We start from the raw sequence: 144,179 nt of genomic DNA on the forward strand, positions 1-144,179 counted from the left end.
ATTTTTTCGGGGGGGGCATACTTGGTTTATTTAGCAGTGTGGTTAAACACAGCTCATTCTTTTTAATGGAAATAAATAATTTGTGTGGACATTCATTCCAAAATTAATTTAAACATTTTCTTTTTGATGGGCATTCAAGATGTTTCCATTTCTTTTCTATCACACACAAGCCTACAGTGAACATCTTAGACTATGCAATTTTGTGCGTGCGGTAACCAGGATGCTTTCATAGACCTGAGATCTATGCCTTCGAAGAGGGCTTTGTGCTCAGAAGAGGTCCCTTTTTAGTTTAATGCTCTGCTGTCGCTAAATTGAAAAATTTTTTAAAGAATATTTATTTATTTTGAGAGAGAGAGAGAGAGAGAGAAGGTGCATGTGGGCCAGTAGAGGAGGGGCAGAGAGAGAGAGGGAGAGAGAGAATCCTAAACAGGCTCTGCACGGTCAGTGTGCAGCCCGAGGCGGGGTTCAATCCCATGAACTGCGAGATCATGACCTGAGCCAAAATCAAGAGTCCCATGCCTAATCGACTAAGCCATCCAGGCACCCCGCTATGTTGAAGTTCTTAATCATATTTAAACAAGGTTCCTGAGTTTTCCTTTTGCACGGGGCCCTGAATTTAAGTAGCCAGTGACGTGGTAGTCTTTCTGCAAGACTGAAATAGAATTTCCAGGTCAAGGGGTGCGTTCTTCTACGATATTTTGTAGGTCCTGTCCAACGGCCTTCTTCCATGCAATGCCCACCAACACAAGGTGTTTCACGGTCCTCTATTCATATTAAATTTTTTGCCAACCCAACGCACGCAAAACATCTGATAGTTACTACCTCATTCTTCACTACTATTCCATTGTCACTTAGTTTGTTCTCCCTGAAGAGTAGTGCAGGTGACATCTTAATACACTCGGGTGAATTGCCTTGGACCCTCCGTGTCTTTTAAAAGTTTTGATTGAGGTAGAGTTGACATCCAATGCTACCTTAGTCGACGATGTATAACACAGTGATTTGACAAGTCTCTACGTGAATGCTGTGCCCACAAGTGTGGCACCATCCAACGCTATTCCCATACCACTGGCTATATTCCCTGCGCTGTATTTTCATTCTCCTGACTTACTCATTTCCTAACTGGAAGCCTGTACCTCCCACTCCCCATGCACCCATTTTGCTTATCCCCCCACCTCCCTTCCCCTCTGTCAGCCACCAGTTTGTTGTCTGTATTTATGTGATCCTCAGTGTCTTCTTTTTAATTCTGTTTTTTCATTATTTGAAGAGAGGGAGAGCAAGCAAGCAGGGGAGGTTCAGAGAGAGGGAGAGAGAGAGAACCCCAAGCAGACTCCAAGCCGGTAGCACAGAGCCCCACTTGGGGGCTGGAACCCAGGAATTGTGAGATCACGAACTGCGGGGAAGACAGGATTCGGATGCCTAACCGACAGGCGCCCCCTGACGCTCAGGGTCGTAATTATTTTTCTATGCATGTTGTATCTCTCACCTTTGTGACTGATGCTCGGTGACAGGAAGACGCTTGGTCCTACTAGGTGCCGAGTGCTCATGCGCGGGTCTTGCAGGTCAGGGAAGAGAAGGATCTGGAACAAGCTGGGTGGCCGGAGACGCGGGAACACAGTGGCTGGATCTTGGGAGGGTCAGGCATCTGCTTCATTCCAAGCCCAAACTTAACAGGAAGGCGCGTATTCACCCCGAAGGCAGGGCCGGAGGCAAGCCTGGCTGACCAGCTGGGCTCTCCTCCCATAAGGGACACCTGGGAGCCTTGCAGGCCGGAGGAGCGGGGGACCCCGCCAGGCGTGTTGCCACCTTCAGGCTGCCAATCTCAGGACGGTTTACAGCTGTGGGAGCCGCGACCCAGCGGGCTGTGCAGACGTTTGGGGCGTGCCCCGGGCGCCAGAGGCCGGGCCTCTCCCCGCCCCCACCCGCCCCCGAAGGTTCAAGGACGGCCGGGTGGGGGTGTACTGCGCAGGCACGCGCTGCTCAGGTCGCGGAGCCGCGAGCGTGACCGGGGGAGGCGCCTGGAGAGGCCGCGTCACGGAAACCGGTCGGTGGGGTACCGGCTTCTACCTGATTCCAAGTCCAAATCGGGTAAGTGCTCACGTGCTACCCGAAAGCTGGAGCCTCGAGGGGGCTGTGGTCGGGGAGGGGGGGCGCCCGGCGGCCCAGTGCGATAAGCGGTTAAGCATCGGACTTCAGCTCTGGGTCCTGATCTCACGGTCCGTGGGTTCAAGCCCCGCGTCGGGCTCTGCGCTGACCGCTTGGAGCCTGGAACCCGCTTCGGTTCTGTCTCTCTCTCAAAAATAACAAACCTTAAAAAAAAAAAAAAAAAGGAAAGAAAGAAAGAGCTTTGGTTGCATGGGGTGGTGGGATGCCTCCACCCAGAAGGGTAGAGATGTGTTGGGGGACCCACCGCAGCTCCACAAACCCCCACGACCCCAGCGGCCCCGGGAGAGTCGACAGGGTGCATACTGCGCATGTGCGAGCCTGGGCTGCCCGGGGCGCCCAGAAACCGCCAAGCTTGCGGGTGTAGGGAGAGGCCTGGCCCCGGGTCTCTGAGGGGGCTGGGGGCCGTGGGCAGGGGGGTTCCAGGCGTCTACCCAATTCCCAGCCGTCTCTTGCTCTCATGCGCACATTGAACCTAGAGCGGACCTCGCAGCAGCTACACTTGCAGGTGAACTTCCTTGCCAGGGTGGGGCCTGGCTGACGGGCGCGGGGACCAGGAGACCCCTGGGAGCCTTGATGGCCGGGGAAGCTAGTCCAAATGGGGGCCGACTGGCCGACTTTAAAGCAGCCCCCTCAGAGGGACTTACGGGGCGGGCTCCCTCTGCCCTAGAATTCCTGCAGGGGTTTGTTGTAGTCGTTGTAACCTGGACGGGGTGACTTCATCTTTCTTAGCCTCGGCTTACGTATCTGTCCAATGGGAATAATTGCAGTCCGGCACTCAGGGGGCTGTTGTGAGGAGTAAACGAAATCTATATGGTGCTGACTTTTCCCAGCCACAGAATTTAGCGAGTTTTCTCTCCTCCCAGTTCCTAAAATGGCTTCCCCCCCCCCCCCCACTTTTTTTCCTGCTGTTGTAAAATACGGTGGAAAGCAAATATACATCCATCTTAGAAGTGGCCCAATTTCGCTTTTACCCGGGAAGGCATGTTTCAATGGTAGAAAGCATATGCCCTCTAGATAAAGGTGATAACCCAGAATTTCTAAGAAAAGCGGAAGGGGGTGGGGGTGCAGGGACCTGCATTTTGAAAACCGCCGGCAGAGATTCCAATATAGGTGGTTCACACACCACCCTTGAGGAGTGCTGTCTCGGGAGCCAAGTTTGACCTAATAGTTTCTGGTGATGTTTAAAGGACGATAACAAAACAGGTAACTGCTTTAGAGCTGCTTGAGTTTGCCTTTCCAGGTAAATTGGCAAATCTTCTTCCCTCTTCTTACCACCTGCCTTTCCGCCAGTCTCTATATGATGTGTGTACTTTACATATTCCGGACCTTACAGATTAGTACCGTTTGCTCATGCTGCTTTCTTTCCTGGAATGTCATATCCTCTGTTTCTCCTTCAGGCAAGCTCCTGCCCATGCATCAAGGCCCTACCCAAAACCTCCATCCCCTCTGGGGGGCGTTTACTGCCATAATCAGGCAGGATCCAGTGTTTTTCTCTTGGTGTTTTTATAGCCCGCAGCACTTGTCCTGTGAGTTAAAATCTTTGTTTATATGTATATAAAGCACAGGATTATGCATACATATATCTCAGGATTAAGCTGTGGCCTGCTTGAGGGCACGGACCACAGCCTGTTCATCTTTTTATTTTTAGCATCTGAGGTAGAAAATTGCCACCGATGCGTAGTCTTTACCTGTGCTGACGGACTGTGGTCATCCGTCTATTTTCCACTTCCACGTTAGGACTCATGCTCGAATTTTCTCCCTGTGCTGTAGTTACTTCTTTTCTACTCAGGGCTCTGATGCTAACAAGCTTGTTTCCAACATAGAGGACTTGCACCTGCTGTTCCCTCTGCCAGGAAAGTTGTGCTCGTGGGGCTTCTTGTGGCTGATTTCCTTCTCATTCAATTCAGTCTCTGCTCAAATAGCCCGTCCACGGACAGGGCTTTCCTGGCCACCCATTCTGAAGCGGTCACTGCCCTACAGATCACCCTCTAACCTTGGCCTGATTAATTTTCCTTATGGTACTCCTCATCTGAAATTCTCCTCTGTGTGTGTGTGTGTGTGTGTGTGTGTGCGTGTGTGCGCGTGCGCGCGCGTGCGCATACATATACATATCCTTTCTCCATAGAAAGGACAGCGGCTTGTTCGTTTTTGTAGCCTTAGCATAAAACAAGGACCCAGTGCAGATAGGGACTTGTTGCATTTTGTTGAATCCGTGACGTTTGCTCTTTTGTAGACAGGAATCCAAGAACGATCCAGTCTCTGTAACAGTTACAGTAGATGCTTGGTGCCCAGGCAAACTTCCCTTAACCACAACCCACTCCCCCAGTTTCCACTGGCTGGTGAAGGCTCACAGCTGTCTCCCCTGAAGACCGGGAGTGCCCGGAACGGGAGATTATACATTTCTTCTCCTGGGGCCGACAGTAGCCAATAGCTAACTGGTGTGGATGTGCAAAAGGCCAGCACCCCCACCCCCGACTTTAGGCGCGGGTGTTGCCGCAGTTTATTTATGTCTTACAGCCCCCTGTGGAACAGGTCACAGCTGGGATTTCCAGAGACCCCATCTGGATTCCTCGTTTCTTCCCTGCCCCTCCATTGTCCTCCTCCCTTCTCTTTCTCACAGATTTCTCTTGAGAGCCCTTGCCCAGTGAATCATTTGTATCTGAATCCCTGTCTCCGGTTCTGCTTCTAGAGAGCCTAACCCAAGACAGTGGTGTTCCTTGGCGGCATGTAAGACCAGAGTCGGTGTCTTTGTTCGTCTTTGTTCGTAAGGGGGTTGCAAAGTAAAAACACAGCCGCAGAGCTGTCAGGAAATCTACCACGGATGTTTTTCACGTCCTGGTGGCCAAATTCCCTGTCTCATGTGAGGTAAAGCAGTTCCGATTCACACAGTTCTAACTTTGGCCTCCAGTATCAGCGGCCTGACTCGTGGGCTATTTCCTGATTTTCTAAGTGCTAAAGGCCTTGAGGTTATTGTTTTCTTCCGTAAACACTACGTGCCTGGCACTGAGTTAGATGGAGGAGTTTCAGTGTGAATAAGATCGGCAGTCAGGAGGCGGAGTCCCGACGATCAAACCATCAGTGGTCGTTTGCTCGATCTCTGCTTGGGACAGTGTGGCTCTGAGTCAAGGCTCTGGGGCCAGAAAGCCTGGTTCTAAATCGAGGTTCAGGCTCTTCCCGGCAGTGCGGCTCTCCACGTGTGTTTCAACTTCACGAACCTCGTTTTTTCTCCCTCCGGAAAACACACCTGCTTTATCGGGCTGATCTGAAGACTCAACCACTCAGCCTGGCAGGTGATAAGAGCTGAGTAGGCGCTGGCAGTGAGTGCTGGCACAAGAGTCTTTGTCCCTGAAGAACCGTGCTTCGTCTGGTAGTGTGGCCACCGTTGCGGATTCCCCACAAATCGAGAAATCGCCATTGGACCAGGGGACGGAACATCTGGGAGCTTTTGGAGGTAAAGCCTGGAATATCAGTGGATTAACATAACCGTATCTATAAATGTATTGAAAAGCAGGCACGTGGGGCGCCTGGGTGGCTCAGGTCGTGATCTCGCGTGATCTCGCGTGATCTCGCGTGATCTCGCGTGATCTCGCGTGATCTCGCGTGATCTCGCGTGATCTCGCGTGATCTCGCGTGATCTCGCGTGATCTCGCGTGATCTCGCGTGATCTCGCGTGATCTCGCGTGATCTCGGGCCCCGCGTCGGGTTCTGGGCTGACGGCTCGGAGCCTGGAGCCTACTTCCGATTCTGTGTCTCCCTCTCTCTCTCTGCCCCTCCCCCGCTCATGCTCTGTCTCTCTCTGTCTCAAAAATAAATTAAAAAAAAAAGTTAAAAAAAAAAAAAAGCAGACACGCTAATTATAGCACTTGTGGTTTAGATGGCATTAAAAGACCATTTGTAACAGGAAAATAATCAAGAGTAAAAAAGGACTCTTCTGCAGATTTGAAAACAATGCTTCATTTTATTTTAGCAGCGGCCTCCAGAAAATAGTTGCAGGGGGAGGGTCATTTGTAAGCCTCTGGTCTAAAGTCTATCTCAGCCGTGAGCCTTGTTTCTGAAGGGGAAACTAAGGATGGGAATGACATCATTGTTCAGATAATCTTACTTTCCATACTAGCGAAAGCCATGCTGCTGTGCATCCGTGCCTTGCTCATCAATTGCTATGTTAATTGGGTGAGAAAGCTAGTACTGAAAGACAAGAAAAATGTTTTGTTGAAGCCTGGATAAATAAATCAGAGTTCATTTTTGTTTCCAGTGAGAACAAACCATTTGCCACGCTTTTCGTCTTGACTTACAGCTTTTCACTTGTGTGTTATCTAAACGTGTGCCCGGGAGATGCTCCAGTCTATCCAGATCCACAAATGGGGGAAAGCACTTTTCCAGAAGGCAGTTTGACCCCTAACCCTGGGCAGGCAAGATGGAGACCCTTCGGGTCTTGGCGTTTGTGCTGCATAAGACCCATGTGCTTCATCGGATGCCTTTGTTTTTTTTTCCCTGCTGCAACACTCCAAAGAAATGTATGGTTTTCCTTAAGAGGAGGGGATTGCATCGGAGAGAATTCTGCTCTCAGAAAACAAAGCGCTCTGTTAAGACTCAACATCTCGTTCCTACTTGTCCTCATTTCCGGAGTCAAGAACTCGGTCCTAGTTTGGAAGGCATAAGTTATTATTATCAGAGGCCTGCCCTCCATGCACCCTGCCTCCCTGGGGGCATCCTGTACTACTTAGCTTTGGACACAGTGGCTACTTTGTGGTCGCTAGGGTTATGTCTGCATCTTCAACATCTACGAAGTGGCTGACGGCAGGCTCCCTCCCTTCCCTGGAGAAGGGCAGCATTCTGCCAGTCTCTGCTGTTACCTGATCTGTTTCTCTTTGAGGACTCCTGTCTGAGGGACCGGCTGCTCCTCTCGTCCTCCTGGGCTTTGCACACAAATTAAAAGCTGAGTAGCTATGGAACGAAGACTATGGCAATAGCTAGAGCTGGTGAGTTATTGAGCTCAGGAGGCCAACTGTAGTTCTTTGAGTTGGAATAAATACCTAAAACTTTTAATAGGTTCTGCTGCCTTTGGCCCTGCCTATTACAACATACTTGAAATTAAACACAGATTTGCATTTCATTTGGGGAAAGTTAGAGCCCTGAGGACCCCACTGGATGATTTCCTTTTCTCCCCCCTCCCTCTCTGGGACGAAGCCTTTCCTGAGGTTAGGCTTGCATTCCCGTGAATTAATTGCGAATCTGTGTTTTCACTGTGTCACTGTGTGCAAAGATCTCTTCCGTATCTGTCTCTCATGCTTGCCCACTGAGGTTGTAACCTGAGGACAAGGGTCGGACCTGCCTTTTTGCTCATCTCCCTCAATCTCTAAACCCTCGCAGGTGGTTTTGGATGAAACCATCATTCTTTATTGCTGCATTAATTTATAAAAGAAGGAAGGTCAGTTTCTTAAAATTGAAATACAGGGGATGGATATCAGTTTTTTATTTTTAATTGAAATATAGGTGACAAACAACGTATTAGTTTAAGGTGTGCAACATAGTGATTGAAGAATTCTGTACATTATGCAGCGTTCACCGTGGGCGTCACCACCACCTGTCACGTACAACGTTGTTACAATATTATTGACTATATTCCCTATGCTGTACTTTTCATCCCTATGATTTATTTCTTTTCTAACTGGAAGTTTGTACTTCTTAATCCCCTCCGCCTATTTCACTCGTCCCTCTACCCTCCTCCCTCTGGCAACCACCCATTTGTTCTCTGTATTTATAAGTCTGTTTCTTTTGTTCATTTGTTTTTTCGATTCCACGTACGGAGGAAATCCCACGGCCTTTCTCCGACTTAGCTCAGTTAGCCTAATACTCTCTAGATCCATCCACGTCGCAAGTGGCAAGATTTTGTTCTCTCTTTATGGTTAAGTAATATTTGTGTGTGTGTGTGTGTGTGTGTGAGAGAGAGAGAGAATACCACATCTTCTTACTCCATTATCTATTGATGGATAGATCAATCAATAAACCAAGGTTGCTTCCATATCTTGGTTATTGTGAATAATGCTGCAGTAAACATAGGCATGCATGTGTCTTTTCAAATGGGTGTTTTCATTTTCTTTCGGTAAATACCCAGTAGTGAAATTACTGGGTCACGTGGTATTTCTACATTTATTTATTTATTTTTTGAGGAGCGTCCATAGTGCCTTCCACTCTGGCTGCACCAATTTATAATCCCACCGGCAGTACACAAGGGCTCCCTTTCTTCCGCATCCTTGCCAATCCTTCCCATCCTTGCCTCGCTATTTCTTGTCTTTTTTATCATAGTCCTTCTGACCGGTGTGAGGTAACATCTCATTGTGGTTTTGATTTGCATTTCCCTGATGATTAGTGATGTTGAACGTCCTTTCATGTGTCTGTTAATCATCTGTATTTCTTCTTTGGAAAAATGTTCGGGTCCTCTGCCCATCTTTAGATTGAATTGTTTGTTTTGTTTGGTGTTGAGTTGTATGAGTTATTTATATATTTTGTATGTGAACCCCTTGTCAGATGTATCATTTCCAAATATGTTCTCCCATTTGGTGGGTTCCTCTTCATTTTATTGATGGTTTTCTTCACTGTGTAAAACCTTTCTAATTTCATGGAGTTCCAGTAGTTTATTTTTGTTTTTGTTTCCCTTGCCTCAGGAGACAGATTCAGAAAAATATTGCCAAGACTGATGTCAAAGAGATAATAGGTCCGTGTTTTCTTTTATGAGTTTTCAGGTCCGACATTTAGGTCTTTAATCCAGTTAGTTTAAGAAAGGGTGTAAGAAAGTGGTCCAGTTTCACTGTTTTGCAGGTAGCTGTCCAGATATCCCTAAACCATTTGTTGGAGAGACTTTTACCTGTTACGTATCCTTGCCTCCTTTGTCATAGGTTGATTAGCCATATAGGTATGGTTTATTTATGGGGTCTCTGTTCTCTTCCATTGCTTTATATGTCTGTTTTCGTGCCGGTGCTGTGCTGTTTTAATTACTATAGTTGTTTAGTACAGTTTGAAATCTGGGATTATGATACCTTCATCTATGTTCTTTTTCAAGATTGCTTGAGAAAAAGGGTCTTTGTGGTTCCGTACAAATTTGGGGGGTCATGTGTTCTAGTTCTGTTGAAAATATTACCGGTATTTTGATAGGGATTTACTGAATCTGTGTATTGATCTGTGTTGCATGGACATTTTAATGATATTAATCCTTTGAGTTCATGAGCATGATATAACTTCCCATTTATTTGCATTGTCTTCAGTTTTTTCCATCAGCCTTACAGTTGACAGAGTACAGGTCTTTTACCACCTTGGTTAAGTTTATTTCTAAGTATTTCATTCTTTTCAATATTATTATAAGTGGATTTTTTTTCTTTTTTGCTAGCTCATTATTTGTGCATAGAAATACGACAGATTTCTGCGTATTGATTTTTGTATCCTGCGACTTTACTGATGTCCCTAATTGGTTCTAACAGTTCTTTGGTGGAGTCTTTAGGCGTTTCTCTATTATCTGCAAATAGTTACAGTTTTACTTCTTTCCTTCCATTTTGGATGCCTTTTATTTCTAGTATAACTGCGGTGTCTAGGATTTTCAGTACTATGTTGAATAGAAGTGGTGAGAGTAGACATCCTTGTCTTGTTTCTGATCTTAGAGGAAAAACTTTCATTTTTTTACCATTGGGTATGATAGCTGTGGGTTTGTCTTATACGGCTTTTATTGTGTGGAGGTATGTTCCCTCAGTATCCATTTTGTTAAGAGTTTTTATCATGAATGGATATTGAATTTTGTCAGATGCTTTTTCTGAATGTATTGAGATTATCATAGGAAATTAGTTTTTTGTTTTGTTAATGTGGTGTTTGTGGTTGATTGGTTTGTGGATACTGAATGATCCTGGCATCCCTGGAATAAATTCCACCCACCATGGTGATTAATGTGTTTTAAAAGTCAGCTTGCTAATATCTTGTTGAGAGGTTTTGCATCTATGTTCATCAGGGATATTGGTCTGTAATTTTCTTTTTTTATAGTGTCTTTTTTTGGTTTTGGTATCAGGAGAATGCTGGCCTCATGGAATTAATTTGGAAGCATTCCTTCCTTGTCTAGTTTGTGGAATAGTTTGAGAAGAATAGGTTTTAATTCTTTAAATGTTTGGTGGAATTCACCTGTGAAGTCCTATGGTCCTAGAATTTTGTTTGTTAGGCGTTTTTGATTTCTGACTCAGTTTTGCTAGTAGTAATCCATCTGTTCATGTTTTCCATTTCCTTCTGATTCTGTGTTGGAAGATTATTTGTTTCTAGGAATTTATCCATTTCTTCCTGGTTGTCCAATTTGTTGGCATATAATTTTTGTAGTAGTCTCTTAACTACCCTGTGTTTCTGTGGTGTCAGTCTAACTTTTCTTTCATTTATTTTGAGTTCTCTTTTTTTCTTGGCTAATCTGGTTAAAGGTTTATAAATTGTGTCTTTTCAGTTAGCCAGCTTAGTTTCATTGATACTTTCTACTGTGTTTTAAGTTGCCATTTCATTTGTTTCTGCTCTATATTATTTCCTTCCTACTGCTGGTTTTAGGGTTTTTTAATTTTTCTTTTTCTAGTTCTTTTAGGTATACATTTAGATTGTTTGATATTTTTCTTGTTTCTTGAGGCAGCCCTGTATTGCTATCATCTTCCCTCTCAGAACTGTTTCTTCTGTGTCCTAAGAAATTTTGAACCATTGTGTTTCCATTTTCATTTGTTGTCAGGCATTTTATTTCTTCTTTGATTTCTTCATGGACCCATTGGTTGCCTACTCGTATGTGGCTTTCTTGTTTCTTCTTACGAGATGATTTCTAGGTTCATAGTGTTGTGGTTGGAAAAGTTTCTTGATACGATTTATAATCTTCTTACGTTTATTGAGCCTATTTTTGTGGCCTAATGTGATCCATCCTGGAAAATGTCCTATGTGCTCTTGAAAAGAATGTGTATCCTTCTGTTTTTGGATGCCATGTTCTGTGTATATCTCTTAAGTCCATCTGGTCTAATGTATCATTCAAAGCTGCTGTTGCCTTGTTGATTTTCTGTTAAAGTCCCTTACTACTATTGTATTATTGGCAATTTCTCCTTGCATATTTGTTTCATATATTTACATGTTCTATGTTGGGTGCATAGATACTTACAATTGCTATAGCTTCTTCTTGGATTGAGCCCCTTTTCATTATGTAACGTCTCTTGTCTCTTTTTTTTTTTGTCTCTTGTTATAGGATTTGTTTTAAAGTCTATTTTGTCTGATGTAAGTGTTGATACTCCAACTTTTTGTCTGTATCCAATTGCACGGGATACCTTTTTCCATTATTTTTTTAACCCATTCAGTCGCCCTATGTCTTTTGATTAGAGTATTTATACTATTTACACTTAAAGTAGTTATTGACAGGTATGGGGTTATTGCCATTTTGTTAACTGTTTTCTGGTCATTTTTGTAGTTCCCTGTTCCCTTTTCCTTCTCTTGTTCTCTTCCTTTGTGGTTGGATGACTTTCTTTAGTATTGTGCTCAGATTTCTTTGGCTTTATTGTTTTGTGTACATATCACAGGTTTTCATGTCTTTTTCCCATTTCTTCACTGGATTACTTGGGTTTTTTTGGTGTTGAGTTTGGTAAGTTCTTTATAGCTTTTGGGTACTAACCCTTTATCCGATATGCCATTTGCAAATATCTTCTCTCATTCTGTCAGTTGCCTTTTAGTTTTGCTGATCATTTCCTTTGCTGTGTAGAAGCTTGTTTATCTTGATGAAGTCCCAGTAGCTCATTTTTGTTTGAATGTCGCCTCCTTTTTATGTCTTTAGTTATGGAGTCGGCCTTGTCAGCCTCAGGTTGTATTCAGAGTTAGGTGCATAACGTCTAGTTGATCTCTTCTGTGTCTGTGGGATGAGGTGAGCCCAGGATCCTCCTACTCTGCCATCTTCTCTCTCCAGATGATCAGTTTTTGAGTAATGGCTACATGCATAGCTACGAAAAACACAAAACGAAGTCAAAATAAAAATAGCTTTATATATCGTTATTGAAGACTCACTACATTTGTGGCCCATGTTCTAAATTATTTACACCTAATGCATCCATTTACCCATGTAACTCTCTTTTGAAGAAGGTTCTATCATTATCCCCATTTTGCAGATGAGGAAACTGAGGTCTAGAGCCAGGATGTAAAAGAGTTGGGGTGAAAACTCTGGCCATTTGGTTCCAGAGCTCATGCTCTTAAATGTTACATAGTTTAGAATTTTAGTCTACATGCCTTTGCCTGATTTTCAAGAATTTTATTTTTGAGACAAGATTTATAAAAGAAGTTAAAGGATCATTCTGAGGTATCCAGTGAATCTCAATCAGGAAAGTGTAAGTAGATTGTTGGTACTGAAAAAGAAGCCATGGAAGCTGGTAGCTTCACAGAGTAGGGGCAGGGGGATTTTGTGAGTAGGCAAAGCAGAAGAAAAGGGAAAAAATGATGATGATAATGGAAAAGAAACCATTCTGTCTACTTCCACAGAATGTGTTATTTCTGGGGAGGACTGGAGGGATGGGCACAAAAGGATGAATGAAAGGATGAATGGCAAGGCCAGGAACCAAAGAGTCAAATGGGAAAAGATCACCTCATCCTAAGGGGGCATGGCTGAATCTCCATTGGGCACCTGCTGTTGCCTGATCAAGTGAGACCTTTGCTTGCTGGGGCCTGGCTTCCGGGTACCCAGAGGCATTTTTCTGAGCAGGATGGTGGCAAGAAAGTTGGCTTCAGAGAGGCTGTGGGTTCCAGTTAACATGCTATGACTCTGCCATGTGAGGAATTGGGAGGGGATCACCGGACCACCAACACAATACAAAACTGAGGCTCTAAAAAACAGGTACTGGGATAACCAGAAAATGGGCAGGCTGAGGATTCTGAGCTTGCCCCAGCTAGGGCACAGGCAGGGCACTAAGGCTGTGGCTTGGCTCTAGGACTGAGGAGTAGGAGACCCTGAACCAAGGCTTGACGAGAAAAAACATATTCTGAAACCCTTATTTGGTCAAGCGGGTAATGAGACCTCTCATCTAGGCTAATGTTTAGATAGTCAAAGGGATCTGAAAATAGAGAATTTGAAGCCAACATGAGTTCATAACCACGAGACAAATGAAATCATGATGTTACAAGTAAAGGTGGGAGAATAGGTGAGAACTGGGACACAGACGTACATTTGGAGACTTGAGTAGGATGTGGGACCTATGGCTAGAAATCATTTTACAGGGAATCTGAGGCACTTCCGTGAGTGGTAAGGAAGATGTTAGGGCTGATTTGGGTATCATTGGCCAGAGTTTGGCAATGATACTATTTAAAAGGTCCAGATATATTGTGGGCTTTTTTGTAAATTTGTAAAATTTTTTAATAAAATTTTTATTTGTGGAATTTATTATCAGTTTTCACGTGGAAATATTGTTATTTGTAAAATGTATATCTATACACGTCTTAAGATCGGCTCTCAGAAGGAAGATATTGATAAAGGTATTCATCTGCAAGTGATTAGTGGTTTCCAGAAGAAACCAGTAAGGGAGAAAGGGGTAGGGTGGAAGAAAGAACTAAGCAAGGTCTTGGTGAAAGACCAGCTCTGGACGGACTCTTAGGGAGCCCAAATTGCAACCCAGATCTGGCTTAACCTGAGATAAAGGAGCCTGACTTTTGTACCCCTGTGCCAGTTCGTCATTGGCCTGTGGCCGCCCAAGGCAGAAGGAAATGGGTAGAAGAACATACAACCCCGGAGAAAGCAATCCTGCCCGAGAAAAGGCACCTGGGAGCCACTCGCAGCCCACACTCACATGGCTGGCAGCGTGTGCCTAGGAAGGTGCCTGGATAGGGTGCCACTCACACCCACTGTAGTACATGGGCAAGTGCATGTGTAGGTGCGGGAAGGGCACTGCCTCTATTTTCTGAAAAGCTCTTGGTGGAGATTGTACCGAGGAAAGGGCTGGAAAATAATGATCTGACTCCATGTGTTGGAGCGTGGCTGACCTTGGAGAAGCGACCTGCCCCTTGTTGCATGCTTTCCAGGGCCTGGTCCTGGCGGGCCTTGCAATACCCCTACTGTTCAGAGCATGCAGACGCCTCCCTTAGATTTGCTCACACCTCTATTATCTCCTACTGTAAGCCCCTTTCCCCCCACCCATTGGCCTCTAGCCACTGCCAGCAGTATTTGCTCCTCCTCTCTCAGCTTGTTTGCTCCCTTGGATGAGCTATTAGATTCACCTTCAGCACTTCTGATTAGCGTTCAGTTGTTTTTCCTCACAGGCGACTTTAACACCCTTGCTGGAATCCCGTTTGCTGGAGTGTAGGGAATAGGCAAGTTGCTTCGATACCTGGCGAATCCAATACGGCTCTAGACACAGAGGGAACCGTTAACCGAAGTCTGTAGATGTATTTGTGATAGCCTTCTAGTCCTCAAAGACTGGATACGGATTTTCTGCATGTGCTCCGTAAGTTGAGAAAGCTATGATGCAGCATTCATTTGGGAATGAAGTAGAGAAGAGAGGCTAAGGCGTGTCCCTGTTTCGGACTAGCTCCACCCCGCTTCCCCATACAAAGTGGGTCAAAGATTGCTTGATGTGATAGACTATTCAATCAGACCAACAGAAAACCTTCCTATTTAGCCAAATCGTACTGCTATGTTAATTCTGAAATAGCACCCGAAACCTTAATCAAAAGGAACGATTCCTTAAAATAACTTGAAAACACTCTACTTAAACTTCTGCTTTCCACAAATTAAAAGGCAGGGATTGGATTTACCCCTCTTGCCTGAAACAACTGGAAGCTCAAACAGAATATACGAAGTTGTGTTTGTTGCTGAGTGGACGTCAGGCAGAGCAGGGCAGTGATTCCCGAGAGTCCAGGAGAATGGTGAAAAATTAGGGGAGCTCTTTGGCTGGCTTGGGCTTACCAGCTGGACAGTTTCTAGGCCACCAGGAGAGGAAACCCACATGGAGCCTAGGACTCCTTCTGATGGATGAGATGCAAAGATGCCCTCATCTGTCATCTTCATTTGAAGTCCAGTGGGGCCAAAGCATTTAGTTTGCAGAACAGAAAGACAAACGCAAGGAAACAGTCACAGAGATCTACACAGGAACCCCTTTTAGTCTTCAACTGAGTTCTAATCAGTGCATGGATATGAGGCAGCTGCCCAAAGTCAGGGAAAGAACCATTTGAAAAAAAGAAGAGATTCTCATGAGCTTACGCAGGTCCAGGCTAGAAGAATTCATAGTCCTACCCGGGAACCTCGTAATTCATGGGGTAGAGTACTCAGAAGGCTGTTGTCTCAGTATTGCTGAAAAAATCAGCCCCAGATCAGAGGCCATTCTGATGCTGGCTAAGAAAGCTTACAAATAAGTCTCGAAGGATCAAACTCTTTTCAGATAACTGCGTCCTTGAACAAAGATCAAGAATATCTACAGGATTTCACAAATGTCTAGTCCTCAACTATGTAAAATTTACATTGTCTGACATCAACAAAGAATTACCAAGCAAGACAAGAGCAGGAAAAAAGATGATTTATCATGAGGAGAAATTTAATCTATAGAAATAGATGCAGAAATGATACTGTTGATTGAAATAGTAGCTAAGTATATGAAAGCAATTATTATATTTAATCTGTTCAGGAAGGTAGAGAATGTATTGAGATTAGGTAGACACAAAGCAAATAGAAAAGAGAACTGTGTCAAATTTCTAGTGATAAGAAATGCAATGCCTGTGAGGAAAAATGTACTAAATGGGGAAAACAGCTGGTTAGACATTACAGAAGACAATGTTAATGAATGGAAGACAGCAAGACAAGCTCGCCAAAATGAAACAGCAAAAAGGCTGGAAAATGAACAGAGCCTAACGAGTGAGCCGTGGGACCACTTCAGCCTTACATGCATTAAATTAGAGTCCTGAAGGATGAGGGTAGGAGGAATGGAAAAACATTACTCAAAAATATACAATAGGCTATTAGTCATAAAAAAGGAAGTCTTGCCATTTGCAACATCATGGATTGATCTAGAGGATATCATGCTAAGTGAAAAAGTCCATCAGAGAAAGATAAATACCATATGATTTTACTCCTATGTGGGATTTAAGAAACAAAAAATGAATGGAGGAAAACAAAAAGGCAAACAGACTGTATAGAGAACAAACTTGTGGTTGCCAGAGGGAAGGTGGGTGGAGGGATGGATGAAATGGAAGAAGGGGAATAAGAGTAAAGAATCGAATCATAATACTGTACACCTGAAACTGATGTAATACTGTATGTTGATAATACTTGAATTAGAAAGGAGAAATAAATGCCATTTTTTCCCAAAATTTGATAGAAACCATAAGCCCACAGAACCTCAAATAACCCAATTATCAACATGAAGAGTCACACTAAGGTATCTCTTAATTTAACTTCTTAAAAAGCAGTATTAAAGTGAAAAGCTTAAAAACAGAAGGAAAATGACATGTTAATACAGAGAAATACAGAGAAGATTGAAGGTAGACTCCTCATTAAAAACAAAGCAAGAAAATGGTGAAGCATGTTTTTAAGAAGAGAGAGAAAACATGTGAAAGGAAGCTGTTAATCTAAAATTCTATACCAAGTAAAAATATCTTTCAGCAGTAAAGGTGAACCAGACTTTTTCAGACATAGAAATATAAATTTATTCTCTACAGACCTGCACTACACAAAATGTTAAGGGAAGTCCTTGAGACAGAAGGAAAGGGATACAGATAGAAATCCGAATCCACATAAAGGAATGAAGATAACCAGAATGGAAATAATGCATCATAAGTAGAAAGATAAAAAAAGATCTTTCTCATTTTTGAATTACTAGTAAAGATAATTGTTAAAAGTAAAAATAACAGCAATGTAATGTGGGGGATAATACCATAAGTAGTAGTAAAATGTATCACAGAAATATGGTATAGGCCGGGAGGGGAGAAATAGAAGTAAATTTTCTTCAGTTTCACACCATATGTGAAGTGGTATAATATTATTTGAAGATAGAAGGTGATAGGTTAAAGGCATATAGTATAAACCGATAGCAATATGGTAAAAAAGAGATATAGAAAATAAGCCAATAAAAGAAATAAAATCAAGTAATACAAACAATGAATACAAAAAAAGAGAAAGAAGAACAAAAAAACAGACGGGGAAACAACGAAGTGGTTGATTGAAATTCAAAGAAATATCAATAATAACACTAATATAAATGCTCTATACACAACAATTAAACGTTAGAAATGATCAGATTGGATAAAATAGTAAGCCCCTACTGTAGGGTGCTAATAAGAAATTCACTTTAAATGTAATAAGAAAAAAATATGTTAAAATTGAAACATTGGGAAAACACAATGCTGATAGTAATCAAAAGAAGCCGGAGTGGCTATATTTAAATGATAAAAAATATATTTTTCAACAAAATATATTAGCACGGATAAAAAGAATCATTTCATAATGATCTCAAGAGAATATACTAATCCCAAACTTTTATGTACCTAATAAAAATTACAAAACGCATTAAGCAAAAACTGATATAAGTGAAAGGAGAAATATACAAATTGATAATTATTTTCAGAGATTTGTAACTCATTTTCTCAGAAATTATTAGTGAACGTAGACTGAAATCAGTAAGGATATGGAAGACTTGAACAACATGGTCAGCCGACGGGACCTAATTCGCACTTGTAAGTACTCCATCCAACAAGAAAAGGACACAGAGTTTTGAAGTACACATGGGATATTTACTAAGACAGCCACATTTTGTGTCGTGAAGCAGATCTCGATGAATTTAAAAGTATTTGAAGCATACAGAGGGTCAAGTTAGAGACCAACAGCAGAAAGTTCCCTAGGAAATCCCTAAAATTTAGAAGCTAAAAAAGATATTTCTAAGTTATCTATGGGACAAACAAGCAAACAAAAACTCAAGGAGGAGACAAAAAACCATACATAAAAATATGTGATATGCAGTTAGAGCAGCATTTGGAGAGAGATTTATAGCATTAAATATTAGGAAAGAGGTTTCAACTCAGCCACCTCAGGATTCAGCTTAAGAAAGAAAGAAAATAAGAGAAATTGGACCCAGAGCAAGCAAAAAGAAAGACAAAAGGAAAATAAGAATGGAAAACAATGAAATATAAAACAGAAAAATAGTAGAGAAATATCAGTGAAACAAAAATCTAGAGTTTTGAGATCATTAAAATTGATGTACTTGTACTCAGACTGATCAAGGGAAAAAAGATACATAAATTAGCAATGTCAGGAATGAAAAAGGTGACATCGCAATAGATTGTATAGATATTGAAAGAATAATGGGCAAATATTATGAACGACTTTATGGCATGAAATGGCAGATTCCTTGGAAGACAGACAGCCAAAACTCTCTCAAAAGGAATAGATAACTCCAGTGCCTCTGTTCTGTTAGAGAAATTGAGTTCCAGACACACATGGCTTCAGTGGTGAATTCTACCAAACATTGAAAGAAGGAAGTAATAATAATTCCAAAAACTTCTTTTATAAAATTTAAGGGGAGAGACTACTTTGCAACTCATCCCATGAATCCGGCATTTTCCTGATAACAAAGCCAAGCAAACACATTATGTGGAGAGGAAGCTAAATACTTTAAACCTCATTAACACAAAGTACAAATTCTCAAAAACATTTCAGTCAATTAAACAATATATAAAAAGGAAATGGCATCCTAAGTGAGGTTTCTCCCAGGAATGCAAGGTTAATTGAACATTTGCAAACCAATCAATACAATTCACTATATCAAGAGACTGAAGAAAACAAATGTGATCATCTCAACAGAGAACAAGTATTTGGCAAAATCCATAATCCATTCTGGATGAAAACCCTCATCAAGCCAGGAGGAGAAGAAAATGTCCTTAACTTGAAAAAAGGGCATCTGCAAAATGCCTGTAGCTACCGTCCTATTAAATGGTGGGAGACTTAATGCTTCCCTTGCAGAATAAAGAACAAAGCAGGAATGTCTCCTTTTACCACTTTATTCAACGCTATACTGGAGATCCTACCTTGTGCAGTGTGCAATAAGAATGAAATGAAATGCATCCAGATTGGAAAGGGAGAAGTAACATTATTTGAAGACGTGATTGTATAGAATGAGTGTACCCTTACTTACAAGTTTTCAGGAGATGAGATGAATATTCAAAATTACCTAGATTTCTTTATCCTAGAAACAAGTGATTTAAGAGTGAAACTTAGGGGCGCCTGGGTGGCGCAGTCGGTTAAGCGTCCGACTTCAGCCAGGTCACGATCTCGCGGTCCGTGAGTTCGAGCCCCGCGTCGGGCTCTGGGCTGATGGCTCGGAGCCTGGAGCCTGTTTCCGATTCTGTGTCTCCCTCTCTCTCTGCCCCTCCCCCGTTCATGCTCTGTCTCTCTCTGTCCCAAAAATAAATAAAAAACGTTGAAAAAAAAATTAAAAAAAAAAAAAAGAGTGAAACTTAAAGATGCCCTTTACTATAGCATCAAAAACTTGAAATTATTGGGGAAAGTCTTGCAACAACTACCCTGTTTCTGAGTTAAGTACCCTGGACAGTGACCTGTTTTCAGCAATCTTCCCTCATTCGCAGTCCAGAGGGCTCAACATTTCTTTCCTGACCACTCCATCAATACTGTGCTTGTCCACATCACCAAAGCCTTCCGTGCTGACAAGGATATTTCCTCATTTAAAAAACATTGCCATTCTTTGTTAATCTCTTTATTACCTTTTGTTCATCTCTTTTGGTTCTTTTAATACCGTCAGACAAAAATTTTCATGAATTTCCTGGATTCCATTTCAGGTTCTCCATTGTTATGTTGTTTCCTGTTTCCTTTAACAAGCATTTGCAGATTTGGCCGTTGAATTATATGTGTTGCATTAAAAGCTGAACTCATCAGGTGCCTGGGTGGCTCAGTCAGTTAAGTGACTGACTCTTGATTTCCGCTCAGGTCATGATCTTGCAGTTGGTGAGTTTGAGCCCCGCACTGGGTTCTGTGCTGACCGTGCGGAGCCTACGTAGGATTTTTTTTCTCTCTCCCTCTCTCTCTGCCCTCCCATGCACTCTCTTTCTATCTCTCAAAATAAATACGTAAATAAACTTAAGAAAATGGACGCATATTGTAGGGAGGATGCAACAAGAAGAATTTATATTCTAAGGAAACATGGGAGTTCTCTATGAAAATGTGGTAGGGCAATGTGGAGCCAGGGTGGCATTGCACCCAGTGGGAAGAACATGAACAAAATATGAATACATAAGGCAGCTATGTGAGTAAACTATTTGGCCTTTGGTTGAGGCCAAATATTGAGGTATTTGGCATCTAATTCATAGACTTTCTGTCTAATGCTCTACCTGCCATGCTGCTAGATGTCAAATGTTTGAATGACTCAAACTCTATCCTGAGTTCATATTTAATGAGCTCCTATAGCCACATTCTGAACCTCACAATCACGAAATCTGTTCCTTTGCTTCTGAATCATAAATGTAGATGTTCCAGTTTCTGATCACAATTTCCAGTCATTTTAGGCTGCTCACTGAGTTTCCATCTTGCCCTCTACTCTTTGACCTCACCTTACCCCCTGGCTGCTCTAACTTCTCTCTTTTACGTCTCCTGTTTTTATTTGCTTACCTGTCCGTCCTGAAACCCTCAAGCCATGGCCTCGACCTCTCTTTTGCCTTTGACAGTGTTCTCAGTTTTCTCATCCCTCTGGCCTTTTGGTGCATCTCTGCATATGTGCTCTGGCTTCCAGTGTCCCAGAACTGATCTGACTTCTGCAGAAGTAAACACCAAGAAGGATACACCAAGTAAACTCACACACATACACAGGCATGTGTCTATAAACTAGCAGGCCATCTTATTCTGTGTGTGGATGTGTGTGCGCGTGTGTGTGTGTGCATGTGTGTGTGATCCGTGTGCAGTGTTGGGGCTACTCATGTTCTCAATCCAACGTCTCTTTTCTCCTGGTGTGGAGACATCTGCAGTTTTGCGATTGGAGGATTGTGTGGTTAGTATGGTGTGCGAGCAAGAGTTTTGGTCTCTGGGACTGGAATATTTTGTGCCAGGCAGGCATTTTGTGGTCATTTCTCCAGGGCACCCACTTGCCTTAGAGGACTGGATGGACGCGGACAATATTTGTCTCCCTAACTTTCCTGTTTTCCCCACTGTTTCCTGGCCTAGCCAGTTGCTGCTTCTTGGGCCATTCATGTTTAGATGTATTTCTACCTTCACTCGGGATGATGCCACATCTCGCAGGCCTTGGAATCGTTTTCTCTCTTTAAGGCAACTTTCCCTATTTCTGTTTTGAACCATTACATGCCGATTTTTTTCTTTTGGTGCTTCTTTTCTAAATTCTCAGCATCCTTCATATGGCTGCTCTCAGGTACCGACTGTCGCATAACAAATATAAGCCCTTACACACACACATGCACACACAGAGAATATTCACCAATAGTTACGCAAACAAATATGTTCGGTGCAAAAAAGATGAGGGGTATCACCGGCTACATATTTTATGGCAGCACAGACACGGATGTCACCAACTTAAATGACACCGTGAGTCACAAGAAGCTAGTGGTACTAAAGGAAATAGGGGATATTTCACACTGTTTGACAAGCTATGATTGCAGCTCATGCTCAAATGCAGGATAATGACAGTAATGTGCCCCAACTAGAGGGAATGGATGCTCCCCTTTTCCCTCATGGTCTGTCCCCATATGCAGCTGTCACTGTCCCTCATGCAGCAAATTGGAAGCAAAAGTCTGTTGCAAACGAACATCGAAAGAACGTAGATAAAACTGGGGACAGGAAACTCTATCCCTTAGGACATTTAATGTAAAAAAAAAAATCAGACACTCCCTGGACTCCTGGCTCATAAAACGTTTGGAGGACCGGTTCAAACCCACATCTGCTGAGAACCAAGTCGGCGAAAAGTGCTGTAGTGAATATTAAAGAGGAGGCTCGGATAAGTACGATTTGGTCTTTGATAGAAAAAATGCTCACAAAGAAGTAGTTGATAAATAGATAATTTTAGGAAAAAATCCATATCAGAAGTATACCGTGCACATACAATTTATCCTAGAGAAGCAGATCCACGTTTTGAGATTGGACTCTACTCATTTTTCTCAGGATTTGGTCCCCAGATCTCCTTCTGTATAACTAACAAGAGAAACTTAAGTCATCTCCCTGTGGGCTTCATAGATGTGATCTCACTTTAAGTCTTTTGGTGAATTTATACTACATGAGCTAATCCTCAATTACATAAGCTCGAGAAAAGAGCCTTTAGGTGGCAAGAGAAGTGATGAGCTCTGTCCTTCCCAAAGAAGCAATGAGACCATTTCTAATGTGCGTCCTATAACCACTTACAAAGGAATATAGATTGTTTTCCTTCAACCGCATAGCCCTGATTTAAGAGCCATTTGAAAGTTCAAGGCGTGAATCATTCTTGTGAGAATAATAACACAGGACTACCAAAGAGAATATAAGGTTCAAGTGCCCTTAAGCTTAGGACATTTGAATCCCTGTCAGAAATGGTCATATGAATTAAAGCACTGGTCTGTTCCTTATTGTATGAAATAAATCTCTATCTTCCTGTCACGTACCTGCCTACCTACTTAACCTACCAACCATGTGTGAGAGGATGTTTCTGCATTGCTATAGAGGATGGAGTTTACTACAAATCATCTCTTCTCTCTGGAAAATTTAATCTTGACTTTTTTTTTCAATTCCTATTGAAGTCATCCGAAGAATATTGCTGAGAAGCATGATCTAAGAGGGAGTTCAATCTTACGCTCTTTTCTTTGGTCCCTCATTCACTCATTCACATGGGACCATTCGGGCTCAGGGGGCAATGATCCAAAGACATAGTCTTTGCTCCTTAGTAGGTCCTAGAGTAGCAAGTTGGATGGATAAATGATACAGGTGCCATTATGCAGGTATTAGGCTGGGATGAGACTGTGGGAGTTTATCCAACGTCATGTGACATAAGTGGATGTCATGTGCAAGGTCCTGTGACATAAATATCATGGATCGTTTAAGAAACAGCTAGTGTTTTAGAACTTTTGAAATATTAGAGGCCTAATGTTTCAGAGGAAAGGTAGGGATCAGATGATGGTTGTGTTTTGTGATCTGATAAAACTGAACAGAATCCGTGCTGAGGGTAACAGGAGCCTTGGTCTGATCAGATCTGCAGTTGGAATGATCCATCTGTCGGGAGGACGTTGAACTGATAGGAGAGTAAGGAGGGGGAGACAGAGACTGGTCAAGAAGCCATTACAATATCCAGGTGGGAAAGATGGAGGCCTGAATGCAGGCAGTGACTGTGGGGATGGGAAGGAAAGAACCTGAAGGACGTTGAAGAGCTGAAATCAACAGAATGAAATGACAGATGGAAATGGGAGGAAGGGGCATTTGTGGTGCTTTGACTGACAGCTGACCAGCATTCTGGTTTAGTGGCAGAAATGGTCTGGTTTCAGTTTTGATCCAAGGCATGAGTCCTTATTACATTTAATTGGTGCTCAAAAATTTATGAAAAATGGGAGAGTATTTGTGATGTACATGTCACCTGGGTACTCATGTAGTCCTTAAAAATAAATCTTTTTCAGGACTGTTGATGCTGTTATTATCCAGTGTTTCTGATGCGGAAGGTGAAGCTTAAGGTCATAAATAACCTTCTTAAGGTCACATAGAGCGCGTAATGCTACACGTGTCACAAGCCAGTCCTTCCCTTCCTGCATGAAGAAGCTTCAAATAACAACAGCAATATTAATAATAGAGAAAACATTGAGCAAAAGGCATGAGAAGTTTGTAAAAGAAATATAAATGGCAAATTAACATGAAAATAGCTTGAACTTCACAATTCAAGTAGTACAGATTCAAAATATTTTAGTGATGTAGTTCTCACAAAGTGCAAATTCAAAGAAAAGGATGTATAGCTCCTTTTTTGGTTTATCAGGTAGGCAGGAAATTTTTAGAAAATATATGCAACATTGGGGCGCCTGGGTGGCTCCGTCGGTTAAGCGGCCGACTTCAGCTCAGGTCATGATCTCACAGTGCGTGAGTTCGAGCCCCGCGTCCGGCTCTGTGCTGACAGCTCAGAGCCTGGAGCCTGTTTCAGGTTCTGTGTCTCCCTCTCTCTGACCCTCCCCCGTTCGTGCTCTGTCTCTCTCTGTCTCAAAAATAAATAAACATTAAAAAAAAAAGAAAATATATGCAACATTAAGCAAGTCTGGAAATGTTATATATATGGGGAGATAATACTCTTTTAGCATCAATTTTTTGAAGTATGATAAGTACAGTATCTGAATCCTAGGTACATGGCTCTGTGTATTTTCGTAAAGGGAATCCATTGTTTTAGCTGCCGCTCGCATATGCAAGAGCATGTTGACAGCATTCCAGAAGCTACCCAACCCCCACCATCATCCTACCCAAGGTCACCTCTGTATTTCCTTTGACATTATAAATTCATTTTACTGCTTATGGACTTTGCATAAATGGAGTCACATTGTCTTGAATGCCTATTTGCATTCAAGATTCTGTTGATGAGTTTTCTCCATGTGCATGTGGCACTATTTTGTTTCACTGCCATTGCTATATAGTATGTGTTTGTGGGACTATGTCATTGTTTTATCATTCTGTTGATAACATTGGGATCATTTAACATGTTTGAGCCTATTTTCAATAACATCCTAGCATATGTTTTGGTGAATAAGGGTGATTTTCTATAAAAATAGAAATTGAATTCAGGATCTCGGGATAGCCGTATCTTTAGTAAATAGTGACAGTTTTCCAATGTGATTGTGCCATTTGCAGTCCGACCCGTACTGCAGTAATTAAGATACTGTGATGTCAGTACAAAGACAGACATGCTCTGTATGCTGTAGTATTGTCAACCCTTGGAATTTTTGATATAAATCAAATGGGTATCGAGTGGTATAAAATTGTAGTTTTAACTTTTTTTTCATGTTTATTTTTGAGAGAGAAAGAGAGAGAGCATGAGTGGGGAGGGGCAGAGACAGAGGGAGACACAGAATCTGAAAGCAGGTTCCAGGCTCCGAGCTGTCAGCACAGAGCCCGATGTGGGGCTTGAACTCATGAACTCCGAGATCATGACCTGAGCCAAAGTTGGACACTTAACCAACTGAGCCACCCAGGTGCCCCTAAAATTGTAGTTTTGATTTGCATTTTCTTGTGACTAATTGATCACCATTTCATACGCTTCTTGGTAATTTGGATATCCTCCTGTAAGTGTCTGTTCACGTCTTTTACCTTTTCTGGATTGTGGACCTTTTATCTTCCCGATGGCAGTGTATCTGTGAGTCCTTTTATGAATATGTCTAGTCTAAATATCTTCTTCCATTCTTTGGGTTGCCTTTCCAATCTCTTCATGGAATAGTTTACTGAACAAACCTTCTCAATTTTAATGTGACCTAATTTTCAATTTTTTCCCTTTTTGGTAAGTGCTGCTTGTTTCACGTTCAAGAAGACTTCATCTATCCCAAAGTCATGTATCTATTCTCAAAATTTTCTTCTGAAACCATTATTATTTTACTGTTCGTATACAGATCTCTCTGGCATTGATTTTTATGTCAATCAATGGTGTCAAAATTCATGTTTTTCATACAGATATGTAATTGACTCAGCACCATTTTTGGGGGTTTCTTTTGGGAAAAGACTACGTTTCCTTCACTGTTCTGCAGTAACTTCTTTTACTTACATCAAATGTTCATATATTTGCCGCTAGAATATTCTGTTCCACCAATCTTTTTGTCTGTCTTTGTACTGATATCACAGTATCTTAATTACTGCATCTTTGGAGCAAGTCCTGATGTACGACTGTGTAAATCCTCTAACTTACTCTTAGGTCTTCATCTTTAAGATTGTCATAGATACTTTGGGTAGTGTGCATTTTTATATAATTATATTAGAATCAGCTTGTCAACTAAAATTCACCTGCTGAGATTTTGACCGGGACTTCTTAGAGACTCTAGATCAACTTGAGGATGATTGACATCTTTGTAACATGAGTCTTCGTATCCATGAATTTATATAGTCCTCTGTTTATTTAGATGGTCTTTAATCCCTCTAAGAAATGCTTGGTGGTGTTCAGTGTAATGATATTGTACATCTGTTATATTGGCGTCTAGGTATCTGATGTGTTTTTAATTATATTGGATTATATCATTTGTTGAATTTCATTTCCTCATTTCTTGTTTATGTATAAAATTGATTCGGTATGTGGCTCTTGTATCCAATGATTTTGCTAAATTCACCTGCCAATTCAACTAGTTGTAGATTTCTTTGGATTCTCGGAGTCTTTTGCTTTATAGTCGCTTTATCTGTTTCCCTGGGGACGTTCGGAAGTTGTAAAAAATGATTTTGCCATCCCTGCAGCTAATAGCTCCTACCCTTTTAATGGTATTCCTTTGCCTAATCATCTCTATGTTGAATCCTTGCATTTCCTCTTTGAGATCTCATTGCATTGAGGCCATGCTTTTTTTTTTTTTAAATTTAAATAACTTCATGATCTGTTTACCATCAAATTTCATAGTGCGCTGTTCTTGATATAAATACTTCACTTGCCTTGAGCTCAGAGAAAGGCTTCCTGGCTTTTCGTATGGTGAGCCCATAGGCCACAGGTATTTTTGAGTAGTGACACGGTGTTTATATTTCGAAAGCACTTGTAGAACTGTTTGACAGCCACTGTTTCTGCTTCCTCACTTCTCTCCTTCCTTCCTTCACACATCAGTACATGGCACATGTCTCATATACCTATGTCATCTTTCTGCCTTGTCAATATGTAGTAGCAGAGAGGATCCCCCACCCCCACCCCCCGCCTCGGGAGTTTTGGGGAAGCTTTGCTTCCTTTGCCAAATCTAGTCTGCGCTTCCTCCTCTGGGCTTATACTTTCCCAGATCCAATGTTTATGGCATTATAAAGTCGTTCCTCATGGAAGAGTTCAGAGGAAGGGCTGAATTTTAGCTTATCAAAGACCTAATTTTATTTTCTGCCCTCTATTTTCCTGTTTCCTTGGTTTCAGGGAGGACAGGAAGACAGAGGCATCTCTACTGTTTCTAAATATAAGTTGATTATTTAATTTTGTATAAAATATTATACAGAAATTCCATCCTTTATGTGCAGTACAAAAGTCATTAAGACTGGAAATGATTTGGAAGATGGGAAGGGATAAAAATAGCACTTTGTAGGTTGGAGGCTTAAAATGACAAAATCTCCTTGAATTATCTGGAACTCTATTAAATATGTTTTTCACTGTTGCTTTATACTGTTCTGTGAGACACAAATGGAATGTTTCTGAGAGATTCGGAAAGACATTTTAAAGTTCATACTGCCCTGTTTTACTGACTGATCTCTTTTTATTTGTTCCCTGTGTGCAATTTCTGGTCACGTAAACATATCCATTTGATGCTGAAATTTGAGACAATCCCTTTTCCTTTAAATGCTTGTTGATCTATTATACAGGAAGATGGGTTTTATCTTTCCATGAACAGATGGTGAGCAATTCGATCTGGTTGAAACTATTATTCAACTCTTGCTTCAGCAAGAGCTACATGCCATTTGGAAAACTTACCATTCTTTTGATTTCTTGAGTCATTAAATCCGTGGTGCCGATAGACTCCCAGGTTACTGGCATGGTTACCAGAGATTTTGGCTGCAAAGACTTAGCTTGTGTCTATAGTTTTTACTCACAGCAAATGAACGCATTTTGTCCATTCAAAAGAGCGATGCATACCAGTATTTATCCCGAATTTTTGAGTGAGGTTGACTTTTTTTTGTCCCAGCTATCCCTTTTGATTCTAGAAGTATATCGAAAGGAAAAGGCATGGCTACATGAAGGAATGAGTATAGCCTTTACTCTACACGGCCTCAGCATTGGGCTAAATATGGTATAGATTTTTATCACATTTTATCCTTACAACTTTCAAAATAAGATTCTTGGGTCCTTGTTTAAAGGTGAGAAAACTAAGGCGTACAGATACTAAATGCTTATTCAAGGTCAGACAGGCTATGAGTGGAAATTCTGGAATTTGAACTCAGGTTCGCCTGATATCCAAGTCCATGGCTGGCCTCCATGGAGAGCTCTCTCAAGTCACAGTCAGCTGCTGACTAGGTAATTCCTAACAGTCTGATTCCAGAAGCCGCTGTCTTAGCTGTTCTCTCCACTGCCTTTTTGGGGAGAGGAGTCATTTGTCCTCGTCAAGTATTGGCACGGTGCCCGGTGCGTGGTAGAGACTCGATGTATGTTTGTCTCAGAGTGAAAAATGGAAGACGCTGGCATTATTGATTTCTGTTTACCCAGTATGCTTTGCTCCTCAAACCAGAAAATAAGTAGGCAAATAGATATTCTAAGGTTGTTTACTCCTTTTATTTCCTTGTGTTTTTCTATTTTGCTTTCTGTATAGTAAAAATCTAAAAGTCTATGTAAACAACAAAGGCAAAATGTTCAAAACGATGAAAAAAATCACCCACATAAAAGACTGCAAGGTGAAATAATGAGACTTCACTAAAAAAAAATTTCTTTTTATAGACTGATATGCCAAATTTAGTAGCGAAATGTAAACACTTCACACGTTTTGGAAGTGCCTGGGTTTAGAAAGGTGAGATGAAATAATCTGCAAATCCATTAAAGTCTAATTACAATGCTTCCTAATCTGAAATAGCTTCATGGGATCTCAGCTTTGAAAGAGAGTCACCTGTTACTCTTCATTGCCAAGTTTATTAATTCGCGTAATACAAACTATACTCTTTTGGGAAGTGTTATAACCATGTCCTAGTGAACAGTATCTTCCTACATCTTAGACTGTGCTTGGCCCATAGTAGTTCCTCAATAAATGCTTGATGATTGAATATTAAGATAAAATTTTAAAGAAGAATGCTACATTCAACTTGGATTGCATGGGATCAGAATTATAGGGAACAGTCAGTAACACGTAGCTAATATTTATTACAAATACCAGTATCAGGTTAAAAGTGCTTTACAAGCACTTTTTAATTTATTCTTCATGACGTTTCTATGAAGTTGTACTGATTTTACATTCATCTTACAGAGGTGGAAATTATGACTTAGAGAAGGTAATTGTTCATGATCATACACTGTTGGTATGTAGATGAGCCCAAGATTCAACGTCCATGGTAACCACTCAGTGTAAATCAAGCTTCTGTTTTTTATCTTGGAGATCTTTCTTCCCAGAAATTGACAATCATTACTGAGACCGAAAAGGTTAATGTGCCAGCAAATAAGGGCCAGAGGTTAGGATGGAGTTTGCAACGTAGCCAAAAGGGAAATATTAAAATAAAGCCCGCCAGGACTTTATTATAGGGGGAGGGACACTGGGGTTTAAATATCAGTGTCTCTGTACAGCTCATCCTGAGGGGTTTTCATTGAGTATCGCGTCAATCTGACCCTACCAATGAAGTTCGTCGAATCGGTTACCAATATTCACTCCCATGGATGTGTTCGTCCTGCAGACAAAATACCCCTGGTGTTTGTTTCAGGGGAAGGCTGCTTAGAAAATGTGTGCATTTTCTTTCTCCCTGTGTTTAATTACCAAATCAAAATGTTTGTCGTGCTTTAGATAGTCATTTATTTACTTACGTGATATTTATCCGGTATTTTATGTATTCTAGATGCTGGATATACATTGCTGAGTGACATGGCCGTGGTTCCTATCATTACAACCTAGTGAGGAAAACAGATAATAAACTAGCAAACAAATAATATAATTATGGATGCAGTGACTGTTGAGAAAGAAAGGATCCGAGTTCAGTGGTTTAAAGGAGGGCTTTAAAAGGAGGATTTTGGGGCGCCTGGGGGGCTCAGTCGGTTGAGCGTCTGACTTCAGCTCAGGTCATGATCTCACGGTCCATGAGTTCGGGCCCCGCGTCGGGCTCTGTGCTGACAACTCAGAGCCTGGAGCCTGCTTCGGATTCTGTGTCTCCCCCTCTCTCTGCCCCTCCCCTGCTCATGCTCTGTCTCTCTCTGTCTCAAAACTAAATAAAACATTAAAAAAAAAATTAGAAACTTAAGCACATAACGTGATTTCATTTTACGTTACGTTAGGGCCTCAACCCTTAGCAAGGTGTCACTAAGAATATACTCTCTTGTTTCTGGTCCAGGCCTCTCTGTTCTTTTGTTGCATCCTGGTCCCCCTTGTTGGGTCCTCCTGCCCCAAACAGTCCGCGTCCGGGGGTTCATGCTGGCCCAACGCTTGCTTCCGATAGTCTCATTGAATATTTCTTTGAAAGTAGGTGCATGCGGTTGCATAAAACCAAATCTTTGAACTACACAGCCTACCTGTAGCCATACTTAGGTAGTATTTGTTGATGGCTCTGAGCCATTTTGCACTCTTTCAACAGTTGTATCAGGTAGGTCCTCACAGCCCGCAGTTATAATGGGGACAGTATCTTGCCCAAGGGGCCAAGATGAAGACATCGAGCATAGGTTATTCTGATTCCGTAGCTGATGTCTCTATGGCAGGGATGCTGCCTCCACTGTACATATATGGCCTCGTAAAGCAATTGCATTACCACCACGTGGAGGGATGTCTAGGATAAACAGAGGTGTTTCTTTGTATCAATAATAAACAGAAGCTCTCACAAATTATTGCCAACATATCATATCCTATAAATCTTCGGATATGAGATAACCAGTGCCTTGTCTGCACTCTAATTTACAGACTTTTTTCTTTTGCAAGGATGGGTAGCATTTGATGGTCCAAATATATCTGTGAAGAAAACATCAGACGTACAGTTCCCATGCATTTGTGCTCATCAGCTATTTTGGTTTGGGAAAGCACTTCAGAATCTTACGGCACTGTGGGTGATATCCGTCCTGGAAAAAAAGTAGTTTGGGCCTTCCGAAGTTATTTATTTTGCAAGTTATGTCCGTACGAAGAGGAAGTCCGTTCCGGCTGTTCAACCGTGCTGCTCCCCCGGTTTCTCATCATTTCCCTAGAGGCGAGGCTGAGAGGCCGGAGCCCCCCGGAGGGTTTGCCCAAGAGAGGGGCGTGGCCAAGGAGGAGCATTGAAGGAAGAACCCAGAGAGCAGTGCATGGGGTCAGGTGTGATGAAGGCTGAGGCAAGCCCACTGAGAGAGCGGGAAGGTCCAAAGACAGGAACGTGTGAGGGGCAGGTCAGGGTAGGCAGTTCGGGGCTGATGTCACGAGCAAGGAAACATTGGCACGGACTTGGACAGGGCGCACGCGGCAAAACCCAGTGCCGGGCCTGCTGGCTTGGATTTGTGTAGGCCCGGGAGTCCCTCCTCTCTGTACGATACTTCCCACTTCCCCTTCTGGAATATGTTCCCCAGAGATTGTGAGCTGAAAAAGAGATTCCACATTCTCCCCGCAGGTTCCCGTAGATCGTGGGCGCGGTCTGCCGGAAGTCGATCATTGCCATTTTTGCAAAGGACCGAACAGAGGGACAAACCAAAAAGGAAACAGTTCCTTCCCATTAACATCGACTGCCTGTTTCGTGGGGACACCTATCCCACTCACACATCTCCCGGGGAACAGCCATAGTAGGTAGCGCTCAGCCCTTGGGGATTGCTGGAAAGACTAAAGAAGCACGTCTAGCGTTTGGCAGAAATTGGGACTCTGGCTGCAGCCCAACTGGTTCGGTTGCCAGGAGCGTCCTATCTGTGGATGCACTCCCGAGGGACCTGTCCTAATCCCTTGTTCACTTGCCCCCTCCCTCAGCAGGTTCTGGGAGTAGGCCCTATTCACACGGCCTTGGGGGGCTGTGGACGTGCCCAGTAGCACTTGATGGATAAGTGAATGAATGACTTTGTAGGTTCAGCCAGAGAAGAATCACTGAGGACACCTGTAAGAGAAGTACAGAACAGGAAGTGAAGGTGACGAGGGAGGGCCTTCCTGCCTTTCGTGCGACGTGTGGATGAATTTGGCTTTCTCTAAAAGATGGCTGACGTTACGTGATTTCGATCCCAAAATGAACTGGCAAATCCTTCACCTTAGGAAGAGCTTTGCTGATGTTAGCTGTGCTTTTGTTCCGTACACATGTTTGTTCTGTGTTTCCCTAAAGCCCCAATCAAGTTGTTTTTCTGAACAGGTCGATACTGCTTGCTCTGATCCCCTGATTCCTTTTAAAGAGGGCCTATTTGCTGGTTTTGTGATCACGGACCGTCACTTAGAGAACTGTCTTTTTATTTTCTTTTAGGGACAAATGGACTTTTACTGTCTGAACTGTGGCATTGTTTTTATAACGAGAAGGTAGATCTTTTTCTTCTGTGAGGCTAGAAATACGTTTTGGTTACAATAAAAGCAATACTTGATGGGGTCTAGAATGTTGCTGTATTTCTGGTTTAATACTAGGGTAGAAAAATGGCAGCGGCGGGGGTGGGGGGCATTTCGTCTGGTCTGATTGCTTTCGTCTGGTTCGGGGAGGCATTTGCGGATAGGAGTGTACCCGAGGGCACAGTATCGACACCTCCCATGACTGTGCCACTTTGCCACTTACCTTATGTGTTTTGGATTTTGCGCTCATCTTCCCGATCTTGTCCTCTCAGGCCCGTTCGGAGTTCCTGAAGCCACGTGGGGGAGCTGCCCCAATCTTTCATGTGAGGTCCCCAAGTTACTTTTGCTGTGATTCTTCCATCAGCAGCTTTTTGAGGCCCCGTCTTCTTAGGATCTCAGATCCTGATTCTCTCTGGTGGAGGCCCTTCAATCCACTCTGCTTATTTGTCTCTTTCTTCCATGCCATTCCAGTCGGCTCTGGTCACTGTTTGAAACCTCTTCACAGCTAGAACAGCTCCCTTTTCTCCTGATTCACTCTTCCAGAGTTGTTAACCTGGGCACATCTTTTCTGTATTGTTTCCATCTATCATGGCCTTTAATGTCTTAATTTTCCCCTTCAGATCTGTCTAGATTATAAAATTTTAAACTTTCTTTCATTTACCCTTTTAAAACCTGTCTCTTTTTTTTTTCCTTCTAGGTTAATCGATCTTTCTTTCGTCATAAGACTAATTTTTGAAGGATTTGTTACTGCTTAATTTTTTGATGTTAGGGTTTCAAGCATGGCCTTTTACAATCATTCAGGATCTTTTTTGCCTGCAAGAATTTCCTTAAAATGTTTCTTGCTCTTATCCCCAGAAGGTGCCACGTTGTCTTTATCATCACCCTCATTTATTTTTATTTGTTCTTTAAAATAAAACTGACCTTTCAATGGGTGAAATCTCAGCGTGGGTGGCTGAAGTCCAAAGGCATTCTTAGAACTAAGTAAAATGCAAGTTCAGAGTCACCTCGAATACACACGGTGGGCAGTTTCTTTGAACCCATGGGCAAGTCCCTTAAACTCCAGCCCTCGCCGTCTGTCGTCCTAAGTACAGGGTGCCTGGCAGCTTGAGAGCAGCTAATATTGTCAGGCTCATAAGTGTCTAAAATAATACCGCCTCCAACTCCTCTGTGACTCTGGTTCGAGTAGCAGCAGCTGCGTCCCGAGACCCTTCCCAGGCAGCCCTCTGGGAACTTGCTTATCACCTGAGTGGGTTGTGTTATACCCGAGTTCTGCTTTAACCGTTCTTCGCAGTACAAAGCAGTCATAAGCCGCAGTGACTGACCAAGGCCAGCACTTACTGAAAGCAACTTCCATCTTCTAACTAGACTGTATGAGATAAACACCAGCCAGGTACAGTGTGAGCCCCTGCAAGCCATCAGGCTCGGAAACCCACAAGGCCGACTCTTAAGACCCACAAGGTCTTAATGTCGACTGTTCCTTCTCGAATGACACTCACAGAATCTTTCTTAAGATTCATGGTTCAATATTTAGATTTTGAGGCTTGAGGGAAGCCACATAAATAACACCCAGTAGTAAACAGAAAGGAGTCAAGTATGCAGAGATGAAAATAACGTCACTTTTTTTGTGATTGGCCAATGCAGAATGTGGCTTCTGTGTGCAAGCGTTTGAGCTTCCAAATATAAACCTAAGAATTAGAGGTTGTGCCCGGTTATAGCCATTAGCGGGCAACCCAAGAATTTCCCCCTATGAAAGTTTGCCCTTGCCTCTGTGAAACTCTCCATGGGGACATGAGCCAGAACTTTTACCTGTCTCTGTGTAGCCTGGCTCCCGTGAGAGAAGCAGAAATGGACTAAGCTCAAAGAGATTGCAATCCATTGAACAATACAGGAACATTGCTTTACTTGGCATTTATCTGTACCTGATGAGGTTGAGTATCCCTTTCCACACAGCCGAGAACAAGTGAGAGAGTGCTTTGACCTGGGAGAATGCCCCTGGTTTTTTACCTGCCTATTCTTCTACTGGGGGCCACGAACATAATTCACAGAAGCAGCACGCTCCAAGTTCCTTGAACGTGTCGACAGCTTTAATTGATGGCAATTTTAGCATGGTAGCATCTGCATAATTGTGTATTATTCACAATCCTTTTGGAATCGGAGGGCTAACGAATAGTGGCAAGATCTTACCTTTATAAACAGCTGCATGATTTACAAATAACTGTTACACATATTGCCTCATCCTTTGCAATGATCCCTAAGGTAGAAAATATTGCCCCCTGTTTGTTTGTTTTTTTTTTAATGTTTATTTTTGAGAGGGAGTGACAGAGCATGAGCAAGGGAGGGTCAAGGAGGGAGAGGGAGACCCAGAATCTGAAGCAGGCTCCAGGCTCTGAACTGTCAGCACAGAGCCCGACGTGGGGCTTGAACTCACGAACCGTGAGATCGTGACCCGAGCCGAAGTAGGACGCTTAACCGACTGAGCCACCCAGGCGCCCCGCCCCCCTTTTTTTTTAAGTTGTTATTTTTTGTTTGGAGAGAGAAGTGGGGGAGGATAAGAGAGAGTGGGAGACAGAGAATCTCAAGCAGGCTCCATGCTGTCAGCACAGAACCCAACGAGGGGCTCGAACTCACGTACCATGACATTGTGACCTGAGCTGAAGTCAGACACTTCACTGATTGAGCCACCCAGGCGCCCCTGCCCCCTGTTTTATAGAGAGGAGAAACATTTCGGAACAAACTGCCCTTCTGCCTAATGCCATAGCAGCTAGTGAAGTAGAGGTGCGAGGAATGGAATCAAGGTTTTGGGCTGTAAGATCATTTCTATTTCCACTACGCCAGCCTCTTTTCTAAGAAACAAGCAGATGTAAAAGGCACGTGTTTGTTAGCAGGACGCGGTCACCACAAGGAGAAGGAAATTCAGAGGAGGGCCGCGGGTCCCGGCTCCTTCTGAAAGCGCGCTGACCTTAACTTATATATGGAAACCATTGCCTAGCCTAGGTTGCTGGAAGGTCAGGTCATGGTGATTTATGGGGATGGTGGTCAGGACTCTTGTCCTCTTCTTAAATTCAGGTGATATTGGCACGGTTATTCAAGGCTGGTGAATATCCCACCCCATTGTTTACTGGACCGCAGAGCTACTCAGTAAACAAGTGACCTTTAATGAGGTCCAGCATGCTGGATTACTTCCACTTGACATAATAAGAATACTATTACCTCAGCCCTTCAGAGACTGATTTAGTGATGCTTGGCCAAGGGTGAAGAATTCCTCCGAGTGTAGCCAAAATAATGGTTTGTTAGGACAGGAGACATCAAATTTTAAAGGCAGAGATCGATCTATTTACAGAGCTGCTGTCCGAGTGATTCAGGATGCCCAAAAGAGCCACATTAAGACTGCTCATAAATCAATAACCATCCTAATGAAAAGCAGAGAGAACAAAGATAACACCAAGTTTGTAAATTACTGAGGCGGAGGCGGGCGATCGGAGACGCTAAAAAGCAAAGCGTTGTTACATATTTGCTCCTTTTCCAGAAGAATTGGAGAACATGCACCAAAAGTTGTGGGCACACATTTTGAAACGAAAAAGAAGAAAAAGTAAAGGCTGAGGTTTAAACTCTTTCCCACGGCGTTTTGGTCCAGAGCCACCTTATGTATTGTAATGCTTCCAGACGCGTATAACTTCTTACCATGCTCTAAATTTAATATTTAGTAAGGCTTCTAGATGGTTTCACACTCCTGTGGCTTTCCTCAGAATATCCTGTCTTCCAGGAGTGAAAGCCTTTCTCTTTCTTCACAGTCCGGGTCAAGTATCACCTCCTCATGAAGACTTCTCTGATTCCCTTCTTTCAGATAGAGTCAATGTTTCAGACTTTGTCCTCCGGCATTCTAGAGGCATCTCTCCTGGGGCACTCATCGCCAGACTGGGTCACGGAGCATCCTTCCCTAGCTTCCTGTGAACTTCATGGACCACCCAGAGGGACTCGTATATAGATAGTTACGGTAAGTAACAATGGACTTTGATCCAGTAAACATTTATTGTTTCGATCCAATAAACATCTATTATAAAATAGACTATATATTAATAAATATGTTATCTCTGAAATCATCTTTAAATGTGTCAGATCCCTATAAACTTTCCTGTGATAAAAACAATTCTGCTTGACCCTCTCTCATTTAGAAAGAAGTATAAGTTTTGAAGAATTTCCCCCATCTGCAAATTTCAGTTCGAACTGCCACAAAATACTGGCTCAGAAGTTATGGCAGTTTTTAAGAGCATGAATTGGAATTTTAAACCAATTATTTTTTTTTATTTGTACGCATTTCTACTGGAATATGAACTAAGGTAGATTTAAAAAAAACGTACTTGGGGGCACGTTAGCATTCCACTGGATAAAACAATGTGACGAAACTGAGGCTATTTTAACAAGAGTCAGGGGCACCTGGCTGCTTGGGCCGTGGAGCATGCGACCCTTGATCTCAAGGTCATGAGTGTGAGCTCTATGACGCATATAGAGAGTACTAAAAAAAGATATTTTAAGAAGACTCAACTTTAACAATTTTACATTAAATATCTACACACTATCAAAAATATAACAGACCATGCCCAAATTCCATTTCTTGGGGCAGATTTTTAGGTAGTAAGGAATATGCCTTAATGACCTTAGTATTAGAAATTTCAGGGGCACCTGGGTGGCTCAGTCGGTTAAGTGTCTGACTTCGGCTCAGGTCATGATCTTGCGGTTTGTGGGTTCAAGCCCTGTGTTGGGCTCTGTGCTGACAGCTCAGAGCCTGGAACCTGCTTTGGATTCTGTGTCTCCCTCTCCTTCTGCCCCTCTCCTGCTTGTGCACGTGTGCTCTCTCTCTCTCAAAAATAAATAAACATTAAAAAAATTAAAAAAAAATTAAAAAGCATTTTGTTCTGACTCCATCTCAGATAGAAAACCGGGAAGACGATCACTTCAACGATCTTTTCCCCTAAAAATTCTCACATGTTTTCGGTGAGAAGGTAATATCCCTTCCAGTTCACCGAGTGGAAAATAAACAGGCTGTCATGATTGTGTTGAAAACCTGTTCCAGTAATTTGCATCTTTTTTTCACCTTAACATGAGCAGAGGAGTTCTGTCTCCTGTACTTAAACCAGTTTTGCAAGTAGTTTGAACATTCTTGGCTGATGCCAAAGCGTGAATGCTATTCAGGAAAGGAAAACAAAATGTTTTCTCGGTCAGCTCTCAAAATCTGATTTTTTTTTTTTTTTTTTTGCAGAGGTCAATTGTGTGTGCCAAGTTAGTGGTCTGTGGACCAGGGGGATTTTATGATTTTAGATTCTCGTTACTACTCCAGTGGTCGTAAGACCTTTTACGCTAATAATAACCGTACAGCTAAGCAATTCACTGATGCTTTTCCCTACCCCGTGATGCCCCTGTGGCCGGGAATACCCTCAGAGATTTCAACACCCCTTTCTTGCACCCCATCCAAGATATCCCCATAGTTCACCCCCTGTCCCAGTCTTCAAGAGACATTTCTTTAGCTGCATTTTTCCTGATGAGCCTCTGTGATGTGATTCCCTCCCAGTCGTCTATACTGTTATTTCCATCGTCCTATTTAAAACAAATGCTGCCATAGTATCCCTGTCTGTTGCAACCACTGGGCTGTGAACATCGTGAAGGCCAAGACCCAGTTACCCCCGGCCACTGAAGTATCCCCTGCACCCAACACGGTATCAGACACATTCTGGCCAAGCTCTGCTGCATAGAAATTCAATATGAACCACGCCTGCCATTTAAAGTTTTCCAGAAGCCACATTAAAAAAGTAAAGGCAAACAGGTGAACCTAATTTTGAGAATTTATTTTATTTATAATAATGTATTTAACATGTAACCAGGATAAAAAGATTATTAGATGTGGGGCCCTCTGTTTTTGTTTTTCCTGAGTCTTCAGAATCTTTCCTTATTTTACACTTGCCAGCATATCTCTTTCTGGGGTAGCCACTTTTCAAATGATCAGTGGCCTCATGTGGCTAGTGGTTACGTGTTGGGCAGTCCAGTTCTAGACTATCAATAAATACCTGTTGAAAGCATGGAAGCTACAATCTGTTGAAGGTAGGGGTGTGGTTGGTGTCTCATCTACCCATCCAGCTCCTCTCAGATCTTTTTCATATTCTCCGGGTACGTGGTCCCAGCTTTTGTGTGCTTTGCAGCCGTCCAGCCTGTGGATGATTGCCCTGGGTCGTGGGAGTCCTTTTACTACACAGAGAACTGGAGGCGTCTAGGAGTTTATATCCCCTGAACCCCCCCACCCCCCAGACCACAGGCACCCCATATAGCCTGCCAGTGAGTGGAATGGAAGGGCAAAACCCAAGCTCTTTTGCCTCCACGGAAGGCACTCTGAGGTGTGGTTCACACTCCAGAGCTCACTGTTGATCAGGCTGAGTCTCAGAGTTTGTCTGCAGTCACCTCCTGGCTTGACTTATTCCTCTTCCCTACCTGACTCCCCTACTGTCTTGCTGAGTTCTCCGGGAGGCACTTTCTTAATAAAGCACTTGCTCCCAAATCCTTGGCTCAGAGTCTGCTTCTGGGAAAACTCAAAGTCCTCAAAGTATACGACATTCCTAAATGCACAGTTGTTGGTGTTGCAGTGGCTTAGGCACATTTGGATTCCACGTGTATCTGGGGTAACGATAATGGCCGCTGTGTCTCTCCTTGTCTCAGATACAGCACCCTCTTGAAAAAAATTCAAACCATATGAAAAAGGTGAAAAATCTAAGTGTTCTATCCCCTCCTCCTCTTCTGTAGTAACTGCTGCAAATTTTTTTTGGTGTATCCTTGGATAAATTTCTTCTGCAAATCCAACAGATAGGCATAAATATGACATATTCACAAAACATATTTTTCCTTTTATAGATAGGGTCAGAAATATTCTTCCGCACATCGCTGAGTCCCTCCATATTTTCATAAACGACTTTTCACATTTTTTATGACTGCCTGTTCAACTTTATGAATGTGTTCAATTTACCCCTTTTCTTCTTTGTCTATTTTAACTCTTAATTTGCTTCTAGTCCCTGTTACAGAGTCAGTATTTTTAGGTCTCTGGTGTGATCGTCTATTTATACACTCCATTCTTGCCAGCTAATTTCTACCAGGAATATTCAAGTGAAAAGGGATTTCAGCTTCTGAGTCCAAACGTGCCTCTCTTCCTACGGGGCAAAGGTTCTAGATCTGGGCTTCCGTTAGGCTCTGATCTCAAATGCGTGCTGTTATTGTGCACCTGCGTGTATTTCTGGAAAGAGGGATCAGAGATTGCATTAGAATCTCAAAGACATCTGTGGCATTCAGGTGTTGGAATTAGATGTGCAAATCCACACCGTGTGATATACTGCGTATAAATCTCTTGCAGGCCTGTCTTATCCACCCCCCCTCGTCAGATTAACATTTAATGAAGTTAACAGCTTTTCAGTTAGTCCGTATAGCTCAGAGGCTGGCATCTAGCCTCACCATGTTCCCATCCCCCTGCTGCCTCGTTCGGTAGCACAGAGAATGCAGTCATTAATAGTTTCTGGGAAATTGACCATGTTTTCTCTCTCGTATTTATGCATTCTCGGTGGAACACGTTCAGTTTTCTTCTGCTTCTGCTTGTGCCTCTTACCCTGCTTTGCTTTAATCCAGTGAAGTGAAGGACAGAAGATCCTTTTCTGTAGGGATGGCACATAAATCATTTTGGACCAATTGTACAAACTCAAAGGTGTTGAACAGGAGCCAGAGTGGACGTGAGCATCCCCTAATCCCATGTCCTTATTAGAGCATGGTTTCAGCCGCCTGGAGTTCTAGGCATCATCACCCCCACTCAGAGCCAAGGATACTAGGCATGTGTCTGGTTTTTCCTGTCTCTTTGGTCATTGATATTCCCTTGTTCAGAATTCCAGATTAATTTGGAAGTTTTTTTTTTTTTTTCTTAAACAGCGGGTAGCCAGACCATTTGCTATAGTCTGAATATTTGTGTTCCTTAAAAACCCATATGTTGAAATCCTAATCCCTGGTGTGATGGTATTTCTACACTACCCAGATAAGGGTCTTCTGTCATAGCAGCCCAAACTGGCAAAGACACCATTTGGCTTTAGTCCGTGAACGCTTGTGTCTCCTTCAGTGTTGAACTGCTTGGGGACGTGAGAGTTCCCTACCTTCTGCACCGTCTGGGAGACTCTGGGGCGCATCTTGTGATGGGTGAGATGCTAACGGCAGGGTCCGCCGACGATGCTAGATGATCACGTCAGTGAAGAGTGCGCTCTGTCAAGTTCAGTCACCGAAGCGCCACCGCAAGGTGTTCAAAGTGGCGGGGGAGGCCTCGCCGAGCAAGAACGCAGACAGAGAGCAGAAGGAAGGACCATGCCACGCGTTGGAACACTCCCCAGCCTATTCTCCTAGTTCACACATTTTCCCATTTCAACATAGATATTGTGGAAGACACAAGGTGATAGCACACGTTAACATTGAGCTGGAGCTTGTTTGGCCAAATGCATCACACCTTATTCTCTCTCCACGTGAATTCTGTAAGCTTAATGAAAGTCGTAGCCGTACGGCCTTGCGCAAACTCTCTCCCTTCCTCCAGATCTGAGCTACTTAATCTTTAAAATAGAAGTCGGGCTGGCTCGTTGTTTCTTAAATATTGAGACATGAATCCAGGATGTTTTGTCATATGTAAGGTGCGCTTTGCACGTAATACGTATTTGGAGGTTAATTGTAAAACCGGTAATGGTAATAACACTAAAACACTAATAATAGTGATAAGCCTATAAAAGAGCCTTTGTACTACCTATCAACTCGTTTCATATAAAACTCCCATTTTACAGATAAGGAAACTGAAATACACACAATTAGTAAGTGAAGTAATGCATTAAATTGAGACAAGTGATGAGACCCCTGGATGGCTTAGTCGGTTAAGCGTCTGACTTTGGCTCAGGTCATGATCTAGGGGTTGGTGAGTTCGAGCCCCGCCACGGGCCCTGGGCTGACAGCCAGAGCCTGGAGCCTGCTTTGGATTCTGTGTCTCCCTCTCTCTCTACCTCTCCCTCACTTGCCCTCTGTCTCTCAAAAATAAATAAACATTAAAAAAACTTTTAAAAATAGGGACAAGTGATGGTTGAAGCACTTGGGGTACATGCCCTTAATGGCATTGTATTGGGGGGAGCAGATTATATTATATTATATTATATTATACCACAAAGGAGACCCTTTGGTCTTTCTGATTACAGCAAGGCGAATATCTGGTAGTCTCGAGCATCCAGCTAACAATGGCTCGTCTCTTTTTCTTTAAAGAAAGAGAAATTGGTCCTCAGGTTCAAAACCTTTTGTAGGTGGCTGGACTCAGACTTTAATAACATTGTTTTACTTTTTCTTGTGATTGGTTTTCCCATTGTATATAGGGGATGGGATGCTGGTTTTTCGTTTAGGTTAATAATACAGTTATTTTCTTTTTAAATCAATTGATTCAAGAATTAATCAATTTAAAGACAATTATGGCATACATAATAGTGACATGGCTAAGGCAAAAATAATGGAGGAGGCCTACAAGGCCCTGAAGTTTGGACATTTCCTCTCACCTGAATCTTTCGGGGTTCTAGAATGTTCTGTGATGGGAGTGTAACAACAGAAGACCATGAAGTTGCTAGAGAGCCTGATCCTCGCTGTTGGAAATAAATTGTTTGCCAGAAGAAAAGAAATAATTGTCGTCACTAGGATATGTTGCTCAGAGAAAATCAAGGTGGTTCTGCCGCATCTTGGATGATGATCTCGCCTACTGCGTGCAAAGCTGAACCATGATGGCACCGTGATCTTGGACTTCCAGCCTCCAGAAGTGTGAGGAAACACGTTTCAGTTATTGAAGCCACCCAATGTGTGGCATTCTATTATGGCAGACTGAGCCGGTGAGCACCGTGGAGGACTGAGAAAGTAATTCAGAGCTTCTCCAGCAGCTTGTGGGAGCGTCTCAAGATGGAGGTACTGAGGATCCAAGAAGAGGGTCGTGTCGGATCTGGAGGGCGGTGACCAAGGGGGAAGAACAGGAAAGTTAATGAGCCCAGGTTGTCAGGGAACAGAGTAAGATGTAGATAGAAAAGCTTTGCATCAGGAAAGTGAATGGAGTCAGGAACATAGAAGGAATAATATGAATCAAAGCGTAAAAACGAGTGACATATTAGAAGGAAGAACTCAGGCTAAGAAACGTTTGCTGAAATATGTTAGAACAGTGCCTGACTCTTACCACTGTAGTATGAGGAAGAGGAATTCAAGAAAAACCCATCAATAAGAAGTGATCATCAGAAATTTCTGATGATAGCACAGTGATTCTCCAGTGGCCTTACCCTCCAGGGCATTAGGTTCTGCCCCATTGTTATCTTAATTTGGAACACTTAGTAAAGAAGAGTGCTGTTGACTGCTGGCTAAGAGAAGTTCCTTTCCTTTTCTTGGGACAGCTATCTTCTCAAACTCCAGAATAATGTAAAGCATCATCATCCCAATGGAAGCCTTTCAAAGAGTTCAAGGTTGAGGCTCAGATTGAAGCTCCTGGGGTTGCCTGCCAGAGAAAAGGCCCAGCAACAACGCTTTTTCCCTTCTGTCTCTACTTTTGCTCACCGTTGTGTCGGTGGAGCTCATCCATTTGTATGGACATATTTTTAATGCTACTTTCTGCCTGCCTCGCCTGCCTTCCTTTTCCCATGATCCCAGGGCCATCCTTAGCAATGCATAAGCGTGTTAATGGGCATGCGTTCTTGCCCTCCCTGATTGTCCCCTTCCAGGTATAATTATCCCATTATGCCCACAGGCATCCTGAGATGGACAGCCATGAGTTGTCCATGAGAGCCATCTCTCTGTGAAAAAGTAAGCAGTTTTTTTTTCATGCAGTGAAATATACACTGAGAAAGTGATTTAACTCATGATAAGTTATCATATTACAGTGATGCTCAAGGAAACCCCTAACCTTTTAGGCACCATATCCCTTTTCTAACGTGGATGTGTCTAATCACATGAAGAGAAAGGAGAGAACGCATGAAGGGAGAACATCCTTTTCTTCCTATGTCCTTTAGACTCAGTTATTTAATCTCTTTCATTTTGCCCCTTCCTTCCTTCCTTGGTCTGCGATATTTTGATGACAAGGGTAGCACCTTATTAGGTTTTAGTTAATGTAAAAAGTTTTAGGCCTAGCTGTAGGAATGGCTCACTGTTTCGACACTAGAATTCAGGAGATTAGGCGGTGGCAGCCCTGAAGGAGCTCAGGTGAACATCGGAAACTGTATGTCTCGTAATCGGTTGCTCCCAACAGCTCAAGCGGTGGGTTGTGGGGCCACAGGAGAGGAAAAGATTAATCCGGTTTCCATCTGTGGAAGGTTTAGAGAAAGGCGACGCCTGCACAAGTAGTCATTACATCCACAAGGAAGTTCTGCTTAGCTGAATGTCACATAGCTTTGAGATGCCCTTCCTCTTTGCCTCGTCACTGCTTCTCTGGGTGGCCTTGGTCAAGTATTGCTTTTTGAATCTCCTTTTTCTCACGTCTGATGGGAACCATTGCTCCCCCAAGCCCTCCATTTCATAACTTCACTGTCACAGGGCACAAGTGTTTGTGAAAATGAAAGTGTTACAATTCTTTGGGAATCCAGCCCCTTGGCAGGACAATGAAATCTTTTCCTTTCTTTTCCTGAATGTCTTGGGAACGTTAAAGGGAAGTAATAAGAAAATTCAAGTATCTTATTATGAATATAGAGCAGTAGATTGACGGGTGGTAAATCAGTGTCCCAAGAACAAATTTCAAATAGCAGAGTCAATAACACACCTCCAATACTAATAACATTTGGTGAAAAGCTCAGCATCCCTAATGAGGAAGAGCCCGCTGCTTGCATGGAGATTAGCGTGACCGTGTAAGGCCCATTACTTCTCCTATTAAAAGAGAAGAGCCCAAGCTGTGGATTAGGAACCTCTCTTGTGTCTTCTGGCTTACCAGATCCCTGCAGCAGCTTGGAAATAACCTTGATTTGCAACTTAACCTGTCTAGTTGGGAAGGTCAATGCCAGGGGACACTGGACTTATCCTATTCCATGTCAAGAAGGTAATAGGTGACAATCCAAGTATGGAGGAGGTGGGGTGCTTTTGGTTAGATTCCCTAGAAGCAGAACCCAAGAAAGGATGCATATACAAGTGATTCATGAAGGAAGTGCTTCTAGAGGAAACCAGTAAGGTAGTCGGGGCGAGGAGTGAAGGAAAGCAAGTAAAGTCTTACTTACAGAGGGTGGTTCTTACCCTGATCCCATGGAGTAATTCTGGAGTGTAAGCTAGACCACAAAGAAGTCATACCACAAGGAAACCATACCCCAAGGAATGGCAGATCAGGAAGGCTGCCCGGGATAGGGGGAATAGAAATTCCTAGGCACTCTGGCTCTTCTCGGTGTAGGCATGTGGGGCTACAAAATCTTGAGGACAGGCCTTCATGAGATGGGTATCAGCTGTTGGAAGCAAAAGGACGCTAAAGGGAGTATGGGTGCAAAAATGGTAAAAGGGACCCAAACAGATCTAGATGGAGCAAACTTACTGTGTACTAAAAGACTGGCACCCAAAGCGTGTGGCAAAGCATCTTGACTAATAACCCAAATCAGGGCATGGGGATTACAGAAGAAGGCAACATGACGTCCAGGTTGGCAACTGAAAAATGGACATGTGGAGCAGGGAGATAGGCACTACCCGTCGGCTTCCAGACAGGACTCGGTCCTTAGTGGGACTGCTGAGCATAAGTCCACGTGTCTCACTTAGGGTCCCATGAGTGTCTGCCATGGTCAAGGCCGGGATACAATGTCCACTGTAGATACAACGTACATCCCGGGCGGAGGGGAGGCTGGCTGAGTCACCCGAAGATAGGATCGGGCTTCTGAAGTTTGTTCCCAGGTTAGGCTTGTCCCTGAGCCTGGCCAGAGGCCGGGAAAGGAGGGGACACTACAATACGTGCTATTCAAACTAGTAGTAGCCTCCCTAGATTTGGAAACAGGCAAGATGCTCAGAAGTTGTGGTAGAACTAGGTGTTTCCTTGTTGCTGTGTGCAGCAAATGTCTTCACGGTTCAGGTTTTTGTATTCATGTTCCAAACTCATTTTCACTGTCTTCCTTTTATTTGATTTTTTATTTCTATCTTGTACCTACTTTTTTTAATGTTTATTTTTGAGAGAGAGAGGGAGGGAGAGAGAGAGAGGGAGAGACAGAGGATCCGAAGCAGTCTCTGCACTGAGCACAGAGCCCGACGCGGGGCTCAAACTCGCGAACCGTGAGATCGTGACTTGAGCTGAAGGTGAACACTTAAACTCCTGAGCCGCCCAGGCGCCCCAATTTTGTATCTACTTCCAGTATGCTATTTTGCCAAACATCCTTCTAAGTGACTTTGCCAGCGCAGAGACATTCCTGTACTGAAGCAAGCTTAGGCAAGGGAGCGACACAGGTCCCTGAGCTACATAATAAGCTCTCCGAGCCGTTTTTCATCTGTATAATGGGGACAAAACCACCTACTTCACAAAGTGACTGTTAGAGAGCAGATGTTCGGGGAAGAGTAATCTCAGACGGCTAAAAAATAAAAGAGGCAATAAGCGTGTATTTTTCCTTGAAGTGTCATTTCCTCAAATGAGAAGAGAAGGAAGTGATGCGCCAGGTAGGGTTTTTAAGCTTTCCTGGGTTGCAGTTCAGTAGAAAACACCATTGTGCCGAGGGTGGCTGAGTCTGCTCTGCATCTCACAGGTGACAAACTGCAGAGCTCTGGCAGAGTAAGTGAGGGTTGCACATGTGGACAAATAATATGATTCATGATGACTGAGTCACAGGTCGGATGGCGAGGTAGTAAACAGCCAGATCCCCTCGTAACTAGAATAATTTGTTCCCGTAGTTCTTATTTATCTCAGACTCTGTCTTGCTGCCCCAGGGTGCTTGTTTCTTACTCTGTAATATACAGATAGGGTTGTCATTTAATGTGAATTTTAATTTCCTATCGATGAATTATTATGATTTCATTTAATCTGAAAATGATGAAATAAAACGTTATTTCTGTGACCGAAAATGCAACGAAATGTACCGATGTGTTGTAGCAGAATATGTGACTCTCGTCTTCGCGGGGTTCTGGCTTTCCTAATTCAGTCCACAATGCACCGTCCTGACAGCTGCTGGGGAAACACACCTCCCTAGCCCTCAGATGGCCCTGGGTGTACATTCAGGGAAATTGTTCAGTCAGGTCGTTTTCCACTGAGGAATGGAATCAGTGATAACAGGGAGTGCTCGATAAATTCCACCTCCTCTGAGACCATAGAGGGAAAATACTTCTGTTCCAATGAGGAGCGAAGCAGAACATAGAGTGGCTGTGACTATATGTATTGATTTATTGTGAGCATTTAGTACCTATCAGGTAATATTGCAAGAGAGTAAAGGGAGGTGGGCGGTCAGAGCCCTCTGCTCTCAGAAAGCTTCTGTTCTGAAGTAGGTAGGGCAGGGTTAAAAGAAAAAGGTCTTAAGAAGGGGACACTTGGAGCATCACATTTAAGGGTGCAAGTGATTATTTGCAGCCAGAGGGGATCAGTGGAAGTCTCTGTGGGGGTGGCATTTAGGTACGGCATGTAGAATTCGTCTGTGCAACTATGAGAAGAGAGGAAGAGAATATTTAATAGAAGTGGACGCACTTCTGTTAGTAGAGGCATCGATTTATGCAAATGAATTGCATGTATAAGAGAGTAATTCTATGTGAAGGGGGGCTAGTGGATCAAAAAACGGTTGAGTTTCCATTGTATGAGTCTTAAATTCCGCGGTAAGGAGTTTCATCTTTTTCTCTAGGTGGTTGGCAATCACTGAGGCTTCGAGAGGGAATACAAAATCTGTTCGTCGTGTGCCACGAAGATGAATCTCGTGGCATCGGGTGGGATAATGTGGAAAGTTGGAAGAAAAGGTTAGCAGCTGGCCTGATCACTGAGGACTGGTCTTCACTCAAATACATGTTCCAGACTGACTAGACTGGAAAACCCCTCCGTATAATTGGAGAAACAGAACCTAGAGCTGGCAGGACGCGATCCTGAGGGTGTCAGCATCGAATCCTGGCACAGGTGTCCTGCATTCTGGGAACACCAGGTCACTGCACAGAATGTCACCTTTTGCCAACAGCTGGATTAGGAGTTGACAAAGATGGATTGTTTCACTTGGAAGAATCACTTTGGAATTTTCAGATCAGTCTTACCTTCCCTCATGGGAAGAAAAGATTAAAAACTTAGAACTATGATGTTCCTCGCCTGTGTCAAATAAATACTTACTTGGCTAAGTTATAAGTAGGGAACATCAGGGATGTCGAAGAGCACTTTTCCCCTTCATCTGTTTCACTCGTCCTCCCGACCAACCCTCCCTCCCCCCACCCCTGGCAACCACAAGTTTAGATTGTTCTCTGTCTTTAAGAGTCTGTTGGGTTTTTTTGGTCTCCCTTTTCCTGTGTTGTTTCTTAAATTTCACATAGAAGTGAAATCATATGGTATTTGTCTTCCTCTGACTTATTTCACTTAGCGTGATACCTTCTAGGCCCATCCATGTTGTTGCAAATGGCAAGATTCCATTCTTTTTATGGCTAAGAGTCAACACACACACACTGTGTGTGTGAATATATATATGTATATCTATGTGTGTGTATATTAACACACACACACACACCACATCTTTATCCAGTCACCTGTCGATGGACATTTGGTTGCTATCATATCTTGACTATTACAAATAATTCTGCAAAAACAGAGAGAGTGTATATCTTTTTGAATTAGTGTTTTTCTTTGGGTAAATACCCAAGAGTGAAATTACTGGATCATATGATCTTTCTGCTTTCAACTGTTTGAGGAACCTCCATACCGTTTTCCACGGTGGCCATACCACCAATAGTGTGCACAAGTGTTCTTTTTTCTTTAAATCCTCACCAATACCTTTTGTTACTTGTGCTTTTTTATTTTAGCCATTATGGCAGGTGTAAGATGGTATCTCATTGTAGTTTAAAAGTTTAAAAGTTTTTTTTAACGTTTATTTATTTTTGAGAGAGAGCGAGACACGGAGTGTGAGCAGGGGAGGGGCAGAGAGAGGGGGAGACGCAGAATCTGAAGCGGGCTCCAGGCTCTGAGCTGTCAGCACACAGTCCAACATGGGGCTTGAACTCACAAACAGTGAGATCGTGACCTGAGCCAAAGTCAGACACTTAATTGAGCCACCCAGCCATCCCTCATTGTAGTTTTCATATGTATTTCCCTGATGATGATTGATGTCGAACATCTTTCCATGTGTCTCTTGGTCATCTGTATGTCTTCTTTGGAAAAATGTCTATTCAGATCCTCTGCTCTTTAAAAAGATTTTTTTTTTTTAAGAGCGAACATGAGTGGAGGAGAGGGCGAGAGGGAGAGAATCCCAAGCAGGCTCCGCACTCAGCGTGGGCTCTGATGTGGAGCTTGATCCCACAATCTTGGGATCATGACCTGAGCCAAAATCAAGAGTAAGAAGCTCAACCAACGTAGCTAACCAGGTGCCCCCTGCTCATTTTTTAATCAGATTTACAACCGTCTTCTCCTATTCAGTAGCTTGCCTCATCTTTTTGTCGATAGTTTCCTTCACTGTGCAAAGGATTTTATTTCGGTGTAGTCCCAGTAGTTTAATTTTGCTTTTGTTTCTCTTGCCTGAGGAGACACGTCTAGAAAAATATTTCTAAGGCCGATGCCAAAGAGATTACTGCCTATCATTTCTTTCAGCAGTTTTATGGTTTCAGCTCTCACATTTAGGTCTATTTTTGAGTTTATTTTTGTGTATGGTGTAAGGAAGTGTTTCCGTTTCATTCTTTTGGATGTAGCCTACCACTTTTTCTAGCACTATTTGTTAAAGAGACTGTGTTTTTTTCTCCATTGTATATTCTTGCTCCTTGGTAAAAGATTAACTGGCTATATAAGTGTGGGTTAATTTCTGGGCTCTCTCTCCTGTTCTGTGATCTGTCTGGTACCATGTTGCTGATTACTTCAGCTTGGTAGTGTATCTTGAAATCTGGGGTTGTGATACCATCATCTTTGTTTTTCTTTCTCAAGATTGCGTTGGCTGTGCGGGGTCTTTTGTAGTTCCATTCAGATTTTAGGGTTATTTGTTCTAGTCCTGTGAAAAATGGTATTTTGATAGGGATTGCTTTAAATCTGTAGATTGCTTTGGGTAATATGGGCATTTTAACAAAACAAATTCTTCCAATCCATGAGCATGCAATGTCTTTCCATTTCTTTGTGTCATCTTGAATTTCTTTTATAAATGTTTTATAGTTTTTGGTGTACAGGTTTTTCACTTCGTTGGTTAAGTTTATTCCTAGGTTTTTCTTTCTTTCTTTTTTTTTTTTTTTGGTGCAGCTATAAAAGGGATTGTTACTCTTAATTTCTCTTTCTGCTACTTTATTATTGGTGTTCAGAAATGCAACAGATTTCTGTATTATAATTTTGAATCCTACGACTTTATTGAATTCATTATCAGTTTAAGTAGTTTTTTTTTTTTAATTTTTATTTATTTTTGACAGAGAGACAGAGGATGAGCGGGGGAGGGGCAGAGAGACAGGGAGACACAGAATCCGAAGCAGCTCCAGGCTCCGAGCTGTCAGCACAGAGCCTGACGCGGGGCTCAAACTCACGAACTGTGAGATCATGACCTGAGCTGAAGTTGGATGCTCAGCCAACTGAGCCACCCAGGCACCCCCAGTTTAAGTAGTTTTTGATGGGAGTCTTTAGGATTTGCTGTTTCTACAGTATCATGTCTTCAAATAGTGACAGTGTTACTGCTTCTTTACCAGTTTGTATGTCTTTTATTTCTTTTTCTTGTCTAATCGCTGTGGCTGGGACTTCTAGTACTATGCGGGGATCAAAGTGGTGAGAGGGCGCATCCTTGTCTTGTTCCTGATTTTAGAGGAAAGCTCTCAGTTTTTCACTATTATGATGTTAGCTGAGGGCTTGTCATATATGGCCTTTATTATGTTGAGGTATATTCCCTTTAAACCTACTTTGTTGAGGTTTTGTCATGAATGGGTGTTGTACTTTGTCAGATGCTTTTTTTGCACCTATTGAGATGATCATATGGTTTTTATCCTTTCTCTTGTTAATGTGTTACATCATGTTGATTGATTTGCAAATATGGAACCACCCTTATATCCCTGCAATACATCACACTTGTCATGGTGAATGATTTTTTTAAATATATTGTTGGATTCAGTTTGCTAATATTTTGTTGAGGATGTTTGCATGCATGTATGTTCATCAGAGATATTGGCTGTAGTTCGTTCTTTCTTTCTTTCTTTCTTTCTTTCTTTCTTTCTTTCTTTCTCTCTTTGTAGTGTCTTTCTCTGGTTTTGGCATCAGGGTAAAGCTGGCTTCATAGAATGACATTGGAAATTTTTTTTCCTTTTCTATGTTTTGGAATAGTTTGAGAAGAATAGGTATTAGCTCTTCTTTAAATGTTTGGTAGAATTCACCTGTGAAGACTTTTGGTCCTGGAATTTTGTTTGTTGGGAGTTTTGTTTTGTTTTGTTTTGTTTTGTTTTACTGATTCAATTTCATTGCTAGTAATCAGTTTGTTTCAATTTTTTATTTCTTCCTGATTGAGTTTTGGGAAATTATATATTTCTAGGAATTTATTCATTTCTTCTAGGTTGTCCAATTTGTTGGCATATAATTTTTCATAACGTCTTCATATAATCCTTTGTATTTCTGTGATATCAGTAAAGAGAATTTTAGCTTCATTGTTTTGTTGAGGTTCTTTTGACCTGGGAGACATTCTTGACTTGGCCATCTAAGAATGTGTCAAGATGGTGATATCAAAATGAAGTCATTACATTTAAAAATTTTAATTTCCAAGTATCATTTGCATTGGCCGAGTTGTGGCTGTACTACGTCTAGGGCCCTGGGTGATTTTCAGAGCCTCAGCCTTTGTCAGACGTGATGTTGATACCCACCCTGGCTTTCCCACCAATTTGTTGCGAGGATCAAAAAGGCAGTTAGGAGAATTTGCTCCGTACCCTATAAAGAGCCATATAGTGAGTACTGTTAACTCACTGTTAACACAATTTTTTCTCTATTGTCAACTATTTACTGAGTAGCGCCATTACAGCAGTAAATGAGAATCTCTGAAGAAGAGAGATGGTGAATGGGACACATTAAATGGAGGAGCTGCTCAAGAGGCAGCCTGTCCCTTCTCCTGAGCTTCCTGGGCATTCATGTATTGGTTGGTCAAGAATGGGGAAAGGATGTTGTTCATGTCTCTATCACAGTGCCTCATTCAATGATGATACACGAGAACAATAAATATTGATGAGTGAGTGAGGTAATGAGTGAAATAGTTGCCTGACTTTCTAGGTATGGATCTTTCTGAGAATTAGAAAACAGCTTCCCTTACTCTGGTCCAATTCAGCCCTGAGTTTGGGTGTCTTGATTAGTAGGCAAGTACAGGATGGATATTAATCCCATTTGTCCCCTTGGTTAGAGAACCATGTGCGAGATGCAACTTGTGGAATAGGATGTAAAATTATGATAATCAGAAGAGGGAGGACGTCCTTCCGTTGTTTTCACTGAGTGTAGACACGTGGGGCATATGTGCTACTACCCTGTGTCATTGGCTAAGAGTGTCTACTCTCTGCAACTTTGGCTTAGGGCCCTGAACTTACTGGAGGCTCCGTATCTTTTTGTTGTCAATACTCCGCAACTACTCAATGTAGGTGCCTTTGGGCCTGCATTTTTATGTGATCTTGCCAAAATAGATACTGTCAAGGTTCTTTTGAGCTATGCCCTCTTTATCTCTTTTTGCTTCTTGTCAACATTAAAGGCAATTCATGCCGAGATTCAGTATTAATTTGGACGGCTAGACTTAGGCATGCTCTGCTAGTTTTGATAAAGACGCTCTAGGAAGTTATTCAGGTGAAGCCGCCATTTGCAGATCGGGATTGTTGTCTGGCTTGATCATGGTGAGGCTGGTAGGCAGAACTTTGGGTCCCAATACAAATACCTGTTAGCACATCTGGAAATCACCTTAAAGAGGAAATCTCTCTGTTTCCAGCTAATGACTGAGCTGGAGCACAGAGAGGGTGCAGTATTCCATGCTGAACAAGAGGATTTAATTCACAAATAGACAAGAGACAGAGCAGTGGACAGGCCAGAGAACATCTATTTTTGGCCAGAAGAAAGGCCGGTAGGTGGAGATTTGTTTCTCCTTCTCTATGTGACACCTGCCGAACAGATTGCCGTGGAAGCTGTTCTTTGTAGGCCCCAGCAGAATAATACGTAACCTCAACACAGTGGCTGAGAACCTAGAGGATGACTTTCATTCATGTTTATCTCTCCATGAAACAATAATGATGTAGTAATTTCCATTTAGGGGTTTCCAGTTATGATGCGGGCTTTCAAAACTATTTGTCTTTAACAGAGCATGAACCTGAAAGAGTAGATTCTATGATCTCCACTGAAAGAATGAGTCAACTGAGTCTCAAAAACTTCTCTGGATTCAAACCTGGGTCTGTAAGGCCCCCAAATATTATGTTCCCTTCACCACGCCATGCTGCCTCTTACTATGCTAGAGGCCATTCTGGATTCCATAAAGGCACTTTCCTGTCTGTACTGGATCATTGTTTTAATCACCTTTTCAGTAACTTAGCAGTTCTCAGACAAAGGTACAGGTGTAACTCCCACCTTCTTTAAGTGTAAGTTATACACAATGACCTTCTTCTAAAGAGTACAGTGTGGAAAGTGGGTAAAAAGAGCAAATTTATAGTGGAGAAGCCTGACAAACACTACCACAGCCAGCTCATCAAGGTGAACATCAACAGAGATTGCTCTGTGCCCTTGGTAACATGGGATGAGAAAGACACTTCACCTCCGTGGTCTTCCTGCAAGACCTCGTAGCCCCAGTCCAGTCACGAGGAAAACATCAGATTCCAGATGAAGACCATGCTACAAAATAGCTGTCTCATGTTCCTCAAAACTGTCCAGCTCATCAAAACCAAGAAAAGTCAGAAACTGAAATAACCAAGGGAAGTCTGAGACGTGACAACGCAGTGTGATCGGATATGCTTTCTGGATAGGATCCCAGAACAGAAAAAGGACATTAGGTGGAACATAAATAAATATGAATGCAGTTTGGACTTGAATTAATAATACTATATCAATATTGGTTCAGTGATTGTGAAAAAATGTTCCCTGTGAATGTAAGATGCTAACGATAGAAGAAACTGCTTATTAGTTTGATGGACACTCACCATATTATCTTCACACGTTTTCTGTAAATAATTTTAAAATAAAAAGGGTATAGTTTTATTTAAACATTTTTTAATGTTTATTTATTTTTGAGAGACAGAGAGAGTCAGAGCGCAAGTGGGATAGGGGCAGAGAGAGAGCGAGACACAGAATCTGAAGCAGGCTCCAGGCTCTGAGCTGTCAGCACAGAGCCCGATGCGGGGCTCGAACTCACGGACCGCGAGATCGTGACCTGAGCCTAAGTTGGAGGGTTAACCGACTGAGCCACCCAGGTGCCCCATAAAAATTTATTTTAACTATAAAAGCTCATAATTTTAAATCTACCATAATATAAGCAAAAGGAATTGGCAACTCAGGAATGGTGCCTTGTAGCTGACTATCTATATGGAGGAAAAGAGGATAAAACTTGAAATCTACCTAACACTGTACCAAAAAAAAAAAAGAAAAGAAAAGAAAAAAAAATCTAGATGAATTAAAGACCTACATGTGGGAAAGAAAAGCAATGAAAAAGTTTTGAAAATAAAAAAATCTTTTTGGAATGATCTCATGGAACTGTGGTCCCCAGACCAGCAGTATCAGTTAGCATGCTTGGGGAATCTATTAGAAATGCAAATTCTTGGGCTCCATCCAGAGTAACTCTGAGGTAGCATCTACCTGTCTTTGTTGTAAAATGAGGACCACTGCAATAGAACTAACTTCATAAACAAGATAGGAAAGTCAAGCTAAAAAGTGAAAGTTTGATAAAAATGGCTATCGTAATATTTAAAATGTGAAATATTTATTACACCATTGTCTTAGAAAAAAATAGCTGACCACAGATTAACATACGAAATATTCAGCACAGATAAATCTAGGGCAGTACTTTTCAACGAGGGGTGATTTTGTCCCCTGGGGAATTTACAGTGTCTGGAGACATTTAGGTCATCAAAACTTCAGGAAGGCGGTCATTTAGTTGACCAAGGACAGTGGGGTTGCTGCTAAACATTCTATAATGCACAAATAGTCCCACCCAACAACGAATTACCTGGCTCAACATGCATATAGTGCCGAGTTTGAGAAACTGTGGTGTAGAGAATTTCTTCAAACCATTAAGAAAATGATAATCAGCAAAGTAGTTTGGGCAATTCACAGAGGGGAAAAAACCCAGATGACCAATATGCATATGAAAAGTGGCTCCAACTGACTAGTAGGTGGGTAAATGCAAACCATCACACCCCTTAGTTTGGCAAAAAACAAAACACTGAGTCTTGTAACTTCCTGTGTATTAGTTGCTTATTGTTGCTATAACAGATTACCAAAAACTCAAACTCAGTGGCTTAAAACAACAAATGTATTACCTTACGGTTCAGGAGGTCAGAAGCTCAAAGGCAGTCTCACTGGGTGGAAGGGAAGGTATCGGCAGGACTGGTTGCTTCTGGAAGCTCTAGCGGAGAATCTACTTCCTTGCCTTTTCCAGCTTCTAGAGGACACCTCCTTGCATCGTGGCCCCTTCCTCTGGGTCAGCAGCATCTTCAAGTCTCTGACTCTCTGACCTCTGCCTCCGTCCTCACGTCTCCTTCTCTGTCCCTCCCAACTATTTATGAAGGGCTCTTGTGATGACGTTGCGCCCCCATGGAGAGCTCAGGGTTATCTCCTGGTCTCAAATCTCCATTTGCAAAGCACCTTTGGCAATGATCAGGCAACCTGTTCCCAGGTTCCAGGGACCTGAACGTGGACATCTTCGGAGGGCCGTTATTCAGCCTACTTACTATGCCGTGAGGAGACCGTGGGGAAATGGGACACTTTTACTTTGGAACTGTCAAACTGTTCTGGAGGGCAACCGGGCTTATTTAGTAATGTTGACGAACATCTTTCAACTCGACAACAGCATTTCTTAGTGGCTGTGTCTGAAGAACTCGTACACACAAGCCCAAGAAGAAATGCGCCCCAGAAGACAAGTACAAGGACTTTAATTGCAGCAGGGGCAGTACAAAACTGGGAAATAACCCCAGTTACCTCTTAGTTGTCAGGTCAACTCAAATCGAGATATCAACGAACTAGGTGTTTTTGTATCAACATGTATGAATCTATAAACTTAAAGTCGAGGGGGAAAAGGAAAGGATACATGTATTAGAATACCACTTATGTAAACTGTCATTCCTGTGGATTTATACATACACAGGAGAGATACGAAACATGCCTAAGCATGACTTACTTATACTAACTTGACAATGGAATGTCAGCCCATTCCATTCCATTCCACAATGGAAGCCCGAGGAGTGAAGGCTGAAGAAGAGATAGGAATGTGGCTTTATGTATTTGTTTAACTGTTCATTTTTAGAATTAAACACACACACACACACACACACACACACACACACACACACACAGAAACCCAAAGCCAATATGACAAAATGGTAACATTTTAAAAATTTCAGTAGTGAGTATATAGATGTGTGATAGTATTTCAAAATGAATGTTTCTAACTCTCAGAACACCCTGGGCCCAGAGGAATTCATTTTCCTCTGGTGATATCTTCTGGAGAGTTCTGGTTATTATGGCACAGCCCGCAATTTTTTTTTCTTTTACTTTTTTGTCCTGAAAAGCCATTTACTATGATTTTGATTCGTGAGAATCCTTCCCTTAGAGCTCCATCACCCTGAAAGGAGAAGCTAATCTAATTTCTGCTATAAGGTGGCTAACTTCTATAGTTCGTTTATTTGCTTTGCCTTCTTTGCCATCAACCCCTCAAACATCCATCAGGAGACCTCTGCTCCAGCTCCCACTCCCTGTGATTTTATGTAAGCCACTGAACTGTTCTGAGATTCACCTAGGACACGATGGCACTAGACCAAGAGCATCTTGAAGGGCCTTCAAGTTTTAAAATTCTGGTCCTCTGTAGTTACTTTGACTTTTTATCTACGAGCATTCTCGCTAACTATGTTGTTGTCATTCTCTAGTATTATCTACTAGACCTGAAGGAATTGCTTTGGAGAACACAGACCTCTTAATTTGTTCTTAGAGGAACAGTCAAAAAAAATTAAGATCTTTGAAGACCTGTAACAGCCCAAATAGTACTCAACCACCACCGGAGTTGTATTGATAGGGTGCTTCCAAGATCTAATTTTTTTTTTAATTTTTTTTTAACGTTTATTTATTTTTGAGACAGAGAGAGACAGAGCATGAACAGGGGAGGGGCAGAGAGAGAGGGAGACACAGAATTGGAAGCAGGCTCCAGGCTCTGAGCCATCAGCCCAGAGTCCGACGCGGTGCTCAAACTCATGGACCGTGAGATCGTGACCTGAGCTGAAGTCGGACACTTAACCGACTGAGCCACCCAGGCGCCCCATCAAGATCTAATTTTAAGAAACGAGGTGAAAGGGCCCCACTCTCTTTTCTAATAGTTCAGCATTTTAATGTTAAAAGGTACGTTTATCACTTGCTGTCTTGGTCTGTTAATTTGAATATTGGAATGGTTGGTATCATAGCAACGTGACACATTTGACGACTTCTCATCTTTTCCCGTGCGATCCTGTAAATTTGTGGTCGTCCTCTGTTGTACACGAACTCATTTCTCTTCTGCCTGGGGCATCAAATATTGGGGGTTCTATAGCACATCGTAGTTTATCAACATTCCCGTCTTTCTTAGGAACATGCATACATCGTATGCAAAGAGTGTGGCTGGTTTAATAGATGGGAACATCCCACCAAAGACAGACGACAAGATAAGTCTCAACCATATTCTCAAAGAATTTACATTGCTTATTTCAATTTACCCTCGAAACAACTTAATTCAGTTCTAAATTATTATGCTCATTTTGCTGCTGAGAAAACTGGGGCTATCATGAGAAGCTGGTTCTATTACCAGGGTTTTGTAATCAGAAGAGCCAAGATTTAAATTCCAAATTCACATATTTCTCTACTCAGTTGAAATGCCTCTCTTGTCAGTGAATACGAAAAGTAATGGCAAGGTAAATCTTGATGAGTTAAAGGAATTACAAATTGGAGCAAACCTGAAATTTGTTATTGAAGCAAATTTCCTGTTTGGAGCTTTTTTAGGGATGTTGGGAGAAAAACACCATGCTAAGTAACTAACTAAAATGTGTTTATTGGAAGTCGGCAGCTTTACTTAATTTATTAAAAATGGACAGACAGTATGATTCTGTGTGTTTGGCGCTGTGTAAGAATTCTTAAGATACATTTAAAATGTTATTTTACATGCTGTTTGGTTATTTGCGTGGAGACTGTTTACTTACAGCTGAGGAAGTCAGTTGTAGGTTAAATAAGAAACAAAGTGAAAAAACCAGGGTTGATAAGACAGAAAGGAGAGAGAGGGGGCGAAAAGGCAGTCAGTGTACAATGAATTTTATTTGTACTTTTTTTTTTTTTGGCTGTGGTGAAACTGATTAATGGGCAGGCGCGGAGAGGGCACACTGGGTATTCTGCCTTTGAGCCGATTCGTGGATCAAAAAAGCAATCGGGGTTGTTTTATGGCCTCATTTTATGGCCTCCCACTTTGAAATTTCAGCTGAGACAGATACTACAAGCAGGCAGCCTCCCCCAAGTGGCCTCACCCAGAGCCTGGGGGGCACCCACGCCTTGGTGAGGACACCCCCCTGCGTGGTTCCCCCTCTTGTGTAATTCTCAGTACTGCCCTGTACTCTGCACACTCAGGTGAGGGGAGGGGTGGGGGGGGGGGTTCCTGGATGACTTTCCACTTAGGTCAATTTGAAGTGATCTTAAAAGACCAAAAGAAAAGGGAAGAATGGTGCAGTAGACTGGGTCACCATTTGAGGGATGCGAGGAACCTGACTGGCCAGGAGATTGCTTCTGGGACAGGTGAGGGGACACACAGATAGTTTGGTGCTTTGGAGTCCTGGGGACTGCAGACGCCCCAGGGATCCAACTGGGGATAGCCCTGCAGACCTCACCCCGGGGCAGAGTGTGGCCATCCATGATTTCTTTTCTTTTTTTTTTTTAATTTAAATTCAAGTTAGTTGACCTACAGTGTAGGATTGGCTTCAGGAGGAGAACCCAGGGATTCATCTCTTACGTAGGACGCCCGGTGCTCATCCCAGCCAGTGCCTTCCTTAACGCCCATCTCCCATTTAACTCATCGGCCACCCACCTCCCCTCCAGCAGCCCTCCGTGTGTTCTCCATATTTAACAGGCCATCAGTGATTTTTTAAGCCGGGTTTGGCACGCAGTTCAGGAAGTCTCTGCCTGCAGGGAGGGCAGGGAGCCTGCAGCCTGCAACTGAGCTGCTGCCGGAACTCAGGAGCAGGACGTTTTTTTTGTCCGCCTCAGGGACCGTCTGGTGGCATCTCCTGTCACCTTCAACTTTAAACAAGTATCATAAGTCATTTTAAAAGTCGTAGCCTCCATCGGTAGCAAGCAAAGTCTTGCGAGGACAGAGTATTCTCAACCGCCTAATATCTTGTAAAAATGAATCCAGATACTTCCACGGTGCTAGAATTTTGAGTTCAGTCTTTGAAGATTCAGTTCGGTGTTTTGGAGACAGTTATTCCTGAACGCCTCAGAATTACCTTAGAACACTTTGCCACTTTGCACGTCCAGGGGCTGCCTTCTGTCTACAAGTGACAGGTGCCTTCCTGTCTTTTCAGGGCAGATTCTCTCTCCAGTGTATCACTTACAACATCTTTGCATCGGTCTTCCTGTCTGAAGTCCTGGCCCACCTTCAAATATCTGAACTCCCCAATATTGCCTACACAGTTTTTAAAGGTAAGAGTCCGGGGTGGTTCTCCTTCCGCATCCTTTGTTGTAAAAACCGCTTACGTTTGGTCTCCCCATCCTTACCTCCCAACCTCTGACCAGACAGCACGTGACATTTTGTCTCTAGGCATTTCCAAATGCTCTTCCCTCAGCCCTGAACTATCTTTCCTTAAAACTATTTTCTCCCTGCTCTTTATTAACAGGCAGGCTAAGGCTTCTCTGTTAATTGAGTTGTAGGCCCACTTACAACGGGACGCAGGAAACTCTTCCATTAGGTAGCCTATCTCATTAGCATTGAGCAGAACCCCAAAGAAGGAGGTTGTGACCTTGAATGATGACACAGTAGGTCACAGTAGAGCCTTCGATATGTTTGGGCTGGGGAAAAACCTCCTGGCAGGGCAAATATCTGACTTTCGCAACGTGTCCTGAAGGAAGCCAAGGAAAAACAAAATTTGCAATGCCCATTCATGTGAAACATTTGAAGCGTCCTTGCCCAAACACTGTGTCACTGTGCACATCCTGATAAGAAATGATGAGATCCCATATCAGCCAAGCTGGCTGGTGCGACAGGCAGGTGATCCCCTTAGTTTCCCATGATTAAGTCCCAGAGTTCATTTTGGGGGATTCAAAATGAGGCGGTGGCATTGACACTGAGAAGAGAATAAATACAGGAAAATGAGAACTTGAGATGTCATGGCGTTCTCAGTGCAATCTCATTCCCAGCAACCTGTGCCCCTCATCATGATTCTTGTACCACTAGGTAGTACCTGCTAAGTTGGCCTCTGTTTCTTTATTAATTAATGAGATTAATGACATTTATCCCATCAGGATACTGTGAGGAATAATTTAGGTAATACTAATACAACAGTGGCACAGTCCTGGACCTAATAAATTATCACAAAATTTTATTTCTTTCTCTTACTACCATTATCTTTACAGGACTTTGTATTGTCCCAGTATCTAAGGCAGGTGGATAGTACCTGATCGTTAGAAGCAAAAAGATTCTTTTTTCTCATTCTTTTCTTACTGTCCTTTGACATATACATCAAAAGGCAAGTGCTGCCTCATCTATGAAGCTTCTTCTGATCCTATTAGCACAACTTACCATTTTCTCTTTCGTGGGCTCGTGTAAACCCATATATAATTAAGTCAGTCTCCACCTAGTACGATGTAAGGCACTTTAAGGCAGGGCTTATGTCTTATTTTGTTGCTTTATTTCCATCTTAACATATTATATCTTGGCATATCGTGTTTAGTATATGTGTCCAGAATAAGTGAAGAATGAATGAGTGAGTTTGCAAGTTAACAGCTAACAATGCATTTAGAGAAAGGACATATGCACTCCTAGACAGAAGAGCATTTATCTGCTACGCTCAGGGTGACAGGTGCCCACAGCAGGGTCCAAGGATTCTCTCTCTGTGCCCACAGTGCTGTAACCCCCACAGCCAGGACCACAGACCGTGTCTCATCATTCACAGGCTTTGCCCATCCTAAGCTCCTACAGGTCATGGCTTCCAGAAAACTGAAGGAGAAGGTTAAACATCATAGATTCATAGGACATCAAGCTGGCACTTTCCTTGGTGTGCCTCGATTTGGAGCTTCATAAGCTAAAGCGTTTGGTTCCTCCACTTGTGTGACCAAGCTCTCTCCATATCCCTCTGTGGAGTGGATGCTGTGATAGACCTTCTAGATCTCCCTGCAGGATGAAAAGACTTATTTCCCCAGCTCCTAGGAGTCCCGCCAGCAGATCATACCTTAGTGAAACAGAACAGTCTTTCCCAAAGTCACACCCTCTTCCCAGGGCAGTTGATGTGCAATTACCAGTGGAGGCAGGGATGTAGTGGCCTGGACGTCTCACCCCAACGTGGGTCTCGAGATAGAAGGACTTCTATCTCAACGTCTCTTGAGATAGGACTATCTCAATTTCAGATCTCCCTTGACATCCGCTGAAGCCTTTGTTAACATCGCGTCACAGCCAAGCTCTTCCTCTGCTCAGTCCTGCCTCTCGCCCTTCCCCTCTCTTCCCTTGTAAACTCTCTGTGCGATCTTCTTGATCTCAGTCTGCTTTTCTGGGAACATACCCTGTGATGGTGGGTGCCAGGGATGGTGTAAGAAAGAAGATGCCGAGGCGAGATCTGGGATTCGGGTCCCTCTCCACCCGGCTGGCAGTGAAGCCCCCATCTAGATCACAGACGGTCGCTGGCATAGAGCTGGGTGTTTGTTGAAACTTCACCCCTGGTGAACTGGATAGTATCGCAGTGGCAGGAAATGCAGGAGTGGGGGCTCTCCATTCGCAAAATGTGATGGGAAAGAGCATAGGGTATGTGCCATGTACTGTATCCTGTATACTATGAGGACAGTGAAATTGGATAGCTGTTGCTAAATATTGATACTTAGAAAAAGTGTGAGAAGTCTGAAAAGCTGGTTAATCAGCAATTGTAAGCTTAACGTGGGATGTAGAAGGTTGGGGGGGAGGGGAGCACTCCAGGAGTCTCTCCCTTCCTGTCACTAGGGGGCAAATAAAGCTGTGGACCAAACCCAGGTCTGACGCAGAAGAGTAACAGAGCTCCCAGAAGCTCTGTTGGAAATTCCAACCCAGGCAAGTGTGCTATGACAAAATTGTTGCCTCTTTGGGGAAAGAATGGGACGCTGACATGTGGGATGGGACGTCCGAGTTGACGAATCTAAAGATCTTGGATATTTAGGTTCCTGTGACCCCTTTGTGCCTGCCGAAGCGGTTCATACTTCCTTGTTAAGGGGCAGTACTCCTTGCTTGAAGATGGTACAGGGTTCTCTGCACTTGGGGACAACCTGTGATGACTCCTCAGGATCTGCCTCTAATTCCTCTTCGGGTCAGAAGGTCAATGACCAGGATTCAGTCACAACAGAATGTGGCTGGAGTCCTGCTAAGCCTGCGAAGGGAGGAGAGACAACATATTCCAAAGGAGTTAAGAACCTAGCCAGTGGCCACTGGTAGCAGCCGGACTGGATTTTGAGTGTGCTCGATACGAGGGCAAGACTGGCAGAAACTTTCATACGGTGCCATGTCTCCGAAAGGTAGAACACATTGGTCTGAGAACCAAGAGGCAGAAGCCCAAGCGTACCACTCGTTGTGAAACCAAGTGATTCCCTTGGGAGAATATGTACTTCCCATGTGCAAAATGATGGATTCTGAGGGTTTAGACACATTAGTTGTCAAAAGTGAAACACTTTCTTGGGGCGCATGGGTGGCCCAGTCGGTCAGGTGACCAACTTCAGCTCAGGTCATGATCTCACGGTTCGTGGGTTTGAGCCCCACATCGGGCTCTGTGCTGAACACTTGCTCAGAGCCTGGAGCCTGCTTCAGATTCTGTGTCTCCTTCTCTATGCCCCTCCCCTGCTTGTGCTCTGTCTCACTCGGTCTTTAAAAAATAAATAAATGTAAAAAAAAGTTTTTTAAAGTAACACTTCCAACCAGAGAGGTCTAGCAAGATTCTCACGAAACTATAGGCTGTGGCTACTACCTGGGCACTGTAAATTCCTCTTGCCCAGGGAAGAACAGGAAACAGGAAGTCACCTTCTTGGAAGGGATGATCAGTGATCATCAGGCAGAGAAGGGGATACTGTTATATGGGGGCAGGGAAGAATATGTTTGGCGAGCGAGTATGCTCTTGGGCGCCTTTGGTATACCTTTGCCCAATGTTCATGGCAAAGAGACAAAGCAGCAGCCTTGGCCCAAAAATTGTGGTTGTGATCAGGGACTCGGGTTCTTCAGGAATGCAAGTGTCAATAATGTGACAAGATAAATCACTGAGAAAAGCAGAGGTGTTGGCTGAGGATGAAGGAAATCCAGAATCGACAGTAAAGGGGGCAGATAATCAGTATCTGTTGTGACCTCAAGACCAGGTGTCCCGGGAGGGGCCATATTTTTCCTTTTCCAAGCTTCCTTTAGGAAGAGAGGCCGCCTGGGATCCTTCAGTATCTTCTCCCAGAATTAATTAATTAAGAACTACTTTTAAATTCAAGTACAGTTAACAATGTTATGTTAGTTTCAGGTGTGCGATATAATGATTCAACAATTCTATGCGTTACTCAGTGCTCGTGATGAATGTACTCTTAATCCCCTTCTCGTTTCACTCATCCCCCCACCTGCCTCCCCTTTGGTAACCATCAGTTTGTTCTCTATGCCCGTGGTCTGTTTTTGTTTGTTTGTATCTTTTTGTCTTTGTTCACTTGTTTTGTTTTCTTAAATTCCACATATGAGTGAAATCACATGGTATTTCTCTTTCTCTCACTGATTGATTTCACTTTGCGTTATACCCCCGGATCCATCCATGTTGTTGCAAATGGCAAGATTTCATTCTTTTTTATGGCTGAGTAATATTCTATATTGTATGTATATACCACGTCTTCTTTGTCCATTCATATTTTAGTGGACATTTGGGTTGCTTCCATAATTTGGCTATTGTAAATAATGCTGCAATAAACATAGGGGTACATATATCTTTTGTGAGTTAGTATTTTTGTTTTCTTTGGGTAGTTACTCGGTAGTGGAATTATTGGCAATTCTGTTTTTAATTTTTGGAGGAACCTCCTGTTTCCACAGTGGCTATGCCAGTTTGCATTCTCCCCGATAGTGCGTGAGGGTTCCTTTTTCTCTGCATCCTCACCAGCACCTGTCGTTACTCGTGTTTTTGTTCTTAGCCATTCTGACAGGTGTGAGGTGATGTCTCCTAGTGGCTTTTATTTGCATGTCCCTGATGATGAGTGATGCTTTCATGTGTCTGTTGGCCATAGGTACATCTTCTTTGGAAAAATTTCGATTCATATTGTCTGCCCATTTTTGAATGAATTATTTGTTTTCTTAGTGTTGAGTTGTATAACTTCTTTATATATTTTGGATATTAACCCCTTATTGGATGAGTTATTTGCAAATATCTTCTCCTATTCAGTAAGTTGTCTTTTTTTGTTGATGGTTTCCTTTGTTGTGCAAAAGCTCTTTATTTTGGTGTGGTCCTAATAGGATAATTTTGCTTTTGTTTCCCTTGCCAAAGGAGACCTATCTACGAAAATGTTTCTATGGCTGATGTCAGAGATCACTGCCTATGTTTTCTTCTAGGAATTTTATGGTTTCAGATTTCACATTTTGATCTTTAATCCATTTCGAGTTTATTTTTGTGTGTGGTTGTTCAGTTTCGTTCTTTTTCATGTAGCTTTCCGGTTTTCCCAACACCATTTATTGAAGAGACCGTCTTTTCTCCATTGTATGTTCTTGCCTCCTGTGTCACAGATTAATTGACCATGTAAGCAAGGGTGAATTTCTGGGCTCTCTATCCTGTTCTGTTGACCTGTGTGTCTGTTTTTGTCCCAGTACCATACTGTTTTGATTACTACAGTTTCGTAGCATATCTTAAATTCTGGGATTGCGATACCTCCCAGGCTTTATTTAAAGAGTTGGACTTCAGTGCTGCAAGGGGGTGGGGGGGGCGGAGGGACTCCCGTGGACACGAGACTGTCTGTCAGGACCGAAGGTCTTGTTTTCCCAGATGCTGGGAGTGCTCCCAGCAGACAGCTCTCAGCTGTTACAGCCTTCTTTGGGAAGTGCCTAAACGGAAAGAGTTGCTTGGTCCAAGGCTATTCCTATTATGGGCCAGCCCGTGTCTAATGACGGGTTGAAGCAAGGCTCTAAAGGCTCCCACTTGAAACACTGCCGAAGAGCGAACCTATCTTTAGGATTCCTTGTAATCTCAGCTGAGGACTTTTTTGACACTGCATCCCAGTCCAGCCTCTCCCTCTGCTTAATTCTTCCTCTTTCCTTTCTTTCCCTTCCACAGACCTTGTTCCCAGGAATATTCCTGATACGTTTTTTCTTAGTATAGTTAACACACCGTGTTACATTAGTTTCAGGTATACAGCTTAGTGATTTGACAAGTTTATGTATCATGCTGTGCTCACCACCAGTATAGCTACCATCTGTTACATCGCTGTTATAATATCACTGATTATATTCCTTATGCTCTGCTCTTCATTGCTGTGACTTACTCATTCCATCGCTGGAGGCCTGCATCTCCCTCTCCCCGTCACCCATGTTGCCCAGGCCCCCACTCTTCTCCCCTCTGGCAGCCATCAGTTTGTTGTCAGTGTTTATAATTCTGATTCTGCTTTTTGTTTGTTCGTTTTTGTAGATTCCATTTGTTAGTGGAATCACTTGGTATTTATTTCCTCATTCTGCCTTGTTCCACTTAGCATAATACCCTCTAGGTCCGTCCATGGTCTCAGCACAATCTCATCCTTTTTGATGGCCGTGTACTATTCTGTCGTGTATATACAACACTTTTTCCTTATCCGTTTGTCTATCAATGGACGCCTGATAAAATTTTTATATGCTGATCTTCATGACTACCTCCGAATGAAACCGTCCTACAATACCAAATCAATGTAATGACCGGACCATTATATTATTTCTTTGGATCTTTGTCCTTAGCCGGTAACGTGGCTAGCCTTTCAGCTTCCTGAAAAGTTGGGAATCCATATTTCTCTGGTCAGCTCCAATGGCGAAGACCTTGTTTCGTGTTTGACCACAGCTCCCTGAACTTGGACTTTTACCTTAGTCAACAGCACATGTGCTCCCACCATGCTCCATCATCCTTGAGGAGTGTTGCCCAACCTCTTTAGCTGATCTCTGATCCTCCCAAAGTAGGACTCCACCTACTCATTCGCTTCTGGGATCTTCTTTTGTGATTCAGCCTGCTTCATCTATCTTCTGTTTCTGGAGTCTCAGGCTTGGGTGTAAGTAGAGTGAAGACTGAATTCTGTTCTCTCAAAGGCCATATGGATTCTGGTGTCTAGGATGAGGCTGGGGAAGCATTACCACATGGAAGTAAAGACATGTCTCCTGAAGAAGGTAGGCATCTGCAGGAACCTCCACAGAAATAGCCTTTATTACGTGGTGATTTGCAGACTGACAGTGTCAAGGAACTAGGAAACAACCATTTAAGCTGTAATCATCACAAAACAAGCTATGATTTTGGAAACTGACACATGGAAAAGTGTTACATGCTAACAATTACAATCAGGAAACCAGTGGTCAGAATGGAATGAAAGCAAAGTGGAATGCCTTTAAAGAAAAGTCTCTTTAGACATGATTTGGTCCCTGCAGAAAATCGCATGGCTGACACATCTAGCCAGAAGAAGCTCATCATCAGTGTGTAACTTGTTATTATTATTTTTAATGCCAGCATCTGTCCCCTGGTCTCCTTTGTGATCATACCCTGAAGAGAAAGTGTCCTGTTCACGGCACCAGTCTTAGACATATATGAGATACTATGAATATATTACAACTTTATGAAGCTGAAGTTGACTTCAGAGCACAGATTTTATGTACTAAACTAGCAAGTAAATTTTCTTTCTTTGGACTTCCTAAAAAATGTGTAATCCCCATGCTCTGTCTGCAGAACCTAGAAAGTGCCTGTTGCATAGTAAGAACTTAACAATTTTACTGGTATTAGAATCCCTTCTGAAATCCACGATTTCTATGAGAAACTCACTTTAAACACTTTAAAAAGTTACGAATAGGTTAAAAATAAAAAGATAGAAAAGATAGGCCATGTATATACTAGTAGTAAAAACAGAATGGCTGGAGTAGTTATGTTAATGTCAGACAATGTCAACTTTAGAGCTTAGGAAATTAACAAACATAAAGCAATACATTACATAGTGACAAAAGGGTCAATTCACCAAAAAGACATACCGTTTCTAAATGTGTATACCCCTTATAAGAGTGTTTCAAAACACGTAAAGTGAAAGCGGATGGAGTTGAAAGGTGAAATGGACACATCGGATTCACAGAGTTGAAGACTTTCATCCCGTTTTCGAAGTAAATGGAATGAGTAGAGACAAAATCAGTAAAGAGGTAAGAAAGTTGGATCTAATTGAGATTTATAGACCACTCCACCTAACAAAAGCAGAATCCACATTCATTTCAAGTTCAAATGAAGACTTACCAAGAGTTACCATGTCCTGCATCATAGAACAAACTGTAAACATTTTTGAACAATTGAAATCTTAGACATTTGTTGTCTAATCTCTTTGGCTTGTAGGGGGTCATGTTTGTGTCCATGTGGCATTTTCCCCGTATGCATGTGTATCCAAATTTCTCCTTCTTATAAGGGCACCGTCATATTGGATTAGGGACCCACACTAACTACAGAATGATCTCATTCTAATTTAACTAGTTACATTCTTAGAGACTTTATTTCCAAATGAAGTCACATTCTCAGGTAGTGGTGGTTAGAACTTCAGTATATGAAATTGGGGGAGGGGACCCAATTCAATCCATGACAACTTACATTATAAAAAGATGACTTCACTTCTTCTATAAAAAAGAAGTCAACAACCTAATTTTCTACCTTAAGAAAATCGAAAAAGAAAAAAGGGAAAGGAAGGCAATAAGGTCATATAGGTAAAAGTAGAAGTCAGTTAGAATAAAAACAGAGTAATAATACAGAAAATCAATGAAACTCAAAGCTTATTTTTAAAATGGTCAATGAAATCGTTATACCTCTAGTCAGACTCACAAAGCAAAAGAGAATATGCAAATTACCATGATCAAGAATGAGAAGGGATATCTATACAGACCTCACAGGCATTAAAAGGATAATAAGAAAATGTTAAAATATTCATAAGAACATAGTAATAAGAAAAGATCACAAATGTTACAACGTATTAGAGTTCCAAACACACGCAGTTGATGATTTCAATGAAATCCAGTCATTCCTTGAAAGCCACACACTGTCCATAGTCACCAAGAATAGGTAACCCGAAAAGAACTGTATCTATTGAAGAAACTGTACAGTAAAATAGTCAAAGAAGTCCTCCGAAAGGAAACTTCAGACTCAGATGGTGTCACAGGCAGAGAAGAAAAGGCGAAGTCTGCAAGATTGGTAAGGAGGTCCCCTAGGTAGGAGACTTTCTTTATCAATTGGTCTGCCCCCGTGGTTTACCAAGGTAGGCTCTATGACACCGGAGTCACTGGAGAAGTCCCGAAGTTGTGACCCCTGGTGGGGAAGAATCTAAAGAGGATCTATTTATCCAGAGAACTAACTCCCCTTTGTAGACCATTCTAGATAGGAGGGACCTCAGAATTCTTTTCTCGGGTGATCCTGAACTTCCTTCTAAGGGTCTACATGGGCCTTTTTCTGAGTGCACCTCTATGCTCCAGAGTTGTTTTCAGAAAGCATAGACTTAATTGGACAGTCTTAGAAGATTCCTAGAGGAGTGCACACTGTGCAGGAAGACCTTTGCAGGGCAGAAAGGAGGAGGGGTGAGAAGAGACGAAGGGCTAGCTTTTGGTGGGAGCCAGAGGCTGGGGGCCTGGCTCTCCTCTTTGCACTGCCATTTTCTAACAGGGATTTCCAAAGGGTTTGAGCATCCTAAATTTGAACATGAATACCATAAAGTCATGTCATGTGTTTTTTAGGGGTGGGCACGATATTCAGGCATTTGTTAGCTTGACGTAGAAGCTTGACGTTAAATACCTAGACACATGGTAAATGGGATCTGTTTGTGCTGTTACTCTGAGCCCCTCAGAGTGAGCGCTGGGGTGGGGGTGGGGACCTTATCTGCTGCCATATCCTGAACACCCAGAACAATGCTTGGCACAAAGCATGCAGTCAATAATAATTTCAAATTAATGACTGTGTAGATGAATGAATGAGTTTAGTCCTCACAACATACCTGGAAAGATCCTAGCTGAGAAGAAAGTGGCAATGGTAAAGCATTGACACAATGGTGGATAGTTAGATCATGATCTGAGAAGAAAAAATTCTTTAGGAGATTAGACATAAGCAGTGTGTTATTACCTGCTCTGCTGGCCTGTGTAGAAGTCAAGTCTATGAACACATCTCAGATGAGCATCCTGATCCCCCGTGGGCTGCCACATGCTATGTTTCAAAACTAGTAGCTTAGGGGCACCGGGGTGGCTCCGTGGGGTTAAGCGTCTGACTTCCACTCAGGTCACGATCTCATGGTTCATGAGTTTAAGCCCTGCACTGGGTTCTCTGCTGTCGGCACGGAGCCCGCTTCGGATCCTATGTCTCCTTCTCTCTCTGCCCCTCCCCTGCTTGTGCTCTCTCTGTCTCTCTCAGAAGAAGTAAATAAACTTTAAAAAAGAAAAAAAAAAAAAGAATACTAGCTTAGCCCTTTCTTTGGAACTCATGACATTTCCACCGTGGGTACCAACTATGAGATGATGTAGCAGTGACTCAGATGGCTTCCCCGCCCTCCAGGACCTTACTCAGCATTTGTCATGTTAACGAAGGACATGTTGATTCTCAGGAAGAACTTTGATTCCAGAATGATTTCTGAACTTTTAGGAATCTCAGCTCTGAAATAACTGATGGTATTCTTGGAAGAACATTAATTGGAGAACAAAGCAAGAGATCTGGGAGTGATAGAACATGTTTGCCCCATGCTGATGAAAATTCTCCATCTACTATTTGAATTTAAATGAAGCAGCTTTAAAAAGTTTTCCAAGCTCCTTATGTTCCTGTAACACAAAGTCACGATTATCATTCAACTTCAAGATGAATTATTTTCAGCCATTCTTTGTATCAGGGGGAGGATACACCAAACAAGCAGTTTAATTATTTAAAAGAACTTTGGAGCAATTAAACTTTTCCTACAAATACCACACGAGTAAAGCAGACGGACAGAAAGTAATGTATTAACTGTTTGCCATTCAAGTGGCTCATTGAGTCTCCAACGATCATATGCTACAAATAGGATATTTATATCACATGCAAATTTAGAGGCTGAAAAAGCATCCGTGGTAAACTTTCACATGGCTCACTGGCTTATGGTCTTTAATGATTAAGCCACAAGGGAATAATTACTTCACCAATACCTCATTTATCCTCTCTGTGACTTCCTCCTTAATTCTGTCAATTCTATTCTTAAATAAATGGCCATGCCCACCATTTCTTTTAAAACGCAACTAACTGCTAAATCGAGAACGGGAAGGTAAAATCAAATATACTTATAAATAGATGTGTAATTGTTTACATTGCTTTTGAGTTGAAAATCACGTCTCTAAAATAAGACAAGCAGACGTAAGGTATTGAATCCTGAAGAGCATACTAGTTAGCGTATATTTAAGCTAATTTACACAGTACCGAGCTATAGAACTGTTACTATTTGATTAAAGCCTTTTGCCTTGACTAGACATGTTTGTAACAGGAAACTGAAAAACCCATTTCGATTTCAAATGCATTTCTTTCTTTTTTTTTTTTTTTAAATTTTTTTTTCAACGTTTTTTATTTATTTTTGGGACAGAGAGAGACAGAGCATGAACGGGGGAGGGGCAGAGAGAGAGGGAGACACAGAATGTGAAACAGGCTCCAGGCTCCGAGCCATCAGCCCAGAGCCTGACGCGGGGCTCGAACTCACGGACCGCGAGATCGTGACCTGGCTGAAGTCGGACGCTCAACCGACTGCGCCACCCAGGCGCCCCTCAAATGCATTCTTATAACCATCCTACCATCAACATGGAACTGTTAAGAATACAATGTACAAAGTGCTAAATACACGAGTGCCCTGATACACAAGTACATTTGTACTAAAGGTCCTTGGCGTAAAAGACAAATTCATATAGAATTGGCTTCTAAATTTATATGTGGTCCGTGGCATAATTAATGAGTGAGCTGATAATTTTCCTGATTCTTACCCAGGGCTTGGTCTTCAGTTCACTGTGTGCCCTCTGTGTGTGTGTGTGTGTCCGGATGTGTGTTGTTTATAGCTAGAGTATTGCATGAGTATATTCATTACTATATTCTTAACAGAGATATTAGACACACTTAAAACTTTCTCTCCTAATCTGTTAATCCAGTTTTCTTTATGTTCCTCCTTATCTTTAAATGTGCCTACTGAATTTTTAATTTATGTTGTCATTTTTATTTTTTAAAATTTATTTACGTTAAATACGGTATAGTATTCATTCCTGGAGTTGAGTCCCGTGATCCATCACTTACATATATATAACAACACCCAGGGCTCGTCCCAACCAGTGCCCTCCTTAATGCCCATCACCCATTTAGCCCATCCCCCGACCCACCTCTCCTCCAGCAACTCTCGGTTTATCCTGTCTTTCAGAGTCTCTTATGGTTTGCATCCTTCTCTATTTTTATCTCACTTTTCCTTCCAGTCCTCTGTGTTCATCTGTGTTGTTCTTAAATTCCATATATGAGTGAAATCATATGATATTTGTCTTTCTCTGACTTATTTTGCTTAGCATAATACACTCTAGGAATAAAACTAACCCTCCCCCAGGCCCTGTGGCACTTGGGTTGTGAGAAAGTAGCCATCACTCAGAGGGTCCCTAAAGAAACAGTCTCCTTGGAGTGACTCAAGTTTTAGAGGTGAAGGAAATCCAATGGAAGAGATCGAGGAAGTAGGGAGTTTTGTTGATGCCAGATGGAGTATTCCAGGGAACATGAGGGCAAGGTTTGAGAGCTTGGCAGGAGTGAAAATTTGTGTCCGGTTATGGAGCCCTCGTAGAGCCCTAGGAGCAAAATGTCCTAATGTCAGTGGTGGCACGGGTGGCTCGGACAACTAGTGGTCCCTGAGATACTGAGGAGTGTAGGAATCCAAGGGCCTGTTCTGGCGGCCTAAAGGAAATGCGAGTAGGCAGTTCTAAGTTCAGTATCCTTCTCACACCTGGCCTTTCGTGTCACTGTGATCAGTGGGGCAGGCGATGTTTGGCTACAAGGACTAAACCAAGACTGGCATCACTCCGGGGGCTCCCTTGCATCAGGTCCCTGTTGGCCTTTTTGAACTGAAGTAAGTGGTGTGGTTTCTCCAAGTTCACCAGACACTCTGAAGCCTCCACCCACTCGGCTGTGGCCTGGATCTGCCATTAACGGTATGTGTGGGCCTCATTTCCGTCATAGACAAAAGGAGGACATTGGCCTACTTTGGTGCTTCTCCCAACTTTTCCACCACACGTGTCCTAGAGAAGCCTGCGGAGGTGGCCCGAATAGACTTAAGCGTTGGTCACATTTTGACTTCACATTTGATAGGAAGTTTTGGTGGGAAATAATATTAGCCCATATAGTGCGACCCTTCCTTGACAGATTAGTTGGGCTTTGCATTTTCTGCTGCAGAGAACCATGACAGATTAGAGCTATGGTGGCATTCCCTGTATTTTCCCTCTTCTGTTTCAGAGAAGTGGCTAGATCCTTAATTTTCCTACCTAATGGGTTTTTTTTTTTCCCAGAGTATAAGACACAAACTGATGAATGTTAATCACTCTACCTCTCTGTGAATATCAGCACTCATGGTGCAGTCTATTCTAGGTGTGGGATGGGATAATGTAGGGGGATAGACACATGGGCCACGAGAGAGGACAGAATTTGGGCCCTGTGCATAGTACAGACTTGGGCCCCATGCCTGGCTGCACACAGAAGTGTATGTGGTGCACAGCACAGGCTTCACCCTTGGTCTGGGGGGCTCCAGCATCAGGGAGATGCCCATATCCGAGTTTAGCTCTCTTGTGGCATATTTGATAGATTTAAGAGATCCAAGATCATTGAACAAATAGGGTATTGGCAGTGACTGGGATAGAATAAAGATAAGACAGTCCTTCTCCCACTTGGAGAACCTCGTGGAAGTCTCCAGATTCTTGAATGATCTCAGAGGGAACCCTACCAGCTGTCATTTGTATTCACTTTTGTGCTCGCCTCGCAGGTACTCCCGGGTCACATGTGGCTCCCTGATCTTGGTAAATTCTCCTGGTCTCCTTTCCCTCCTTGGAGAAATGAGAAGGGAGGTATGAATGATTTTCGTAGGCACATGCGGCTTTAAAATAAAATGTGATCAGACGGGCGAGCCTACCCTGAAGACTCTTCCTCGGGTGTCCTCTCTGCCACCCACGAAACCAAGGCCATGCTCTGGAGGAGTATGACCAGCTTCACTAGGCCACTGCATTCGGAACGAGGGAGAAGCATGCCTTTTTTTGCCAGCTTCTTTTCATGTTTCTCTGCATAGGAGCATTAGAGAGTTCATAGCGAGCATTCAAATTAGGAAACATTGAGTAATTTCTTTGTTCTCCCTCCTCGCAGAGCCAACTTCAAAAGCACAACAAAATTATCAAGAAATACGATGTAAAGAACAAACATTATTTAAATCGATGGAACTCAGCAGCATTTTTAAAAATGAAGAAAAACTGGGCCTTGAAAAAGATGCAAGAAATTAAAATTAGTAAATTTTAGTAAACAGTAGATTATATATATATATATATATTTTTTTTTCTCCAGGAAATACCCTAAGGAAGGAAATTTTCATTCCTTTATGTACTTCAAAGTAAATAGTTGCCCGACCCTTAACACTAAATGCATTTACACCTTCAAAGAGAGTAAAAGGGGACCGAGGGTTGGCACACATATTTCCTCCAGCTTGCTCTTCTGCCTTTCCCCTTACAAATCTGACATACAGCAGTCACTGACCCAGAGCACTAAAAATTCGTGCATCCTGAAGTACGTGGAAATGCCTAAAATTATGGGTGTCCTCTGTTTACACTAGTGCGTGGTAAAGTTAGGACTTGAACCGCCATCTTGACATCAGCATCATAAACCTACTGTTTTGCTAGGTTAACAATGGCTTTTAGTCAAGATCACATAGACTGAGGGTAGAGGTTTTGGCTTCAGAAATCTCAGTTCACATTTCAGCTTCGTCACGTAGCAAAAGAGGAAGCTTATATCATGGAGCCTCCATGGAGACCTAGGTCGTGCTTTGCCCCCAAACCACACGGTTGAATCCAATTCATCTTGGCCGGATTCTCAAGCTTTACACCAGTGCTCCAGTGTGCTGGGCGCCTTGGAGGTCTGGAGAGGGGTGGGAGTTCCTGAATTTCGTTTGGGTCTCAGGCGAGATGGATGCTGCTGGTCCAGACACCACTCTTTGACCAGCAAGTAGCCTGTCATATGCACCCATATTAACTTTTCAGTTGTGTGTTAAAAATGAAATGCTTCTCCCAGACGATTTCCATGGAAATATCCATTTACTTCTTAGAATTTAAAAAAAAAAATTTTTAATGTTTGTTTATTTATGAGAAAGAGAAAGACAGAGTGTAAGCGGGAGAGGGAGACCCAGAATCTGAAGCAGGCTCCAGGCTCCGAGCTGCCAGCACAGAGCCCGACGCGGGGCTCGGACCTACCAACCATGAGATCATGACCTGAGCCAACGTCGGGTGGTTAACCAACTGAGCCACCCAGGCGCATCTCCTGCCCCTTTTGAAAACTTCTTATAATTTGTGAAGTGAATAATTCTGTGCTAAATCAAAAGTCTAAATATTTTGAAGGTTTTAAGGCAAGAAAGATCATACCTCATCTAGAATATGGGATCAAGAGAGCATGACTGAAAAGCGGCAGTGTGCATGGAAGGGTGAGAGGACTTGGATGGGTACAAATGGAGGTGCCGTGACGGCAGCTGATACAATGACAATTATAGCAGCAGCAAGAAACGTCTCTATGGCCCTTAGTGTCTGCCAGGCGGTGTTCTCAGTCTTCTACACATATCGACTCTTTGTACCTTCCCAACAACTCTGAGCGAAGTGCTTTTATCACATCATTTGAAGGATGTAAGTGACATCACCGGGTCACAGGGAGGTTAAATGACCGTACTTTCTCAGGGTCACAAAGCTGGGAAGAAAAGAGCTGCAGTCCGAATGTGGGCAAGCAGGCTTCTGAGTCTGTGTGCTAGAGCACCCCACTGTACCCCTCCATCGTGTGGAAAATACGGAACAGGTTAATCCACCCAAGAGAGCAGGAAGGGTGCGTGAAATACAGAGTCCAGGTGGGAGAGGAGCCGCAGAGCGTTCGGGAGGTTGGTGCAAACAAGCTGAGAAGTTTGGACTGCATTCAGTAGGGAAAAAAGCCAGGGGTGCTGGGCTCTGACATTGACTGACTTGTTCAGATCTACCAGAATTCCCTGGTGATAAAGAATATTTTAAGCACATTGGTGGTCTCAGGATTTTTTTCAATGTTTATTCATTTTGAGAAAGAGCGAGCGAGAGAGAGCGTGTGTGAGCAGGGGAGGAGGCGAGGCGGGGGGAGAGAGAGAGAATCCCAAGCAGGTTCCGTGCCGTCAGTGCAGAGCACGATGTGAGGCTCGAACCCACCAAACCATGAGATCGTGACCTGAGCTGAGATCAAGAGCCGGACACTTCAATGACTGCCACCCAGACGCCCCTAAAGATTTTCAATATGCAATCAATGCAGACATTAATTTCAACAGACCTGGGTCCAGTTCCTTACTCTCCCCGCTAAGTGGTTGTCAGCCATTAAATAAATGGAACTTTGAGGCGGCCATTAAATGGTCTTAACATTTTTATCTTTTTATGGTCTGATGACTTTGGCAACACACACACACACACACACACACACACACACACACACACACAAAATACAGATTTCCACATCTGGTGGATAGGGCATGAGATAAATTATTACCTATCACTTTGAAGACAATGCCATGGGGACTTCCCAGTGGCACTAAGTGGCCCTCTGGCTGACACACAGGACGTCGTGACGGAGACGGAAAGGCAGTGCCTGACGTTGACAAAGCAATGTTTAGTGTTAATGTTAAATGACTGGCTATTTGAGCAAAGAGTGGCAAATGGGGGGGGGGGCTGTTGCCACTGTTGGCATGGACCTATTGCAGCTGGGGAGGACTGGGATGGCTCCTCTCACTCTGTCCCTTGTCTTTGTGTCCCTGACCTTAAGGGAAATGAAAGAGCAGAGAGTTTTATCTCCGGCGTTCTACCCCAAGTTCTTTTCCTTGGCCTCTCAAAGTGACATCTGGCCATTCCAGCCCTCGCGTTAAGAAGCATGAGTAGAGACTTGAATCAAGTAGAATATTTTAGAGGCTCTGAGTCCATTGACTCAGGCTTCTTTCCCCTTTGATCTCACACTTGGTGCACCCGGGATGCACCCAGGATGGGGGAGGAGTATTCGTCCTCCCTGCGAGTACAAGGAGTGCACACAACGATGGGATTCCAACCCTCTCCCAGCCACAGCAGCTGTTTAGAACCGCACACTGAACCTTGTCCTCGCTCCAGTCTTGCAAACGCTGTTCTCTGATTTTTCCTCCCAATGTATCAGACCCTCGTAATGTCACCGAACACTATCCAGGTGTAGAGTTGACAGTGCTTCAGCTGTGACGTCTTTTTTCTTTTCTTTTCCTTTCTTCCTTCCTTCCTTTCTATGTTTATTCATTTTTGAGAGAGGGAGAGACAGAGCATGAGCGGAGGAGGGTCAGAGAGAGAGGGAGACGCAGAATCCGAAGCAGACTCCAGGCTCTGAGCTGTCAGCACAAGAGCCTGACGTGCGGCTCGAACCCACGGACGGCGAGATCATGACCTGAGCTGAAGCCGGATGCTCAACCGACTGAGCCACCCAGGCGCCCCTGTTTTTCTTTCTGATTGCAATCTCAGACAGTTGCCCGGGCTTCAGGGTGCCAACACATCCGGATCCCAGGACACCGCTCCTGGTTAGACCTGTGTAACCTCAACCTCTGCCCCCCACTCCGCCATCATAGAGTGCCAGCTTCTACAGGGAATCCTTTCACAGTAACACTACTCGGCTGAGTGCTGTGCTAACAGCTTTAACGTCATTATCCTACTTAAGTCTTCAAATAAAATAACTATTATTGCCTCTATTTTGCAGATGAGAAAATTTAAGCACATTGGTAAAGAAGGGCTTCATGAGGGTTGTTTAATACTAGTATGCTTACACAAATACAAAATGACTTTATAACTGTGATGCTATTTGGGCAAATATATGAAAGAAATTACATTCCAGTGTGAAATTCACACACCCATGTATAGATGAAAGTGCTTGAGAAAGGGCTGTGTTGGGAATGTACAGGAGATGGCATGATTATGTCACAGAAGAGGGTCTAATTCAAGCGGCAGGTTCTTCAAACAGAGCATGTGCGGTGGGGGAGGCGTGGGAGCTTCAGGAACATTTGGGAAAGTCTGGGGGCTGCTTGTGTCTATAGCCTGGGAGAAATATTTGCATTCAGTGGGTGGGGCCAGGGGATGCTACATTCCCATAGTGTCAGGGCGGTATCTCACAACAATGAGTTGTCTTACCCAAAATGCCCCGTCATTAAAATGTACTATATTGTTAATGATCTTTAATTTTTTTTTGTTTTGCTTTTTCTTTAAAAAAAAATTTTTTTTAACGTTTATTTATTTTTGAGACAGAGAGAGACAGAGCATGAACGGGGGAGGGTCAGAGAGAGGGAGACACAGAATCTGAAACAGGCTCCAGGCTCTGAGCTGTCAGCACAGAGTCCGACGCGGGGCTCGAACTCACGGACCGTGAGATCATGACCTGAGCCAAAGTTGGCCGCCTAACCGACTGAGCCACCCAGGCGCCTCTGTTTTGCCTTTTCTACGTCTGAAAGAATCTCCCAATGTGACTGTGTTTACCTATTTCTATTTGTCCTTCTATTTTTTTCCCCTTTCTCTTTATGTTGAGATACGTTATTAGATGAACACAAATTTAGAATTGTTACTTTTTTTTTTCTGGTGAATTGAGTCATTATAGTATGTTCCTTGTGATCTCTGGTAATGCTTTTCCTTCAAGTCTCCTTTACGTACATTAAAATAACCCCCAAAGCTTTTTGTTCTTGGTTGATGTTTGAGGGGTACGCGTGCTTCTTTTTGTGTGTTGTGCATTTCAAGGTTTTCAAAGATAAAATTTTAATGTTAGAACAGTTTTATAGTTAGAGAAAAATTACAGAGATAGTACAGAGAGCCTCTCTATAGCCCATAACCAGTTTCTTCTATGATTAGCACCTTAGTATGCCACAGTTTTTAGAATTAATGAGCCAATATTGAGTATGATTAAAGCCCATACTTTATTGAGCTGTCCTTAGTTTCCACCTCATGACCCTTTTCTGTTCCAGGATGCCTTGCAGGACGCCATATGACACTTAGTTACCGTGTCTCTTTTGGCTTCTCGTGGCTGTGACAACTTTTCAGACTTTTCTCTTTTCTTTTTAATGACCTTGACAGTTTTGGGGAGAACTTGTTAGGTATCTTGGAGAATGTCTGTCAATAGAGATTTGTCTGATGGTTTTGTTTGTCATTGGATTGAGGTTATGAGTTTTTTGGGGGGGGGAGGTCACAGAGATAAAGTGTCATTTTCATTATATCATTTTAAGGGTACGTACTCTGTTGATGTTGACCTTGATCACTTGACTCAGGTAGTGTTCGTCGGGTCTCCCTTTGCCGCTGGAAAATTGCTTGTCTCCCTCCCTCCCCCCACTTTCCACACTGTGCTCTTTGGAGGAGGTTACTATGCGCAGCCCAAGCTTAATGAGTGGGAGTTGTGCCCACCTTCTCACAGGCAGAATATCTACATAAATTACTTGTAATCGTCTGTCTTCTCTTTCTCATTTATTCAATCGTTTGTGTCAGTGCGGATTTGTGGATACTCGTCGAAGACTTTGGGCTAGAATCCAATACTACTTTTCTGTTGCTCAAATTGTGCCAACCGTGGACACTGTAAGCGCCTCCTGTGTCCCCTTGACCCAGTGCTGTCATTGTGGTTTCTTTTATAAAACAACTTCGTTACTTCCTTTCCCTATAAGATGCTCCAGGCTGACTTTGTATATTTCCTATCCCATTTCCAGAACCAGTCACTTCTCCACGGAGCACCCGTTCATTTTGTTGGAGATCTGGGCCCTAGATGTGCTTGTTGCTACTATGGTATTATTCCTGCCTCCAATTCCTCTCTGCAGGCAGAAGGATTTCTGTGTGTGTATGCTAACCTGTGGATAAACTCCTAGCTAGAAACATTGGTCCGTGTAACCATATGTAGTCACACATGAGTTTATACTGTCTCCAACTCCAGCTCATTACTATAAATTCGTTCTAGCCTCTTCCCCTGGCTTCTCTATAAACTCCTTGTCCAACAGAAAGCAACCTGATCCCACCATCCACCATCCAGTTCCTTAATCACTTAATTCCAGCATTAAAACATAACGGCATTAGATGGGGCACCTGGGCAGCTCAGTTGGTTAAGCGTCTGACTCTTGATTTTAGCTCAGGTCGTGATCTCATGGTTTGTGGGATTGAGCCCCATGGGAGGCTCTGTGCTGCTGACAGAGTGGGGCCTGCTTGGGATTTTCTCTCTCCCTCTCTTCCCCTCCCCTGTGCATGGGTGCACTCTGTCTCTCTCAAAATACATAAATAAACATTAAAAAAAAATAAAACATAGCAGCATTAGAATTGTTCACTCATACTTCCTTATTTCCATTTACCTTATCAACAAAAGCACAGTGTTTATATACAGTTAATTTTGCCCTTCGTGTTAGAGACTCCATTCATTTTCTTTCTTTTTTAAGTTTGTGTATTTATCTTGAGAGAGAGAAAGAATGAGCAGGGAAGGGGCAGAGAGAGAGGGAGAGAGGGAATCCCAAGCAGGTTCCTTGTCATCAGCCCAGAGCCCCACAGAGGAGTTGATCTCACGATCCATGAGATCATGCCCTGAGCCAAAATCAGGACTTGGATGTTGAACCAACAGAACCACCCAGGCACCCCAGAGACTCCACTCATTTTCAAAGTTACTTAGGTCAGTGACTTTTCCTCTACCTCCTTCAGTAATAATGTTTTTTAGAACAGTGAGATTCTTTGGTCATATCCTACATTCCATCCAGGAATCTCCTGACCCGCTAAATTTCCTTAAAAAATTTGTGATTCACTCTTCGTGTTATAAAGTTCTGTTGAGTTTTGATCAATGCGTAGTGTTGTGTAGCCATAATTACTTTGTCACATGGAATAGTTTCATTGCTTGAAAAGATACTCTATGCTTCAGCTACTCAACCCTACCACCCTCCCCCAAATCCTAGCAATGCTGATCTTTTTACCATCGCTAGAGTTTTGCCTTTTCCACAAGGTTGTATAATTAGAAGCATGCAGTATATAACCTTTCAACTGGATTATTTCATTTACCAATTTGCATTTAACTTTCATCCACGTCTTTTTGTGACTTGATTTGCTGTTGTCAATCATACTTCATTTTTTAAAAAAAATTATGGTTGCCCTAGTGTTTGTACTATACATTTTTTAGTAATCCAAGTTTGTTTCAAGTAACACTTTCAATATATTTATTCTCTCCCATCCTGTATGGCATCCTTGTCCTTCATTTATCTCAAGATAAATGCTATAATTATCCAATATATTGTTGCTATTTATTACCTAAAACAATTACTTTTAGATAAATTAAGAATAAAAATATTTTATCTTTATGTATTTCTTTTCTGAAACTCTTCGTCACATAGAGTCAAATTTCTGAAACAATTTTCCTTCTCTGTGAAGAATTTCTTTTAAGATTTCTTTAAGGGCAAATCTATTGGTGATGAATTCCCTCAATTTTTATTGTATGAGAAAGATATCACTGCATGTAGAATTCTAGGTTGGTGGGTTTTTTACTCAATACTTTAAGCGTTTCACTTAACTGTCTTCGACTTTGCTCAGTTTCTGATGAGAAGTCTCTTAATTCTTATCCTTGTTCTTCTATAAGTAACACTATTTCCCTCTGGCTTTGAAGATTTATTCTTGTCTTTTGTTCTCCACAGTTGGACTATAATATGCCTTAAATGTGTGTGTGTGTGTGTGTGTGTGTGTGTGTGTGTGTGTGTGTGTGTGTGAGAGAGAGAGAGAGAGAGAGAGAGAGAGAGAGAGAGAGAGACAGACAGAGAGAGAGAAAATACATAGTTGGTATTTGCCCTGTTTGGTATACTTTGAGCTTCTTGCATTGGGATTTGGTATCATCATTACTTTTGAAAAGTTTTCAGTCATCATTACTTCAAATATTTTTCTGTCTCATACTTTCTTCTGGTATTTCAATTATTCATATGTTACAACTTTTGAAATCATCCCATAGTTCATCAATGTACTTATTTTTATTATTTTTTTAATGTTTATTTTTAAGAGAGAGAGAGAGAGACAGCACAAGCAGGGAGGGGCAGAGAGAGAGGGAAACACAGAATCTGAAGCAGGTGCCAGTCTCTGAGTTGTCAGTGCAGAGCCCAACGCAGGGCTTGAACTCACAAACCATGAGATGACCTGAGCCAAGATTGGATGGTTAACCTACTGAGTGCCCCAGGCACCCCTGTTCTTGTATTTTTTTCCATTCTTCTCCTGTCTTTGAATCTGAATTTGGGAAGTTTCTATAGACCTGTCTTCAAGCCCACTGATTTTTCCTCGGCCTTGTTTAGACTATTGATGACCCCATAAAAGGCATTCATTTCTCTTATAATGTTTTTGATTTCTAGTATTCATTTCCTTTTTATTGTTAGTGTTTCAGTCTCTCTGCTTATATTACCTACCTGTTCTTTCATGTTCCTATCAGTTTATGGCTCCAGCAGCTTCTTGGCTGTGACTATCTGAATTTACCAATCTTTCCAAATCTTAAAGTAGAAGCTGGCCCTGTGACTCCTTTCTCCAATGAGCCCAAGAATAGTCATTGATTTTCACATCAGCCCTTTCTTGTTGCAAGAACAGGAGTGAATATGTTTAATTTCCGCAGTTTCCCATTTCTCTAATGTTTTAGAAGTTTCTTTTCTAAACTTCATATACTTTTGGGGTGCCTGGGTGGCTCAGTCGGTTAAGCGTCTGGCTTCGGCTCAGGTCGTGATCTCGTGGTCCGTGGGTTCGAGCCCCACGTCGGGCTCTGTGCTGACAGCTCAGAGCCTGGAGCCTGTTTCAGATTCTGTGTCTCCCTCTTTCTCTGACCCTCCCCTATTCATGCTCTCTCTCTGTCTCAAAAATAAATAAATGTTAAAAAAAAAAGTTAAAAAAAATAATAAACTTCATATACTTTTAATCATCTAGTATTTAATATATGTTGTATATATTATAATATTGAATACAATTATGATATGTTTGCACTTAAAACTATGATTTTAGTATGCAGTGTTATTTACTCTTACCCTTTCTAGGTTCTTTTTGCTCTCCTGTCTTTTCTTTGAAGTATTATGCTTTTAATCCATTACTGGATAAATATGGCAATACTTTTCCTAAGGAGTTTGTGTTTTATGTTCATGAATAATAATTGTTTATTCCCAGTTTAGATTCGTCAGATTTTAGAATCAAGTCTGAGCCATCCTAATAAAATTTGTTGGTAAATGTTTCATCTTCCTTTATTTCTTAAGAGTTTAAGATTGGTTTTTTTTCCCTAAATAATTAATGGAACTCACCTGTGAAGCATCTGGGCTAAAGGTTTGCTTATTCGACCATATAATTTCACTCCTGTGTGGAATTTAAGAAAAAAAACAAACAAGCAAAGGGAAAAAATGAGAGAGAGAGAGAGAGAGAGAGATGCAAACCCAGAAACAGACTCTTAACTATAGAGAACAAACTGATGGTCCCCAGAGGGGAGGGAGTGGCGAATGGGGGAAATAGGTGATGGGGGTTAAGGAGGGCACTTGTGATGAGCACAGGGTGTTGTATGGATGTGATGAATCACTACGTTGTACACCTGAAACTAATATTACACTGTATGTTGACTCACTGGAATTAAAATAAAAACTTAAAAGGTTTTCTTATTTGGAAAGTTTAACATTGCAAGTTCAATGTTTTCCGTAAGACAAAGGGTTATTATGATTTCCTATTACTTCTTGCAATAGTTCTTAGTGTGCTTTTCAAATAATTATCAACTACTTGTAATAACTTTTATCATACTTGCAAACCTCCGTAGGATATATAGTGATGGAAACACAAATCTATAAGGATTCCACTGAGTTTTCTACGTATAGGATCATGTCTTCTCTGAATGGCAACCAATTCTTCCTTTTTAATATTTACGACATTAGTTTTCTTGCCTTATTTCATGGCTATGACTTCTAGGACAATATTTTAATCTGTTTTTGTTTTCTGTCTATTACACAGAGCATCTTTCCTCCTAATTTTTCTGTGATCTTGAGTCGTTGGTTGAACTTTTCTATTTATGTTTAAAAGCTAACTTTAAAAATTAAAAGCCAAGTTTTAAAATGTCAGCATGAAAAACTATTTTAAGAACAAAGCATGTTTGAAAAAGAACTGAAGAGAAAGTCTAGAAAAAGAACTGTAATAATTGAACTTCGTAAATAATACAAAGGAGAATCTAATTAAATATAGATTAGAAACAAAGTGTTCAAGGATACAAGGAGCAAGGTAATATATCAGAAACTACATTCTAGAAGGAGAACAGAGAGAGAACAAAGAGAATATTTAAAGAGCTAAAAGCTGAGAATTTTCCAGATGAAAGGTATCAAGCCAAAGATCCCAGAAACATAAATTCCAAACAGGAGAAGCAAAAAGATGCCCAAACCCAAACACGCCTTAGAAAAGAGATAGAATACTAAATGTGTAAAGACAAAACTTCCAAACTCTGACAGACCACTGCGACAGCTGTGACAGCTGACTTCTTACAATTAAAAAGCAAGTCACTAGATAGTAGGATGTTACAATCAGTGTTCTAAAAGACGATACCTGTCAAGTGATAATTCTATATTCAGAAAATGTATCTTTCACAGATAAGTGAAAAATAAAGACAAAAATGATAGTGTTCATCCCTGGGATACGCTCCATAATTAAACATGTGAAGTTATTGTTGGAGCAACAAACAAAGGAAATTAAAAGGGTTTGTTGTTGGGTGTAGGAGGAACCAAAGAGCAACAAAAGTGGTAGAGACATGAACAGTGAGCTAGGACTGTACAAACCCAACGTATTCATACATTACCTTGTTAATACGTATAACCAGACTTGGGGAGGGGGTGGCAATGAAGTTAAGTCGATCTAAGGTTCTTGCATTATCTAGAAAAAGTAATCCATTGGTATTCAATTGACATGAGACTTTGATAAGTCAAATATGCATGTTACTGTTTCTAGGCTTTATTTGCTAGAAATAACACGCGCACACACACACACACACGCGCTTATATATACTTTTATCTATACCTATCGATATCTGCTGCTTTCTACTAGTTTCTTCTTTTTCCGGTGCCTTCTTGCATTGGGATTTGGTATCATCCCAATGTCTTTGTTTGTCTGGAGGTTTTTTTTCCCCCTCTCTAATAACTTCTTTAAGAAATTCTCTTGCCAACAATAGTCCCTTAATTCTTGCATCAACAAAAATTTTTGTAACCTTTATTCCTAAAAGAAAGCATGGCTGGGTATGAAACACTTTGTGCTCACTTTCTTTCCTTGAGGACACTGGACACTTTGACTCCTCTGGGATCTGCTGGTAGTGTTGCTGTGGTGATAGCTGTCTTGGTATCTTGTGTTTGTCCTTCCAGATCCTCAGGTTGGTGTGGACAAAATAAGAAATAGTTCAAGGCACCAGAATTGAGAGATTAGGAACAGACTCATATAATCTAGTGTAAATATGATACATGAAATTAATAAGGTAAATCATTACATAAACGATATTGGAAAAGTTAAAAATGCCATTTAGAAAAAAAAATCTGCATCCTTAATATACTTCTTGCACACCCAAACAAATTTCAAAGTGATTACTTATTTAAGTGTAAAAAAGAAGAGGCTTGAAATATCCGAAGAAAATATCAGTGAACGAAAAAATTCTTCTTGATCATGATACAAAATCTAGAAACGAAGACAAGTTCTAAATATTTTTTATGTATAAAAAAAATTACAACTCAAACTACTAGATAAGAAAATGTGATTGAAATCAGCCAATGTGTTTTATACATAAATCTTTTTTTTTTAATTTAAATTTAAGTTAGTTAGCATACAGTGTAGGATTGGCTTCAGGAGTAGAACCCAGTGATTCATCTCTTACGTGTGACACCCAGTGCTCATCCCGACAAGTGCCCTCCTTAATGCCCATCACCCATTTAGCCCATCCCCCATCCCCCTCCCCTCCAGCAATGCTCAGGTTGTTCTCTGAGTTAAGAGTCTCTTATGGTTTGTCTCCCTCTCTGTTTTATCTTATTTTTCCTTCCCTTCCCCTATGTTCATCTGTTTTGTTTCTTAAATTCCACATAGGAGTAAAATCCTATGATATCTATCTTTCTCTGACTGACTTATTTCACTTAGCGTAATACACTGTGGTTCCATCCACATTGTTGCAAATGGCAAGATTTCATTCTTTTTTTTAAAATTGTTTAATGTTCACTTATTTTTGGGAGAGAGACAGAGACAGAGTGTGAGCAGGGGAGGGGAAGAGAGAGAGGGAGACACAGAATCTGAAGCAGGCTCCAGGCTCTGAGCTGTCAGCACAGAGCCTGATGTAGGGCTTGAACCCACAAACCGCGAGATCATGATCTGAGCCAAAGTTGGGCGCTTAACCAACTGAGCTGCCCAGTGCCCCTTTCTTTTTGATCGCCGAGTAGTAGTCCATTGTATGTATATACCAAATCTTATTTGTCCATTCATCAGTGGATGGACATCTGGGCTCTTTCCATACTTTGGCTATTGTCGATAGTGCTGCTATAAACATTGGGGTGCATGTGCCCCTTTGAATCAGCATTTTGGTATCCTTTGGATAAATTCCTGGTAGTGCAATTGCTGGGTCCTAAGGTAGTTGTATTTTTAATTTTTTGAGGAACCTCCATACTGTTTTCCAGAGTGGCTGCACCAGCTTGCATTCCCACCAGCAGTGCAAAAGGGTTCCCTTTCTCCTCATCCTCGCCAACATCTGTGGTTTCCTGAGTTGTTAATTTTCGCCCTTCTGACAGGTGGGAGGTGGTATCTCATTGTGGTTTCGGTTTGTATTTCCCTGATGATGAGTGAGGTTGAGCCTGCTTTCGTGTGACTTTTAGCCATCTGGGTATTTTATCCGGAAATCTTAAAATTTATTTGAAAAATTTAAATAATCAAAACTAAAATTGGGCACATGGTAGGAATGAACAGTTGCGCCCAGAAGGAGCAAACACACGGTTAGCAAGTATGGAAGATAAACATTCAATCTTATGCATAATTAAAGAGATACTGTTCAGAAATGAATGCTTCGATAATGGATTCGTAATCTCGTATGTGCAATTGTGGAGTAGGAAAAGGTCTGAAACTCAATGTTGCTTTTATAAACTTGGCACCAAATGTTGTTTGTCAGCAAAACCTTGTCTGAGCTGACAACAGGTGTTGGCTCTCTGTCAGCACTCCTACCAGTCGCCCAGACTGTTGCGTTTTGGTTTTATTATTTTGTTAGTTGCTTTGTTGTTGTTGTTGTTGTTGTTACTTTACTATTTCGGTTTTAATTGCACCGCGAGACTGTCGAAAGGCATGAGGGATATTTCATGGGTAACAACAATGTTGGGGGGATAACCTGGTACAAAATGTACGGATGGAAGTTTAGCCAGTAGGTGCCAGACGTAAGCGCACATACGCGCCATCGTATCCTGTCACCGCAGCGACACTTCCTGAACTGCGTCTTCCACGCGGAGTTGTTTGTGCCCAGGGAATGCTCCGCAGCGGTGTTTGCAATCGCACAAGGTAATCTGATGTTAATCATTAATTACGTGACAAATTGTATCAGTTACGATTCTGCCATGCGACGGAGAGGCAAGGCAGCAACTTTTAAGAGAAATAGCCCTCCATGTGCAATTTCCATCCTCTTTCCATATTCATAAACTAGTCTATTAATATTAAAAGGATGACAGATTTGTTCTGCAAAGAATATCATTTCCTAACTCTAAATTTTCTAATTCAATGAAGATTATGGTTACAACCATCCTCCATACTTAGGCGATAGTTAGAAAGTGACACAGTAGATTGCGACAAGTTAATGGAAAAAGATCTTCAAGTCCTGTTATCAAGTGACAACGCAAGAAATTATTCTCTGGATGGAATTTCCCTTCTGTCGGCCTTGAACTTTAGACAGCTTCAAAATAATAGTCATGTCCCATGAAGAACGAGGCAAGGGCCTGCTCCACGCATGCGTATTCGTGTGGGGGCCCTTCCTATGAGCACGGAAGCAGTTGGCATCCGTATCTCCAGTAAAAATAGCGGTGCCCCCTGAGACCAGGAGCATTCTCCCAACTGTCCTTGGAGGCAAAGAACAGAAATATGTTGGAAAGTGAAAAGTCGTTGAAAATAAAAAGGAGTTGTAAAACTGCACAGGAGAACAGGAGCTCTGAGGTATGACTGATCTACATTTGATTTATATTGCATACGTTCTGTACGCACACACAAACCTATACGTGTGCGTATAAATATATTTTGCAGAGATGTGTATGCTTAGATGGTTATATGTTAAATGCCTCTGTGCATATCACTTCTGAAGATACAACCGAGCTTTGCGATGGCTGGATAGATTCTAATTGACTCGCAGCTGTTAAACTAATTTCATGTAAGTTAACATCAAATATAAATGAGGTATTAAAATATCGTCGTGCCTGAATTCTTTCCATGCTCATAAAGTGGTCCATTAATATTAAAAGAATGGCAAATTTGTTTTGTAAAGAATATCATTTCCGAACTTTAAATTTCTCAATTAACCAAGTATAAAGATGACAATATAGATAGGAGTCTTTCAGAATAAATCACAAGCTTGAGTCCTATTGTTGTGTAATCTCTTTTCTTTCTTTAAAGTTCTAGTTCTTAGTGGGCAGAGTATGCGAGGGTCTTCCCCTTTATTTTAAGACATTGTGGGCAAGAAAAAAAATGTTTAAGGGTATTAACACAGTGATGTGCCACCCCAGAAGTTCATTCATCCCTCCTGTGCTTAACTTTTGACAATTGTTAAAAAATTTTTTTTCAAAATTGTCCTTGACAGCCACCGAAAGTCTACATACTGTATTGGTCAGGACTCAGTTTTGCAGGTTTTATCAGGCTGCCCTGTGAGTCACTACAAAATCCTTCGTCCTTACCTTTTACTCACATGAGCCTGACGGGTAACCCCAGGTGCACTCAGGCGTCACCTCTGCTGATGTGCGTGCTCATTCCTAGCCCCGAAGCTCCTGTGACTCTAGGCTGTAGGCCGCCCACGTCTACACTCTCGCACATGCATCTGGAAGTCCAGACGAGTTAATGCCCAGTGGGACCACCCCTTGACCAACGGAGGATGGAAAAAGTGGATCATAATAACTTTTTTTTTAATTCAGTGGTGGAAAGTTTAGAGAAACGCTTAATCAGGTGGGACCTCAGAAGGGCCCAACTGAGCTAAGTGATGGCTGTCGATTGCCAGTTCCATTATGCACCTTGGTGTCACCCTCTCTCTCCTTCCCTGCTCCATTTTCTGTCCTGTGCTCCTCCGTGGGATTTTTTCCCAACGAAACCAGTTTGGAGCCCTTGTCTCACACCCTGCTTTCAGAAATATCCAAGCAAAGGAACCAGTAAAACAGTCACTTGTTGGCTCCTTCAACCTGATGTTGGAAGGTTGCAGATGGCCTCAGGGAGGATCTGATCTTTGCTGGTTCCGGGCTGGAAGGCGGCCCACTGTTCCTTCTCTTTTTCTCTCTTTCGTTTCTGTTCTTCACTCTGTGAGAGCCACATTTGCTTTTACAGTAGAAATGTCTTCCGAGAGAAGCAGGAAGTAAGCTTCTGATGGTCTTGGCCTCATTATTCCTAAAGCCCCCTCTGCCCCTTCCCAACAGAACCACATCGGAGACTTAGACTAACCAGAGCCTGGGACTGGGGAGGTGGTAAGAACTGCTCTTGGAAGGTTGACTATGCCATGAAAAAAAGTATCGTGAGTTTTGTGCTTTTATAGTATAGACCTTGAGAAATATAAGCTTTCACTATCCTTAAGTTCACGAATTAATTTTTCTAGCTTTATTGAGATATAATTGACACGGAATATCATGTAAATGTCAAATGTACGTATTGATTTGATACACTTCTACATTGCAAAATGATGACCACCACAGCGTTAGCAAACGCCTCCGTCGCATCATACAGGTAGCATTTTTTTGTGTGTCGATCTGTTATTTAAGATATCTACTATTTAAGATCCACTTTCTTAGCAACTTTCACGTATGTGATAGCATTTAACCATAACATGTAGTACACCATAGCACTAGAAATTATTCATTTTATAACTGGAAATTTGTACCCTTGGTTCAACATCTCCCCATTTCCCAGCTTCCTCGCAGCTCCTGCTGACCACGATGGTACTTTCTAATCTCTATGCGTTTGGCTTTTTTTTAGGCTTCGCGGTATTTGTCGTTCTCTGTCTGACTTATTTCACTTAACATCATGCCCTCAAGGTGCCTCGGTGTTGTCACGGATGTCCGGATTTCTTTCCTGCTCATGGCCGAACGACCTCCTTAATTTTTAGGCCGACGTCTGCTATGTGTTCTGCATGTTCTCTGTAATTCGGCAGGCCTGTATCCTAGAGATGCAAGCCAAAACAAACAGAGAAGAAAATAATCCATACGTGGCCTCAGCTCGGTCACAGCTTCTGTCCTCAACTATCTGGTCAGTCCATCTTAAACTCAGCTCTTGGGCTTACTCCTTACACATTTCCTAGTTCCTGAACTCCCTCACAGTTTGATCCTGAGGTTTCCTCCTGCTTTTATCCTTCTGGCTCCGGCTCACCGCCTCACCTATGACGAACGTGTACTGATTTGCCGTTTTAAACCACTCTAGGTAAATACAATCCTGTGAGTCCTCCTGGACCCTTCGCTGCAGACAGGTCTGTGTAATGCTGTGACTGGCTCTGTGGTCTGTGGGTTAGTCCTCTGTCTTCCATGCAAAGCCCAGCAGAATATCAGCTGTCCCCAAAACCTTAGAATTAGAGTGGACCTCTGAGAACCAACGTGATAAAATCCAAACGTAAGTGACAAAACATGTCACTTCTGGAAATATCCAAGATGTTATCCAAAACATCATATGTGTGTGTGGGGGAAATATTTTCACATTTGGGAGTACCCGATCTCTACTTTGACAACCTGGGTATAACTTTAGGAAACAGGACTGGATTATGATGGTAATACTATGACAAGTGTATCAACTATATTGTGACTTGTGGGAAAATTAAAGTCCCTGCTAATGGAAAATGGTCCGCGTGGTAGATACTACAGAGGAAGACTTAGGCTTTAATCGGAACTGCCCAAGGTTGAGAAGTTGGGGACTATTTAGATCTCAAGGATGGTCCAGGAATGCTCCAACTTGCTCATCATCAATTGAATAATCTCTCAAGACCATCCATGTCGCTGAGCTCCAAGTGTATGCTCCACAGGGCACGAAAGATTCTGCTCGAAAGCGATTTCATCAAAAGGGGCGGGCCTGCCTGAGATGCGCGGAAAGCCTATTCCAGGGCTGCTATTACCGTGTGCCAAGAAAACCTTCTTTACGACAGTGCAACTTACCACCCCCTGGGCAGCCATGGGCATGGGCCTACCACTACCCGCTTTGGGATTCAGTCCATTGTGTGGCAACTTAGATCTTGGAAGAAATACTCTGTTTTACGATCCGAAGTGTATCACGGTGAGCGTTTGACTCAGGATTTAAACACGACTATTGCACACAGGGGTCTCACCTTAATTAAAACTAGCTCATTCCGGGATTCCAGCTCCATGGGCAGCACTGGCTGCCCACCATAGACAGTCTATGACTGATGGAACTCACTGCTCAGTGAGACTTTGCGCAAGTTCTTCTGAGGTTTCTTTGGAATGCACACCCACACCCACACTCTCTCTCTCTCACACACACTCATACCTTCTCGCACATGTGGAAATCATGGGCAGCTACGACCCCAAAGTGGTTCTTGCCATATAGTAACGCCATTTACCTTTCTGTCAGGAAAGATGAGGGTTTTCGTATTTCTTGGAGTTACTCATTAAGGGCGATTTTTCATAGTAAATCCTCAGAAGGCATCTGTTGTTTGGGAGAATTTTCCAAAAGATTGTTGTTTTGGAGAGTTTTCCTGTATCTGCTGTCGTATGTAGTCTTTTCCCTTTTTCATCATAAATTATTTCTCACAGGGTTATTTGAGTTGGCATGTGTTTTATTGCTTTTGATGGGAAAAAAAAATGTTCTCTCATTTTGAAGAACCGACACTCCGCTTGGCCTTTCCCTTGACTGCAATTGCTAAGTCAATTTTATTCACGGTGCAGACAACATTCTCTGAGCTGGCGGCTCCCGGAGTTCAGATCTGACACTGGATCACTCATAATAGAGGCCACCATAATAGTCCAAACGCAAAGACTGTGGTGACCGAGGCTTGCTGGAGAGCTGTTCTCTGCCCATTTCTCCCCACAGATACTCAGATTGCTCAGTCATACTGAGCCATGTTCCTACTGCTCAGACGGAACGGACCTTTGGGGTCCTGGCATTTCCTGTTCCCTCTGCCTCTGCACATGCCTGGCTCGTTCTCATCGTGTTGTTCTCAGCTCACATATCACATCATCAGAGACGTCAGCTACCCCCCTCTGCCCCACCTCCTTCATCAGTACCCTAAGGTCTACAATGATCAAAAACCTAAGAGCGAAAATATGTGCTCATAACACAGGGTCAACAAAACAGAGAAAGGTTATAATACATGAAAGATCCCAAAACGTATTTAAAAAAATTGTATGACCAAAAAAATGGTGTAAAAACAAAAGACAAAGGACCAACTTTTCTGGGTATTTGAAAAAAAAAATACATTTGGATAAAGGTATTTTTTGCATTTTGGTATCACTTATTGAAATTAATAAGTTAGCGATGAATAACCCAATAAAACATAAGCAAAAGTTATAAAACAGAGAAAGACAATGAATCAAGATATGGACTATTCAAGCATACTAAAAATAAAAAACATTCAGATTAGCATAAATTAATTAAGCTTAAAATAAACCCCTAATCAGATTCAGCAAAAATTTAGTTTGATAAATTAAAATGGATGTGGAGAAACAGGCACAATAAAAATTTCAAGGGCAATTTGAAGAATCTGTAAAAAAAAAAAAAAATTATGTGTATTTATTTTTGAGAGAGAGAGAAATCCCGAGCAGGCTCTGTGCTGTCATAGGGCTCGAACCCACAAACCGTGAGATCACCATCTGAGCCGAAACCAAGAGTCAGACACCTAACAGACTGAGCCACCCAAGTGCCCCTGGAGGATCTTTTAAAACTTGACACGGTAATTTGAAAGGTAGAATTATTTTATCCCATAAATGTGTTGGAATGGATATATAGCAACTTAGCAGTGGTTATTATTGAGTACTTACAATGTGCCAGAGCCTGTTTTGAGCACTAAAAATCCCCTTTCATCCAGTCCCAAACTTGATGAGCGAGGCACTATCCGTCTTGCAGTATTATACATGTGGAAAGTGAGGCAGCGGAGGGGAGGGGATGTGCCCCGGGTACTTAGCCGGTGGGCAGCACCTGCAGAATTGGAACGGGGCCGTCTGGATGGATGCAAGGCCTGCACACTGCACTTCAACCCTCAGCTGCACGGGCCCCTGGTAGCACTTTCAGTAGCAATGCCAACCCAGAAACAATAAAAATGTTCATTCATAGGAAACTAAATGCAAAACAAAGTGTGGCCGTATAAACAATGGACTCGTGTAGTAGCTGAAGGAATGGGGGAGATTTACACGTACAGACACGGACAGGCATCTGAGACACGTTAAGGAAAAAAAGTGAATATATTTAGTGTAATCAACTGTATATACACACACACACAAACATGCATGTGTGTATATATGTACTATATATGTATGCATGTATGATAAAATATACATGTGCTTATGCATAGATAAGTTTGGGCTCAGGATGTAGGATTCTGTTTTTCTGGTATGGCCATGAGCGGTTGTTATTGCTTCAAATTGACCCAAGAAATGGACTATATTTAAATATTAAAATTAATATTAATTTAATATTAATTAATATTAAAATATTAAATAAAATGGACTATAATTATATGTCGGTGAGAAAACAATAGATCAGTGTTTCCCAACTGCTTTCTCATTTCATAGAATCTATAGAAGAAGAAGAATAGAAACATCGTTTTTTCTGAGTCTGGGTAGCTCAGTCTGTTAAATATCCGACTCTTGGTTTTGGCTCCGGTCATAATCTCACAGTTCATGAGTTCAAGCCCTGCATCAGGCTCTGTGCTGTCAGCTAGAGCCCAGGCTCTGCCCAGCTAGAGCCCAGTCTCTGCCTGTACAGATTCACAGCTACAGGGGTAGGATGGTTATGGGGGGGAGGGGGGCGGGGGCAGAGACTGTTTCTGGACCTTGGGCATCGTGGTGCTACCTCCATGCATTAAGAAGAATGGGGGATCAGGGGCGCCTGGGTGGCTCAGTCGGTTGAGCGTCCGACTTCGGCTCAGGTCGTGATCTCGCAGCTTGTGAGTTTGAGCCCCGCGTCGGGCTCTGTGCTGACAGCTTGCGGCCTGGAGCCTGCTTCAGATTCTGTGTCTCCCTCTCTCTCCGCCCCTAACCCACTCACATTCTGTCTCTGTCTCTCTCAAAAATAAGTAAATAAACATTAAAAAAAAAAAAAGACGAATGGGAGATCAGCCAACGTGCATGGCCTGTGTTCGCCATATCCCCATTTGGAAAGCGGGAGCTAGCTTCAGTCGTGGTCATTTTTCATGGCATTTTATAGGCTCAGATTCCAGGATCAACACGAAAAAGGCACTGGTTGCAACCAAAGAGGACTCTGCTCTGCACATGGTGACGTTTTAACTATTTAGATGCTCGTTCTGCGGTCACTCTTCGCGTGTAAATCGCCCTCAAGAGAGTCCTTCAGCTTGTAATTAAGTTAAGAGCAAGCAACGATGTGCCCCAGCCTCTCTAGGCAGATTGCTAAGTCGAGGCAGGATCTCGGCAGGGTGAGTGTGGCCGTGCACACACCGGCTGACAGGACCTACCTGCCCCTGGCTTCGTGACTGCGTTTTCACTCGTGAGAAGTTCTACGGAGAAAAGGAAACGTATAAAAACATGTAGGGTGCCTGCTTTTCCACGCTCTTGCAAATGTTTCCTTATGTAATGCTCACAGATCATTTGTTTTGGAACGAAATACTGCCAACAGTTTCCAAACCACCCAAACAATCAACGAAAGCGTATTTTTGAGTCAAGGGAAAATCAGGTGGGTTTGGGGCTGTTGCAGGTGCTTGTGCAGTGGGTGTGGCACAAAGATGCTTCTGAGGGGCAGCTGGGAGCTGAACTTCAGCATTACTCTCTGCTTCCGGGCTACATGCAGGGGTGCAGGAGAGCATCCGCCCCGCGGAAGTGGCCCAGAGACGCAGACTAGTAGCCCCGGGTGATAGACTTGCCTCAAACTTCTTCCTCGGGCAGGTGTGGAAGTCGTGATGCATTAAACCGGACGACAGATGCTCTGCAGCCTGTCTCCTCAAGGGTTTTGAGTCTACTTTCCATTCTTTGAATCTGGGCCGGCCTCGTGATTTGTTCTGACAAGTTGAATCCGGGGTAAGTGATACCGTGGGAGTCCCAAGGCCAAGCCCCAAGAGCCTTGGAGCACCTCATTTCCCCCTCTTGGAACCCAGGACCTATATAAAGAAGCTTGAGCGGACAGCACCTGTGAGGTTGAAAGGGCGCATGCGGAGAGAGGGTCAGCACCAGCCATCAGACATGGCAGCGAGACCCTCTGGACCTGTCCCGCCCCGTGTGGGCCGCCAGATGGCTGTAACCACCACCAGGGTAATCCCAGTGGAGACAGCAGAGGAACCGCTCAGCTGAGCCCGGACCAAGTAGACAACCCACAGAATTGCAAAAAAATAAATGTTGTCTCAAGACACTAAGTTTTGGCATAACTTGCCTCCCGGGACTACAAAAACCTGAAACGGATAGATAGGGTCGTATTAATCAATGAGGTTTTGTAGATTGTCATCCTGTTTACTTACTCTGAACGCCTCGGCAGGTGATTAACCTCATGTTAACTTTCTTTTCTGTATTACTTTGACGACATCATCATCCACTGCAAAGGGCGAGAATTAAATGACAACACAGATCTGAAGTTTGCAGTGTCTGACACATAAAACAGTAAAGAGTTCCAGTGATTTTAGACAAAACACATGTTGAATTTTACCTTGAATGTTGAATTTTATCTAACATGGCATCTTTACGTGTTTACGTGTTTACATGCAAATGCCATTTGCAAAGTAATTCTAGAAGGGCAAGATCATCATTTTTGTCAAAGATTAAGTAAAGGGTCTTACGGATTGGAAATGCTACTTTCTCAATTCAATTTCATAATTTAATGGAAACCCCTTAATGTCAGGTGCCAAAACACAAAGCTAGAGAAGACATGGTTTTATTGTTATTGCAACTCCTATCACATAGCCAATGCTGAAACCAACATAATATAGTTAAAAATGCCTCATATCACATAGTCGTCTGTAAGAACGAGCTTTTTACTTCTTCTAATACCCATCCTCCTGATTCCTCAGCCTACGAAAACATTAGGTCACCTAACAATAAGGGTCCTAACCTGCTGTGTTTCTAAGATTTCAAACCCGGAAGCTCAAACTACTGCTCCCATCGTCTTCCATTCCCTTATCTTGTTGAATCTCACCTTCTCACTCTTGGCCCTCCTTCCTTTCCCAGACTATGGGCCTCCTCTGGTTCATGTTAGGTCTTCCGGGGCCTGGCCCCAGTACCCAGCTTCTCTCTCCTTCCATGTTTCTGGTTCTTAACTGGGGACAGAGAAAGTGTACTTGAAAGCAAGTCCGTTTGCCTGATACCCAGCAAAGCCAACCACGGAGACATGGGCAAGCCTTAAATCTGCCTCCTAAGAATGGGGAGAGAACAAGTTTGGTGTATGTTTTTTTTTTTTTTTTTTTTTTTTTTTTTTTTTTTTTTATAATCGTAGGAGTTGAGATTACATATATTGAAGTAAAAGGGTAGGGAAACATGATTATTCAGGAGGAAGGATGAAGCACGCACACTGAGCAAACATATGTAAACATGTCGCATGTTCGCTTTGGGGTGGAGACTTAACCTCGTGAGGCAAAACTCACCCCCTGATATCAGGAGGGTATCTTAGGACAAAGAGAAGGGGCTACGGGCATGCCCTGAGCGCCAGTATGACCTGGATAGGGTCTTGGGCTCATTATCTTGGATAAGGAAGGCGAGGCCTTGCTTGTTCATGGGCTAGAACCATTTCAGTTGACCTGGAGTCTAGGCTTCTGCAGAGACAGCTAACGAATTTGTTAGTGGGGTCTAAAAAGACACAATAGCTAGTTTGGGAGAAATAATTCTCTGAAAGCCTTGCTTTACATTTTCTGGTAGTTTCAACCTCATTAACGTTACGGCAGGCAGTTTCAAAAGCTCAGGAGCTGGCCCAGGTGGGATAAAGGACAAATGTCTGGTCTTAGGCATTGGATTCTGCAGAATCAGAATTGGCAACGTAACTAAATGGGCTGCTAAGGTACCGAAAGGAAAAACACTGGGTTCAAATCTACTCACACCTTCGTTATGGTCTTCTTCCGTGACTGTTCGAGAAGGATGGGAGCTCCAACAAGTTAATGGTTGTATCCCCAGTGTGCTCCAGACTGAGCCCTGTGGGCACCTAGTAGGTACCAGAGCTGTGTCTGTGATATGAACAGCCAGCTATGTAATTTGGTGAAAGCTTCATCTCCTCTTTTCAACTTAGTTTCTTCATTGGTAGAACAGGGAAGTGGTAGTCTTCCAAGGAGGTTGCTGTCAATTCTTCCCGCCCCCCATGAACATACCTGCTCTCTATCCAAGAAGGAACAAGTTCTGTCCCCCTTTCCCCCTTCTCTAGAATCCGTGCTGGCCTTGTGACTTCTTTTGACCAGGACCAGAACCATAATTTGTGGGGCCCAGTGCGAAATGAAAATGTTGGGTGCCTTCTACAAAAGTTATTAAAATTTTCAATATAGCAATAACAGAACATTAAACCAGGCTCAGAGCCTGTCTCTAAGCATGGAGCCCTACGTAACCGCAGAGGTCGTAGGCCTTTGACCAGTAGAATTAATTGAAAGTGGCAATGCATTGGCTCTAGGCCTTGCCTTTAAAAGAACCAAGCACTAGCATTGACTGTATAAATGGCTTTCATATGAGGTTATTTTACATACTAAGTGTTGTTCTATGTTCTAGGTGTAGATAAAAAACATTTTGTGGATGTGGAGGGCATTCAAATGAGTTCCACTGCCATTTTACTTAACTGCACTGAAAGCTGAAGTCAAAAAAGCAGGGAAAACTGGAATGCCTAATAGGAGAGACAGCCCCTGCTGCAATATGACCATTAGGAAAAAAGCCACAGGAAGGGGCTTGTGTATGAGCTGCAGCCTTTAAAATCTTCCACTGGAGTTACTGATAAGGAGATAAAGAGGACTCCCAGAATTCAATCCAAGGTCATGCTTCAGGTCTCCGGAATGTGCTAATTATGCTACTCTGATAATCATGCCATACCACAAATTATCTAGTATGAAAGATTTATGGTTTTAGAAATAAATGGAATTTAACAATTTTATTATTGTGATTAATTATAGATGAGCCTAAATTGTGTAAAAGGATTTATGGAACCAGTTCAGGCTAGAGTTTAAGTGGCTTGGTTCAACACTACAAACCATCACCCTGGAAAATTTGAGTCAGGCATCAGAGTGGAGACTTCATTTTGGAAGATTTATGTGCAGATGGACGAATAGGTCAAGAGACAAGTAGAATGTGCTAGTTCAATTATGCAAATTCTCTGTCTTGAAGGTCCTCCAGGTGTAGACAGCTGTGCTTGGAACTGAGCAGACTGGAAACAGAAATGGGATATAGACAGACGACCTTCATTTGACCTTCCAGGAGAATGCTGTCCAAATTACAGTTTAATAAATCCAGGCCAAGAAGAGTGTACTTAAGAGGCATCGTCCCGGTGATTGAAAAAGGCCACACAAAGGAGTATTCAAGAAAATGTTTAAGAGGATTCCTGGAAGAGAAAATCATCACGTGGGCTTTAGAAATTCACTGTGGAAATTTGCTACTGACTTGTCTTAACTGGCTTTAGGTGACATTAGGTAATTCTGGAGTCTGGATATGAGGAAAGACATAATGTGATGCTAAGGAACAAGTAGATGATGACACCCAGAAAGATATATGGAAAACTCTGGCATGAAAGCTAATAGAAAGAACCCCAGTAGTCCCCGGGGCTCAGAAAAATTACCTAAGTTACTCGAACACCTTAAGGAAGATCCAAGTTGAAAAACAACTCCGGAAGAAGTGAAATGCCGAGAATTCCAGACAGAAACACTCACTTTTTCCGTTCCTTACCCCCAGAGTACTTCCTGGACACCCGCCATAAAGATAGAGGTAGGATTGGGGGACTAAAGGAGAGTGGGGCACGATTCTTGGCTGTGAAAACCTCATAGCCTAATGAGCGGAGAGGCAGAGGGTTGTAGGTTCTAAATATAGCAGCACAAAGGGTGTGTGGGATGTATGAATGGAGTATGTGGGAGTTCAGAGAAGAGAGTGAATGCCTCCCATGGATTCACAGAAAATGTGGCAATGCAGATCACCGTGGAGTTATGAATCAGAGTTGGCCAGATGGAGGAAGAGAGCTTAGGCCGTGAGCACAGGGGAGAATGATGACAAGTGATGATGAAATCAGCGTTTCATAATCAGCAGGAATTTGTGTCACCTATTCTGAAAGTTAAAGTCTCAACTAAACCAACAGGTCTTCAATGCCCACCTTCCCTTAGGTTTTCTGTGACTTCTTTTCTTTTCAAATGTGTGTGTGGTTCTCCTTCCAGACACATCTTCCCTTACTCACTGTGATGCCTCCTGCTTCCAAAACGTACGCTCGGCTCTCTTTTCCAACATCTATTAGCCATAGAACATCTTATCCACCCCCCCAAACTCCTAGGAAGATACAGAAGGGGGGGAGTGGCGTCCATCTTGGTTTGTGGTCTTTGGCACAGGGAACAGATAATACTCCTGAAATGTTAGAAGTTCAGGAGATGCAGTAGGATGGCCTCTGGCCGCTGCTGTTTTTTTCTCCTTCAGAACTGGAGTGAATGAAAATCAACAACAGCATGTTCCAGAATATCCAGGTCTTTGGTCTAATTTGCATGCCAACTTAGTGTTGTTTCGGCAGGATCTGGAGCAACAGGGACTCTTAGTCCTTAGAGGGAAAAGTACACCTTGATGCTAAGACCTCCCTGAGATGTTTCAGTGAGTCAGGTTTTTGCCCTTAGTCATAAGGCATGTTAGACTGAGCCTATATGTCCATTTAACTTCTGTATTACCACTTTCCACAGCTTCTATTGTGGACAAACCCATGAAAGGATTTTTCATCCCTCTACTAGATTGATGTAGATAACCCCCAGAAAAAGACTGAAAAAAGAGAGACACCCCTCTGTTTAATTTATGTCAAACCATCCCAGAAGCCATTGTTTACGCTGATTACATGACATGGTATTTTCATTTTACACGTGAGGAGATAATGATCCCTTCGGTGATAGTATTTGCCAGTATCCATGGCTAATTTTGTGAGAGAGCCAGCATTTAAATCCCTGTTCAGGTCCCTCGAAAGCACATGCTCTTTTGGAAGATACATACTTCAGAGCATCTATGTAGACGAGGAGACTAGGAGATACACTGAGAAAGATGGGGATCCCTCTTCACCCCTAGTTCAGCGACAGCTCCTTTGAAGACTTGTTGCGATTTCTGGAATCTTTGTAACTTCCCCGATGTTTGTTGCATTCGTATGTCCTTTCCTGCTCAGTAATGACTCCAGTAAACATCTTACCATGCTGCTATTGTGTCCGAATCAACAAAATGTGGGGCAGTTTCCTGGACACTGTAGCCTGTGCTGGAGAGAAAGGAAACCCAGAGTGGGTAAATGGCAACTGAAATGAAGAAAGCTTGTGGGGAAAATCCTGGTATGACATACATGCCCCGGTCAATGGATGTTATGTTGTTTTAATAAAATTATTGTGAACAGAGAACAAAAAAGAGAAGTTGGTTTTGTCTCCTCTGAATGGAGAGGTCTTGCCAGGATAATTGTGTTCTAATCTGGGCACCGGTTCTTTCACAGCATGTTGTCAAATTGTGGGCAAACAAAAGATGAAAAGTTTTGATTGTGAGAGTCTGAGAGACCATCAGGCCAGTGAATCAATATTAAAATGAAAAGAATTGGAGAATGGTCATCCTGGACAGGGGAGCCAGGAGCCACAACTTTCTTCCAATTGGTAAAAGTTTATCCCGTGGAAAAGAGAACCAACTTTTGTCTGAGATTCATGAGGGTGGAACGCAGCCCGAGAGACAGATTTTGGCCAGATAAAGGCAGTATTTGCTACCTGAGATGTTCAAATATTAGAGGTTGTGAATTCCTTTCCCTCAAAGAGTCAGGTGTTGAATGAGGTAGTAGGCATAGGATTGGGCCAACAAGTTACTGAGGTTTCATAACCCTTGCTTCTGGGTAATTGGAAAGATTTTGGCGGTCAAGGGGTCCAGCGGTTTTCAGACTACTTACAGAGGTACCTCAGTGGTTGCCTGGGAAGGAATTGGGGAACCAAAGGTGTTTGGACAAAACTCCGGGATTTCCATCCTTCTTCCCCCCGAGCCAGGTGTTCCTAGGCTTTTCATATTTTATTGTTATGCAAGAATGTATTTATACAAGAGATTCCATGACTCTAAAAATTATAAAAACACGTGTCCATAACAATTCCTACAATTTGGTTGCATGTCAGTCTGTTGCATTGCTCTATGTCCCAGTGAGTAAGAATCCCCACCAGGGTAGCCAAGCATTCATTGGCTCATCCATCCAGGAAATATTTGCTGAACATCTCCTGTGTTCTAAACACTCTTTGTAGAGCCTGGACCTACAGGTTTTGAAAAAAAGTAGACAGAATCCTTGCTTTCCTGAAACATACATTCTAATGGGAAGAGTAAAAACAAAGCAGCTAGATAGTTTTAGACAGTGGTAAGTGAAATAAAAGAAACGAAACTATTATTTGAAGCCAGCACGAATGTATAGGCAATATTTAGGTCCCTGAGCTCATGGCCAATTCATTTTCCCTTCTGAATAATAAATGACAAAGCTAATTGAGGCCATACTCTAATTACTTCTATGATCTGAACAATGATATAATTTCAGAGCCAGATGAAACTGTGCTGACCTCACTCCTTCTGGATGAACAGACTCTGGCCCAGAGAGGCTCAGAGATATGCTCAAGGTTCCCTGGCAAATGGTGGTTGAGCTGAGCTAAATGCTTGCCTTCTGGTTTTCTACTGTTGGAAAATCTGTCTGTCAAAAAATGGGGAATTAGGGCAAAGGCCCAATGAGAACAATGATAGAAAAACCAAGAAAAATGTTTGATTTAGGATTAGCCTCAGTAATCCCTATTAGAATACCCTCAGATTACATGAACTCTGAGATACTTGGTCTTTAGAGAAAAACATGAATAGCATAATGGGTCATTCAGTATGCTGATATATCAGAAACTCCCGGTGAGCTCAATTTTATGTTGCATGCTGATGATTTGACGTTCCAAGAATGTCTCGATTTACGGATTTACGACTGCATTTTCTGCCTTACTTTTCCCCTCACCATCCATTTTCAACATGGCCGCAGGGTGAACTTCTCATAGGAGAAATCAGGTATCACTCTTCCACCTAAAGTCCTACAGATGCTTTTTAGCATGTTCAGAAGTTGGTCCAGATCTTCTTGCCAGGGTCTAGAGGTTCCTACACCATCCGGCTCCGTCAAATTGCCTATCTTTTGCCACGCTCCTTCTCATGACAGGAGAATGCTTGTGAGTGATCCTCTCGCTGCTTCTGGAGCATGCTAAACCTGTTCCCACCCCCATATCTTTACATGGTCAAGTATCTAATATAGTTTAGCACCTAACCCAAAGATACCTTTCTCTAGGAGCTTCCCACCAGTCACGGTATCTGAAGTGGCCCTCTTCTTTGGCTAAGAAGCCAGACTTAACCACTATCTAAAATAAAAGTATTTCTTTGTTGAATGCATTATTGCCTTTATCTCTATTAGAATGTGAGCTCCACGGGGGCAGGATACTCTGCTATATCTTTAGCCCCAGAGTAAGTGCCCGACACAAAGAAATGACTCAGTCACATGTGCCGAATGAATATCAGGCAGCGTGAAAAATGGACTCCTCAGGGGTAGATTTGTCCTGGGTCCCAGGTCCCCAACGAGGTGTGTGCAGAGGAGTGCTCTGCTGTGTTTTTGCTCACCCTCAATGTGTATTTCCCAAAAGAAGTTATCTCACTGGCGTATCTGAGCACCATCCGATAGGGAGTATTGCTATGACAAGAATTTGCACCAATGACCTCAGAAATCACGGGTGCTCTCTTGTGTGTAGTTCATATTCAGCCGCCTCCACTCCTTTCAAGTCCCTGGCAAAATAATTTTAAAGTGAAATGAAATGAATAGTTTTCGTTTTCTAGTTTCGTTTTCTAGTTTTCTAGTTTTCGTTTTCCTCTACAGAAAGTGGCTCAATGGCCACCAGGGGGCTTCTTTCCTCAGAAGATGGCTGCCGGGCATTAAGAGCTGGAATTCTCAATAGGCCTGCATAGGTACACTTTGGGGAGCACCAAAACTCATGCAATGGGACTATGCCACAAGGTAATGGCCAGTGACTGAGCATGCTTCGATGTATTACTTAAAACTCACAGGTGCAAGTCAATTTCGATGATATGCTACCTCAGCGCTTTCCTGGCTGAATCAACGTTTTTAAAAGATGTTTATTTGCTTATTTTTGAGAGAGCGCGCATGCACGCACATATTTGCACGCGCGCATGGGGGAGGAACAGAGAGGGAGAGAGAGAGGATCCCAAGTGGGCTGTGTCCTGACAGCAAACAGCCTGATGCGGGGCTGGAGCCCACGAACTGCCAGATCCTAGGGTAGGGAGTGATGTGGAGGGAGGGAGGGAGGTGGAAAGGATGGAAACTGAATACACTGTCTTCACTGGTAATGAAATTTCTGCATCCATTGAAGGTTTTCCCAAAGTCTCGCACGCTAAATTATAACCTCTGCTGTTTATTCACCTTGGACTATGGACAATACTGGCCTTCAGGGATGTAGACTAGCTTAAGTGAGTTCAGCGTGCCAGGGCCAGGAGCAGGGGAACCTTCACGGACAGGTTGGGGACAGGTTATTTGTGTCCATTAGGCATTGTCTTCTGGGAATCTGCCCCTCGGTGGTGGGGGGCGCTATCTTGCTCAGGTCTGTGGCTCTTGGTGGCAGCCTGCACATCTCTCCCTGAGATCCTATTGGCTTAAAAACTAACCCTGGTCCCCAGCGCTCCTGGGCTTCGACTGTAACCGCTTCCCATCTGAAATGCTTCCCCGGTGCCGTTCTATGCAGGGAAACCATTTCGTTCTCTTAGCCGGACTGTCTGGCCCAGACCCTAAGGCTTATGCCTTCCCCGAACAGGACTTCCTATCATTATTACCTCTCCATGGTGCTTAGTCTGGGCAAGATTAGATGATTCGGAAGTCGGTGTCCGGGTTCAAAAGCGGGCTCACCCGTGTAATCCAGTGCCGGCTCTTGGTTATCTCTAGAACTCAATGTGCAAACCTGTAAAATGGCATTTGTAATTATTGAGTTTATCGAGTTAATAAGTGAAACCCACACATGTAAATCCCTTTACGTCATGTCTGGCCCATGACAAATGCTCCGAGTAAATTCACCAAACAAAGGAAAGGCTGTGTTTGAATTGACACGTGAATTTGTAAATTTCATCGGCTAGCCTATAAATATATAAGCCATTACAGGCTGGCACAGATTATTATGAACAATATAATGGGCTACTCAGCATGCTGAGTGCAGGGAAACTCCCAGTGACCCCAATTTAATCCCGCTCTTGCTGATTGCTTGACATTTCCAAGAATAGCTTTAATTAACCTTACCCTAGTGGGTAACTTTAATGCTGCTCTGCATATCTCTGTAGAATTTCTGCTGTGTTTCCCATTAGTCCTAGCCAATGTTGAGCTAGTTCACCAGTGTTTAGTTGCTTACTCTTCGGGCAACATCTGTATACGCACATGTATGGATAGGAAATATACATATATATGTTTATATATGTGATGCACATGCATGTCTTGAGTCATCACTTAAACCCATGTGTACTGTGAAGATATTTGACAGAAGCAATAGGACTCTTCTATGAAGCTAAATTGATATTCTCTGATGAGCAGCAAAACTTAATCCAAAACCAAAGGATACATATGCTTGGATTTTCCTGTATCTGTGTGTGTGTGTGTGTGTGTGTGTGTGTGTGTGTGTGTGTGTGTATGTGTGTGTGTGCATTTTTTTCTATGTCTCTCTGTCTCTCACACACACAGACACACTCATGCACACACATCTATGCTGTTGTATTTTTTGTATTTATGTATAGGTATCGTTTTCTCACATAGGCTAAGGCAACATTGTAAAAAGGAATACAGGAAAAAGATACAGTATAAATTAAACTCCTATTTCTGCAACGTATAAACAGAGGGGCTTATACAATAAGACTCCATTTGTATATGATAGGGATAATTGTGGATAATTCACAAAGACTTGCTGAGTAATTATGCATCAAGAATTATGCTTGGGTCACTGTGACCATTAAATAAATCAGAAGAATATGTACGAGTGTGTTCAATGGACTGGAAAGTAATATATGAATATTGAGTATTATTTTTATTATAAGCATGTATAAGCAGTTGTATGGATAAATAAGCTGGATTTATTTTCTTTTTAAAAAATATTTAGAGAGAGAGAGAGAGAGATCAGGGGAAGGGCAGAGAGACAGAGAGAGAGAGAGAGAGAGGGAGAGAGAATCCTAAGCAGGTTCTGCCCTGTTAGTTCAAAGCCCGACTTGGGGCTCGATCTCATGAACAGTGACATCATGACCTGAGATGAAACCAAGAGCTGGACACTTACCTGGTTGAGCCACCTAGACACCCCTCGATTTATTTTCTGAAGCAAAAATGAGTACGAGATCAGATTTATGGTAGTAACAGAAAGGAAAAGTACAAATAAAAAGTACCACTTACTGAACAAGTGCTATGATCCAGACATTGTGCAATGTATTGTCATGTTTTACCTTGTATTTCTGAGAGTATGACCTCAAGAAGTAGGTTGTCCGGGTTTTAATACACTTAATTACACTTGAGCTTCTACTTGAGCAGTCCATTGAAGAAAACCTCAGAGTTTCCCCAGGTGGTCTGCCCCAATTATGAAAAATCCTACTCCTTTCTAAAGCAGAATTCCATCTCTCTGTAACTCAGTTGTCCTAATTCGGGGCAAAAGTAGCTTTTCTGACTTCCCTGTGCGAGCCCTCAATGGTTCCAACGTCACGTGTCTTGGCTGAGCACCTTCATTTCCTGTTCCCCACGTGACCTGAATTCTATTCTGGAAAATCTCTTTTTGGTGACCTCTCTTTCTTTCAATGTCCCACTTAAGTCATCACACCCAGAATTAAATACAACCAAGTGTACCGAGGGCTTGTGGATTCATCCTCTATATGGCTGGGGATGCTGTGTTTCAGATACCTCCTTTCTGCTATATATGACTATGATCTGTCTACTCCTATGTTTGTACGTATGTATGTATGTATCTATCTATCTATCTACATAGTGACTTGAGGTTTAATTTCCATATGGCAAAAATAGAAAGGCATCACTCTGAATCTTACCCACTTTGTTTCTTCAAATAATATGCAATGATATAATGGCTTTCATGGCTGTAGTCCTTTTTTACTGATTATAGAGAGTAAGGAGTAGATAGCTCTATAGAAAGGTGACTTTGCCTGAAAAAGCCTTTATATTGTGATTATTTCTTTGCTGAGAGAAGAGTATTTGTTACTGTCTTTTTCAAATTAAGTTTCATAAATCAATTCAATAAACAGTTATTTCTCTAGGCCAAAAGAACTAAAAATATTCCCCAGTTGGTTTCCTCATGAAATGCTTTTGATTTTAATGAACTCAGACAGTAGGATTCAAGGAAAAAAAAGCTATTCTACATTTCATCATCAGAGTTTTGCTGGCAGTTAACAGCCATTCTTGGACTAAATATCTGCCATCTGGTGGTTCTTAGGAGAACTGTTAGGTATTACTGGAGCCACTAGGGTGTTCAACATTCATTCATTCATTCATTCATTCATTCAACAAATATACAAAAGTTCACACACTTGAGTGGAATAGCTGAATCATTAAAGAATTCTTTTGGAATAAAGCATTTCTATAACGAAATTGGCTATAAGGAAGGATCTCCATAGGCAGTGACTACAATGTGATTTCGGGAACAGATCCTTGTGCTAGATATCAAGTCATATTAAATGACCAACTTTTGTAGAATTGCTTTATATCTCAGTATTTTTGGTCATTAAGTTTCGTCTGCCTGGATAGTTCTCTGCCGCCCATTATTCTTCCTGGTGACACCCTTTTGTTTTTAGAAGTTGGGCTTATTTGACCTTCCCCTCATTAGTGCTTGTTCCCTACTGGTTATATATATATTTTCCTTATAGATCTCATTGCAGTGATTTATGAAGTTTTCTTACTCTTGTAGACTCTAAGCTTCTTTCAGAGAGTATCACATTGTTTTCCTTGCATCTCTGAGCCCTTAACCCCTAACTTAGTTTAAGATGATTAGTATGCCCTCAAGAACGCTCAATAACTAAAACCCCAACTATAGGTAAATGTATAGAAACGTTTTTGCTAAAACATACAGGACAAAGGAGCTCCTTACATGAAGGAGAGTTCAGGAGATCTGTGAATTAAGATAGGAAAAAAATACATCTTTATTTTCAGTATAATTCTAACTAAAATTTGTGATTTCTCTCATTTATGAATACGTGTAACAAATGATAGTGGTATTAACAGTACCTGTGACCTTGTCACCAATGGAAATGACAGATATTTACGTATACTATTATAGTTGTTAAGAATGTGTCAAAGTATTGCTTATGTTTGGCATCATTTGTTATTATTTATGAGATCTGCCATTACAGCTTATTATTTTACTCATCAATAAATAGCAGCTATGTTACTTCTTAATCAATTTTTTTAGTATTCTGATAATTATATTTCAGTGTAATTGTTTTCCTTGGTAATCCAATGTATTTTATTTTATATATTTAAAAACTTTATTCTGAGAAAGAGGTCAATAGGTTTAAATACAGTAAAAAATGTTCTGTGGGTACCAAAAATGTTAAGGACATCTATCCGTACTTATTTAATGAATGTCTAATGAGAAAGGAAATCATGATGTTAATAAAAATTAACTTTAATATCTCTATTCTCTCTTTTCTGTATTTTTAATATCTACTCTTTTATCTTCCTTGAGATGCCTTGTATTCATGCTTGTCCCCAGAGAATGGGGAAGAGTCTGATCTCAATCATTTATCCTCAATGTCATGTTGGTTATTATTTAATGAATATGAATTCCAATGTTACTCTTCCCTGGAAATGCTTTGCCTTTTTGTTACAGAGTGAAAGACGCTGAATGCTGGCACTATTTACAAGAATTTTTTTTTGAAAGCCCAATGGTTTCATGGTTAGGGAATTTTCTTTCTTTTTTAGTAAGGCTGAACATGAAATGAAATACCACCTCACACCTGTCAGAATGGCTAACATTAACAACTCAGGCAACAACAGATGTTGGCGAGGATGCGGAGAAAGGGGATCTCCTTTGCACTGTTGGTGGGCATGCAAACTGGTGCAGCAGCTCTGGAAAACAGTGTGGAGGTTCCTCAAAAAATTAAAACTAGAACTACCCTATGACCCAGCAATTGTACTACTAGGTATTTACCCAAAGGATACAAAAATGCTGATTCAAAGGGGCACACGCACCCCAATGTTTATAGAAGCACTATCAACAATAGCCAAATTATGGAAAGAGCCCAAATGTCCATTGATTGATGAATGGATAAGGAAGATGTGGTACATATACACAATGGAATATTTCTTGGCGGTGAAAAAGAATGAATTCTTGCTATTTGCAACAACGTGGATGGAAGTAGAGTGTATTACGCTAAGCGAAATGAGTCAGTCAGAGAAAGACAAATATCATATGATTTCATTCTTACGTGGAATTTAAGAAACAAAACAGATGAACATAGGGGAAGGGAAGGAAAAATAAGATAAAAACAGAGAGGGAGGCAAACCGTAAGAGACTCTTAAATACAGAGAACAAACTGAGGTTTCTGGGAGGAGGGGATGGGCAAGATGGGTGATGGGTGATGGGTGCTAAGGAGGGCACTTGTTGGGATGAGCACTGGGTTATATGTAAGCACTGGATTCTATTCCTGAGGCCAATCCTACACTGTGTTGACTAACGGGGATTTAAATAAATTAATTTGAAAACACAAATTTCAAGAATTCAGGATCTACCCAGTAATATTCAAACTGAGGGTTATTCTTTTATTTCTAAAATTAAAAAAAAAAAAGTTTAAGGCTGAAACAACTGTTTTTACTCCCACGGTACAGGAGGACATTTTGTGGTGACCACTGAGAGCACACCGATGAAAGTGATTCTTCTAGGGTATCTTCACTGTCTAATTCTGTGGAACTGCAACTAGGAACAAAGGGTTACAATAGCATTTTGGAGGAAAGTATTTTACGATAAAGATCAAATTGATGAATTCAGATATAAAAACTGACAGCTAATTGTGACAATCAGCTATGACACAGGAAAGTGAAATCTCAACATGGATAAGCCTGAGATAAAGACAACATGTACCACACAGGGATGCAGAATAATATCCTGGCATAGGAAAGACCGGAATGGGAAAGACGGGAATGGTCAATAAATACTGGAAGACATCCTAAAGGGAATTTCTTGCCAAGTCTGAAATGAACACAGACCATCAGCGAAGGCACCGTCGATGTGAGGGGCTTTGGTTAGACCATGCTCTTGGAGTGAAATGCAACTTTATTTAGAACCTGAATGATGGAAGATAATCAAGTAGAAAAAGAAAGATTCAAATTTTTAGTGACGTTACTTGGAGTTCATCGAAACATAATTCTTAAAAGATACTTCTGGGGCACCTGGGGGGCTCAGTTGGTTAAAAGTCCAGCTCTTGGTTTCAGCTCAGGTCACGATCTCACGGTTTGTGAGTTCAAGCCCCACATCAGGCTCTGCGCTGACAGTGCGGACCTTGCTTGGGATTCTCTCTCTCTCTCTCTCTCTCTCTCTCTCTCTCTCTCTCTCTCCCCCCCCCCCTTCCCATGCACTCTCCTTCTCTTTCTCTCAAAATAGATAAATAAGCTTCAAAAAATAAAAGAAGTACTTCGCTGCCTATTTACTCACTCTGGGCACCAGACTCTTGACTTTCGGGTCCAATTAGGAACCCCGTAGCCAAGAATGCCAAATACGATAATAACTTTAACATGAGAACTTATGGAAGGCAACAATAAGACGTGTTGACAGTAGTTGTCTCTTTTAGTGGTGAGCACATTGATTTTGCTATGCATACATAGAAACCATTAAGGTTATCATAGTAGATTAATTGCCTGTTACTCGTTACTTACGCAGAGAGTATAAATACTACGTGTTCTCTTGAAGAGCATAATGATTGCATCATTCCAGACTGAATCTTAGCCTAGATTAAGCTTAGACTAGATCTTGCCAGAGCTTGGAGATCGAGGGTTGTCCCCTGGGCAGCAGCCACAAAAACTGGGTCATGCTTGATGGGTACACAAGCTCCTTCAGGCACAGTGAGAGCATGAGAACAGGAGGATGATGCCTATGGGCATCCATGATCTTTGGAGAACATTTCAGTCAGCCCCAGTATGTATTGAATTAGCTGTCTGCTCCTCAGGCAGAAACTTTTAAGATAAGCCAATCAGCCTCTGTCCCAGAAAGACCCGGTGCCTCTCAGTTAGCTGCCCCTGTGTTGGGCCCTGGGGTGTAGCCAGATGAGTCTGCACAAGCCCTTTGAGAGTCATTTCTCAGTTCACTGTACCCTGTGGGTCTCATGGATGCAAGCCCCACTGGCTTTCAATCCCAGATGTCTTAAGGACCTGTGCCTTAGGGGTAGGTCTTAAAGTTGGGGTGCCACATGTGGGGTTCAAACTCCGAAGTGCTGAGTTGCAAGTTCTCTCTTGAGTGTGGGTCAGCACACGAAGGGTAGGGTTTGTAGTGAGATTGTGGTATTTTTGATGTGGGATTTTTCTCATCCCTACGTGTAGGAGTCACTCAGCTAGTTTCTGGATCTCTTTCTGAGGAAACTGTTCTATGTGTAGCCGTAGATTCAGTCTCCATGTGGGTAGGTGAGTTCAGGAGTCTTCTCCGTTGCCAACTTGAAGTGAAACCTCTTGGCCTGGAGCTTCTAAGCACTTTCCTGTCCTGGACATCTGTTCTTGCTTATAGGCTTGCACAACGTCCAGGTTTTCTGTATCAGTGGAAAGGAACCTTCAAGAGTTAAATGGCTGCCCGTGTGAACAGCGATCTCTAAAGTTTTCTCCTCAAGGTCTAAATGCCCAGGACAATTTCTTTTTTGGCTACCCAAAGACAACAGTAGTCCATTCATTCCCCACTGAATGCCTTGGAACACATTTGTTTGTTTGTTTGTTTGTTTGTTTTGTTTCTATCCAGCCCTTCTTACGATCCAGACTCTAGCTGGATCTAGCCAAAATGGAGACCTCTACAGGGTCTCTACAGGTGAGCAGGGTTCCAGGATTGAGAGGCGGGAGGTGAGAGATACCATGCCTTGTTGTGTTGGGGACAAAGAACCTGAGCCTGGGACATACACTCCAAAGCTCTGCTGGCAAAGTTGTGAAAGAAGTTACGCCTGGAGTGTGTGCTGTGGAAGTGTTTGCTGGTCCGCTATTCCAGGAGCAGGAATTGGTTGAAAAATGGGTATGGGTACCCAAGGTGGAAAGGAGGGAGGCTGTCAGAATTGGAAAGGGCAGGAAAAGCCTCATCCTTCCCCCCGCCCCAGGAAATGCCAAAATCGGTTGGGTATGGACATTTCACGTCAGCATTGGCTTCTACCTCTTTTAAAAATAACAACTTAAGGCACTCAGGTGGGTCAGTCAGTTGAGTGTCCAACTCTTGGTTTCAACTCAGGTCATGATCTCACGGTTCTGGGTTCGAGCCTGGCATCCATCTCTGTGCTGACAGCATGGAGTCTGCTTGGGATTCTCTCCCTCTCTCACCCCCTCTCAAAATAAATAAATAAATAAACTTAAAAAAATTAAAATAACTCTGTTGAGGTCTAATTGACATACAGTAAACTATATATATTGAAAACGAAGTATTCGATAAGTTTTGAAATATACATATATTTGTAAAACCATCAGCAACCCCCCCCCCCAAATATCCTCCTGACCCCTTGTAAACCTCTTTCTCCTGACTCTAGCTGCCACCGCCCTGTGGTTCCAGGCAATCACTAATCTGTTTTCTGTCACTATAGTTACTTTGCATTTTCTAGAATTTTCTATAAATGGAATCATGATATGCTCACTGTTTGGGCTGGGTGTTTTTGCTTTCACTCAAAATAGTTATTCTAAGATTCATATAACTTTTTGCATACATCAATAGTTCATTTTTGAATTGAACACTATCCCATTGCAGGGCTATATTAGAATTTGTTTATCCATTCAGGGTTTGATGGATATTTGGTTCGTTTCCAGTTCTTGTTTGTTACACACAAGGTTGCTGTGAACATTTGTGTACAGGTCTTTGTGTGGATAGACTCTTTCGTTTCTCTTGGGTAAATGCCCAGGAGAGTATAAATCATAGAGTTACTGGTTTTATTTTTAAAGCAATTCTCAAGTTGTTTTCCAAAGTGCTTACATGAGGGCTTTCATTTTTCTGCATCCTCACCAACACCTGATATGCCAAGCCTTTAATTTTAACCATTCTGCTTGGGGTGTCGGTTTCTTACTGTGCTTTTAATTCACATTTCTCTGATTAGCGTTGGCTCAGTTTTGATGTGCTTACTTGTGATCTGCGTAGCTTCGGTGGCAAAGTTTCTGTTCAGGTTTTTGGCCTATGCTTATTGGTGTTTAGTTTTAATTTGTTTTGTTTGTCTTCTCATTATCGAGATTTGAGAATTATTTATAGGTTCTGGATACAAATCCTTTATGGAGATACATAATTTTCAGTATTTTCTTCTGGTCTGTGGCTTATCTTTTTATTCTCTCTCCAGATCTCCCTGTGCTCCATTCTGCAAACCAGGGCGGCGTGTTAACCTCAAAATCTCAGAATCTTGGCTCCAGAAGCCCACCATGCTGCACCAGGGCAGAGAAATTCTTTCAAAGCAGTAAGCTAGGAAATAGTAGGGCCTATATCAGTTGTTTTTCCATTTCTCAGGGGTTACTGTCCTTCGTTGCCTGATGTCCAATGTCTTGAAAACTATCGTCTCATATATTTTCCCAAGGTTTTGGATTTTTTTCAGGGAAGAGGATAAATCTGGACCCTGTTATTTCATATTAGCCAGAATCAGAAGCCTCATGTGGCATCTGTTCCCCCTGGGATTGGATACTGGAGGCTGTCTTTTTGCAGCTTTTTGGTAGCCTTTTCCCCCCTTGTTATTAAATGGGAATCATTTTTGAAGCCTTTTTTTTTTTTTTTTTACCTGAGTCGAAATCAAGAGTCAGACACTTACTCGACTGAGCCACTCAAGTGTCCCAAAGCTCAGAAATTTCATTTTATTTATTATATTTATTTATTTGCTGAAAGTATTTGGTTATTTATTTATTTATTTATTTTCTTAAATCCAAGTTAATTAACATATAGTGTGATGATGGTTTCAGGAGTAGAATTTAGTGATTCATCACACTTGCACGTAAACACCCCGTGCTCATCCCAGCAAGTGCCCTCCTTAAGGCCCATCCCCCAGTTAGCCCATCCCCCGACCCACCTCCCCTCCAGCAACTCTCAGTTTGTTCTCTGTATTTAAGATTTTCTTCTGGCTTGCCTCCCTTTCTCTGTTTACCTTATTTTATTTGTCCTTCCCTTCCCCTTTGTTCATCAGTTGTGTTTCTTAAATTCCACACAGGAGTGAAATCATACGATATTTGTCCTTCTCTTGCTGACTTATTTCGCTTAGCATAATACGCTCTAGTTTCAACCACGTTGTTGCAAATGGCAAGATTTCATTCTTTCTCATCACTGAATAATATTCCATTGTGTACCTGTACCACACTAGCCTGCGAAGTCTGTCTATACCAGCAGTTGAAACTGAAAAGTGATTCGCTTCTTGTACTACCCAGCAAAGTTGTTTGCATAACACAGAGTTGCCTATAAAAGCGATTCATGTCTTCACTGTATGGTTTGCTGTATCGCAAAAACAGTAGTCGATGAATTACAGCCGGGAAGTGTGGGAATGGGGAAGGATATGAGACACCTAATAGGAGAGACTTTTCTTTCCTAAGCGGTTTGAAGATTTATAAACTGATCGATTTTATTTGGAATCTTGGAAATTTTTATGTATGGAGAATAGGCAGCCACAGGAAACAATAATGGCATCCGTACAAGTACAGGAAATCTCAGACAAAAAGATAAATTCAATCCCAAGAGTCACTAAAGGAGTTGAGGATATCAAGTCCATGAAGAATATCTATTCATAATAGACAGAGGACATTATTCTTCAATGAGCAGAAATAATATAGCAAAAATAAGATGTAAAATATAGTTACATCCTTGGAGTGATTGAAAGAGAATAAATCATCCACAAATAATAATAACCCAATAAAATCTTAAACATAAAAATACGATTAAATTAAAATGAGTTCAGTAGATGGCAGATCTTCTGACTCCAAGCTGATTCTCTTTCTTGCTATGTGATCATTATGCTTCTCCCCTAAGTTTGGTGATCAGGTTGAATGAGACATATAGAAGAACCAAGAGAGTTTGACATCCTGGGTCGTATACAAATCATTTAGAAAAGATTTGTTATAAGGAACTCAAAACAGAAAAGAAAAAAAAGGACTATAATTTATCCTGGGTGAAATATTGGCCAAGTGTGCTGACAGCTAGCTGCCTTGAAGTGTTTAAACACATCCCAAACACCTGTCAGCCTCTCTCTCTAGAAATCTCTCCTCCCCTCCCCAAGAAGACGAGTATTTCCTTAAGAATTGACAGTGCAAATTACACAAATGCCCCAACTTTCTTGCATGGATTGTAGAGTTTTCTCATCTCTGGTTTCCTCCCTTTCTCCCCTCCCCCCCCCTCATAGAAAGTTGGGGGATTCTTTTTGTCTAGAAGAAAAACAAAAGCACCCTTCATTGCTTTGTGCTATGTTCCAAGGTCACACGTTTAGCAAAAGAACGTTCAGCAAATCTCCTCAATCCCAGTCCAATATTCTTATCCTTTTTTTAATTGGGATTCGAAATGAAGTGGGATTTCAGAATGTTTTGTTAGCTTCATATTATGGACTACAGTGTAATGTCTGTTTATCAGCAGTAACTTAGGATACTTTGCCTGTATAAGTGCAAGGTAGAACTTCCCATAACATGGTACATTGGGCAAAACAGAAGAGCCTCCTCAGCCCCCAAACTGAAAGCATGGTTGCACTAACCCATTAGTCTTCAGGATCATTGCAGGGTTTTCCAAATTAAATCACTTTTATGATTGGAGAGTGCAGGAGAGGGGGCGCCTTCTGGCACCGGGTGGCTGAGCAGGTGTAGGGAGTGTTCTTCGATAACTCTCCCGTTTCTTCTATTGCATTTGTATACACTGAAGGGTTTGTTTTTTAAATCTCTTCCAAGGTTAGTTAAAAACCATATTATGCAAAGTGTCAAGCATATGTACAAACAGAACAATAAATTACTAGTTACTCACCATCCAGATTCATCCGTTGTCAAGTTCATTCACACTTGTGTCACGTATCCTTTCTATGTCCTCTTTTGCTTCTTTGCAGAAGTATTTGGGAAGAAAGTCCCAGACGTTCTGCCGCTTTACTCTGTGTCATCCCATGTGCACCTCGACAAATGATTGACAGTTAGGAACATAATCGTAATGTTACCAAGTCTACCAAAATGACAGTCTAATACCCAATCCCTGCCCAAATTTCCCTGATTTTCTCAAAAGGTCGATGATACTTTTATGGGTCACCTTGTCTCAGCTGTGTCTCTTGATTACAATGTAGAATTGGGATTTTGTTTCTTATTTTTATTTATGGGAGACAGAGAGATGAAAGAAGGAGAGAGACAAGGACAAGGACAAGGACAAAGAAAAGGGGTGGGTGCTGCAGGTTGGGTGTGTGTTGATCTGACCAGAAGAGCATCAAAGTCACTGTTGCGTATGGGTTTTACCCAGTGTGCCTTGGAGAATTTGGTAGTCTTGAAAACATCATAATGGCACTTAAAAGAAGAAGATATTATGCTCTATGACTTTGACTATTTCAAGATCTCTTTCTTTTCAGTTAAATACATGTTCCAAGGATGTGTATTAAAAATAGCTGTAAAATTTTCATGCATTTTAATATGAAATCCAAAATTCATAACATTCAGCATTTCTTACCCCCACTCTGTTTTCTCCTCGTGGGGCTCTCCCTCAAAGAAGATGAATTTTTGGATAATGGTTGGGGAATGGAAAGGAATTTTCATTCCTTTCACCTTATATTTATATGCATTTTAGAATATTCTGACATTAGCTACTATCCCTTTTTTATTTTCAGGGTTTTTTTTTTTTTAAGTTTATTTATTTGGCGGAGGGAAGTGCACAAGAGAGAATGGAGCGGTGGCAGAAAGAGAGAGAGAGAGAGAGAATGAGAATTCCAAGCAGGCTCTGTGCTGTCCACACAGAGCCTGACACAGGCTAGATCTCATGAACCATGAGATCATGATCTGAGCCAAAATCAAGTAGGTGCTTAACAGACTGAGCCACCCAGGCGCTCCTAGCTACTATCCCCCCACCCTTTTTAAATATTTATTTATTTATGAGAGAAAAGCAGAGCACCAGTGGACGAAGGGCAGAGAGAGAAGGAGACACAGACTCAGAAGCAGGCTCCAGGTTCTGAGCTGTCAGCACAGAGCCCCATGTGGGGCTCGAACCCACGAACTGTGAGATCATGACCTGAGCCGAAGTCGGACGCTCAACCAACCAAGCTACCCAGGCGCCCCATTCCTATCCTTTTTTAATACCTCCTCTATTACTGTAAATATGCTTACAACAAGGAGAGGGTTTGGGGTGACTTGACTAATAATACAGGAGGCTTCTCTTTGCCTGGAGGTTATTCTCTTCAGAATAATGCACCACAGGAAGTAGTGAGATGGATAAAAGGGAGACATTTTTTTTGTAAAGTGGAAGGAAGGTAGGTTCTCAGGCAGATCAGTTTTAGGGAAAAGACGTGGATGTTGAAGAGCTGGAAATCGATTCCTTTAGATTCTTCTTGCTCCGCTAATCCTTGGGACGATTTCATGTGTTCCCATTGGTATCCACAAGCGAAGAAAGCTGCTATTTCCAAGGCAAAGATAGAGCAATGGAAATTAGCATAGTGTAAATACATTCTTGCTCTTCTTGGGTCAATATTCATGAGACTCAAAGTCTGGAGCTCTGAAGTGGAAGCTGAGAAATCAGGCTCTACCCTTCCCTAGCAGTGGGATCTTCAACCAAACACTGTTCCTTGAGTCTCCATTTCCAACTATGAAATAGCAGTACTTGAATCTCTTCTAGCTCAGTGCTCAGTGGCTCTGGGTTGATCGGTGGCAGGCAGTTCAAGATTGGGAGGTGACATCTGGGTAGGTCATGGATGATCGTTGCAGGGCAGAGAAAGGGTCTAGGCTTCTGATGGGAATCGTTGTCAGTGATCCAGAATGGTGAGAAGGTATACAAGGCTCAAAAGCAGTAGAAGGGATTTGAAGATTCAGGTCAGTTGCTGTTATGTAGGCTTTGGTTCTATCCATTAATGTGAATCATTGGAATAAGGTAATAATGATGACTCTCTTTGCCTTGGGGGTCTATATTATCTAATATTTATTCAAAAATCCTACAGAAAAGTGAGTCAAAGGTCACACAGTAACTAAATGGAAAATTAGGACTCAAACTTCGGGGTGTGTCTCACCCTAAAACTCTTCACATTTATAACTATTGCTTCGATTTTTCCATGTTCCATGAATTTGAACAGGTCCTTTTTATTAAATTCCATTAGGTGTCCTTTCAGCTTTAGATTTTATGCTTTAGGTTTTAACCCAGTGTCATTATAAATAAGGTCTGGAAAAGGTGCCTGCTGTAAGCTCCAGGAAGGAAAATGAATGGAAACAACTCTGGGAAGTCGCCCACATGCAAAACACAGACTAAGGGGAGAGTTAGAATAAATACAGGGATGGTTATGTACCAAGTTATCATCAGTCTTTTTCTCTTCTGTAAGAGACAATACAAACAGCCCGTATTTGACAATCTTGCACCGAACTTTAAGCATTCACAAGCAGATTTCTTATTTTACTGTTTCCATGACAACACATGACATTTCACATATGTTTTTCAAGGAAGGAAAGGTGAAAATTACTCCCAGTGTTAAATTGAATTTTTCTCCTTCTCTTCACCTATTTTATTCATAGAGACTTAGAAGGTACAACAATTTCATGTTCCTTTCAAAATTTCAGTGCCATTTGTCTACATTAGATGCAAAATTAAATCAATTCAACTTCGGCTCCATTTTCCAAGTCCAGCCCTTTTACAGAGAAGAAAGTTTCCTTGAGGTCGCTTTATTCAACAAGCAATATTCATTACAATAGGGATCGTTCCACAAAATTATATTCATTTTGTGGGGCTTTTAAATTTGTCATCTGTCAATATTTTAGACTCTCACCGTTGCTAAATTTGGGTGTGGCCCTCCATTGGCTTTACCCAGAGACTCTCTTTCATTATGTTGGCTAGTAGGTAGTTGAGTGAGGAGTCAATAAATATTTGAGAAGGAATGAATAATTAAATACAGAAATGTTTTCAAAATAATTTTTCTTTGGAAAAGAAAAAGATTCTTTTCGAGTGAAATATGATGTTTCAAGAATATTTCATTTGGGGATAAAAAAAACCCCTTGGTATTTATTGAGCATTAGTAAGTGTATTGGGGTTCTCCTTAGAGAGAGAATTAATAGGATGTGTATGTATATAGAGAGAGGTTTACTTTTTTTTTAAGTTTTTATTTAAATTCCAGTTAGCTAACATACAGTGTAATATTAGTTTCAGGTTTAGGATTTAAATCCTTTATGTACAACACCTGGTGCCCTCCTGATTCCCCATCACCTATCTCACCCGTGCCCCCATCCGCCTCCCCTCTAGTAGCCATCAGATTGTTCTCTGTAGTTAAGAGTCTGTTTCTGGGTTGGCCAAGAGAGGTTTATTTTTAAGGGATTGGCTCCTGTGATTGCCGAGGCTTGATAAGCCCCAAACCAGCAGGGTAGCCTAGCAGGCTGGAGAGCCAGGAAGAGTTGCAGCGTGCTTCCAAAGGCAATGGCTGGCAGAATTCCTTCCTGCTCAAGGGAGGCCAGTCTTTGTTCCTTTAAAGCCTTCAAGTGATTGGGTGAGGTCCACCCACTTCATGGAAGGTAATCTGCTTTACTCAGAGTCTGTTGATTTAAATGTTAATCTCGTCCACAAAACACCTTCACAGAAACATCTAGAATAACATTTGGCCAAATATCGAGGCACTGGGGCCCAGCCAAGGCGACGCATAAAATCAACCATCACAGACACTGCGCTGGGGGCTGGTGTTTTTTAAAAGAGTTCAAGAATCCAATACAATATGCTAGATTCTTTTGCCTTCCACTTGCCATCATGTATCCGGGCATACTTCTTATTTCTTGAATGCCCAGGATATGCCAGACGTGGTTCTTGCCTATGCAGGTTAACCTCATGGAGAATTATTATATTCTTGGGAACTACCGTGAATTGTTTTAGATTTATAGAGGTTGAGCCTTTGCTCAACATCAAGTGACTCACCAACAACAGAGAAAATATTGCTTTGCAAACAAGCCTTTATATGCAAAAATGTCATAGTATCCCAAGCACTTTCATGTCTGTTGTGTGATAGAGGTATCACGGCAATCCTTGACATAGCAGGGATGGCATTTCATCCTCATTTGACAAAAGGGATGCACGAGACAATATCCTCCTGAGGAAAGAGCGACGTCCCAGTCGCTCACTTCTCGGCACTGACCAAAGTTCTTGAAGTGGGCGCCATTTCCCCAGGGCCATGACGGTTCTGAATGAAGAGACTGAGGCTTGGATTTATTTCTGTCAAACTCTAGAGTTTGTGTTCTGTCAGCTCCTCTCTGTTATTTTCACCGTGTGTGTGTGTGTGTGTGTAAGAAGACTGAGGTGGCTGAAGAAACAAAACCATAGCAGAACTTTTACTTATGCTTCTGGTCCTTTCCACGGCCCAGTTTTAGCCCCACTAGTGCCCACACACCGGGCACTGATTTGACCTGATCCTGTCTCCAGAACTGGCACATCTTCATGCAGAGGCAGGGCAATGTGGCGGAGAGAGCTGACCATCCTGCAGTTAGGTAGACTGCCATCTATTGTATGTGTGACTGTTGGAAAGTCACCCAGCCACTCAGGACCTTGGTTTCTTTATCTGTAAAAAAGGTTGAAAATAATTAGTTCCCAGCAGTCCTGGGTGGATTAAGTTAAGCGATGCCTTTCTGGGTGCTTACGGCAAGTACCAAGTACCTCAGCGGTCTTAGCCCCCTTTCCCTTAACAAGAAAAATACAGCAAGTCATTATAAAACATCAGACCCCAGAGAAGGAAGAGAAACATTCTGGAATCAGGGCTTTATTTGTGGAAGGGGCCTGTGGACTGTCCTTCCCATCACACCGCCTCACTGACCTACTTTGGGACTCATTCGAACCCATCAGCCGTGCCAGATGAGTGCACCCATCCACCCAAGGCAAAGATAAGGTGTCCCCAGTTATGACTGCCACAGACTGTTTTGGGTTTATCTAGCATTTATCTCAATGGAAATACCGAGCCCCAGGAACTCTGACAAACCTGATCGAAACAGCCGCTTTGAAAGGACTTCTGGTTTTCTTATGAAGTTGCAAATTTGAAAACTCAGTTCTCACGTTTCAGAGTAGGGTTTTAAGTCACCTTTTTGGTCACAGCTACTCTGCAAAGGGTGATGTTATTGTGGTAATAAAGAAATCTTGCTCTCTACCTTTCCTGTTACCACGTTCTTCCCATTTCAAAACCATTTATTTTTTTCTTCTTTCACAGGGAACCATCCCCTTTCAAGTGGGGGAAGTATTTTCTTTGTGATAGTTTCAAAGCTATAGAAAAATTGAGAGACCGTATAAGGAAACCATATGTTCTTTATGCAACTTCAGAAATTGTTTCCATTCTCTGTATTTCCCTGTCTCTTCAGTTTTCAGAGACATTTGAAATTGAGTTTGTGTACATGGACCTTGTTTATGCCTAAAGATTTCAGGGTGCCTTCTCTAAGCACAAGGACATTGTCTTATCAACTTATGTGTTCTCTTATATAGCACCATGATCTAGATCAAGAAATTTATGGGACATCTGGGTGGCTCAGTCATTTGAGCATCAGACTCTTAATTCTGGCTCAGGTCATGATCCCAGGGTTGTGGAATTGAGCCCTGCCTTGGGCTCTGTACTGACAGCGTGGAACCTGCTTGGGATTCTCTTTCTCTCTCCCTCTGCCCCTCTCCCCCACTTGTGCCCTCGCTCTAAAATTTAAAAAAAAATTAAATTAAAAATTCAGGAAATTTAACATTGATATAATATGAGCATTTAATCCATGTCTATAATCAAATTTCATCAATGCTATCAATATATCATTTACAGATTTGTTTTTTTTCCTGGACCAGGACCAAGTTCAGGATCATGCAGTTCTTGAAATACTCAAGTCTCTTTCACATTCTTTAATTCGGAGATTCCTTAGCCTTCCTTTGTCTTTCTTGACCTTGATGTCTTTGCCTGCCCCCTCGTGTTTGGGTTTAAACTATGCCTTTTTGGCAGGAATATCCCAGATGTGAAATTCTCACTTCTCGATGCATCACATCAAAAGGTGCATCATTTCATCTGTATTTGATAGCTAACAAACAGTCCACTGAAAAGAAGTGTCCCTTCCTATCTATGTATCTATGTATCTATCTACCATCTATTTGTCCAGTCAGTATGGACTTATGGGCTCTTATGGGTTATAATCCATTACTATATTTACCTATTTTGATGCTCAAGTTTTTCCAGATTTGTCTCATAGGAAACCCTTCTTTCTAGCTCCTGCGACTTTTTGGTATGTATCCGTTATTTTTGAGCATGCACTGACCCAAGAATATGTCTCAGGCTCATCTTTGACTTTCCCTACTGCAGCCTTGGAATCAGATTTTTGCCCAAGGCACCCTGGCACCAGGTACACTCATTGTCATTGGTGCAACATTACGCTAGACCCACTCAGCCACAGGGCTGGTGCATATCGATATCAATTATAAACCTTGTGTTCACGCTGATGACTTTGATCCCATGAGATACATGCCAGCCCCTCCCCTCTCCTTATCTGTGACTCCCTTCACCACCATTGAGAGACCTGGCTCTCTCCACCCCAAATACATTTACTCATTTCCTCGAGCCTGAAGAGACAGAAGGTGGCGGGAAGGGCAGGAACCACTTGGGCATCTGGGACGTCTTCCATATTTGCTGGATATGGCTGCCCCCTTGAGTAAATTGTTGAAAGCCAAGAAGAAAACGATATCTAAATCTCTCTTCTAGCCTGTTCCTCCTCTCCAACAGAGACCACGGGCTCTGAAATGCCGGGGACCTCAGTTTGACGGTCCCTGTTTCTGCTTCACCACCAACTGGTCATCTCTAGGGCTAGACATACCAAGAGTAGACGTGGCCTTTATCACATTTCCAGCCAGACATACACACTTGAGTGACCCTCTTAGAGTGAGAAGGAGAAACCTTACCCTTAGCTACACTGGCAAAAACTTCAAGAACGTTTGGATGGGGATCATCAGAAGCTCAACAGAGTCCGATGCCATGCATTTGAATGAAAGTCTTCTTAGGTACCAGACCATATTTCAAGAAAGGATGTGTGATAGCAGAATCTATTTCTCTATCAGTCTGGAGCTTATCCAAGGGGTCAACCTCGTAAGACAGCCTTCTTTCCCACCACAGAGCTTCGCTGAGACTGACGGTCCCAGTGGCTGTGCTAGAATCAGCGGGGTGTGTACCCCAAGTAAACAGGGAAATTTGAATCACAGTAAGAACCTGGTAGAGGAGGTTAAAAAAATCACGTTAAGGTTCTGGTTTGAAAGGGGAGGCAAAGTCAGGAACGGGAAGACAAGAAGTGACGTCAGACACAAGACTGCAGAGGAAACTCTTGAACTTCAGGGAAGCAGAGAAAGGGCAGACCACAAGGGAACAGCATGGGGGGGGGGTCAGCTTTGGGGAGTGTAGGCTGTGTGACACAGTCTTAAAGAACTGGGCATTTCACATCTACTGTAATCACATAGCTTCCCCCCGAGTTGTAGATACTACAGATCGACTACTTTTACTGAAGCATTTCTTTTTCTAGTCATTCTGGGCGAAGGTTTCATGAAAAGTACATGTGGAGGGGCTCCTGGGTGGCTCAGTTGGTTAAGTGTCAGACTTTCAGTTTTGCTCAGGTCATGATCTCATGGTTTGTGAGTTCGAGCCCCACATCAGGCTCTGTGCTGGCAGCACAGAACCTGCTTGGGATTCTCTCTCTCTCTCTCTCTCTCTCTCTCTCTGCCCCTTCCTGGTGCACTTTCTCTCTCTCAAAATAAATAAATGAACTTAAAAAAAAAGTATATGTGGGAAACCTGCGGTAAATCCCTTTGCAGTGGGGAGTCGTGGCCATTCTGCCTCCTCTTGCTGCCTTGTTTCGTGTAAATCACTGATCACATAGAGTATTAAATAAAAAAAAAAATTAAGAAAAGCAATTGCTGTAAAAACACGTTGCTTTGGAGCCTGAAAGCTTTGTTTGAATATCTGCATACTTGCTGGGTTATTTTCTCTCTCTCTCTGTGTGTGTGTGTGTGTGTGTGTGTCTTACCTAACCTCACTGTGCCTCAGTTTTCTTATCTGTAAGATGGGGTTGACACAACAGTACAGTTTTGAATATGATAAAACACTATGCCATAATAAAGGCTTTATCATAACTAGATATTATGTTAGTTTGGTTGTCACTGTTTTTATACTTTGCATAAACATTATATTCTTTCCATATCCCAACATGCTTATGAGACTGTTAAGTAGATTATTAATACAAATTTATATTAACAGTCTGAGGATTGGGAAAAATAAAATTTCTCCAGAACGTGCGACTGGGTGAGTGGTGAAGATGGAACCCTCCAGGCTGTGAGTTCCAGAGGTAAAGGGCATTAGCTGAGACCATCAGGCGTCCACACTGCCTTCCCATGGCCCCACTCTGCTGTTGTGTCAAAATCCTCTTTGTGGGCTGGGCCAAACAGTTTGCTCTTGGGGCCGGAGGAAGTGGAATAATCTTCTTGACTTTGGAAGGGTCTGGTCCAGAAGGAAATACCCACATGTTAACCACTTCCTGTGCCTCCCTTTTTATTCCAGCCATTGCTGCTGTGGCCAGCTGTCTGGAGGTGAGAACTGACAGAAGCTTGGCTCACACGCATAGGTACTTCTGGCTTTCTGTTTGAGGGCTTCTCTGAGTATCCACTTTTGGAAATGATATTTTGGAATTTTGGAATGTTGATGGTGTCTACACCCCACAAAGTAAACCTTGACTTGACAAAAGGCGATGAGAGCATATGGATCGGTACTTCCTCTTCCAACCCTTGGTGGACCATTGGGAAGTGTATTCAGTGGGTTCCTCAAGAGTGCGGGCAGGTTGGACTCCAACTGCCCACTCAAGAGGCAAGACCAATTCAAGAGTTTTCCGTTCCCTCTGTCACTCTCCTCGGTCTCCCATTCCACTTCCTTGAGATCACTTTCCGATATCAAGTACCTTCATGTGAGTCCTTATTATAGGCTCTGCTTTCCAGGGGGAGCCGGGATCCAGCATGCGTACCCCAACCCGTGTAAGGACGATCTTCCCTCATTGAGAACTAGACTGCTCTTTTCAGCTGGAGGGGTGGAGGCATTCTAATCCATTATTCGTATTAGCTTTCCTGCTGCTCCAACAGTTGTGTTGATCCTGAGGTTTGGTGTGGAGTTTCTGCCTTGTGGAAGCCATTGGTTCAGCCATTCAGTAATGTCCGTCATGCTATATCTCTGTGGGTTTGACCTGGGGATTGAGAGGAGGTGCAATTGTCTGTTCAGGCAGACTAGAGGAAGGAGTGAAGGGATATATGTGCAGATAAATTGTTTTCTAAAATCAGAAATCACATATTCACCCATATGTCTTCTTGTGTGATTGTGGAAGGATTTTCTTCCTCCAACTGAGGTCCTCAAGGACCACCACAGGTGGTCTCGCCACAGGTCTTCAGGTAACTATCTGTACCTCTAAGACAGTGGTTCTCCAGAATCACCTGGAGGGCTTGTTGGACTAGACTCCCTGGTGTACCCTCAGAATTTCTGATTCAGTAGGTGTGGGTTAGGGCCCATGGATTTTCACTTTCAACAAGTTCCCTGGTGATGCCAATACTGCTGTTCTGGGACCACACTTTGGGAACCAACCTGAGATGGAAGGGCCATCGACTGCTCTTGTCTCAAAGCATCTGAGAGGAGTTCTTACATCAGTGTTGTATTTAGAATCCTGAAAAGACTGAGGAGGGGGGGTCATAAAATTTATTCTGCTGGTGCTCACAAGGGAACACTCTTGAGACTCACGAATTTTACCACCTTGAGGTCTTTGCTTAAAACTCTTTCTCCTCCTTACAGCTAGAGGTTGTGTTCCTCATTGTCACATTTACCTGGAAAAATCCCATTCACAATGACGATCAACACATCAGATATTCAATAAAGCCTTTCTCATAATTCTTCCAACTGTAGGCCAATTTAAGTACATAATCTCTATGACCACCAGCTTCTCATAGGCCTCAACTCTGTCAGGAAATTATTTGTGGAAAACTCGGAAATGGGCAAGAACACATCACCGTGTGTCCTGTCTAGCTTATCCATCAGTTATCTCCCTCTTTCATTATTTTGGAGCTATTTTACAACTCCGGAAAATGCACGAGAGTGATAATAATCCAAATGGTTCTTGTCCATAGAAATGCAAATTCATTGTATATGGTAGAATACACTTGTTTATTGCCCTCCGGATAGACCTATTATGTATTTGCAAATTTCTGTCTATCTGTCAATCAATCTATCTATATATCTTTGAATTCTCCTTTGAATCTTCTATAAGATCTTGCTGGTTCTCTTGTTAATTGATGACTTAAATGTAATTTTTAACCTTTGACACATGTTCTTTTGCTGTCTGTATGAACGTCATGATTATAACTTCTTTTAAAAACAATCCTTTGGGGTGCCTGGCTGGCTCAGTCAGTTGAGCATCTTACTCTTGACTCCGGCTCAGGTCATGATCCCAGTTTTGTGGGTTCGAGCCCTGGGTCAGGCTTTGCGCTGAGCATGGAACCTGCTTAGGATTTTTCTCTTTCTCTCTCCCTCTGCCCCTCTCCCCTGCTTATGCTCTCTCTCTCTCTCTTGCTGTCTAAAAAAATTTTTAAAAATAATTTAAAAAATTCTTTTTTGAAGTTTATTTGTTTAGAAAGAGAGAGAGAGAGAGAGAGAGAGAGAGAGAGAGAGAGAGAGAATGCCAAGCAGGCTCTTCACTATCACTGCAGAGCCTGATGTGGGGCTCAAGATCATAAATCATGAGTTCATGACCTGAGCCAAAACTAAGAGTCTGACACGTAACCAATGGAGCCACCCAGGCGCCCCTTAAAAAATAATTCTTTAACAACAAAACCAACCACTACACTGAATGGCTTATTTAGTGGCCTGTGTCTGCACACTCCTCCCCCACCACCTTGCCACGAATTCCCAGAATTCAGAGGCTTTACTTGTTTATCTTTATATCAGATTCTAACACAGTGCTTATCGTGGGTGCTCAATAAATCTGTTTTGAGTAAATAAAAAACATGTGGTTTTAGGACAGAACCTACATTGCTGTGCAGAAAAGGAGGTAAAGGGTTTGCCAGCCAGATGGAGGAAATAACAAAAAGACCCCCAAACACGAAATAGTGCTAGAATGAAAAGGTGATGGCAGAAAATGAGAAAGGCAGGAAGAATCCATTTTTTTTTTCAAGTGAAAAACATGATGGTTTATTCAGCTTATTTAAAAATTATACCAATAGTGGTCCCCGCTATCATTTTCCTGTAGTATGTTATTTTTTTTTCTAATATGAAATTTATTGTCAAATTGGTTTCCACACGACACCCAGTGCTCATCCCAGCAGGTGCCCTCCTCCATGCCCATCACCCACCCTTCCCTCCCACCCCCATCAACCCTCAGTTTATTCTCAATTTTTAAGAGTCTCTAATGGCGAGGGAGAATCAAGTTCTTAAAGGTCTGTTTAAAACATGTTCCCGAGGGACCACTGACAGCTCTCAGATGATCAAATTTGCATTTGAAATTGATCCCCCCTTAGATTTGAAGCATAGAAGCCTGGAGATGGGTAGAGCCACTGAGGGACATCATCTCCAAGCTGCAGGAACCCAGTTATCATTCTGAATTGTTTTCTCGTGTATCTCTTGGTCGCCCAGGATGGAGTAATTCAGGGCACTAAAATCCTGGTTCCATGGCTGTGTGACTGCCCTCAAATATCTGTAGATGGGAGCCTCCTGCCTGCGTCTTTGCGGGTGGCTTCTCCATTCTGGGCTAGATTGTCTATTGTGAGAACATCCTGGTGTTACAGTTGGACCCCGTGGAGGTCACTGATGGCCTGGGCACACATCGGCCGCTCATCACGCCATTTTCTGATCACTTTGACCTGCTTCCGTAGCTGGCTTTATGTCCTCAGCATCGGTCCCATCATTCGGCTCAAGTTCAGACCCCGGGCCCTTCCGTTCAGGTTAGTTCTGCATCACCTTATCCGATATCTGACCAAATCCGCATTTGAAGAAGTCTCCTTTTCAAAATGTGATGAACGGTGTTGCACCAGCTTCCCATAGGGATGTGGTGTGGGCCAAATGAAATAACTAGATATCAAATTGTACTGGGTCTGTCAAATCCTGTCCAAGTTTAAGGTCCTCTTGTTAAGAACAATGTGCAAAAATCAGATGTAGTGGCCGTAATTAACGCGGTGCTTAGTACATGGACTGAAAGTGTGCGTCTGAAAGAGAAAATGAAGCAGGATGGAAAGTTACTGTTTCTCCTTCTGAAAGAGAAAAAAAATAACACACTGAATTAGACTGGCTGCTGAACATCGTCTTAGCAAGCTTTACTCCTGTTCTGGTTGTATCTTCTCAGAAAGTGGAATTCTATTACTTTGCGATTATGAGCAAAGATGGCCAACTCAGAGCAAAACGTATCCAAATGCATTTCAACCTTAGAAGTTTTCTTTTCTAATGTTTATTTATTTTTGCGACAGAGAGAGACAGAGCATGAGCGGGGGAGGGGCAGAAAGAGAGGGAGACACAGAATCTGAAACAGGCTCCAGGCTCTGAGCGGTCAGCACAGAGCCCGACTCGGGGCTCGAACTCACAGACTGTGAGATCATGACCTGAGCCGAAGTCGGATGCCCAACCGACCGAGCCACCCAGGCGCCCCAGAAGTTTTCTTTTCTAACGTTTATTTATTTTTGAGACAGAGAGAGACAGAGCATGAACAGGGGAGGGTCAGAGAGAGGGAGACACAGAATCCGAAACAGGCTCCAGGCTCTGAGCGGTCAGCACAGAGCCCGACGCGGGGCTCAAACTCACAGACCGTGAGATCATGACCTGAGCCGAAGTCGGACGCTTAACCAACCAAGCCACCCAGGCGCCCCAGAAGTTTTCTTTTCTAACGTACTTCTCCCTCAATATGTCGCATCATGCTTAAACGTTAAGACCTGAAAATTAATATTCAATGACACACGCTCGTGCTTTATATGGTCACTACTGCACACATTTTGTAGTCACATAAAAGGTGCAAAATAATCATCTGCTTGCATGTACCGTATCAGTGCATTCCTCCTTAAAATAAGGCTTTCCTTATCTTCTTGTAGTTTTCATTCCTGAAATGCGGTTTTCTGAAGCATGAGTTACACTCTTAAAATGGGTACATAATACTTCAAAAAAGGTGATACAGAAAAGAAAAAAAAAAATAAGATTTTTTTTTTTTAGGTTGGTAAAACAGTAAGATATCTCCCAGGAAATATTTTTTAAACCTTCGGTTAGTCTTACTCGATTACTGAAATCGATGAAACTACATTTCTGAATTCATATTTCATGATGTTCAGGTAGCACAACTACAGTTTTTTTGGTTGACTTCAATAAAAAAGGCACCCCAAGTCAACCCCATCGGCAAAAAGTTTATTGAGGAGAGAAAAGAGAGGAGGGCAGGCTGGTAACTAATATAGACTCTGCTGATAAAAGAGAGGAGACAGAGAGGGGTGGGGAAGAGAGAGAGAGAAAAAGAGAAATATAAATTTTACCTGAGCTAGGATAATAATTGGCAAATTTCCATTTAATGCGAATGGAGAAATCAACATAAATTTACATGTTTCATGTAATCAGTGAAAACAGAGAGCTTAAACTGTAGACAGGAATGTTAAAAGCACAGGAATATTAAAAGCAAAGAAGCAGCCTTGTCTGGATCAGATCTGCCATGGTTCAAAACGAATATTATTCTTGTGAAGATAGCAGTTTCTCTTATAACTTCTAAGAGATTTACGAGGCACCTCTACCTATTTTCTCATACTTCACTACTGTTGATGTGAATTTAAAGTCTCCACGTTACCGGATAAGAACCAAGCACCGAGGAGATACAATAAAATCGGTTTCTGTTTTGAGAGTTTGAATTTAGGCGTGCTAAATTGTTCCTGTCCTGATTCAGATTTGCCTAGGCTCTGAAGAAGTTAGTCAGCTTAGGTATTATTTTGTTCATTCTCTGTCAAACAGAAAACAATACGTAAGGTCTCGATACACATCTGGAATAATGGAGATGAAAGCCTTCAAGTTCATGTACCTTGTTGCATTCAGTCATCTGTTATAGTTGAAAATCCCATATCATATGTAAAGGATAGAAGATCTGCCAAAGGAGAACATTTTATCGTTTACCCCCGGCCCCGTTGAAGATAACTACAAGTCCTGAAATGAATCAAAATACGCGAGTGGTGATCCACAGTGCCCTCCCATTTTTAGCAACTCTGCTTTAGTAGGTGTTACCAAAATTTTCAATGGAAATAATTTTGTATTCTCTTAAAGTGACTGATAGTCACAGAAAAGAGGTTCCCAGCCAGTGATCTGCAAGCAGGAAGAGAGACGTCACCACAACTCAACCAGAACTCAACTAGTTGGGTTGCCGACATTTTGCAGAAGAGGGATCTCACATTTAGAGTCCAAAAAATACTTGCCAGAACTATATTTAAATCTATTACCAAATCTTTTAGTGCCGAATGTATATGAGTAAGTGTCCACCTCTGCTCTTTTAATATATTAAATCGTACTTCTTGGACTTTGGAAGAAGACATATTTATGGTACTTCCTATAGACATGGAACACCATTTCTTTAATGGAAAAAAAAAAGATCTCTACTCATATTTAAGTACGATTGTTTTCCCTTGGAGGTTATAAAATGCAGCCTGTCATGTAGTAAAAGGGCCCATCCCTGATAAGTGTATATTTTAAAATGGGCCTTGCAGAAGGACATAAGGTCTGATTATATTGAAGGAAATAGCGTGGGATCATATAGCATTCATAAAAATTTTCTAAAAATAAATAGTATACTTGTATGCTTTGTGCCAAAGGCAGTAAATTTTGAAGAAAAAAAATTTCACATTCCCACACACTGAATATTTAAATGACTTCCATATTTATCACATGTTCTTTTCTTTATAAAATATTTTATTCAGCACCTAATTGAAGTGGATGGATATACTAGAGAATTTACCAGTATTCAAAGAGAAGTAAAGAGTCAAAATGCTTTCCTTCTGAGAGTTTACAAACTAAGAAAAGTAATGCAATGAAATAAATGCTAATCAACCATACTATTCATTAATCACAAGACTCTCTGAGAGGCACGAGTGACTGAAAAAATTTAAAAAGATTCAGGATTGAGTGAATCGTTTCTTCCCTTGGTCCACTATGCCGATTTCTGTCATCGCACAAGATTGAAATGGCCTGTTGGCCTTGTTGTCTTAGTTCCGCTTGCTGCATCGTAACTGCAATAGACTAGGTGATTGATTATAAATGGCAGAAATTGGTTTCTCATGGTTTTGGAGACTGGTAGCCCAAGATCAGCGTGCCAGCATGGTTGAGTTCTGGCGAGGGCCCTGTGCCAGGTTGCACAACAGCCTACTTCCTGCCTGGTCCCCACACGGAAGAAGGGGTGAGAGGAGAGGGCTCTCTGCAGTCTCTCTTATGAGGGCCCTAATCCCCCAAGGTGCTCTCTCCCCTCATGACCTAATCACCACCCAAGGCCCCACTTCCTGGTATCATCACCTTGGGAGTTGGGATGTCAGCATATGACTTTTGGGAGCACACAAATATTCAGGGTATAGTCACAAGGTTAAATGCTCAAGTGACTTACCTATGTTATCCAATGAAAAACATGGCCAGCTGTAGAAAGAATAAAGCAAGAAAGCAGCATAAATACATGACATTCTTCTCTAGAGCAACCTGAACTCATCACATAGCTTCTATAAAGTGTTTCTTTCCCTGGATCAAAATTTGGCTTTGCAGGAGCATTAACAGTATGTATAAAACATTGTTCTCGGGATCTGTCTGAGATTGGGACCTCTCAGTATTTATTGTGTCTGAGTCACACACAGAGAAAAAATCTGCCAGATTACTTCCTATTCTCCATCTGAGTGCAGCCCACAGCTCTATAAATCCCAAGTTTATTTATCCTAAGAAATCCGGATGCCCAAGTAAATACTACTAGAAACATTTTAAAGATACGTTGCCGTGTTACTGATCCCAATTAGAGGAATAGACTGCTTATGGGAGGTCTGGTTGGGGTCAAACGTTACAAGCGCTGTAAACCATTTCCTTCCCAGGAGGTATTATGATTGATTTTTTTAAAAAAGAAGGTCCTCTGTAAATAGACATTGATTCTTCTTTGACTTCTCCTTTAATTTTTTTTTCTTGCTATTTCTGCTATGTTTCTTTGCAAAAGTCTCAATGTCTCCATTTTCTCCTAGATACTTTGTGGAACAGAAACATTAATGCTTACTTTCCTCGCTTTACTTTAGAGCCGATGTTACTTAAGATCGGAGTTAAGGATAAAGAGGTTCCTCTGCTGTTTGTAATGGTCCGTGAATTCCTTATACGGCATCACAACATCCCCCAGATCTTAGTGGCTTCCAGAACTTTCTTTCTTGCTCACGTTGCCTGACAGTTGATGGTCAGCTGGGACTCTGAGGTGTTTGGTGGGTTTGATCAGTTTGTTGGATGGTACTTCGCATTTTGGAGTCTGACTTGTCACTCTCTGGGACGTGCGGTCCTCCTGGTAGAAAGTTAATACAAGAGGTCCCCAGCCAAGCCACACCATGCATCTAAACATTCTACTTGGATATGGCAAATGTCATGTCTCCCCATATCTGCGTGGATAAGACCAAAGTCGGTGCGGCAAGAAGTAGGTGAAGGAGAGGAGAGTGAACAAATAATTATAAATAATTATGTTCCGATACATATTAGGGTTTCCAACACTTAGGATCTCTCATAGAACCTAAATTTGTTTATTTCATTTCACATGGCAGTTTATCTTTATAGCCCTGGGCCTAAACACTGAGCCCTACTTTTGAATATATAATATTCAAATTATCAGTGGCAGAGGCTTTGAATTATCTTCTTGCAGAGAAGACAGTAGGATAGAGATACATTTTTACCTCTCTTAGGAGGTATAAAGAATTACAGTTTTGGTTTGGATGAATATTTTCTTTCCTCTGTCACTCTAATTCCATCGATGTGTAATTGTAAAATTTCAGTGTTAAAAATAGCAAGCACGCAGAAACGTACAACTCAGTGGAATTTTACGCATTGATCCCAACCGTACTGTCACACTATAGACCAAGAAATGGAGCATTAGCAGCCTGCCAGACCTCGCGCCCTCCCTGGGCTCCACGAAACATCCTCCTCCCGACGGCCAGCTCCCCAGAATAGCTCTCCTCACTTCCAATTTTGTATAAATGGAATCACACCAGACACGGTTACACAGTGGCTTCTCTCAATGTCAGGTTGTGAGGTCCATCTAAATTGATGTATGAAGTTCATTCATCCTCACTGCTGACTCACTGTGCAGTGTTTGAACACACTACAACTTACTTATCCCTTCTGTTGTTGATGAGTATTTGTCTTCAAGTTCTTCCATATGGGTGCACCCCTGAAAGCCCCACCACAATGGAGTCAACATTTCCGTCACCCCCCACAATGTTATCTCTCCTTTAAAGCCCCATCATTCCTTCCCCTCCTTCTTCTCCACCCCTCTCCCCCACACTCACTGCCCCATCTTTAGCTGCAACTTCCGTGCCTCCCTTGGGCCTAAAATATCTTCTTGGTATGATTTTTGCTTCCTGGTCCTTGGGTATTCTCGCTCCTAGTTCTGGTTTCTTCAGCCTATTTCTGTTCACAGTTCAGAATGTCCATATTAATTTTTTAGTGTATATTTATTTTGAGAAAAGGGGGGGGGGGGTGGAGAGAGAGAGAGAGAGAGAGAGAGAGAGAGAATCCCAAGCAGACTCTGTGCTGTCAGCACAGAGCCCAATATGGGGCTTGATCTCACACACTGTGAGATCATGACCTGAGCCAAAATCAAGAGTGAGACACTCAACAGACTGAGCCGCCCAAGTGCCCCAAGAATGTCCATATTAATTTAATGTGATTGTGGAGAAACGGTAGCTACAACTCAGGTGGGGTCAGATCAGAAATTGGGTTAACCGACTAAACAGACTTGCAATAATTTCACTTTCTTGGGCGGTTCTGCATGACCGGATCTGGCAACACCCTGGGGTGTGTTATCTGATACTTTTAGTTCAAAAGTACCCAAAGTGGTGCCATTCAGTTCCTTGCATCCATTGAGGTCTAGCCATGTCGCAGCATCCTTGAAGGGCAAGCCTGTCCCTGAAACCCTGGGGAGTGATCACAGCTCATATTAAATGTAGGTTTTCAATAACACAGTCAGAGATTGTTATTTCAGGCAAGTTACGTAACATCTGAGGATCATGACAGCTTTAACACCCTCACAGAGTGGTTATCAAGCATAGAGTAAGCAGAAGATCCTTATAAAATGGAACGTTTTTATCACCTCACTCTACTTTGAAAGTATACATTCTTGGGGCATCTGGCTGGCTCACTTGGTTGAGTCTGACTCTTGATTTCGGCTCAGGTCATGATCTCGGTTCACTTTGGGAGATGGAGACCCGCATAGAGTTCTGTGCTGTTAGCGCAGAACCTGCTTGGGATTCTTTCTCTCCCTTCTCTCTGCCCCTCCCTTGCTCGCTCGCTCTCTCTCAAAATACGTTAATAAACTTAAAAAACACACACACAAGAAAGTATACATTCTTTACTTTATCAACCATATAAATTATCCTGAATGGGAATATAGTTGAACCTTGTTATTATTTTAGTCCTTTTAATATATATTTTTTAATTCTTTTGAAACACATTTGCTTTCTGAACACATCTCCCACTGGTTTGTGTAGTATTAATTTTCTTAATTAAAATCTTAAATTTATGATCAGGTTTTAAGGGGATGGGATATTCTTTTACAGGTAATCATAAAGATTGTTCCTCATGGAGATTACCACAACCCTTTGCACATGCTGCCCATTGGTTACATAAAGTAATGGAAAACACTCCTGTTTCTCAGATAAAAAGTTGTAGGAGATACTTTGTAATTAGCTTAAGAGATATGCTAGGTCTATATATAATTAGGTTGCTTATGAATCCATACAGATATCTGGAAGTCATATGTACTGTCTAGCTTTGACTTCAAAACATCCATGGATGGATACTTGGGTTGGCACAAAAGAATGACAATACCACTTAACTATTATTTTAAAATTCTGAAAATAATACTCAGTCATCCATTCATGTATGTTAAGTATAATTCTTAAATAAAAGGTTAGTAGAGAAAAAAAATTCAGACTTTATGAGGATTAAATGAAATAATATAGGAGCACCTGGGTGGCTCAGTGACTAAAACCTCTTGGTTTCGACTCAGGTCATGATCTCGCAGTTCGTGAGTTCAAGCCCTGCAGTGTGGAACCTGCTTGGGATTCTGTCTCTCTCTCTCTCTCTCCCTCCCTCTCTCTCTGCCCCTCCTCTGCTCATCTCTCTCTCTCTCTCAAAATAAATAAATAAACTTAAAAAATGAAATAATATATACAAAGCCCAATGCCTTGCACATAGTAAGTGTGCAATAAATAGTATTGATTTTGTACTTGAGAATAACTATATATAATTATCAAATTTCTCATGTTGGCTAAGATGGCCTTTCTTCTGAAAATTGGGTAATTGTTTTTAACCTCATTACACATATCATGAGAGTCAATCAAGTCTCTTTAGTGGCAGGATAGTTTATCATATGATGGCTGTAATTGTGAAAGGAAGCAAAACCACACTTTTCCAGAATGTACTGTGATGCCCTGTATGATACCTATTGGACTAAGGAGCTTTATGGTCCCACTTCAAGTTAGATGAGTACCCTTTATGGGTAAATACTTACTTGCCTACCTAACTATGCAAAATGTGTGGTTATTTGGTTATATATTCATTCCACATCTCGAGGCAGGTAGAGTAAAAACCGATCACTGCAAACATGTTGGAGTATGCATCTGGGGACATCGTGGCATAGCACACTGTGATTATTAGGTGACAAAGTCTTATGTGAGGTGGCACTCATACTTTTTTTTATTGCATTTTTTATATTTATTACAGTTGTGATTGTTTACATTGGTTCAGAATAAGAAAACTGTTGAGTTTTGTTTCAGAACTCATGGCTGGCATGGCATACTTTTTTCCTTTTCTTTTCCCCAGACTGAGAACATTTCCAACGGTTTCGTGTTTTCTCACTGGAATATCAAGATATTAAATAGGGATGTTGTAAAGGGGGCCCTTCTATATCTCCTTAAAATTGGTTATCCCGATTTCTACTTTATTGCTGATTTCATAGAGCACTTAATCCTTTGTGGGAGATGGGTAGGTCTTGGAAGACATAAAAAGAATAAGGTCAGTATATTAGTTTGCCACACCAAGTTCCACAAACCGCATGACTTAAACAGTAGAAACGCATTGTCTTGTAGTTCTGGGATGGCATATCCGAGTGACACGAACGTCAAGATGTGAGTGGGTCAGCTTTGCCGGAGGACTATGAGAGACGGTCCACTCTGTGTCTCTTGCCTATCTTCTGGTGGTTCACTGGCCATCTTTGGCATTTCTTAGCTTGTAGAATTATCACCTCAATCCCTGTCCTCATCTCCATATGTGCATGTCTGCCTCCAAATCTTCCCTTTTTGTAAGGACAGTCATATTGGACAAGAGCCCGCCCTCTTGCCTTATTGTAACTTGATGACACGAGTTTGGAGAAGTTCAATCGCAGCTAGTCACATAGTTGAGATTTTCAAAGCACACCTCATAATTATAGTCCAGCACGAAAAGGCAAATAGACTCTCTCCTTGTCCGGGTGTGTAGGGGATGGAAAGAGCTCGTTAAGCAATTAGAATCCCAGGATGTTTAAGCATGATCTATATTGAGATTACAGGAAGCTAACTTGCTGTTTATTAAATAATAGAAATGATAAATCTCCATCCAACGGTGCCAGAAAAACGCTAACATAATTTGGGTACCGAAGGAGATGTCATCCTCTGTTGACTTTTATTTTTGCCAGTCCTTAACATTTTTTTTAATTCTCTTTTCCTTTCCCTCTTCTGTCACCTTTTTGTTTTTCTGTCTCTCTTGATTGTCTAAAATCGTTACAACAGTGTGGCCAGTATCCATGTAAGCATACTGACTTCCTCACTTGAAATTACTTTGTGGAATAATAAGCAAATGGAAATTAGAGATAAAATGTCATTTGTGGAGAAATTTGGAGGTACTTAAAAAAAAAAACCAAATACACAAAACAAAACAAAGCAAAAAATTCCAGCAAACGACCTAAGCCCCTTCTACCCACGTTGCATCTGTCAAAAATCTCACCATCCTCCTTGGTGGGTGTGTGAGAAGCGGGAAGAAAAGGAGGAAGGGGAGAGGACATCTGTGTTTGTGTCTTTCTAGGTGTTTTCTGTGAGTTTGTGACTCATTGCCTCATGCTTGCTTAGCAGAGGCCATTTCACACTTTTCTGGATGGATTTCCACCGAGCTGTGAGGTTAGTTATAATTGCACTCCCTTGTTTGTGCCAAGTATTACCTTAACAAGCAGTCCAATCAGAATTATTATTCTCTGAAACAAACAAAAAGTTTACTCAGAGAAATAATCTCTGATGTTCGTTCTATCCATTTGAGAAAGACAGATGCCAACTTTTCCGTGAATTACAGGACACACACTTCCTTCCTCCTTGCCATCTTATCCAGAGTGAATGCGTAGGCCTAGCATCGAATGCAACCTCAGGATGCACTTTAGGTTCTGTCCCTAGTAATGAAGCAGAAATACTTTTAATAACCATGATAAGCGAGATGAACCTGCCTCTGCCATTGTAGTCATTTGGCCATTTCACTTGTGTGTTCAGATGAGCCTGGGGTCTTGGGTGCTCTAGCACAGGGGAGAATTGCCTGGCATGTATGGAGGTCTCGTATCCTATGATAATGTGGGCTGTAGGATACAGTCAAGGATACATGCCTGGAGGAAGGAGACTCCTCCCATTAGAGGTGCTTTGTATTGTCAGGTGTTTGAACAGAAAGAAAGAGAAACAGAGGTAGAGACAGATTGCTATGAAGAGAATGGGAGAATATCTCATAGAGGCTCTTAGAAATAATTTCATTGGCATAATAGGAGATACAGCTACATCCGTTCTGAAATTTGGAAAGTATAGCTGAGTTTTGCTATACTGAGATAGATAGATGATAGATACGTAGGTAAGTAGGTAGATGATAGATAGATAGATGATAGATAGATACTCTCATGTATTTCAGAATATGTATAAAAATAAGAGTGTTTAATGAAATGCAAAATATTTTTCCAAACTTACAAAAACAATCTGATAACCCTGGTTAGGAGAGCAAGGGGGAGCTATCCACCTAGGATTGGAAATTAACTTATAAATAAGTTACCCCGGGGAACCATTATAGAGGCTCCAGGGGCCCTTTCTTAACTGTGAAATCAGCAGCCAAGCAGACTGTTTTAGGGTAGATGTCAATGGACTGGGATTTCTGCCTATAATGTGAACCTTTTTTTAATTAAAAATATATTTACAGAGCAGTAATTCTTGTTATATAGAAATACAACTAATGAACAATCAAATGTATAAAAATCTAAAGGAATCCAGTAGAACAGGGTTTCTTAATTTTGATAAGAATACTTCAGGGGCCAACAGAGATGTTTAGAGTCTACAAAACTTCTGGAATTGCCTGAAATGGGATGTTAATGTATACCTACCACCACCTCCAATCCAAAAAAACATGTAGCCAACAAAAAAATGTTGGCAAGGATATGGAAGAGAAGGAACACTTGTGCACCCTTAGGGGGAATACAAACTGGTACGGCCACTGTGGAAAACAATATGGAGGTGCCTCAAAAAGTTAAAAATAGAACTACTCTATGATCCAGCAATCGCTCTACTGGGTATTTACAGTAGAATACAAAAGTATTAATTCAAAGGGATATGTGCACTCCAGTGTTTAAGTAGCGTTATTAACAATAGCCAAACTGTGGAGAGAGCGAGAGTGTCCGTCGACTGATGAATGGACACAGACGTGTGTACATGAACACAAGGGAATATTACTTAGTCATAAAAAAGAATGAAACCTTGCCATTTGTAATAACATGGATGGAGTTAGAGAGTCCAATGCTAAGCAAAATAAGTCAGTGCAAGACAAATACCATATGATTCCACTCATATGTGGAACTTAAGAAACAGAACAAATGAGCAAAGGAGAGAGAGAGAGAGAAATGAAGACATACTTTTAATTGTAGAGAACAAACTGTCAGTGACCAGAGGGGAGTTGGGGAGGTAGATGAGTTAAACAAGTGATGGGGATTAGCACGTGTACTTGTGAGCCGCAGGCAACGTATGGAATTTTTGAATGACTATATCGTACACTTAAAACTAGTATAGCACTGCATATTGACTAACTAGATTAAAAAAAAACTTAAAAAGCCAAAATTCTACATTAAAAAAACACAAAAAACAAAAAACAAGTGCACAACCATGTAGCCAAAATTGGGAAGAAGTTTAGCACTTAGTTTGAGAAACCCATACGTTGAGGTCTAGCCTTTAGGGTAATATAACTGTACTTAAACCAAAGCATATTGTGAATGAATGAAGAGAAAGGCTTTGTAAGAAACCCATTTATTCAGAGATGTTTCCAAGAGGAGAAAAACCTTTGGCTACTTCCATTCTTCCCTTGTTCAGTACAAAAAAATAATAATAATAAGGATTAGGTTTTATAGGGTTTCTCTTCCTGACTCAACACACGTGGGTTTGTCAGTCTACTCTTCAAGGGGTGTAATGAGAGGCTTTTAATCCCAAGTTGTTTCTTTTTATATATGCCGTAGTCTAAGGAGGTTATGGGTAGTTTTTCAGAAGCACTTTGGAAACGTTCCAAGTGGGAGCTAAATGCCACTCAGAGGATTGCTCAAAAAGGAAACTCAGGTGTTACCCCTCGATCATCCCATCACCGGCATATTATGCTGTAGACGTGGGTCCCTTGTGTCTGTCTGCCTCAGATGTGTTTTGCAGAATGTTCTCACGTCAGTAAAGAGAGAAGTGTAGTAAACCGAACTAGGTAGGAGAAAGCATCACTCTATTGAGTTCTAATTGTTCCTCATCAATAATGTGGAGGAAGCCGGAAAAGAGATTTCCTATCGGGCCACCCCTTAATCCTTCTGTTTAGCCTATGGATCACGATGTTCTATTCATTTTATATCTGATAATCCTCACAAAATCATTCTAACACTGCTTAGAATCTTTTTGGGGGCTGACATCAGGGAAGATGACAGAGCAGGAAGCACGAGGAATCTGGCTCTACACCTACAAAACAATTGTTCTGGGAGAAAGTGTCTGAAGTAATGATTATGGGATATCTGGAGTCTATTTGAATGCCTGCAGCTTGCAGGAGAAAGCTTGACTAGGACATTGCAGTTGGTTACAGTCAGTTTCAACCTTCGGGGGGGTAGCAGTGGTACCCAGCGCCCAGCCCCTAGCCTCATGGCGGGCAGCTATGCCGTTCCTGGGGTGGCCTGCTGGACCCAAGATGGGCGATAAGCACCTTGTCGTCCCAACATCAAGGTTCTGTGTTCTGAACGCTGCTTGCTGCTTTGACCGCTCAGGTTTGGGCACACAGGCTGGCTGGCATTGTCTCAGTGCCTGCTGGCTGAGCTGCCCTCCAGCTCAGAGTACCTCTGAGTACCTCTTTTTTTTTTTGTTTTTTGTTTTTTTTGTTTTTAATTTATCCTTTTTTCACCTTTTGGGAGTCAGACACTTTAAGGATTTTAGGACCTTTCAAAGCAGCCACATATATGAGGTCACGTAGGAAGCTACTATTCATGTCCGTGGAAGGAAGCAGAAAAGACCTGGAAAGGTCTTAGGCCTTCCCCTCAGGCTAATCCCCAGCACGGAGACACCCTTCAACTATCAAAAAGACAGCAAACCTGGAGAAGCTGATTTCCAGAGTTAGCACATTAGAAGATTAAAATGCCTCATTTTCAGTACAAAGAAAAATCACAAGGCACACACAGAAACAGGAACCTCTGACCCATCCAAAGGAACAAAGGGACAGAAAACTTCTCTGAGGAAGTCCAGATGTTGGGCTTAAAGGACAAAGGCTTTGAAACAACTATTTTAAAGATGCAGCAAAAAGCTAAATGAAGATCTGGACAAAGGGAAATGATGCTTCGGGCTCATCCTGCATATTTTTTGCCCCAGACCTAGAATCAGTGGTTTCTCCAAGGAGCATTAGTCCTTTAGGGAATAACGTCAGAAATAAAATTCTTTGTGCTCCGTGTGCTATTTGCTGCTGGGTTGTTGATTTGGGTTTTGTTTTGTTTTGTTTTGTTTTGTTTAGGTCAACTTGGTTGGCAGAACAAAAACTAGGTGTGTTTATACTAACTTGTGTATATTCCTACCAGCTAAACATGAGTTGGTACAGGTGTCTCCAACTTTTTTTTTCAAAACAAACTTTTAATATTTATTTTTGAGAGAAAGAGAGATAGAGTGTGAGTGGGCCAGGGTAGAGGGAGAGGGAGACACAGAAGCCGAAGCAGGCTCCAGGCTCCGAGGTGTCAGCACAGAGCCAGATGCGGGGCTCAAACTCACCAACAGCGAGATCATGACCTGAGCCAAAGTTGGACACTTAACCGACTGAGCCACCCAGGTGCCCCCAGATGTCTCCAACTGTAATTAATTACTGAATAGATGATCCTATACTCTTCCCCTTTGCTTAGCTGTAAACTCCCATGACAATAGTAAGAAATCTGGCCCCTGCTTTTTGCCATCCATCCACTTGGCTGTTCCATTCTAGAATGTGTGAAAAGCAGAATCAGAATGGTTAGTCTGCACCCGCCCTGGCAAACAACCACGTCAACTGGAGTATAGTACTAATGTATGGTTCCTTTTGCCTTTATTTAGTCTCACAGACTCCATTCATTTCCAAAGTGACTTAGGCCGGGGGCGCCTGGGTGGCTCAGTCGGTTAAGCATCCAACTTTGGCTCAGGTCATGAGCTCATGGTCTGTGAGTTCGAGCCCCACGTCAGGCTCTGTGCTGACAGCTCAGAGCCTGGAGCCTGCTTCGGATTCTGTGTCTCCCTCTCTCTCTGCCCCTCCCCTGCTCATGCTCTGTCTCTCTCTGTCTCAAAAATAAATAAAACATTAAAAAAAAAAAACCCAAAGTGACTTAGGCTGGCACGTTTCCTGCAGTTCCCTTTCAGCAAGTTTATTGCATCCTTTTTGTGACACAGATTCTTTCCCGTCACAGTTTGCATTTTTTTCCTGGGATCTCCCAACCTCCAGAATTATAATTTTTTATTAGCATACGTCAAGGTTTGTTCTTTGTGCTGTAAAGTTCCATGGATTTTGTCAAATGTCTGTCTTGTGCCTACCCCTGCAATAGTATGAAGAATAACTTTATTGCCCTAAAAACTCCTCTATACTTCGCTTATATACCTCTGCCTTCCCCTGAATTCTTGGAAACCACTCACCATTTTGTTGGGTCTACAGTTTTACCATTTCTAGAATGTCATATAATTGGAATCATATAATTTGCAGCGCCTTCAATGGCTTCTGTCACTTAGCAGTGTGCATCCGTGTCTTTTCATGGTATGATAGCTCATTTCTTTTTGTTGCAGAATAATATTCCGTTGCACGGAGGGTTCACCATTTATGTAGTCGTGAATCTATTGAAGGACACCTCGTTGCCTCTAGTTTTTGGTGAGTATGGAGAATGCTGCCGTAAACGTTCGTGTGTCAGGTTTTGTGTCGACGTGAATTTTCAAGCTGATTGTGTAAACACCGAGGAGCGTGCTTGCCGGATCATATGGTAAAACCATATTTAGCTTTGTAGAACCTTCCAAACTGTCTTCCAGTGTGGCTGTCCCGTTTGCATTTGCAACATCGATGACTTAGAGTTCCTGTTGCTCCGTGCATGTGCTATTGCCAATTTTGTTTTATTCTTATTTTTTCTAATTTTAGCCATTCTAATCCTTGTGTGGTATTACTTGAGTTTGCAATTTCCTGGTGATAAATGACACTGAAGGTCTTTCCATGTGCTTACATATGCCACCTGCGTATCTTCTTCACTGCTGTATTCGTTCATGTATTGTACCCATTTAAGAATTTTGTTTTATGTTCTCTTGTTGAAATTTAAGATCATTTATTATATTTTGAATTCAAGTTCTTTTTTTAGATATATGTTTTTCAAATATTTTCTCCTTGCCTAAGGCTTTTTTTCATAATCTTAAAAATGTATTTCATGGAGAAACTTTTTGCCTTTATTTTCTTTTAATAAAATCCACCTTAGGGGCACCTGGGTGGCTCGGTTAAATGTCCGACTTCGGCTCAGGTCATGATCTCGCAGTTTGTAGGTTCGAGCCCCACGTCGGGCTTTGTGCTGGCAGCTCGGAGCCTGGAGCCCTGGATCCTGCTTTGGATTCTGTGTCTCCCCTTCTCTCTGTCCCTCCCATGCTCATGGTCTGTCTCTCTTTGTCTCTCAATAATAAACAAATGTTAGAAAAAATTTTAATAAGGTCCACCTTATCAATTTTTTTCTTTCTTGGGTCATGCTCATGCTTTTGGTAGTCTGTCTAAAAACTCATTGCCAAACCTAAGGTCAGCTTGATTTTCTTCTATATTTTCTTCTAAGTTTTATAGTTTTGCATTTAGCATTTGCATCTAAGATCTATTTTGAGTTGATTTTTGTAGTCCCTGTCTCTATCTCTCTGTCTCTGTCATATGTGTGTATATATATATATATATATACACACACACATATATATGTGTATATATGTGTATATATGTGTGTATATATATACATACACACATATATATGTGTGTGTGTGTGTGTGTGTGTGTGTGTGTGTGTATATATATATATATATATATATATGTTTTGTTTTTTGCAGAGGGATGTCCAATTGTTCCAGCAACATTTATTAAAAAGGCTCTTCTTTCTCCATTGAATTGGCTTTGCTTCTTTATCAAAGATCAGTTGACTATATCTGTGTGGTCTATTTTCTGGAATCTCTGTTTTCTTCCATTGTTTGATGTATCTGTTCTTTTGCCAATATCATGCTGTTTTGATTTGTATTAAGTCTTGAAGTCAGGTAGCGTTATCCTCCTCTGACTGTGTTCTTCAATATTGGCTATTCTGGGACTTTCGTCTTTTCCAATAAATGTTTGTATCAGTTGATTGACATTCACAAAGTAGTTTTCCAGGATTTTGATTGGGATTGCATTGACCTTATAGATCAAATTGGTAAGAATTGACATCTTAATATTATTGAATCTTCCATACCATGATTATGGGATATCTCTTCATTTATATGATTTTCTCGTTAGTTTTTAATTGTATGCATACAGGTCCTATAGTTATTTGTTAGATTGATACTGGGTAGGATTATCTTTGGTAAAACCCATGAAACTGTTTAAGTGGGTAAGTGCTTAGGCGGTAACGTGTGGGAGGAGGAGAAGCATTGTGTAATCCTGTGATTAAGTCTCTGCATTTTATTTAGTTTGAATCCCTAGGCTGTAGCCTTCACAAGTGCTTCTCAGTTATCCCCACTTTCATCCTTTAGGTGAAATAAAAAAGCTAGAAGCAGTTGATATTGGGTAATTTCCCTTCTCCTACATCAGCTAAGACTCTTGTAAAGTCCGATATTTCCATTGGAGTGCTGGTCCTTTTTATGAAGGATGCTCTGGGCATATTTTTAAATGGTTACTTCCCCCCCCCACCCCCCGCCAAAAAAACAAGAGTTTTTCTTCCCTTTTCTATATGAGAACCTGTAGGTAAAACCCATGAGCATGCGGTTTGAACATTTTGAACATGAACATGTAGACTGTGGTTTCTGAGAGTTTCTACCTTTACATTAGTCTGATCTCCGTCTCCAGCCACGTGTCAACACTGTTTTAGGGTTCTTACCAATTTATGAGTCCGCTGACTTCTGCATCCAGTCGGCTGATAGTAGCTTTGGTTCTGTCTCTGTCTGTCTCTTCAGATTTGGGGGGTGGTGGTTTGCCCTGTGACCTCGGTTCTGCAATAATTACAAGAACAGTCATTTATACTGTTTGC

The 144,179-nt window shown here is 42.1% G+C and overlaps 1 protein-coding gene across 1 annotated transcript; it reads left to right on the forward strand.

Moving 5' to 3' along the window:
- The first annotated feature begins 982 nt into the window (after positions 1-982).
- On the forward strand, positions 983-47,689 carry LOC122241931. The gene is made up of 4 exons (XM_042998365.1): positions 983-994; positions 1,530-2,085; positions 36,266-36,415; positions 47,253-47,689. Exons 1-3 carry the CDS (start codon positions 983-985, stop codon positions 36,370-36,372), a joined length of 675 nt encoding a protein of 224 aa, XP_042854299.1. The 3' UTR covers positions 36,373-36,415; positions 47,253-47,689.
- Positions 47,690-144,179: the final 96,490 nt, after the last annotated feature.

The sequence above is a fragment of the Panthera tigris genome, chromosome C2 (genome assembly GCF_018350195.1).
Source record: "Panthera tigris isolate Pti1 chromosome C2, P.tigris_Pti1_mat1.1, whole genome shotgun sequence".
Classification (NCBI taxonomy): domain Eukaryota; kingdom Metazoa; phylum Chordata; class Mammalia; order Carnivora; family Felidae; genus Panthera; species Panthera tigris.

What these genes read in the sequence shown, in the direction of transcription:
- LOC122241931 (XM_042998365.1), top strand. An exon ending in TGATTCCAAGTCCAAATCGG is followed by an intron (nt 2,086 to 36,265) that starts GTAAGTGCTCAC and finishes CCCTTCTTTCAG; the next exon opens with ATAGAGTCAATGTTTCAGAC.